Source organism: Gobius niger, assembly GCF_951799975.1.
Source record: "Gobius niger genome assembly, chromosome: 20".
Lineage (NCBI taxonomy): Eukaryota > Metazoa > Chordata > Actinopteri > Gobiiformes > Gobiidae > Gobius > Gobius niger.
This window is the reverse complement of record NC_136871.1, coordinates 15297682-15410931: the sequence shown is the minus strand read 5'-3', so window position 1 is coordinate 15410931 and position 113250 is coordinate 15297682. Positions and strand designations below refer to the sequence as shown.

The following is a 113250-nucleotide window of genomic DNA, read 5'->3' as shown; positions in this document are numbered from 1 at the left end:
TAACAATAATGAAAAATGACAGTATTACCACTGTAAAGCAGAAGAAGAAGAAGAAGAAGAAGAAGAAGAAGAAGAAGAAGAAGAAGAAGAAGAAGAAGAAGAAGAAGAAGAAGAAGAAGAAGAAGAAGAAGAAGCGTGTTCCCTTCCTCTGATAGCCTCTTGTGATTTAAAGCATCACCACAACAGTATCCCAAACACGAGAGTGCCGTCCACCTCGCCTGCGCCTCTGGGTGTTGGAGGAATGCAGCGGGTGTGTGGTGGACCCAGGTAGCGAGCAGAGACTGGCTCACGTCGGTACGCCATGCCCCACAGCAGATCAGTGATTGGGAAAGATTTGCTGCGAAAGGACAGACTCCCGATCAGAAGCATGCACAGATCCCCCTCTTTCGGGCTACGCTCAAACAATATTGTCAAAGGAATTATAGTCATATAGTCTCTTTATTAAATGTTGTCTTATTTGTGCAGTGGTTTTGAGAGTGGGGCGACGTCTCTGGTAAAGTAAACATGATATGTGTCAATGAAACATGACATAGTATGGAAGCAGATGACGTTTCCCAGTTTTCCCATCTTGATTGAGTCGAGGACATTTCATCTCTGTCCTTACAGGTTTCTGCTAAGTCTTGTACAAGATTGAGAAGAGCCAATCCAGAGCCAGAACATATTTAACAGGATTTTTTGGTATCACGCTAAAACACCTGGATAGTGGCCCCTTGATGGACTATATCCCAGGGTGTGTATGGCTTATTGTGATATAGCATGCTGTGAACAAGCAGAACAAGAAATCCCGGGTTTAGAGGAAGACATACTATGCAGTATTCTGGGTCATTCTGGTAGTGGTTGAACTCGTTTTTGGGGCTGTTTTCATCAGTTGTGTCCTAAAAAAATTTTTAAAGAGAAGGGTTACAGCCGCCTTTTGGACAGATAAGTGTTCTCTTTTTTTTAATCTTTATTTTTACATTGGGCAACAACTAAATTCTTGTAAAATACATAATCTGCCTCTTTTACATTGTTTCCCATCCCTGTAGAGACAGCAGCAACTGTTCACCTTTCTCTGCTCTCTGCACCTGGGACAGGGGTGACAGCAGGAGGGGGCAGGTCCAGGTCCAGGTCAGGCCAAAGCTGGGGCACCAGCGGGGGGTAGGACCTGACAAGGTGCTGGAAAGGGCAAAAGTAGAACTGCCCTTCTTGTCATTTGTGCTGCATAGAAATGTTGTACTCTCAGTAGTTCCATGCAGTACTCCCTTCACTTGGACACATCATGTGGAAGTTGCTGTAAGTCTGTATATTCTAATTATATTGTTATACGGCTCCTTGTGCACATATAAAAGTAGTGTTTTGAGTTCACCCCAGCTATTGTGCAACCATCATCTCTCCTCTCAGTATCTTGATATGTCTCAGCTGCAGGTGTATGGAAAGTTTCTCTGAAGGTTATGGGCTTACTGTTACAAATGTAGCGAAAGGAAAGCTGATAACAGAACAGTGTTGCATTCATGTTCCATTGAGCAAGAGCTGCAGCAGTTTTGTAACAGCAGAAGAGACAACCCTGTTCTAAATGAATTCTGCTGTCCAGGGGCAGTGGAGCTGGGACACCCAGAGACAGGCCTGTTTTCTGGGCTTGGGTCAGTGTACTCCTGCTCTGAGTGGCAGTGCAGCTTGTTCTAGCTGTTCCCTGGAGTGCTGAGTGACAGCAGAACACAGCAGCCCCTCCACACGTCCTGCACATCCTGAACTACTGCTGGGGCTTGGGCCCTCGGGAGCCCCCTGTGGCAGCAGGCTAAGTACACACACAGAAGAGGTGACATCTGGAACAGTAAAGGCTGCAGCACTTTGTCCTGTGGAGTCAACTGTGAGTATGTGCATCACAGGCCTGTGTAAGCACAGCCAGACAAAAGCACCTCTACAGAACTAAAATATCACATGTGTTGTGTATCAAGTATAAGTCAATAGTGTACATACTATTTACAGTCGTCACAAAGTACTATCCTGGAAATCAATATATACACTGTAGAATATAACATAACTAGTTAGTGCCCTATAATGAATCAGCATTGGATCAGTTTCGGTCTTTTTGTCTTTAAAACAGATAGACAGATTCTTTTTTGTCTCATACGGGTATTTTAATCCCACAGACGTCATGTCAACACCACAACATTCAACACAAGAGGGTGCACAGACAACACAAATTGAACATTAAACAAGGTATGACACATACATTAGTGATGTAACTTGTTGAGAATGGCTGTAGAAACAAAACTCCTGCTGAAACAGGCCAGTTCCTATGAATTGTTATCCACAATGTTTTTCATCATAAGTTTCATCATGAGTTTGAAATCACAATTACTCCAGAACTCTTGAGCCACAACTGAATTAAGTTTCAAACAGCTGTCCTCAGTTTGTGGCAATGCCAAACTCATTTGCTGGTTAGAGCACATGTCTTAACATGTGTTCTAACTAATTTCACAATTGCTTCAATACTTTTACTGCTGCTGCATGGAACATTCATATTTAATAATAATGGCTTCATGGACTCAGGCAGCTTAAGCAAAGTAGAGCGTATGTTTCTCCATATATTGAGGATGCTGTAGGGGGAACTCAGGGATGAATGTGTAATGAGCTCAAAATAACCCAAACCCTTTTTCTCTCTCTTTTCTGTGTCCTCCCTCCGCCCCCCTCCCTGCCTGTCTTTTTTCTCCTCTTTTGGGAAACATGCCTTTCCCAGCTGCACAGCCCCCACAGCGCGAGGCCAGGCCAGGAGCACAGCTGGCCAGACTTGGTGGAGCCAGTCGACAGGCGCATGGAGCGTAGCCCGCCCAGGGCCCGCTTCCTCCGCAAACATGCCCAGGTGTGGGGCCTCTGAGCTGGGCTTCTGATCTCCACCAAACAGCACAGTGTCTGTGTGCAGGGAGGGAGCGTGGGACGAGGGATCAAGAAGGCAAATGGGAGGTGGGGGGCTATAAGAGACGGGGGTGTCCCGGCTGAAGCTGTGTCAACATAGTGCGCTAATGTGAGTAATGTGTGCAAGTATTATGGGCATCTGTGTTTCAGGATCAGGGTCACACCAGGGGGAGACAGTGTGCAACAACAATTACTGCTACATCGGAGCTAAATTGTGTTGGAATGATTGGTCCCTGCCCACAGCAGCCGGTGCCAGCACATGGCAGAGAATGGGCTTGCAATTACTGTGCACTGGCTCGTTTGACAAGGCAACTCAAGACTATTGTTTGTCAGATAATAATGACAACTATAAAACATATTTATATGGTGACAGAGATTGAAATAGGCTAAACTGTGCATGGCTAAGCCATTGTGAATTACCTCAGCTTAGTAAGTCACATGAAACAACTTAGATAGTGTAGTGTAGCACATGATATGTGAGAAGTTTGAAATTGCTGGCACTTGAGTACAGCTCTACCCACTGACATATAACTTATGAATCATTTAAATCATCTCATATATCTGACCGCTGCCTGTGCCTATTAAATAAACCACATATTAAACAATAGAAAGAATGAAGGGCAGTTTCAGAGATACTTTCCCATGAGTATAATTTTTTTCTTGATATCTGTTCTGTTGAGCAGCAGTGGTCTTAAGTCTTAAACAAAAACACATTCTGGCGAAGGCTGTGGAGCACGCCGGACTAACTTTCACATAAATCAGATCATAAATCACAGCTCTAAAGTCCTCCTAACCCATTTCAGGTTGCTGGGTAACAGTGACATTAGCTGGCTAAAGTTTGATATGCACTCCTAGAACTGATGTTGACCTCACAATGACTGCTTGTCATCCAATCCCAGCATTTAGCATATACCCCACTCAAGCACACTCTCTGACTGTTTCCACACGTGAAACCCAGTGAGTAAGAGGTCACATCAGATAAGAGAGGGACAGACTGTCTCAGATAAGCCCTTTGAACAGCTCTCTCTCTCTGCAGCGTCAGGGACAGCCTCCAGCCGCTGCACATGATGACCGCTGGACATGCAGGCGGCTCAGACTGGCCCCTCTGTGGCCTGGCCCTGCTACTAATTAAGTGGGAGAGCCCTGGGTGAGCCCTATGACTGACTGACTCACTGACTGACTGACTGACAGACTGACTTGTCTCTCTGAAGCCCCACAGCACAAACACACAGGAGGGATTGCTCATGCATGCATGTTCACACACCCAAGCTGATGTCTGTGCAGGCCCTAGGGGGAGCTGAGATGGTGGAGGAGGCCCCCTTGTGGTGTTAAACAGAGAGGATCTGCACAGCTCTGTTGGGATGTGCAGTTTGACAAGGCCTGCTCTGTGTGGAAACTGATTTAGACATTGATTTCAAATGACTTTCAAATGCTTCATCACTGATAACCTCCAACAACATCCCAAAAAGCCCAAATACTATTGCGATTTCACTATAATCACCAACATTGTCACTTTTAAAGGCCCTCAGATTTACAAAACGTGACAGAGAAAACTTGCAAGTCCTGTTTAAACTGGGGTCCAAAGTCATTCCTAACTCACCTAACATATTCTAAGCATTCAGATCCTTTGTGGGGATGAGCTGAAACACATTTCACAACTTTGAGGGAGTGAGGCATCATTTGGCTTAATGCTAACAACAACTAGCCTTGTTGCAGCACTTTGCACTTCTGTGGGGTTTGATATTGCTTCAAATAGCCCACAAGACAATGCACTCAGTGGTCTCTTTTTTTGTCTGACAACATAATGCTCCTGCACTTCACCCTAAAACTTTATAGTTAGGAATTTATAGTTGTAACTTGGAACATAATCCCACTATTTTTTATACAGCCATAACAGAAAATAACAATTTTATTTGCCCCAATAAAACGATCACCAACAGAACAGGACTGAGAATTTCTTAAACATTTCAACCTCCATTATACCAACAACAAAGGCTCTGACAGCTGCATGATTTGGACATTGGCATATAGCCCAAATGACTGCTTTTGAAAACTCATAGTAACCAGGGTGAGCACGCACACATACACTGGCATACACCTTTCACTCTCAGATTCCTCCTCTGCGTAAAGCAAAATCATAAATTCCCCTGACAGGCATGACAACAAGACTGTCATTGATTATCACTCACACCCAGACAATTCTCCTCAAACCAATTGCGTGTCAGGGACAATCTGGTGTTGTGGTAATCTGTCCTCAGTAGCTGTTGCACAGTGCAGGGGTCAAAGTGCTGTTAACCTCCGCGGGTCAGACGTGCACCAGATGCTGTCATGCTCTGTTTTGCGGTGTCCCGTTGCTCTGCACCGCTGCGTAGGCTGGGAAACGTCCCCTATCTTTCTGTAAGAGGAACAACATTATTAAGATGTTTGAACAAGCACAAAGCGCACACTACCATATGCAGTCACAGCAGGAGGCCGTGTGAGTGCGGCTGTCTGCGGGATCTCACCGCCAGCCAGCAGCCTGTACATACAACTCTTTAGCCGGATCAGTTGGGATTTGGGTGTGTGCACGTGTGAATAGGTGTGTTTTTTTACTGTAATTGTAGTGTTTATGGTTGGGAGGGGAAATAGCCTGCATGTCTCAGTTCAGCTTTATTGTCAATTCTACACCAGCATCTAAAGCACATACAGTATACAAAAAAATATAAATTGTATTACTCTGAAACCCATGGTTGATAAAAACAATAATGCACAATACCTACAAAGCAAATAAATGTACACAATACGGGAGAGAAGGGGAGGTTCACTGAGTTTATGAGAAGGTCGCAGTACTGCATCTCCCTCAATGCTGTCTACACTAAGAGCTGGGGTCTCGGTCATTGTTGTTAGAACATATCCAGCTTGATATCCGGAGGCGAGTAGTACATGTACTTGAGTAACTTTGTGAAGTAGCATGTTGCCTTGGCCATCTAAACAACGGCCTTTTAAGTACTTCCTCGTGCTGTTCATATTTGTTTAGAGTGCCTGGGTTTGCTGCTTTTTAACTTTTTGAAGTAATTGTACTTCTTAGAGTAGTTTTACCATATTGTACATTTTACTTCTTCTTGAGTGATATTATAATGAATTATATACTAAACTTGAGTAAAAACATAGTAACTCATTCCACAAAAAGCGTCATGTTGACACCAGCAAACTGACTGAGGGGGCATTTGAGTTTCAAAAGGTGCACATAGAGTTTCTAAACATTAAAATACATTGTGATGCCATTAAAACTGAGAGTGCAAACATTTCAAAACGAGGTTGCAATGCACTCTCTTGCACCCCCGTAGATCCGGGCCTGGTTGACACATAAAATAGATGTGTCATGTTTTGTTTCTCATAATTTATGTCACTACTGAATCGTTAACCAGGCAGTTATGCTCAAACAGTTATTCAGTACTTTCCCCTAGTACTTTTTTACTCTTACTTGAGTAATTATTTTTGGTCACTACTTTTTCATCTTGAGAATTATTTAAGTTGTTCTTACTTGAGTCAATATTTACAAAGTACAAAGCTACTCTGCCCACCTCTGTTGATATCCAAAGAGTGTATATGATGGCTTCTACAAGTATGTTTGTGAAGGCTCTCATTCATCCTGGAAGTATTCATCATAGTGAAGCTTAAATCGTGAACTGTGTGCGCACAGAAGTCGCTTCTGTAACTGTGAATAGAAGCGAAATGTTCTCAACTCAACCAAACCCAGTTGATTTAAGCTTCTCTGCGCTTCTAGGACCAGGGATTGTATGACAGTGCTTGTATGGATTGGCCTAGTCGACAGTCTGGCTCCAATATCCCATACATCCCATGTTTACATACAAGAACTTCTACACATTCTAGTATGTATTTGATGTCATACTGACTCTTCAGATGGAGCACTGACAGAGGTTGTCTAGTTTTCAAATTTTACAATCAATATGTCTCACTTTCAGGTGGTGAAGAACTGATTGATTTCATTGCATTTTCAGGAGTTTTGGTCAAAAAGTAACTTCCACTTAAGACTTTCATTCTCTATGTTAAACTGTAGGCTCCATGGAATGTGGTGATGTCTCGTGAACTCAGCCTAGTATTGTTGGTCAGAATGGAAAATAGCCCGCTCACCTGTTCACACATAGAACAACAGGGTCGTTACAATAGAATACCCACTGTCTTGACCTCCACATTTTTGCCCTGCACTCACCTGTTTGCTCCGAGGATGTAAGCATAGCCCGATCATCTCCAGCATTGCTCACAGCGATGTTCCGCGCTACCTGTTTGAACAGCTGAGGGAAGCGTTGACTTTAGCACTTTGCACAACAGTTCTGGATTGGTTGGGAAACACACACACACAGAATAGCCTCCCTATGCACCTGCGCTTGTATCACTGTAAAGGCGCTGAAGGAATATTTACTACGTCCTGCCAATAATGTGGCCTGTTCTGTTCAAATGTAACACACTGGCTTTGGTACCTGTTTGATATGCAAAATGACATGGACTTCAGTGCATTGTCATTTCATCACTGTGTTCTTACTGTATATAGAGACCCAATGTGGTGTGGTGTAAAAGTAAGAATGGTTTCAGGACTTCTTCTTGAAAACCCCTCTTTAAGTGATTATTGCCCACAGGGTAATCATCCATACTTCCAAGTGTTTGTCTTAACATGTGCAACATTATCCTGTTTTTATTTTTATTCTCTCTAGATAATAGAGCTGGCTCCAAAAACTCAGTCAGATTGCTAGCATGAACGAGCTTCAGCTAGCCTGCGCTGAACGCCATGGGGGAAGCCATGTACCCTGAGTGGATTCTTCAGTTTTATAGTTTTTATTCTTTATACTGTATTATCATAAGTTGTATGTTTCATATTGCACGATTACACAGAAGAAAATTCTTAGTTTGTGAAGGTGCTGTCAATGACAATACACCAATCCTGATTCTGGTTCATAATTATTACTAAATTCAACTTACTTATGAAGAAACTCTTTGCAACAGTACGTTTCTAATTCAAGGAAGTGTTCCAATATCATCAGCAAGTAAACTGTCTTCTAAGAACAATTGGTTGGGCAAGTTTTACACTGATGCCCTGTTTAACAAGAATAGTCCCATTGAAATTTAGAACCTGTTTTTCAAGGGAAACCCTATTATATGTTTTTATTAGAAGAGGAAACCTACGCACAACAATGGAGAACGTGCAAATTCCACGTAGAAAGGCCCCACCCAGTCTGGGACTTGAACCCATGACCTTCTTGCTGGACCTTCTATGCCACCTCGTCAATAATCCAAGTTTGGGGGAAAATACACTTGATGACCCCATGTAGAATTTTCTAGCTTTCTTTTGGTATGGATTTGGCTGTTGGCTTTTTTTTTTATGTAACTCACTGTGTGATGGACTACAATAAGAAATCTGGTTTTAAGTGCATGTTTGTGGCTCACATTGCTTACTATATATGGGCTGAACCTCCTTGTCCAACATCTAATTATGTGTTGAATGCTGATGGGAAAGCATTACACACTCGCTCACATCCAGCAAGAATCTGTAATTGTGAGATATGTGGATGTTGGAGAATTATGGGAGGCTGTGTGCTATTGAAGGAATGCCCTGGTGCCAGTCTGACTAGGGAGCGGAGCAGCAGACAAGCTGTGGTGGGACTGAATGAAGAGGGTTGGCGGCATTTACAACACCAAGCTGGTTTGTATCTAAATGCGCGAGAGGCCACAGTGCAACAACAAAGAAAACTGACAATAAAAACGCTGACAAAAATAAACATACGGTTTAATCAATGTCCATATCCAGGTTTTAAATCTACCTTCTTGAATCAAAACCCACAGGAATACGTCCTTTGGAAACTTTGAACATGCAGCCTTATATTTTCAACATTATGCTGGGATCCTCATTACTTTTCAGGGATTGCAGATACTGGTTCTTTGCCGACAGCTGATGCTAACTCATATTTTCGATACACTCACCTATATAATCTCCCATTCGCATGATTAAATGTTGAGCACTAACGTAATAATCTTCTAAACAGAGCATTTCAGTTGTAAAAACCTCAGTAAACTCAGTCCACTCCTTGTCTCACATGGGAACCAGGGAGGCTCCTCCAGATGTGAGGCGGCCCAGTGGGCTGTGGGCGCCCGTCTGTCGCTGGCCGGCCTGTCGAGGGGGTCCGGGCGGAGGGGCTTGTGGCTGTGGAGTAGCCTGAGGCCTGGCTGGGCTGATTTACAGGCGCTGTGGGGACATGTGCTGAAGATACTCCCCGAGCAGCCTGGTGGGGGCCTATAGCCACAGTGCTGCTGCCTGCACATCTGGAGTCTAGACTGAGTGGCTCTGCTCGGAGCCTTCCACAGCCACAGCCATGGCTCTGCCTCAGCTGCTGCTCCCTCCCTATCATCTACTGTTTGTGTAGCTGCCGGGCTCCTCTGAAACCTAAGATACACACCTCTCACTTCTCCCCTTTCTCCCATGTACTTTTCTCATCTCACTCTGTGGCCCATAAACAAACTGATGACAGACAAAATAGTTTTTCACACAACAGCTCCGCACTCATGTTCACAGAGGATTCACACAATTGGAACTTTTATCCTTCCATTTGCGTCTGAGCAATGATCATAGCTCGGGTTTTTGGTTTTAAATAATTTCCCTTTCACTTTTGATGGGCCAAATAAAGGTCACAATCTAAGCACAAAGAAGCTATTCAGGAGTGACAGTGGAGGTTAAAAAAGCACTCTACAAACGTGACCATATATTATTTTTTTTCTGCCTTATTTAAAAGTTATTATCTGAGGATAAAGTTGAAGAAAAACACACGTCACTGGGCACATATGGAAGAAATGATTGTTATTCCACTCCCCCTGAAATCCGCAGCTCTAAGTGTTCACAGGGGGACCCTCCACTGATCTTTCATGGAATCGTGGATCAAGCTGCTGAGCCATGGAGCGGTCAGGTAAACACATTGGTCCTGACATACATAATAAACAGCAGTAGGAAAGACAGCAGGCTCACTTATCACACACATTTGGCTCCTGTTGGGCCAATGTCAAGACAAATGTTCACTGTTCTGTTGAAACAGTTGTCGACCAGTATTTTCGTTGTGGAGAATAGACAATCGAATCTAGTATGTCCTTCTCAGTCCCGTCCCTGTATGCTCATCCCGTAAGAGCATGTCCCCGGGGTCTGTTACCTTTGTGTGGGGGAATGATACATGTAAACAGAGACATCTGTGTAATCTCTCATTACAGAGAAATGATTGATGAAGCTCTCGGCAAGGGGAGGTTCTGGGTGGGGGGGATCTTGTTATATTGGGAAATATATACTTTCACAATATAGGAATAAGGACAAGCTAACTACATGTGAGCAGAAATGGACATGCCCTGTATGGAATTTAAATGAACATCCAGTGACTAAAAGCCTCTACACTGAATAAAACTTCACATTATGTTGTTACACTACTCAATTTTGATTTGGATTATGTTAATTTGATACTCAGAGGTATTACCAATTGGGATTTTCCATTTCTTTTTATACGCCTTTTTATGAATAGGAATTTATTCTTACATGTTGTTTTGTTCATTTTTTGAGTCCACATTGAGGTTTCCCTATTGCAACTGCAAAAGTCCATAGTAACGCTGAAACAGTGGAAAGGGGCAGTACTTTGTGTCAGTGGATCCACTGACTAATTTACTGCGGCGAACTAACACCACTCTCTCTTTTCCACATCTTGAGTTCCCACCCCAAATAATAAACTTTTCTTTACAGCCATGTTCACCATACTGCATCAACAATATACCGTTCACCGTGAGCTGTGTGTGGTGCTAAACAGGTCATAAAAATGAGCTACTTGATACTCTCCAACAAGGAGCTAACCTGCCCGCCTGGCTGTCGCCTGCCTCGCCCTGCTCTCAAATGGAACAAATTATCCAAGTGCCAATAGAACAAGGTATTATTTAGGATTGAAGGAAGAAGAGCGGACTAAAGCAAGGATCATGTTGGCCTTTACTGGAAGCGATTACAGTAAACACAGTGTCCAGAGCTTAGATGATGGGAGCAGAAAGACAAAAAGATGTTAAATGTATTAGGAATATTCACATTTACGTAAAGATTTATTCTGATTTTGGTTCATTTGGGCTTCAGCGTCTCAGCTTTTCTTTCCACAAACGGTTTCTTTACACATTATTTGGGATGCCAAGAAAATTGTATTCAACGATTGCCTATAAAATTCAGTGTCCTTTTCTGTGTTCAGACTTTACCATTGCATTGCACGACAAGACTGAACGACAACAGAAATCACTCTCTGTATTTTCCACAGACTTCTTTTTGGATGGCAACATAATATGCCAAGGCTCCCAGATGCAGCAAATATCGCAAAAACAAATAAATAGATAAATAAATGCAAGGAACTATGAAAAAGCCTTTTCTTAGCCAATAAACATTCAACATATAAAGTAAAAATTGTTTCTGGCAAAAGAACAATACAATTTATATTCTCCCAATGAGACTAAAGCTCTTGTCCAAAAGTACCAACAAAGTATCTGAGTAAAGAATTAGTCTGGCATCATTGCACAAATGTCTTACAGTAAGCTATTGATGTGTGATTCATTTGGCTTGCAGTCCACTGTCAACAGGCCAGGCCAGTGTCCCACAGGGATAGTCTCCACATCAGGCTACACTCGTCCTGGGCTGCTATTATCTGGTTAGGCAAACAGAGCCTTATTCAGCAGCTTACAAGCAGTGACGATAAACTCAGGTTCAAAGACTAGCATTTACAAGCACAATAATGTACAGATGATGCTGTGATAATGGGTGGTCAGTATCAGGAAGATAAGTACAAGTGTTTATTTAGGCTTGAGACCTGATGATTTTTGTTTATACCACTCATTTGGGAGCCCAATGTAGGACACCAAAAATCAATAACAACCGTCCTCTGCAAATGATTTCAATGCAAAGCAGTCTATACTAAGAGTGATGGTACCCATGGGAGTACACAAGATCTATACCCCATTGTACTGATATCCTATGTGCTATGTCATCCAAGAGAACTCAAGGGAATATTTCACAATCTTCCTTTTTTATTTTAAATCATCCAGCAAGCTGAAAAAATGAACCTGTATCGATGACATTTGTTGTGATGACACAGAAGCTGCTCAGCTCTACTTTAGCCATAAAACATAGCGAATCTCTCCTGAAGTTTTTCTTGGATTGAACATGGTGAAACTCAAAGTCCTCTGTCAGCAGCCGTGCCCTGTCAGGTGGAAGCGGAGCAGAACAGCGCTAATAACATCTGACATGTGACACAGTCTATTGTTAGTGCTGCTGTCATCTACTCATCTGGATCACATCAAAATAAAGAGCCTTGTTCCTGAAGATGTTTGGCTTGGTGCGGTGCGTGTGCTGATCTTGTGCCCGACTGAGCCGTCAGCCCGTGGAGTGCTTTACTGCGCATCAGCTGCTGTTGTAAACTGCTCAAGTGAGTTAACCTGGATTGTAACAAACAGCCTTAAGAGGGTTTTTACAGCTGTGTTATGACATCCTTAGTGCTCCACTGTCTGCAGGTGGCACTTAGCCTTGCATTCAACTCCCGGATAACGTGATATGTCTTTCTCTTTTCCTTGTGCTCTATGAGTCATCTCACCCTGGGTAGCCCGATTCAACACATGGAAAGCTATCCATTGCAGTGTGTCATCTGTCATTCACCTGTTGTTGTTGATCTCCTTTTGTCCAGCATGTGCACACACACACACCGTAATTCTTGTAATAACGGCTCAGATGGAAAACGCAGAAGCAGTTCACGGTATTTAAACAGATTATGGGGCTTTTCTTTCTTGGGTGTAGGTTGATTTAATCGCTGTGCACTCTATCATCACCTCCAGGGAAAAGAGAGAAGCTGTCATTTGGGAGCTTACATTGTTCTGCTAACTAAAAATAGGCTTGTAAAAGTAAGGCATGCAGAGGCAGCATAGCTTTCACTCCACAATAAAAAGTTGTTTCAAACTCTTGGTGTTGACTCAGAGTGAAGTGATTTGCTGGGTTTTAGTGAACTCCTTTCTGTCACTCTCCCATGGCTCTTGGATGGGTTTATGTAATCTTAGTACATTGCCCTGAGCTCTCGCGCCTCCCTCTCTCGAGCCCCGAGGGCAATAGATGTCAGATGCTGCTGTCATGTCTCATTTACACCTATTGCCTTACAGCTGGAATGGATAAAAGCTGTTTGTGATACTAATATTTCCCCGCAGAGCTTCACTGGGATTTATCAAACAGAATAGTCAGTTTTATGACCTTTGTGTTGTTACAATGGGAACACAACACAATTTATAGATTTTCTTCCAATCATTTGCCTGTATTGTGAATGCCTGTAGTCAAGAGGTCAAAGAAAACAATCCTAGCTTTAACACCAACACTGACTGAACAAAGAGACGCACAAGGTTTAGCTATCAGAAGCCTACACTGCATCCACCATGAGCTACTGTGTAACAAAATGTCCCTTGTTGTGTGGGTTAAATAAAATGTGTCTAATGTCTGACAGCTTAAGTTGGCCTACAGAAGGAACTACTATAACAGTTAAAAGGTGAAGGAAGAGGGCACTAGATTCGTCAGCTGGTATATTCTTCAGAATAATCTTTAAAACATAAATAAATAAATCTTTTCACAGTCTGAGCAAAGCAAGAGACTGGTCTCTGTGGGATAGGCCTGTGCTGCTCTGAAGGAGTCACAGCAGAGTCACATCAGTAAAACGTTTGCGTGTAACTGGCGCCATCTTGTGTTTGGACTTGTTAATAACACTGGTGGCTACTAATAATGTCTTTGGATCTAATATACTTAAGTCATATTGAATTTGAACAATTTAACGCTTTATTTAAACCTAGATATTAGGTTAGGCGTTTTGGATAACTAAGTATTTAGATTAGGGCGAGTTCACACGGTGGTCGAGATGTCTCATTATTTTGATTAGCTTACGTTAGAAAAAGTGAGACGTACATTTTCAGATTGAGTATGTAGCCTTTTTGTAAGTGTAGTGTTTTGTTTGTTAGCCTTTTCTTTTCTGCTTTAAAGACTTGATCGTTGTAGGATTACTTCCTGTTCTACAATGAGTTATAATCTTACTAATTTACCTCGTCAAGGCGCAAGGTGAGCAGTGTTTGCTAGCTTGATGAATTATAAATGATAATGTCCTGAAAAAGCCTACCCTAATGTCTGTAGAAAGCTTTGGCAGCCTGAGATGCCTCCAGTTTGCCCCAAGACACGATGAGCTGAGGAGACAGACAGATCTACAGACAGGCGAGTTGACACAAAATACTCCCCCCGTTTCTCCCAGGCCTCTTTGTGTCTATCTCTCGTACACAGGTTCTGGCACTGACTCACTTCTCCAGGGTATGACTTGGATATATGTGAAAGTGCAGATGAGACAGTATGGCCTCAGTGAATTTACTGAGGACATTCCCAGCAGTTGCAAATTGTGTTGTCTTCTTTTTACAGGAATCATGTGACAAGTGTTGCAGTGGTCAGACCTGCCGGGCCATGAAACTGAAGAGGAAGCAGAGGTGAGGAAGGTACAGGACACGTGGGTTAATGATCAGAATCAGATCTGGTTTCATCAGAATGCAAATACATTGGCACTGTGGGTGTAAATGCTGTGCTGTTACGAATGTAAATTATATCGCAGTCTAATTTTAGTGTAAATATTTTAATGAGATGTTGACAGACTCTCAAAGAAGAAATTAGTAAAAAAAAAAAAAAACTACTGTAATATTTAGTGCCAGTGCTTTATACCCTACCACATTAGCCTTGTGATTATTCCTTTTCTGATTTATAACCTTACACTCCGGGTTGTTTGAGAAGATAATCAGATTACTAAAATCTCATTAGGTGTAACTTCCGGCTCCCCAGCGTCTTTATCACCATGAAGATTGTTGAATTCACTTAATCTCTGCAGAGTTGGCTTGTGCACTTGTGTTGAAGCAAGGTTGCTGTGCCTTTCCCTCCTCGTTCCTCCTCTCCATCCATCTGTGCTCCTTACTCACTGACTTTGTCTCTCCTCTGAGTGCGTTCCAGCCATATTGTGGTTTGAAGTGTTTCTGCCTCTAATGAGCCAATTGTTCTTGTGTGTTGTTCCCCTCGGGGAGTGCTGTGTAGCTAACAACATTCTGCTCACAAACAGTTTAAAACATATTCACCGCACCGGGGAGGCACTGAGGCCGACAAAACAATAATGTCTGGGAGCATGTACAAAATGAAAAATGTGTTAATGGCAGCCACACTTCGGAATGACATTGCATTGTTTTCCTGTCAATTAGACCTTGCTTATTCAGAAGTAATCAGCGTCTCCCTGCAGAGTAAATGTGCAGCCTCTGCCGGCCCTGACACTGATTGTATTGGTGATATACTTTCTGTTTCAACGTGTGCATCCTATTTGAGATATACTTTAGCAATAAGTGTATGATTAGAGGCAAGGTCTTCATACCGAGCAAAAGATAACTCTGTTGTACGCTGGGAAGTCTAGGTGTTCACTTTGTATGCATGACTGTGCCCATGCCCGTGCACAAGGGCTATTGATATATCTGGCATTCACAGGCTTGATTAATTGCCATGGCATTTGGCTGTTCCCAGTAAGTGCCACATCCCATGCTGCGTGCCTGGTTAATGGATGTCTGCCCATAGCACGCCCAGCATCACCTCCTCCTCCCTGTATCCTTCTTCCCCCTCTGTTCTGACTGGCTATGTTCTCATATCATTGGCTTTGGTTTGTCAGTTGGAAAGAAAGACATGGCCGGTGTAGAGTTGTCAAAGAAATTATACCCACATACTGGGGCTGCGATTAATGATTTATTTTTTTATTATTTCAAACGTTTTTTACCACATACAGGTGAAGTGACTCGGCTTGAGAACACGTTGATGGAGTTGATGGAGTGTTTGTAGGAGGCTCTTAGTGCTTCAAGAAGGTGATTCTGCTTTCTGAACAAGACACAGACAGCTCTTGTTGCGTCTGTGTATACCAGAAAACAATCAGTCAGTTTATAAAATAGTCGATTTGTTTCAATAATCGATAAGTTTTCTCATCGATCTGTGTTTTCAGCCTCATCACATACTAATCATTACTAAAATTATTGCCAAAATGTGATACTAATTTGAGCCAGCTTTGATTTCCTTTCCTGCCATTTTCCCCTTTGATGACACACACAGCAAATATAACAACATTGGACCTTTCAGCCTTTTACTGTGTATAAAAAGGCTGAATCCATTGTGTCAGAAAGGTGCATTATGGAACTTTTTATGCAAAATAACAAACCTGATATTTGTGCGTAATTTTGTGACCCAAGGCTGTATAAGTGGTGGGCATGGCTCCTTCACTTTCGATCACCGGGGCCTCTACAACAGTTCAGGGTCAATGGTTTAGTGGGTGTTCCAATGAGAGCGTCCATCAGCAGTGAAAACCTCCCAGAAACCCAAAAGACAATTGATCCTAGAGCATCATAGAGGCCACTGTGATGGAATGCAAAGGCACTTTGTCACTAAAAGGTCAAATACGCACAAATAAAAAGTTTTGTTTTTCACATAAAAAGTTCCATAAATAATGCATCTTTAAACTGTGGTAAACTTTTGTATGTGGGCTGCTCAAGGTGGTACTTTGGAGCCTTTTCAAGTTTTGGCTTTGTATAATTTAGAGACTATTGTAATGAAGTTTTTGTCCTCTACAGGCTTAGTCATCATTTAAAACTATGTTAGTCGTTGTTTACTCCTAAATTAGACCTAATGTAGGCCAGATTCCAGGGTACAGTCCTGTTATAGACCTGCTTTAGGTCGGATGGTGTTAAGAGAGCCAAATTGATCCTTCCGTGGTGCTGTGTGTGTGACAAGTTTGAGAAGCCTTCCCCTAATGTATACTGTACAAGTCTGACTGTAGGCTAAATATATAATGCCATCCATCCCTCCAGTGTGTTCTGGGTCGTCCACGAGGCCTCCTCCTAATAGGACATGCCTGGAACACCTCCCGAGGGATGCGACTAGAAGGCATCCAAAACAGATGCCCGAGCCACCTCAGCTGGCTCCTTTTGATGTGGAGGAGCAGCGGTTCTACTCCGAGCTCCTCCAGGGTAACTAAACTCTTCATCCTTAAACATGTCTAATGGTGTGCCCAGCCACCCTACCAGACACCCTCCGGTTCCTGGCTATAGAAATTCCGTCCATAAGGTAATGAACCTAACCGGAGACCAACATGCACTGGGAACAGGTCTGACTTACTGCCAGCAATGCGAACCAAGCTCCTGTTGCAGTGATACATCCTCCCAGATTACCCCCCACGGGGCACCACGATGGAGGGTATAGAGTTTGTCCAATGTGCCGCGGCGGGACGAAAACTGCAGTGTTTCTCCTAGGTTTGACTATCGTCTGGAATCTAGAGGCACTGTCCCGCCACGCGATGTTGTAGAGACGTGTTAGCCAAGACAGTCCTTCGACACCCAACACTCATAAGGACGAATCTCATCCACCACCGGAGCCTTGCTACTGAGGAGCTTTCTAACCACCTCTGTGACTTCAGGTCAGATGGATGAGTCCCCAGTCTCTGCCTCCTCATCAGAAGACTTGGCAGTGGGATTGAGGAGATCCTCGAAGTACTCCTTCCACCAAAGCTGGGCCCCGTGGGCAAAGGCCCGACCATCAGTCGCTCGCCTGTGAGCCCCAACCCCAGGCCTGGCTGAGGCCCCGGCTGTGCCATACCGGGTGACGTCACTGTCCTTGATTGATAAGTCTCCATAAGAGTCTTCTGAACTGCTCTTTGTCTGGCCCGTCACTTAGGACCTGTTTACCATGGGAGACCCTACCAGGGGTATAATGCCCTAGACAACCTAGCCCCTAGGATCATTCGGGCACTCAAGCAACCCCACCACCACGTTTGGGTGGCGGTTCCCGGGGTCGTATGTACTGTGTATGAACTGTGGCACTGAAATTGTTCCCAACTGTCAATTCTAGCCTTAGCATTGCAACTGAGTTTGATATCTCAGTATCGTGACAGCACATGATTGGAGTAACGTCGTTCAGCTCAGGTTTCCAAGCTTCTGACAGCTCTTCCAGTGTTTTCTTTTGTGATGCACAAAGACACAGCACTTTACTTATGACAGCGGAGGGGCAGAGGTAACTCAAGGTCAGGACCTTTCCCCCCTCTTTTACGTGTGTCTGTCTGTGTGCGAGCGCCGTCTCATGAGCGTGTATCCCCCAAGACCCAATTTTGCTTGTCTTTACATCAGTTGAAAAGAAGAGAAAAGATACAGAGATTTAGCTTTCATCCTCATGTGAATTAGTTTGCTCTATCTTAATGAGGTTTGCCCTGTCAGTGTGAACAGCTCTGAGTCTGCATGTTAAGCAGACAGAGAGAAGAGAGTAAGTCCTTCAAAATACCTCTTTTCCATTGCGTTAATACCACAGCAATTACCCCAATACACATTTTTATTCATGTCATTTAAAAATGGGAAAAGCAGGATACGTGCAGTGCAGAAATTACAATGTTTTGTTCTTCTAATTCTTGAAAACTAATTAACTGCAGAAAAGCATGTCACCAATTTGGCTGATGGTACAGAGTGCATATATGCTAATGAAGCCGAGGACTGTACAGTGTGATTTGACAGATCCTCATTTTGTATGGGTGATGCCAAGATTACTGAGCCGCATCCGAGACGAGGCAAACAGCAAGCGATGAGCCTGGTAATTTATTGTGTTGGTATTTCTGCAGCCTGACCTCAGACAGCTCATTAAAAGGGCAAAGGTGGCAATATTTGGACCGACAGACGGCCTCAGATACTTACAGGCTTATATTGGACACCACAATTAATCAGTCATGGTTTCAATGGTCACAATTCACAAATCGCAAAAACACTGCAGTTATTTAGGATATGATAACACCATAGTTTGGCATCGACAAATGCTGCAGGATGAGTTTAAAGTCTGTGCAGTGGGCTTTATATTGCTTCTAAAACCTCTAAGAATATACTCAGAATTAGATACTTTTCTTGTGCAGCCCTGTACACTTGCACCCCCTGCACGGTCAGCATCAGCATTCCTCCTTTTCGCAACTCTGGACTTGATCCTGACTTTTTTTAATATGAGGTGCCAAATATGATTACACAATTCATCATTTTGGTTCTCACAGGGATGGAGGAGATAATATTTCATCCTCCCACTTGTCTTCAGTCTGCTTACAGGGCTGTTTTAGAGCAGCAGAGGAGCCACCGGCCGGAGCAGAGCCAGTGCGGTTGGCAGTGTTGTGACAGTCTGTTATGCAGGTGTCATTCTCTTGTTCCTGGCTTTCTGTTCCGCTGCACGGAGTTGAGTGTGTGCCAAGCTGGAACTTAATTAAGTTTTGCCTTTGATGGCTTTGCACACATACATAGTAAAGGTGCTGTGGCTGCAAGACAAGTGCATTACACCACATTGTCATGAAATGTAAAGCTTATCAGAAGCATTTCTATGTCATGTGGGACCCGCCATTCATCTCTCATAGAGGTTTGTCTGTTTGATTGATTGATTTACTTTTTATGTGGTTCACATGTCGCTGTCCAACCGTCGAGTAAAAGGTGGACTTTTCAAATTGCCAAATTACCATGTAGCCGATTTACTATGACAACTGAAGGGGAGTAGAACAATCAAAATACATATAAATAAAATAAATGAATGACAAGCCCTCACATTTGACACATGCTGTATAAATGAATGAATTGATAATATTTCTTCACGTTTCACCTTAGGAAATTGCTTTATATTTTTAAAATCGCTAAAACTGTGGATGGACTTTCAACTAATTTTAAAGTGTTTTTTATAAGAAATGCTTTTTTAAGTCACTAGCAAAATCTAAATAAAAAAGGACGAATAAAATACAGAGATCCAGTATTTTAGTTACTGCCTGCAGACATCTGCTCCTTACCTGAGCTGAAAGGCCCTTCGTAAATCTGTAAAAAGCAAAAAGTGTAATACATTCTGACCTTTAGTTTTCTGTAAGTTTTCGTTCCATTTCACACAATTCAAAGTAAGTTCATTGGCAGCATGTAGAAGCACAGAGTGCCCCCTGCAGCAGTGACCTTTGACTGTTTGTCAGTTTCTACAACTGGCTCCTCAGGGGGCTCTGCTCACTCCGACACCCCTGGTCTCCTGCCAGCCAGTGTTTGTGTGCACACACAAACTGCTATACAAAAAGAAGCATGGACCACTCTATAAACAGTCATCAATTATTCAGACCCAGACATGACAGCGCACTAATCTACATCAGTTTAAAGCCTCTTGATTTATAATTGAAGCTCCACTCTCACCACTGAATGCCGGGATTGCAAAGCTGCTCTTGAGAGTACTTCAAACTTCAGCGACAGAAGAACACCTCTGAATGACCAATGTGCCAGTTGGCATGTGCGCTTGTCCTCTGTGAGAAGAATACTAATATGGAAGTGAGCCAAACCACTGGGCTAATTGTACTGTAATACCCAGGGTAACCCTCCTGCGCTCAGCGATTCAAAGTGATTACTAAAGTATTTCTGCTAAGAACACTGGGGTGCCTTGTTAGACAAACCCACCAGCGCTTCTTGTTTAGTATGTGTGGCAGACATTTCGCTGAGTGCTGTACATTAAGAATGCAAATAACATGGCGTCAAAGGGGCTTGTGTTAATTAGCTGGAGATGTAATGCGGCCCATAGCGGCTTCACAGACCGCACCAGGGACTGCTCTTTGATCTGTGGATCCCACGGTCGACTTCCAAACCTCTTCATATTCACAGATGGTGCACCTTTTGCTTTTTCGTGCATGAGACAATCTGTTCAAGAAACATTTTGTCAGCTTCTTATTTAGACTCAAAATTCTTCCAGCTGACATTTTACTAAACCCACATTTTTATGTTCAAACGTTTGGGAGATTGCAGATAAGCATACTTTCTGATTGTTTGCTAATATTAACCTGCACTGCATCTAACACTTTGAGTAAAAAGAGAAAACAGTGGAGGCAAAGAAAATGATGTTTTGAAAGACTATCTTCCTGAATCAATGAAACTGTCTCTGCAACCTCACAATCTGATATGTTTCCCCATTGCTGATGCAGTTGAGAGATTTATTTCTGTCAGAGTTGAGCGCACCTCCCCCTGCTGGCTGATGATCAAACAACATGAGCTCTTTAGTGAGGCTGGCAGGGCGTCCCACTTCTAATTACTGCGCACTAATACAGCATGTTCCAACACTGACAACACACTGTTTTGGCATTGGCTTTGGTGTGTGCTACCAGCAACAAGATGCACTGCATATTTGCTATAAATATTATATCTATTAATATGTATAACATGCCGTTAGTAAAAGCGAGACAGTCACAATCAGCAGGTTTCTGTTCTGCGTTAGACTTAGCTGACATCGCTTTTATCTGTAACCAGACGAGGTAGTCTATTCTAGGCGCTGTGGATTATTATTGAACTTTGCAAAGTGTACCTTGCCAGTCAATAGCATGTCTCTTGAAATATATTGCCATCGTAACAAGCACAATGTAATGTAATATACAGTATTTGCACACATCCTCACATGCAACAAAGCATCCTCATCATTTTTCTTTCAAGTATATTAAACAGGGAATGCCGTTGCAGGACAATATATATTTTTTCAAGACCTTTTTCGAGTCTAAAGAGGTCTTATATAGATTTGAAATTGTGTCAAAATTATGTCTTAAAGGAATAGGCCACCGTTTTTACATACTGAGATATGTTCTTACCTTAGCTTTGACGAGTTCCTTAGGACCTGTCATTTAGCCTCTCCCCCTCTCGACTATAGCTCCAAAACTGGTCAAGATAGAAGCTACCAAGCTCTTCCACGTTTTCCCTATTTAATTATGGTTACATGAAGTGTTCCACTACAAAGTATAATTACACAAAATTAAACAATGTGGATTTTCTAAGCGGATAAAAGGGGGAACTATAATGTAAGGCGTAGTAATACCAGGAGTAATTTGGCATCCGCACAGTAAAGTGAAGATGACTGCGCAGTAAAGTGAAGATTACTGCGCGGAATTCGAACTACTCCTGGTATTATTACGCCTTACAATATAGTTCCCCCTTTTATCCGCTTAGAAAATCCACATTGTTTAATTTTGTGTAATTATACTTTGTAGTGGAACACTTCACGTAACCATATTTAAATAGGGAAAACGTGGAAGAGCTTGGTAGCTTCTATCTTGACCTGTTTTGGAGCTATAGAGGAGAGGGGGAGAGGCTAAATGACAGGTCCTAAGGAACTCGTCAAAGCTAAGGTAAGAACATATCTCAGTATGTAAAAACGGTGGCCTATTCCTTTAACTGAAGCCCATGTTCCATTGTGAAAAACTGACTCCCGAAAAGCTACATGTTTATGGATGGGTCCCTCTCTCCCACATGGACTGAGTGCACGCGACCAGACAGGTACGCATCAACTCGTCTAAGCTCAGGTAAGAAAATATCTCAGTATGGAAAAACGGTGGCCTATTCCTTTAAATGGTGTGTTTGTGTGGTCCAAACAAATCAACCCAACTAGCCCTGTCACAATAATACATCCTCATATTCATCGAAAGTACAGTCAGTTGCGTTTTTTTCCATTATTTTACTTCTATTTTTGAAATACTAAACATTTTTTTAAAGAAGCAAACTGTGTGCATACATATCATGTGGAAAACCAGAAAAAAAACATCTGGCTTAAACGCAACACAAAAGTATATAAAAAAAAGATCTCTATTAAAGGTGCATTTTGCAACTTTTTAGGTGGAAAAAGAAGTTGATTTTTGTTTGTAATTTACCTGTAGTGACAAAGCCGCTCTATGAGTGGTCAGCATGGCACCTTTACATTCCATCAGGGTGGTCTCGACAACGCTCCAGGATGAATTGTTTTGAAGGTTTTCTGATGAGAAAAGCACTGAAAACGTTCCAAACAATTGATCCTGGAGCGTCCGAGAGACCACTGTGATGGACAATAAAAGCGCCATGCTGACCACTCATAGAGCGGCTTTGTCACTACAAGGTCAAATATGCACAAATATCAACTTTTTTTTCCACATAAAAAGTTGCATAATGCACCTTTAAAAGTTACATTTGAATATGTGATAGTGATGCAATTCATTAAAATAATTAATCCTTGCTGGAAATACATAGATTATCAAGGGCAAACCATGTTATCTGTCCTTGCACTGAACCAGCCTAAAGTACTTATGTTCTGCATTTTTTTATAAATGTTCCATAACTATCCAAAATTAGCCTAGTGTTATAATATTGTCTATAACTGATTTTCATAATCTCCTGTGCTTTTCATCGGGCTTTAGTGATGCTGTGTGCATCTGAAGCGGTGAAACTGCCCACCACTGTTCCACCTGCAGGAGCCACTGTTCTATTTTATGGGGAGGCTTTCTGCAGTGATGGACTTTTATCCTCAGACTTGTCAATCTTGTGTCATTGAGTCCCCACTTTGCACACTCCAAGGCTTACTTTTCCTCCTCTCCTCTTCCCTTTCTCTGTTTCTCCTCATAAAGTAGCCACGGTGATGTGAGCTGTCTCAGGCATACTTACATTCGGCTTGGAACCTCAGAAGGGATAGAGGGCAGAGAGCAGGCATGTGCGCTTGTGGCTGAGCTGGAGAGAAGTCAGCCTTGAACTGACTCCTCCACACCAGGAGAATAATAGGAAGAAGGCTGTGTTCGATAGAGCTAGTGAGCATGGGAAGACAGTGAGGGGTCTGGCTCATTTGCACTGAGTCCTCCCCTCCTCATGCAGCCAGCTGACAGGGGATATTTTTATCAGCCTGGCACACAGCGCTGAAAAGGAACAAATTCATTTGTAACTGCGCAGTCCCCGCCAAGGACAAGATCTCAGCAGGATACAACATTACTGTCTTTGTGCTCCATCAGAAAAGAAATCACTCTTTTTTATTTATGTCCCTGTCTAGGCATCATGATGCAAAGGTGGCACACAAGGCCCTACCCATTTTGTGTCCAATGAAGCAGAAAAAAGAAAACAAGGTTCCCCAAGGTCTGGGCTTCTGCAACTTGGCTGTTTGTCTCTGCAGACTTGTAGTCATTTGTTTGCATCTTGGCATGCCTCTTTGTCCTTGTATTTTCACATATTTAGTTGCAGCAGTGTGGGAATAGTTCTCCCGGGAGGTCTCTGGCTCAGGAAAGTTTTGATGAAGGGCACATGTTTTGATCTGTGCTACGCCCAATTAGAAGTCCGCCTGCGATGACACAGCTAATGGCATGTGAGAGCGAGCCACAGAGTGAGCAGGAGCATGAATAAAGCATGTGTTAAAGTGGTGTCACTGGGCTGCTGTGTTGACTTGTCGACGGCGCTCAGGAAAACAGGGCCATCTCTGGGGCATTGTCTGTAATCCAGAGTGTTATAGCAGCTAGATGGGTTCTTTATGTAAGCAGTCCCGCAGTCTCTCAGATCATCTGATATGCACACTGTAGAGGAAAAAATTCAAAGCCGCACATTTTGTCTTAAGATGATTATGAATGGCATTAGAACAGGCTAATCCATCTTTACAAAGGACTCGTGGTTCCACTGATTGACAATGCTTCTTTTGCCAAGGATTAGAGCTGAATGCACCTGACATTAAAGTAGGAATATAATTTACTCTATCCTCAAACGCCATGCGCATCTTCCATTTCACAGTCAGCTTTATTCTGCAGGGGACAGGCATGGCCAGAGAAAATGTGGTTTGATTTTCTTAAAACCCCATAGTTTCATCTTTGTGCAGTGACACAAATACCGTACAGTGCGCTGGGCTGACAGATACATGATCCATTGCAGGCGCTGTAATTGAAATCCCTGTGAGGGGGCACCCAATTAATCTCTTTTTCTACACCTTTTTTATTTCATGAAAAAATGGCATGAAATGCAGATAAAAGATAAGAGTGTTATTGATTAGATAGGGTGGGAGGAGAGCTGAGGAGGTGCAGAGGTTCTCCATCACTAATCTCTCAGCACATGACTGCATCTAAATAACCCGCAGAGAGGGATAAACAGGCGCATTTATCATGGGACAGCCGCCAATGACAGTGATGGATGGCCCCGCCCTGCCCCGCCCCTCCTGGTCTGGGATGGGAAGTGACACCAGCACTCAGGAGGAATACCTGGCACGGACTCAGCAACACCATGTCTCCTTTAGTCCTGTCCTGATGGATGCATTTAGGCCAGACTTTGGCTCTGCCTCAAACCGCATTCTCCTGTTAGTGCACTTGCAGCACACCTTGCACACTATGGCATAATTCAGTAATCGAGGCGTGCGAGAACAGGTGGTGTAAACAAAACAGCTGTGCACCTGTGAAGACAACTACAAGTGAACAAAAGAACTATGTACTTAAAAATATGTTGTGTATAACTTCTATGTTTTGTTCTTAGGAATTGCTGGGGAATGCTTAACCATCGGGGAGAGTTTTGTGAAGAGGATGGATACTGATTCTGGTGAGTTACACACGCAATGAAAGAAATGTCTTAAGAAGAGAGTGATGTGGCCCGCGAGATGATTTAATGTGGCCCTTTGGAGAGCATGAATTTCTATGTAAAGTAAGTCACTAGCACATTCCTGTGCAGAGTTATGGATTTTTAAAGAAATAGCTTATTCCAGCCACTAAGGGGCAGCTTAAATTTAAAGAAGAAAAGATTTCCACACGTGTCCAGCAGAGGGCAGTAACATAATAAGAGATCAGGATATAAACAGCATATTATAGCCATGTGGTAAATGGTCAGTCTGCCTAAGACGGCTGTGGCTACAATAGTACCTTACTGCCATCGAGTGTGGAGTGAATGAATAATGACTATAATGTAGCACTTTGAGAAACGTGTGACACAATCTGTGTCACACGTATATCTAGTGTTAGGAATTCCTTGTACCTATATTATTAATAAATACACATAATAAACAAATACATTAAAGCTACACTTGCAATGAGTTATCAAAGTGAGCAACTTCTTCTTAGTGTCAAGCTGGTGATCGCCTGGCGAGACAGTCACGCCTACTTTCTGTTCAAAAGCAGAAGCGTCTGGGACTCTGCCAATCCCTACGTTTTTTTAGAAATCCAGTCATACATACAAATTTGTCACACTGCACTCAAATGCGAAAGACTCTTTTAACTTCTCTCACCTGTAATTTAGTTACAGTAGTTTGCTTTTTGATCAGGCAGATGATGGCGCTGTTTCTCAATCTATTACGTGGTATATTAGTTATTTTTCTTGTTTTGGAGCTCGGGTAAGCAGAGATACACCGGCTCCCAGACAACACGTTTTAGTTAAGAATAAGAAACGTCATGCCGGCCTGGCTAAGCTGCTCCCAGCAAAGTTATGAACCATGTCTGAGGAGCGACGAGGCCACACACAGTAAAGACACACAATCTGTAGTTATTTCTCACCAAATTAAACAACACAGAAAAATGTAGCCTTTAATTTTTCTCATAATTGGGTGAAGAGGTACACGACGTGGCTTTACAAACCCCTACAAGTTATTATATTGTTATACAGAGTAAACCACTGTGTGTATTATCTAAAACGATAAGTTAAAGGGAAGCGTATACAGCTTTTACAGCACCTTTTCTTTGTCCCAGCTCATGTTTGTGAAGCACTGTGTGTGTTGCTAAAAGGCTTTAAAGTCTTACCTACAATATACAAAAGGATGGATGTGTTAAGACAAATGATCTATTGTTGTTGCTCTGTTATCATAAAAAACAGAATTACTATATGGCTCCTCTGATTCCCAGTCAGAATGCATCTGTGCGACTTTAAAAGATTTGTCCTCTGTATTCGTCCCCATGTCTCTTTGAATTTGTAGGATAATCCGTCTCGATATATCTTGTTTGTTTTGTCAAAGAGGAAATTGGTTTTTGGGGATAGCGGAGTGTGCGTGCGCATGTGGGCGAACTCATTCATATGCCTTTTGTGTAGAAATTGATTTGCGGGGAGCGTTTCTTTGCTATCCACTTGCCCATGCCAAACAAAACCAAATCCGGAGAACTGCCGCACCCCGCGAGAGAGAGCAGTGCCCACACCGGCTCTGCCGAGAGTTACCAACCTGATGGATATGGTGCATGTGCCAACCTTTGCAAACCCCCCCACTCCTTTCCTTTATAGGGCTGTGAATATGCTCCAACAGATGGCCTGAACTGCCACACACTCCAGCTTCTTGAATGAGCTCCGGCTAAGAAAGGTTTCGGGGTAAGTTACAGTTATACACATAGAAAAAGGAAAGTGCTCTAAACTAAACAAGGAAACCCGCAGTAGGGTATCGGGGAAACAAAAGCAAAAAAAATGCATTGTAAGAAAGAAAAAAGTAGGGGGGAAAAAAGAAGGAACACAAAATTGAATTGTAGATGGAGTGAGCTTTCTCCTCCCCCAGTCCCTCCCTCTTTTATTTATCTCCTGTGAAGCCACGCCTCCCCCCTTTCACTTGTCACCGCATCTATAACTGTGAGCTGTCTGCACTCGGGAGCGCGGGGGGCCAGACCAGCTCCTCACTCCGCCTGCACAGGGGGGAGCATTCTCCAAAAACCGACCGGAGCAGAGCGAGTGGTACTGGGCTGACCCGAAACAGGTGTGTAAGCGTCTTTCTGTGCATGCTGGCTCACTCTGGACTGACTGACACAGACGGCATGTGTTCCCCTCTCACTGTGCCATGGCTTGTTTCTGCTACAGGACTTGCTTTCAGAGCGCAGTATCGAGAATGCTGAGAGCGGGAGCGGAGCTTTGCCCTAGTTTACACTTGAATGCTCCGATCCGTTCTGTTCGCCTCTGAGATTTATGCATGGAGTCGCTAACAGCACTGCTCATCAGCATAAAAGATAGAGGAGAGTCATTTCCTTCAGCGGATGCACTGGGCTCTTTTTGTGTCTGGCTTGAAATAGAAGAGTGGACAGGGGCTGGTCTTTGTCTCTTGGAAGTTTGTAGAATTTGCTGTCTACACTTTGATTAATTTCAGTGTCTCATTCATAAGATTTCACCGTCTCCTTCATACTTTCACGTGTTTTGCAAAATAAGCCATGTTGGAAATGCCTAAAGAAAATCAGCTTGTGTTGTAGTGCTGTTCTTTTTAGTTTGATGGTTAATTCCTGTATGTGATTAGTTGTTAATGCTTTCGCTTTCCACACAGCGATTAAAATGTGTGACAGTTATTGTCCAGCCTTAGCGTAGAATCCGTTAATCCTGACTGATGCATAGCTCTGTGTGGGGTTTCAAGCAGCTCCGAGACCACTTTTTATAAGACTTCTTTTGTGAACAGTGTCACATTGGTTAGTGTGTACAACTGTGCAGACATATCCATGGACCACTATTCCAAACAGTTGTGTCACCAAAGTCCTGAGGAGTTTGAGTTTGAGCTTTACCGTCGTCTCCAGTGCCCTGACTGCTGCATATACTCACTGTCAGTGTTGTGTCAATATCTTCATGGGTCAAAAGACTGTGTCATCATCAAATGGTGGCAGTTAAGAGCAATGCAGCAGGGGGTATACTGACCTAAAGGCTGCAATATTTATTACAGAGGCAGCTCAACACCAAACGCTGTTTGTAGTGAAATGGATGTGATGAGCGGATGGTGAGATGGAAGGATGATCTACAGAAGTGAGGAAGCTTTAGAGATCAAACATTCATTATTTATCAGTCTGCACTCTGCCATAGAAGCACGTCAACATGCCTCTTTTTTCACTGATCTGCCACTGGACTGAAGGAGTGTCTACCTGTCGGCCACTCCCTGGGCCTTAAGACCGCAGGCCCATTCTGCGTCACATTGTACTACATTGCTCTAATTACATGGAAGTTAAACACATTTACTGTTCAATTACACTACACACTATGAATATTTAATATTTATAACTGATAATAAAAGACTTTTTCTATTTTCACCCCGTTTTCCATTCCTTCATTTGCGATTCCCAGACAAATGACTGCCACACACCCCATCACACACAGTCAAAGGCAGCGATGACCTTGAGACCTGTTGATGTTGTTCTCGGCGTCCGGGTGGAGAATACATAAGAGGCCACGAGGGGCGGGTGGGGTGGGGGGGAATAGGCTCCACATGGCCTTTGTGAAAACGGTTGGAAAATGTGCAGGAGGGTTGGCGGTGCAGCTGAAGGGAGACACCAGCATGAATATGTATTGTATGCTAATATGGCACACCGAGGCTGTTGATGAAAGCAGAGGACATGTTTCCTCATCGGCTCTCTCTGGAGGAAGTGCTATCGACAAAGCCATTGTCTACACGGCCACATCCCTGGCCACGGGGACAGCGGTGACGGGTGGCAGATATCGCTGACAGCGGCCAAGGTGACACTGCTCCGTGCTCTCCGCGGGCCTCGGGCTGCTACTTCACCACCGTCTTGACCTTTTGTGGCTGGGCACAGGGAGGAGTTCCCCAGCGTACAGTCAATTATCAGTTTATTGCAGCTGTCTAGCGGTCTGTGTTACAGCCCTCACAATAAAATGGTCGCTTGATATTTTAATAATTCTTGCTGGTAATTTAATACACAACCCGTTCAAAATGGATGAAATTGACGTAATTGAAGATGTGGATTATTAGTATTTAAATGTAAAATTGTTTCAACTCAAAAAACTAATTCCAAGGGCTGCCAAGAAATTGTATGTTGAACCAATAACAAGTGTACAATATATTATATATATATGCTCACCTACCCTTTACCAACGTTGACATTTTCTCATGTTGCTACTCTGTGGGTTTGATTATTTCATGTTGACGCATCTTTTATCGACTGATCGTCGAACTGTATATTTTTGTTTTGTCCGTTCACGTGACATTTTGTTGTCACATGAATTGTATATTTAAGCACACCGGTGTCTAATGAATTCTTTATACCCTGACGAAGATCCTGTGAAGGATTGAAACACCTAGGCGTCCCTTAGTAATAAAGGACTTTTATCTTACTTCGGATTTTTTGGCCCATCTCACATGTTTGTAAGGGCTTTTATCTGCATTTTAAAAAGCTTACAATGTAGTCGATTTGAAATTTGAGATTCAATTCTTTAGACAGTTCAGTTCAATTGTGTCTTCGGCTGAACAAACTATTATCAGTTGTCTGAACACAATTGACCTGAAGAAGGGAATCTCTTGTAAACTTGTTGGTTCATCATAACATTTCTTGGCAGCCCTTGGAATTAGTTTTTTGAGTTGGAACAATTTCTCATTTTACAGTGTAGTTTGGACTGCAGGAACGTATGCACAGTAAAAAAAAACAAAAAAAACATATTGTGGTAACATGTAGCTTATTTGGCAAAAAAGTTGTCTCCATTTACTACTCCTTTATTTAAACAAACAGGGATTGGTGATATTGACAAAAATGTGATGAAAATACAATATTCAATTATGTAATTTAATATTGTTGCAAACCATCATAAATGTGCCAAAAGTATGCATCTTTGTTGGTATGTTCTCAACAATACAGATGATTTTGTAGTATTGCAGAACAATTTACATCAAGACAAAACAAGGGAGCCCATTGCTTGCCTTTTGCCTGAATAATAAACACAACACGCTGCCTAAATTGTCTGTTGAAATAAAATAGAAATTTTTTGTGAATAGACAAGGACAAAGCTGAGGTATTTTGGTGGAAGTGGTTTGTGATACCGAGCGCTGCCTCCACAAACTGTATTTTCTGCTTGCTTCTTGGCTGTGAGCGCGTGTTAACAGGTCATCAGTGTTTAAAAGTGGAGGCGGGCCAAGCGGCTCTCAGACCGCCGTGTGCCGCGGGGCCGATATGAGGAGTAGCACCGCTGAGAGCGCGAGTGTGGGTGTTATCCGTATCCAACCGCTCGCACGTGTGATTTTTTCAGTGTTGGACAGCCACTGCACTGCTGTGTGTGAGTGCAATCAGATTTCAATCTCGCCTCTATATGGCCCGGGCTGCTGCGGTGGAGGTGCCCCGTGGGGAAATGTAATTATACCCTGCTGGCCACAGTCTACGGGCTTCACTGGCCATATCTGTCTGAGGAGAGGCTGCGGCTTGAGCTCCTTTCTCACTCGCTCTTACCAAAGCCCCACTATGGCTTTGACATTTTGTAATAAGTCCATGCCGCATTCTTCCCTTAATCAGCTTTTAGATCCGGCTCTTTTGGTGGCCTTTCGCTACAGTCGTGTTACACCTCTGTGAATAATTTAACTGAATTAACAGCAGGTGCCAAGAGCAGAGAATATTTTGGATCTTGGCCACATTCTGACTGCTGCTTGCCATAAATGTTCTCTATTCCTCTGTCACTCTATCTCTCACTGCTCCTTTTTCGATGTTTACAATTCTATTTTACGAACATCTCCCTCCTCATCCTCCGCCGGGATAATCTCACCAAGGTTCATGCTAATCTGGTGTCCATTAGGGGAGGGCAAAACAAACAAACACACACACTCGCGTGCATGAATTTAGGCAAACAATCAATGAGAGCACTCAGATAACAGCACACTCCAACCCATTGATGTTACAGTTAAATGAACACAGGATGACAAGCCGGCGGAGGAGGCCTGGCGTGGCATGAAACAGCATACCCACCGTAGCACATGACTCACGGCTTCCATTTCTAAGTGAAGTTATTGAATGTTTATCATATTACATGGAGGACTTGTCCAGGTTAAACTGCTACAGCACAATAAAATATCAGGAAACAAGGTGAATATTGTGAAAATACGACGTGCAGAATTTGAATGAAAGTTGGAAAGATGATTTCATATTTTATTGTTGGTTTTGATATGTTACTGATTAGGTTTCAAGTGGTTTATAATTAAGAGTTTAGGACAAATGGTTTCTCCAATGCGTTTGTTAAGTGTGACATTACACACAATGATGAGCTACCTCTAGGTCCAAACAGCTGAGAGTCCCGTAGATAAACACAGCAAAAACACAACTTCATCTGAATCTCCTGCTGAAGCTACAAGGCCAACAACTGTTTTACACCTTATTCGAACAATATAGCTCACCATTTCTCCAGGTAAAATTAAAATATTTTCATATTTGAAATAAGCCTTTATTGTGTATGGAAAAAATAACTTGCTAATTAATGCCAGAATAAAATACTATTTTATATTTCTTTTATTGAGGAATGTTTCACAAACAATAGCAGTATCTTCATTAGAAAAAGGAACCCTGCCCATCCCGCTTCCACCCCTGCTCCCAGTAGTTTCTTACAATATGTACAGAAACAGCATAAAAAACTAAGTAAAATAGAAAATAATAAGAAAAATAAATAAATAAATAAAACAACAGACAAAACAACAGACAACAGAAAAAAATAAAACAAATAAAAAACAGAACAACAACATCCACACACCCATACACTCACTCACGCGCACATTGATGGTTTCAGTTATTGTTTACAGATTGCATTATATCAAAGGGCATACACATGATGTTAAAGGTCTTTTACATATTGCACAAAGGCAAGCCAAATTCGTCAAATTTGTCAGGTTAGAATCAGCTAAAGTGAATAGGAAGTAGAGCAATTACATCATTACTTAACATACGTATAGTGGATGTTAAATTTTCAGCCTATTGTCTAACCTTACGACTCTCACCTCACGTTCTACTCATTGCCCCTCATTAACTTTATTTGTTCCTCTTTGCAAAATCCAGGCTTTGCAAGTCTATGCACTTATTCACCTTATTCCGGAAGGTCTTGTGGGTGCCACCATGACTTCACTCGTATTCGTTTACACAGGACTGCACACGTCAAGAGAAATTCAGTGACTACACGAGCACAAGGCTGTTTTCAGGCCATTCCCAGAAAAAAAACAGTGCAGTGTTGACTTGTTGGTACAAACGAACATCGATCTACTGTGCATCATATTTCAGCGGCGAACATTTCCCCTCGTTCTCCACTTAGTGAACAGACTTCACACTCTACCGGAAGTGTCATCACAGCGGAAGTGCAAAAAGCGGGTGGGGCGGAATAAGTTGAACATGCTTGGCCAAATTGTCTCGCACAAGTCTCACTTACTTGGCATTGCTGGTTATCACTATGATGCCACTAAGACTGTCTACACCTCCACTTGTGTAAGCACAGATAAACTTATATAACCTCTGTTTCTGTGTCCCGCGCTGATGGTCAATATACCTCCTGTGTTAGAAATTCAGAGTCTCCAGGCTCTCCTTTACAGCTATAGGACTCAACACTCGTTTCCACAATAGTGGACCTCTGTGCCTCAGTGGATAGAGCACTTACCCCCGAACTGCGAATAATATATCTTGGCAACTTTTACTTTTAAGATTCCAAATGTTACTTTATTATGTAATTAGTGTTTCACGTGCACCATTGAAAATATCGACCAACAAGTGAACGGGTTCTGCTAGAAACCCATGCCACTCAACATGCTCTTTCACACAACGACTCGTGTCCCATTTTCTTTTTCTTGATCTGCCACACTTACACTCAGCCTTAATCTTCCTATTTTGTTTTGTTCACTCTCTCTCTCTCTCCTTCCCTCTCTCTCTCACTCCCCATGTGTTTAACTTGGTCAGAACTTCAGCCCTTAAACTCGCCCCTCCCGCTTCCTCTCCCTCAGGCTGTGGTTGCCATTGTGTTGCCTAATAAGGTTTATGGAATTACAGATCTCTGAAATTGGATTTTCTCACTCCACCAAAGCACCGGGATTATGGCTTTAAGGCCGGCTGCATCGGGGCACCATTGACCTGTGACTGAACTACATTTTTGCGCTTGGACCCTCAAGGTGGGCAGATGAAGAGATTGCTGCGGGGAAGGGCGGACAGGCCCGGCTGGCGGCTGAACCATGTAACTGTGTCCACACCTGGCAGCTTGTTGGCTCCCTGCATTTCAATTGCTCTCATTCCAACCACTCAGAGTCAGCTCACAACTTTTAACTTTTATTTGATCCGATTCTAATTGAAGCAATCTTTGATCTCGCAAGCCTACATCCCTGACACACCGTTTTATCGTCCAAAGTAGCTCAATTGGCTCTAATCCTTAAAACCTGGCCTCCAGCTAACTGTGAAGCAATTGATTCGCAGTGATGTTGAGGGATTGAAGTGTCTTTCCCCCTGTCTAATCACTTGTGCAACACCTTTGCAAAGCTTTATTTCTCCACCTAGAACACATCAGCCATCAAGATCTCACTGTCAGCTTCCACAAAAAGTATAAAGTCGTTTTTTTTTCTCCCTAGATTGGCGAAAGATCGGGATGACGTAGTCACACGGCTCCGCACTCCTGGTTATAATTACGAACAAATGGAGATTCAGAACTGTATCGGCTCTTGAGTTACAGAGGGTATGCTTACTTTATATTAATTCTACACAGAACCCTCAACGGTCCAGGCAGTGTGTCAAAACAAATAACAGATTTCATAATTCATCTGCATTGCCTCTATAGTTACCCATAGTTACTCAGCAGAGTTGCTCCACGGCTTGTTTGTGTTCCCCCCCAGCACATTTGCGAAACAAAATTCAAGCCACAAGATGGAACGATGTCTTACTGCTTAGTGCGCCGTGTTCTGACACACTATGCAGCATTAAAGCGGTAAACCACACCTCTGAGAAGTTGGCAATAAGGCGGGATTCATTAGGATAGTTCAGTACATAGTGGCGCTTTAGTGAACTCTTAATTGGGGAAGAGACTGGGGGTGAGGGATCAATAGGGGGAGTTCCAGCCCAGTGAAATCAATCAGCCTCCTGCAGGAGCACAATTCAGTTGCTCACAGCGCTCGCGCCCTGGGGCAGTGCTGGCTCACCCTCTCAGTCAGTCGTGATGAGTGTGCGAGGCCTGACACACACTCTCCTGCTCAGCTCATCACAGTCACATGGCCCAGGACTCGCCTCACTTCCTTTATTTATGAACACGGACATTTCATCTGGGCTCTGGCACGCTTGGAAACACCGCCATTTTTTTTTTTTTTGCGCAGCTCCTCTTGGAAACAGTGATTATGGTAACTAATAAAACATGATTCATTAACAGTGACAGTACATTGGCTCGGCTGGTTAAATGGGCCTTTTCACCTCTTCGCTCCTCGTCCTCATTGTCTTTTTGCCTGGGTAATAGCCGTCTTTCCCTGATGTATCATACTCCTATCACATCAAGGACAAGGCCAGGTGTGGCGTTTTCTCTCAGTTGTCTCGCTCATAACGGCTTGCCATCCCAGAGTCAGTTTCCATCCCAGCCCCTCTTTTTTGGTTTTATATTAAATCTGTCACTCTCTTATTTTTGCCAGATAAAGGGAAAGTAAATCACTTTTGCCTTTTTCAGCCGGCGGCTTCTCCCGAATGCCGCACATATATATATATATATATATAGATGTCATCTCTGGCCAAACAAAGACCTGTCTAGATAAATGATATCACAGGCATTTTGTGTTGTCGCTGCACAGCTGAAAGGCTTCCTACGCGTGTCCCTGTCCTTCAACTGTCTACCCAGTTGTTTTAAGCTATTTAGGAATATGCCTTCCAGCGGGCTGTTTTGTCGTTGCACGCGGACTGACCGGCGGATGGGCAGATGGACGGGCACAGGTGTCCAGATCACACTTCTCTTTGATGCCCGGGAGTGGCTGGCAGCGCTCGCTATAAGGCACACAGCAGCTGGGGTCAGGGCGTGCCTGAGATGTCAGATTTATGGGGAGTCTGCAGCATATTCTCAGCCTATCCGAGACCAGGGGGAAAGAGTATCAGAATTGCAGTTTATGAATATGAGAACCCCATTGTTCATTTTTGACGACGACAAACCTGTGGTCAACTTTATTGTTTTATTCAAACAGTGTTGCAGTGCGCTATGGAGCTTCTCCCACATGGACAGAGCTCTACATTTGTTCCCTGGGCATTGAGCTTATCAGGTCTGGGCTTTTTCAAACTGTGTCTCTGGAAGCTTTCATGTTTTTTATATCGTTTTTTTTTTTTTTTTCTAATTATTGCTTTTTGTCCTCATGTCAGGCAGAAATATTCACGTTGATTGTCACATGGTCTACAATGCACAACATGTTTTTTTTCACCCGCTCCCTCCACCCTACCCACACCCCACCCCCATGCCACACGTCTCAAAACCCAGACAGAACACGGAAAACTGACTGACTAAATAAATAGATATAACACAGCAGCAACAATATATAGACAGATTACTTAAAAGACAGAACAATAATAATGATAAAGTGGATAAATACATATATAAAAAACGTATAAAAAGAAAAAAACAACGTCTTAAGGCACAATATACCTAGTTTTCAACCTTGTGTATGTAACAAGATGGGCATTTCCACCGCCATGTAGAGTGAAAAAAATGGGGTACATTTGGGAATAATTGCGTAAACATTTTGAAAAAAAAAATTGAAATAATGTTGAAAAAAAATGGAAAATTTGGGGCAAATTAGGGTAAAAAAAAAAAAAAAAATTAAAAATGGGGGGAAAGTGTGGGGAAATGCAGGGAAAGAGTATGGAAAAAAATGGAATGTTTGGGGGGAAAAATGTGTAAAAAAATGCGGGGGTAAGAAAAACGTAGAAAGTGCCCTTTCCGCCCTTCTGTTGCTAAAAAACATCATTCAGGTTTATCGGTATCGAAAACTATTATTATTAATATTAATTACTTTTTATTTCGTTTTAGTCAAATTTGTGGTCATACCGCCTTTGCGATGCCCAATCCTGTCAGACCTTGGAAGCTAAGCAGGGAAGGGCCTGGTCAGTACTTGGATGGGAGACCATTTAGTAACACCAGGAAGCCTAGCGAATGTAGTGAGTGAGTGAGTGGTTGGTGGTGGTCGGAGGGGCCGATGGCGCAGACTGCTTGTCTCGCTTCTGTCAGTCTACCCCAGGGCAGCTGTGGCTACAATAGTAGCTTACTACCACAAAGTATGGGGTGAATGAATAGTGCAATGTAAAGCGTCTTTGAGTGTCCGGAAAAGCGCTATATAAAACCAATGCTTTATTATCATTATTTATTAAATTTCGGTGAGCAGTATATAAAAATTAAGACTGTATAAGAATGGCAACTGAAGGCAATAAGGCGAGGTTAGGTGAACGATACAACATACAGAGTACCAGCGAGTAATCTAAGAACAGTACATCGAACCTTTATAAGCACTGGTTCCACCAATCAATGCGAAAGACAGGTATTAGCTTTATGAAATGTTCTTTATACAGATACAAACTTTTCTGTTTAGAATATATTTGCAATATATTCTAAAAATAAAAGTCACGTATGGCAACAAACAAGCCCCTATGGAATCAGCTACCTGAGTCAGAATACGTGTCAAAACAAGGCAGCTGTAAGTGGTGAGAAATGTGAAAGCAAATTGTGGGAATATTATGGAAATAGTCACTGAACTTGCACTGCTTTTGACACCTCCTTAAAAATGTTACACAAAAATCTCCTCCCTTGCCATACTGAAATAGGGCACCACTTACATAGCAAACAAAAAACACATTACCGCGGCCTCTAAATATCCTGAAGGCAGCAAGATAATTGTTCAAAATGAGAACGCTTTGTACTCCTATTTTCAGTCTGAAGTCGAAATGCCCTGGATTTACGGTGTCCTTCCTTTTACGTAATTAATCAAATGCATTTAGAGTTCGCGCTGACAATCCGTGGTCCCATTAGTGGCTTCACGCCGCACAATTGAAGGAATGACAATGATTTTTAATGTTGTCCGATAGAGACCTACACACTTGGTCAAACTCACGCTGAATATTAAAACGTGTGAGGAGGCCGTCATGTTCTGTCTGTGTTGCAAACGTTCCAAGCTCTTGCCCATCATGCAGTCTTATTTGTGAGAGGCCAGTTTATGTGGAAGAGAACACCATAGACGACTTATGTATTAAGGTAAGACTAGTCATCGCTGATTCAGAAGACAAACCTTCACATCACGCCTGCACACAAGCATTTCTTCAAGAAGAGCTTGTTTTCGGCAATCAGTTTTTTGTTTCAATTTCTCTGTGTGTGTATTGTCATTTGTTTGGTGTAGTCTAATCACAATGGCTGTGTGTAGTAGATCTATTTTCTAGCACTCGCTGGGTGTCATTACTATGTTCTTCGCAGAAATAAGCAGGCTGTGATTATAGTTCCCGTTACCATGGATTCGACACAGCATTGGGGGAAACAAACATCGCTGGGCTACTATTAATGTCAACTCTTTATTTGCCAGAAGAGATTGGATTGTCACCTTCAGAGGCGATGCAGGAAAGCACAATACCTCAGTTCGTCTGCTATTTCATCATTAATATTTTACTTCTTTCAAAAAGATAGTGTTTTTCATTGTCTCTGCCAAGTTGGAATCTATGATCAAAGAGTGCTGTTGGTGTTGCTCCTGTTTGGTGGCCGCTGCGGATGCCCCATCAGCAGCCAACGCTCCGTATGCTAATTAAGAATAAAGAGAGGAGAGCAAAATGAATGCTGCATTCGCTGGGAGTGAGGTAGGTCTGAAGCAAAGACTGTGCAGAATTAATAAGTGGGCAACAAAGACGGAGTGTTATGAAATCATACGCTAAAAAATCTGCCTTACACCCCCTGGCTCTGTGCTATAAACCAGCTCAATGTTATTCTTAAACAAGCGGACCTAAAGACACAAAGCCTGTTTAAAACTGTAAACGAATGATTTTGACAATTTCTAAAATAGACTTGTTTTTTAAAAGAAGCCTTTCAAAGATATTGGCCGGACACATTGTTTGTCAGCTGGTTTTGGCTGTGATTGCCAGGATGCTGTAAAGATCAGAGCCATTTGTGTGAACAGTTGGGTAGCAGCAGATAAACACCACCATTGCACATGTGGGCATGTACTGCAGCCAGCTGTGCACTGCTCATGCATTATCACCTACAAACACACCATTATGCTCCGCCGTAATCAGCTCCCTCTTTTGATGAACAAGCGTTCTGTCACTCAGGGTGTGCATGATCGCGGTAGTTTATGATGAGTGTAAGAAAACTGCTTCGTACTCACTGGAGGTTTGAAAGAGTTGAACTTTGATTTTCCCATCTTGTCTGTATGACATAAGCAGGAGCAGACAGGTGAGTGATGTGCCTTTGGTAAGCGATTCTGTTTGAGGCCTGATCTCCACTTCAAACCCAGCACGAGGACAGTGCTCACCTCTCTCTTTCTTCCCCTCTCCACGCTGACAGCGGGACCCTTTGGCTGCATACAATAACACCACATACTTTATAGAGCAACTCTTCAAAGGCACAGTTCATTTGCTCAGAGAGGACTTCATCATTTCAGTCCTCTTCTCTCATTTCACCGGCCTCTTGCACACACTGGGGAGGAACTCACTGTTGTCAGACTTTTCTCATTTTCTTTTTTTTTCAGTTGTGTAAGGTGCTTTTGATACCTTTTGACTAAGCAACAAAGGAACATTTCTTATTTCAAGAGTGTAGTAGTGGATTAGCCTGTTGTCGGCGATGCTTTCTGCTGGACTCACTCTTGCATCCACCCTGGGTCTGTGTGATGCACTTTCTATAGCCGCGGGAGCATTTTCCTGACCCTTATTTTCCACATCAGCAAGATGGAAACTGCCGGATTGCCTCGCTGCCCGCCTCGCTCTCGGGCCACTGATTAAAAGTCAAATATTAAAGTACTCTGTTGTGAGCATGGCCTAATTGATTCTTTCCGCCGGGTGCACACAGAATAGGCTGACAGCAGGCGATCCTAGGCTTTGTCAACATTGGGCAGGCTGCCTCATGTTCAGGACAGCGCCCCAAAAAAGCCCCCAGTGAGTGTGCCAACCTTACAGTGCCACACACAGCGGCTTCCCAGCATTCAGAAGAAGAAGCTTTGTAGTAATGGCACCCAAGCACTTCATTCTCACTGTGTGTCATCTCTCTGCTCTAATATTTCCAAAAGCCCCCCCTCCAAAAAAAACACACCAAAACATTCAGTGTGTTTTTTTTACTGGAGAAAAATACGAACCACTTGCATAACCACTCAGCAAAGCAAAGCTATCCAGGGCGACGGTGCTGAAAAGAGGCTTCAGCTGAATGCTGCAAATGGCCCTCGTCTGCGATGTCCGTCTCTTCTGCCGTTAGCATAATTGCTGTAATAGCTTTTAATCACAGTCGCATTTAACAAGTGGCTTACCCAACACGGGACGACAGTGAGGACATCATGATGACCGCACAATGAGAAAATGAGGACAGCTGGCGGAGATTCATGTCAAAACACCTCATTGTTTGCCGACAGCCTTTTTCCAAACCGAAAAGAGGGAGGGGGGGTAGAAGACAACCTTTCGCTCTTGCTTTGACAGATATTGCAGATTCTTGTTTCTCCACACGCCCTTGAATTGGTATCCTATTTGTTTAATGCTTTTTGCGCTGACACAAATGAAAGCTTTTACATGTCTTTGCTTTGATACTCATTGAAGCCGGGCATTCATCCACCGTGCTTTTCTCATGAATCTGATTGACCTTTTCACTCAGAGCTGCCCGTGCGAAAGGTTACACTTGCTGCCGAATCCCCCACCCTCAAAAAGCCTCCGTCCCGTCTCATCCGATGGTTTACAGCCCATCCTGCGCCGACAGGAAGGCGAGGTCAGAGAGGCGGCCGCTGTCCGACTAATTGCTCTATTAGTGAAATGGTGACGAGTCAGTGCTTCGACACAGCACTAATGACAACATCGGGGTGATGAACTTGAGCTGGCTAATTCCTGCTTTATTGCAAACAAGGGCAGGAAGCAGGTGGGCGTCGTGTCAGCGGGTGTCTGTGACATTTTGTAAAGGGAAAAGAAAGGATAACAAGGTAATTTGAGCTTCAGGTGGGAAAATTAGGTACAATGCTGGATTAAAAATGGCAACAGGTGCAATGTAGGAAAAACAAACACTCCACATATTGTAGCCTTGGGTTTTACACATAAACAAGGTGAGGAAATTTTACTCACACAAGTCGTGTTTACTACTGTACATTATAATTGTATATCTTGGTATTTAAATGTTAAGACTAAAATATATGTCATCTTTTGGCTGTTGTAAAGCCGGTGAGATGGGATCTTTGATTTTTAAGTCTGGTTTAAACTATAACCATAAGTACAAATAAAAACTAGGGCTGCAACAATTATTTGTATTAATTATGACTAGATCAGGGTTAACATAGTTGCCCAACTAACTTAGTAACTAATAACTTTATCTAGTTCATATACATATAGGCTCTTAAGAGTGCTCTGTCATTACATGAAACAGACACTATACTCATTGCTAATTAATAAGTAAGTAATCTCTAACAAGTCTGCAATATTTTTTACTTATATTTGGGTTAAACGTCACCTCAAATACACAATACAAATAATAGTTGGAAATACTTCACTAAATGAATACCAACACTAACTCGAAGACTAATAGTCATTAGTTGCAGCCCTAATGAAAACAACAATTAAATTTTGCTCATGTAATATTTTTGGTGCCGAAAACCAATCCCACATCTTCTCTCCCAGTTCCTCTCCTTTCTAATTTTCTGTAAATAACAGGTGTATTGCTGCAGGATGAATGTCTGTAATTTTCCTGTGCCGTTTCAGTGTATTTGCTGGTCATATTTTCACATCTCACTGTGACCAATCGGCTGCACCGCTGAGGAGCCGTCTCCTGACAGCCAGGAGACTAAAGGCCAGTGAAAGTAATCACAATGTCCTCACCCCTGAGCACTGAGCGGAGGTTTCAATTTGGGCTCCATCTTGTTACTCCGTTGCTGTAAATCCCGGGGGGGTGCAGTGGCGGCGGGGGGGGTGTGCGGAGTCGGGGTCCGTTGGCTGAGGCTATGGGAGGAGGAGGTCATGAGCTGCAACAAGCCAAAAAGAGTGAAGTGGACAGCTGGCTGCCTCACTGACAGGAGTCTAATGGAGGACTAATAGGACAGAGGAGGGTCCGAGGATGGCTGCTGTGACCTTGACAGGGCCATAGTTTACATAGGCTGGGTGAAGATGGATGGTTTGTGCGGTCAGCCATTGTCCATAGACTCTTTTTATGTTGCTGTTTTGATTTCACGAAAACCTGTCAAAGACTCAAATCAGCAAGTACAATCATATTTAAAATCCTTGTCAATGCCTGAAGTGCAGCCCTCTGTGTGTTAAAGCAGTACTATGTAACTTGTTTACCTTAATAAATCCTTTCCGTAGTCCCTCGGGGGGTGATACAAGTGTTAATGGGATGAATGGGGGGTCTTTCATCTCCCCCGGTGTCTCCGGCCAGAAAACCACAATTGCAACTTTGCTGCCACCGGGTTGGAGCCACCAATACACACTAATGGAATCACGCAGAAGCTAACATGCTAGCGGGCAAAGCTAACTGCGAGCTAGCGCCACTTAAACAGTATTTACAGACAATTTGAGTGAAAAAAATGATCTCCATTGTGCAATTGGATGTACAATATCCCTCTCTCCCGTTGTCTTTTCTGTTAGTGTAGTATTTACTCTCACAAACAATTAATGAGTAAAAAAACGCAACATGCTATGACACCTGCAGTGGAGCTTATGGCCTCTAGGGGCATGAGTTACTTAGTACTGCTTTAACCCATCCTACAATTGTTCCTCAGTGGCCCAACAAATACAAAGGTGTATCGTGTGAAGCATATCGCATAATTAGTCCACATTGTTATTGCATGACAACCATGAAACCGACAGACTCTTTGTAGTATGAAGATAATAATTTCATACTTTTGTGTGTGGGCACCAATTGTAAACGTGGCGAATTTACGGGATGATGACATTTAATGAAATCCGGTATTTTACATAATTAGTAAGTAGCAACCTTAGCTTCGACTTACAGGATGCAGAGATAATATTATTGAGAACAGCGGATGAGTCAGTAGCTTGTGTTGGCAAAATAATTCATGAAAGACTTGACCTTTTACGGTTTTCACTTATGTAATATTTTAAGGCACATGCAGGCTAAGAGTAAAGTGTTAATGTACATATTTCAAAAAGGGCTGCTCTTCCTACGAGCTCCCAGCGATCACATGGCCTTTGTTGGTGCGGATATAAAATATAGAATTGATTGGCTGCAACAGAAGATTATGTTAACTGAGGTTTTAGGGTGCTGCAGTGTCATTTATGTGCGATAATTGTTGAAACTGTATTATTGTTTAATGGTATAAAATTGAGAGCATTGTTTAAACGATTGCATTTATTTCATGAAATTGTGAATGTTAAGCCAATTTCAATTTATATTGATGGAACACGTTGCTCAACTCCCCACTGGCTCGAGTTCAGCAGAGAATGTGCATTTATTGAGACACAAATGTGGAATGTGTGTGTAGGTTTGTCCACTGTTTTGTCCATGGGAGGATGAGTCACAAGGCTTCTGAGAAGGTGTGGGCTAAAAAAATATATTTTCTTACTGTTGTGTATTAGTGTTGCTGTTACTTGTTTGAGAAAATAGTTCAGTTCATACTCGGTTGGTTGCCCCCCCCGTCCCAATTTAAAAAAGTAGTGTAGCACTGTGTGCCTTGAAACATTTGTGTCGTAATAATAATGGATAATGTTTCTCTTTTTAATGTTTCCATAGAAGTTCACAAAATGTCATTGTAGTTCTTTGTACGACCAGCTTGACATTTACAGAAATTGTAAGATTCTTTTATCACTTATTGATGTAACACAAATAGCTTTGAGGAGACAAAGACCGAGCAAAGCTTCAGCAGCAGCCGGTTACAGTTGTTAGAGAGCTGTGTGAAATATAGTGTGTGAGTTTATCTAATGTAGACATGAGGCTGTTTGTCCCTGTGCTCAGTGGTCATAGATCAGGGGGTCAGGCCTGCAGGGACAGCCAATAAGCATCATGCACTGTAAAGCGAGAGGCACGGCCGCTTGATCAATCTGAGCTCTCATTAAAAGGCTGCCAAGCCCTTTGCAACCCGATACAATATCAATATTGTAGCAGCACACAGGGAGCTGCAGAGCTGTTAGGCAAGCCGCTGCCAGCTTAACTGTCATTACCGAGCGGGCAACATGCCAGAGACCCCCTTCATGCGCCACTTAGGCTCCCCCTATGGTCCCAAACACAGGTCAGGACAGACAGATGGGCTGTCTGGGCAGCTGTCCCGTGGACGTACTGGAGTGAGACACCGACCGTTAGAGGAGGAGATGAGCTGACAGTGTGCAGGATGTGGATGTGTGTTTGTGGTTTCACCAAACACCTGTTTGTTTGTTGTGGGTGGTTCATGCACTTCTGTTCTTTGTGGAGGGAAGAAATGTATGTTTTCTTTGCATCCAGTCTGTCCTCTCCCTTCAAATAACGATATTTGCATACAGACTAGTTGATGCCGACAGTAAACTTGAAATAATCATGCTAACATTTATTGTACATGTTGTTGATTTTGAGAATTACTGTGAAAATATCAAAAAATAGTGGCCTAACTTTTCAGTGGTATACCCCAAAATGCAGTGCATTTTGACGAGCAGCCGGAGATTCCTGCTGAGAACCCAAAAGTGACTGAAAGCCATGTGTTGTCATTTCTGACTTGTGAGAGATGCTTGTTTAAAAGACCCTGTGTATAAAGAGCCTGTGTGATTCTTCTCCTTGGGCAGGGGTCTTGCAGTCTCAACTCCCTGTGCAGTTCTGATGTGCAGGGATCATTGTGTGTGCATCCCATAACCCCCAGTAATCCTCCAACAATAGGACCTCAAGAAAGCCATCAAGCCGATGTGGGGGTTTAGGACGGCCATTTGAAGGGGAGAAAAGTGGTCATCGTCTCTTCAATTCCCAAAGGTATCCGTAACACCAGATAAGAAGGGCATCACACCCCCACCACGCAACCATCCAGCATCTCTCTGCAGAATCCTCTTTAAATGGTCTAGGGCCCTTGTTTATTAGCTGTGTTTAGAATCCTGGCCATTGAGTGATCACTTGGAACAGTAACTTACAGAGCTCTATTGATTAATCTGTGGCTGTGTAATTTATAAAGCAGGCCGTAGCAGTTGTTTACTGAAAGTTGAAACCAATATTGTCTGTAATCATCATTAAGCCAGGGCTATTAGGAGCTGTCCCCACTGCACAAGCTAATTTGATGAAGGAAGAAGAATGGCATGTAATTAAAACACAACCAATCACAGCTTAAAGGAGCTATATGTAATAATTAACCTGAACAGATTGTGAAATAACCTTAAAGAAATGCTCTGAGAGGAAAAAAACCTTTACACAGTAACACATACAAAACATTCACATGCATTTTCATCAACGTTAATATGCTGTGTTTATCTTGAACATTTTGTACTGAACTTTGTGCGTCCAGTCGACAGAGGTGGGTCTAACCTGTGTTTAGACTTCTATGCATAATGATTGTAACCTCCTTTGTAAATGAGAGGTTTTGACTTTTATTGCAAAGCCCCAATGTCAGAAGCCACTCAATGGCGCGCAGGTCTCATAGAGGTAGTTAGGTCACGCAGACAATTGGCCCCGGCTGATTCTGCTGTAATCCATTTAACTTTAGATGAGAGACACTGTAGGGGGGCTTTGCCTCTGGTCAATAAGTGCCAATAAGAAACAGCCATCACTCAGCAGGCTGCCCTGTCCACCAGCTAGCTCACTTGTTTTAGCTGTCAACCCCTGTCTCAAAGGAGCTGGCGTTTGGGCCGCTCTTTGTGGCGCTCTACTAATGGCTTTCCCATACAGGGCTCAATAGAACAGGAAAGGCAGGGACACCCGTGGACTGCCAAGCAGCCACATTTTCCTGTGACATCTGAATAAACCCATCCGAAGTGAAAACAGCCACGTATTTACAAAACACCATTGACAGCGGCTCATTCTCTGGGTCCTAAAACCCAAAGTTGGGACAGTGGGGGTCGAACCCGAGTGGGCGACAATGGGCTCTCTGTTTTGTTGTCTCTCACACCTCCATGTTCTCCCTGGCTTCTGTTGGAGCATATGACGGAGATGCAGAGGAGGGGGAAATGCCTTGACCCTTTGGTGGACCCTGCCTGAAGCCCTCTAAAGCCTGCAGACCACCGTGCTTTCCACACATACCTTAGAGTTGCTCCTGGAAACGGCAAGCAGAGAAAGCAAGTGTGAATAAAAGTGAAATTTGTTTCCAGACAGCAGCAGTAAATTCAGTCATCAATCAGCCTTGTTGCAGTTTTTAAACCACTTATTTGTACGGTGGCTCCCATCCAAACTCATTATGAGGAGCATCCTCACAGTTAGTTTGTTAAACCTGAACCAGACAAAACAGCAGACAGTTGCTGCATGATGTCCCTGAGCGCTAAGCCAAACAATTCCAGAATGCAAGGCTGTTCAGTCCTACACATAGATAATTAGTAAACTATTAGAGACTCTTGCTTGGGCTTTTTTGTGCTTGGGGTGGAGTGTTGGAAGTGATAAACTGGCTGTCTGGTGTGTACATTGATAGCAAACATGCAGACCCTGGCAGAGGGAGTCAGTGTGCTTTGTTCCCCAATCTGAACATGCCTTTTGTTTAGCTTACAATCATCCTACCAGTCCTGCAGCCTCTCCATCTCTCATGTTGACACCAGTGAAAGCATAATGGCGGCTCAGGGCGATGGAGAGGCAGGAGCACAAATTTCCTATATCACTTTTTCTGTGAATATAGTATCTATTTATAGCACAGGCAAATAGATTTAACAAGGAACTGTCTGGGCAGGATTAGAGTTATGATGTCTCACCTCAGCATAGTGAAATCAGTTGCATTTGTATGAAATGTCAGCAGTTTATAATAGTTGATATATATATAGTCTTGTTTTATTGTTGCTAACTAATTATTATTAGTAATTTTTTTTTCCTATTCTCTTTAAATAAATGAATATTACTGAAAGTGTAACACTTAGTTAGATTGAGTCCCTGTCTAAATTTAGGGATTAACTATCTATCTCCTCCTTTTTTCTCCTTTTTTCTGCAGAACCAGACACCAGACTTTAAACAAGCTCTGAAAAATGTACTTAGTTATTCCATGTTATGCTCCAAAGGTGCTTGGAGCCAATGCTTTGGCTACTGATAGTGGCTTTGTCCAATGGGTTCTTGTTTCTTTTTCCCTATGAATTGTAGACATGAATTTTGAGTAGTATTGCTAATATAAGAAGTGTTCTTTCCTGCCGAAACTGTGTTGTGTTCACAGCCAGGAAACACCAGTGTCTCGCCCTTTCTCTCAGAGCAGCAGACTCACTGCAGGATTAACGATGTGATAAGTACTAAAATTACCTTCATTCACAGCCTCGCCAGCATATTCCACATGGTAAAGGTTACAACAGAACATTGTACAAATCGTGAGCAATGCGCTATTCGGGTCATTACAGCAGACGCGCCATTGTTAACTGAACAACAATAAGTTATTACACTGTTGAGCGTCTTGATTGCAGGAGGAATCTCATTTTCTCATTTTAAAAGTTTAACTACTAGCCTTTTGTGTGTGCGTATTCAAACAGAAAAAAGCTGCCAACATCCTCACTGTCATCCGGAGATCTCCGCAGTGCGTCGGGCTTATCACAACCTGGGGGAAATCTAAATTAAATCTTCCTCGTGAATGGGATCAGCCCGGGCATTATCTCTCGTCATTCCCAACTATTAAAGTTGGTTATTAGCAAGTAAAAGCACATTTGTCGCAAGAATGTGAAGGCACCATCTGAAAACACAAAGCGTCTCAAGAGTCCCCCGCACTTTGAGGGTTTTATCCCAGGACTATACAAATTTAGAGACGTAGCATTGTGACCGGTGAAAAGAGCTGATGTTTTGTCGTCATTAAGGTCCATTATAGATAGTCCAGTCACAATAACAAATTTGAAGCTCGATGTATTGAGACAGGAAAGTATCGCGATAAACGATATTATTGACTCTAACGATACTAGATACTGTTAACTCTCAGGCCTAAAAATGACAGTTAAACTTTGTTCTAAAAGTTCATAATCATATCCTAAAATACCACACAGGCTGCAAAAAACATGGAATATAATGTAACTCCATTAGCTTCCCTTAGAAATCAAAGTTTTACAAAGAAAAAAATGGGGTGGAAATGCTAATAAATGTACAGACGATAAATATTGAGCCCACAAATGTATATTTTATCTATTTTTTATTGCACGATAAGTCGATATAGTAATTATCGTGACAGCCCGAATTATAGATTTATAGGTTAATACCGGTGTTGTGCCGAAAACCCTTTGCTGCTTTTTTTAACTTGTTCTAGAGTAAATATGATCAAAGAACAACGTAAGTAGTTTCTTCAAAGTCTTGCCGATTGAAATGTGTTTTATTAAAGTCTTCATATTTGCAAAAATAAAAAAAAAGTGAGCTTCGCCGCGAGCACACTTCTATTTTTGAGTCATTAGACGCACTTTTGGGTCTATGTTGACAGTATCAAGCTAATTAAAAGAGATACTCCACTGTAGATTTTCATCCCTTTATTGACTCCCTTCCATGTGTCCTAACAGTCGTGATCACTGACTGGACAGTGCAATCACATACATTTGACAAGAAGACCAGGTCATAACCAGTCTTCATGAGTACCCTCTTTTAAAAATGGAAGTAATACAAGCTACGCTGTGGTTATGTTGTTGCCATTTCAGGATGTGATTTTGTCTGTGTGGTGAGTCTGCGTGTCCAGTTTTGAAGTCTGGAACTCATTCCAATGCAGAGATATGAGTGGGGTGAGGGGGGGGTAATATATTTTGCAAACATCTGTATCCTCATGGTCTTATTATGTTTTAAAACCTGTACAAACGTGTTCAGAAATGCAGAGAATATGCACATGATATAACATCCCGTAGTAAGTGGCTAATCTTAGTTTTGTCAATATTTCAATTGTTTGTCGAATGTTAATGCTGTACATGTGCTGTACACAATGAACTGACTCTTATTTTTTAATTATGAATTGCAAATCTATTTAAAATCGCAAGTAGATTTTTCTCAAAACTTGAGCAGCTTAGTTTCTAATCAGTTCTGTGCCCCTGTGCCTACTGTTAGAGGATAACATTAAATCGCTATTTATCATACTGGGTCAAGCTGTAAAGTCGTACCATCTCTGTCATAGCCTTGACTGGTGCTCAGGCGTCACTCTCAGCCACTGAATGTTTGTTTGCATATCAGTATGACGCTCTGAGATGCATTTATCCCTTTTCTGTGGAAGCATAGACACATTTGAATGGTAGGACTAGCGCAATGTCTCGAGTTCATGTCTCCGGGTCCCGCACCGATGGTGAAAAAACTTCTCCTGTATAAGACATCCAGACTGCTGCCTATTTTTCATCTATCCTCTCGAACACCATTGTTAATTAATTCTCTAACACCTACTATTAGTTTCATGTACAAGCATTAGATACAAAAAAACAAGCTTAATTCATCGGATCAGTAATTCTTGCAGTGAGCAAAAGAAAGTTATATAATAAACTGTGCATTTCCTTTGAATCTGAATATACCTGCAAAAGCATTTTGTGAGCGGGTCAATTATTTTGCTGTTACTAAAATCCTGGTGCTGAAGCAGAGACTTACAAACACTGAATGATAGAGGCAAACGCGATGGCTTCCTATTAACATGTAAAAAGCATTCCATACAGTGTTGAACTGCAGTGACACATGCCTTCAACGTGCTCACTGCTGCTGGAGAAAGTTCGTCTGACATAAATGCTTGCCGCTGCATAATTAGCATGTGAATGGCGACTTTTGTTGGTAAATTCAAGGGTCCTTGGAGATTGTGCACAGTCCATTCTGTGCGAGGCAGGCCAATGGGAACAGAGTCACACATTAGCACAGCCCTGCCAGCCTCAATTATGACCGAACGGATTGACTTGATAGTGTTGCAGCGAGCCACATCCAGCCACTGGTAGAATATTTATGCTATCCCCAACACTTCCTCAATATAAGATAGAGAGAATTGTGTGGCTGGGTAAAACACAAGCGGAGATATCTGCTTGAGTATTCTGTTTTATTCTGTTGTGTTTCATATGGCTGCCTTGGTCTGAGCCCAGTTTGTGTTTGGGAAAAATCCTTCTGCAATAGGGGCTTTGTTCTGTTCTGAGTTTGCCTGGAGGTTCTCACTCCGTCTCACCGCATTCGAGATAGAAGAGCTTGTGGGCTTTCGCTTCCATATTTCATATGCATTACCAGACTTAGCTGATTAAATTGCAAGTGTACTCGGCCTTCTTCAATATGTAATAAATGCCTGTTTTTTGCCTTGCTTTTGCATATTCTGCGTGTGTGTGTACCTCTTCTCATGGGGCTGCAGATTGGATGAATCAGACTGCGCCTGTTTCAAATCCCAATGTGTTTTATTTATAGGGAGAAAAGTACATCAGCGAAGTCTTTGGAAGATTTATCAAGCCCTCCTCTCAATCCTATCTGCTAAGTGTTGAAGGACATTGGTATGTAGCCAGCCAGTGTAACATCTCTCTTAGCATCATGCCCATTCGGTGACATCGCCTGCCCTGTTGTCACACCATTTATAATTCAGTCTTATCAATAAAACATGGCAGGCATTAAGTTTTTATCAGGTGATGCGTGGCTGCTATCTTCTGGAGCCCCTTAACAAGCCAATGACAGTGGAAGAGCAAAACTTCTCCCCACGTACGGACTTCCAGGGATCACTCAGTATTAGTATCACCTCAGATGATCCTGGTTGCTCCGACATGCTTTCAGCGGCTAATTCCCTATGATCTAATATTCTTACGGCCCCTTCCCTGGCGCTTCCTCACCAGCCCCAAGCCTATAATGAGTTTTGCTGAGAGTTATATTTACTCATGTTGTCCTGAGCTTCTGTCTAAATGGCAAAAGAAAAAAAAAATCCACTTTCATTTCGTCTTATCCTGCTGAATCAGCATTGTCGTTGGCGGTTCACTTAGTGCAAAGAGCTGAGGTGGGGGAAAACTAGCCCTCTCCACTGAAACTACACATCTTGCATAGAATATTCCTATAGTTGAGAGAACTTTGAATAGTGGAGACTGAATATAGAAAGCGGACACAGCAGTGTATTCCGTTTCATTTAGCATTTTTGTTGTGGCCTGAGAGGTGAGTGGGCTTAAAAAGTAAACAGCAAGTATGTAGCGAATAAGAAATACAGTAGGTACAGGCGGTGATGTTGTAGGTTTTTAGTGGTAGGGGAAACCGGAGTACTGTACTAGGAGTAAACCTACGCAAACATGGGGAGAACATAAAAATTCTACACAGAAAGGGCCTACCCGGGGATTGAACCCGGGATCTTCGATCTGTGAAGGACAAGCCGGTCTAGTTACGGTAGAGTCGGCATCAACTGCATTTCCTGAGCAGAATATACGCAAGCAAACAGGAAGTGGAGTAAACCAATCAGTGAAGGGCAATCAGCTGTGTTTTTAGCAGTTCTGTGTTAATATTCGAACAGGCTATTAAATCACAAAACTCACTCACCTACTGTCAATGTGTTTTTGATCACTTACCAACGATTGAATCATTGGAAATAATAATTAACAAATCTGATTGCATGGATCCATTTGAGTTTGGCAGCGGCGGCCAACGTGGGTGTCCTGCCAGACTGATATCCCCGTGTTTAAAATATACAAAGGGGTGTAATTCTGAATGCCAAGCTACCAGAGCAGTCAGTATAGACAGATTTCAATGCTGACAAACATCAGACACTCATGTGCGTGTGCACACTAGGTGCTGCTATCCATTCATCAGTCATGTATACGAGATGTCAGTTGTTTACATGGGTCGAATAATGGCAATGAATGAACCGCTGTCAAGGCTCGAAAATAGGTCAAATAGGTCATCTGAGGATGCTAACTGAAGTGAGATATATAAGGAATCTCACTTTAAATAGCTACAGGTGAACATTTAGCTCTTCAACAATGCAGGCCAACGTTAGCGATGTAAATGTCCTTCAAACTGGAGTAAACATTAGGATGTATTCAGACCAGAAAAGTCCTTTGGTCTGCTTGTTTGGTCCAGACCCAAATCGGACTGTTATGTTTGCAAGTGTAACTATATAACACATATGCGTGTGTGACGATCGACGCTCCCATTGGACAGCAATGACCACAAGAAATTAAATTAAAAATAATATTTGACACTTACTATGATAATAAAAGGAACGTTAGAGACTAAACCACCTACCATTAACCTCAGCTTCACCGGAGTAGCTGGTGGAAGAGGTGTTTTCTGCGGTTGAAGGGTCGTTTGCTGAGCTGTTTGCTTGTATTATGTCCACGCGTCAAACTATTGGTCTTGTTCCTCCACTCTTCTTTAATGCGTCTCGTACTTTCATTTAAGTTTGGCAAAGTTTTTTCCACTTTGACGCAGCTGTTCAGGAGACCGCTCGAAGCCCCTCTCCTTCATTTTCTTGCTAAATATGCTGAACACGAACGGACTTTTGTGAGTCTTTTCTAGCAGTTGGGTTAATGCATCTGCCCAAATATGCAGGAGGCACAGTGTCGCCTCGTTGCTCCAGGTCTGTCCATGGCTCATTGTTTGTAGCATCCAGCCGAAGGGATAATTTGCCTCTCTACGGTGGCTTGTTAAGCCCAAAAAGGCGCATGTATCCTGCAGTTGTTTCGGATCAACAGTGGTTTGTATTCACACCTGAAGCGCACCGCACCAGAGTCTGTTTGGAAGCGGACCGAGACCACTTGGAGAAAGTGGGTCTCGGTCTGGTTCTTTGATCCCCACCAGGATTTGTTTGTTTTCTCACCTGCATAAAATGTCCGAACCAGCGTTCGAAACGAACCCTGCATTACTATTTACAAGATAAATCTAAAGGCCAACGGGTCCATGTGCATGTCAACACACAGTGCGTCACGGCACTTCAAATGCTTTTCTCAAACCATGCAGCGCTTTAAACATGTGATTTATTCATTTATCATAAATAAAACAAGACACAAGGTCATTGACGCAAGAGAGAGAGAAATTGTGTCTCATTTTTTGCGTGTTGATAGTGTGTTGGTGACAGACAGCGTTCCCTTACTCAGATTGAAGCAGGATCCTGTGGATAGTTTCCCTTTATCAGCTCTTGATCAGCTCATCTCATCCCAACAAAGTTTACTGTCAGGTGTCAGACTCGACTGTGTCGCTGCAGAAGTGCAAAAAACATGTATTTTCCTCGCCGTGTCTGGATTCAGCAGATCCCAATCAGGGTGCGGGTGCATTCTTGATCTCTTCGGACCTTTTGTCTCTGGTTTGACACACACAACCATAAGTGTCGTCTATTCTTTTGAAAAGGGCGCACACCTGCCTGTATGTTATAAAATTTAAGTCCTGGATTATTGGTACTTCTATTTGTGCAATCAACAATGCGATGCAATGACATTGTGTTGTTTTTAAACAAAAACAAAAGGGCGTCGATCTCGTGGTGGTGCTACCACAATATAGTTCAGTATGCATACACCACATGAAATGGGTCCAGCTTCAGCAGGTGGTAGGAAAACATGAGGATCTGGCAAAGCACATGCAAAAATAATTATGGAATAGTAAATAAATAAATCATCTTTCTTGTTTTCAAGTTTGAAATGTTAGTTGTGGTTCCTAACATATTTCTGACATCTCTATTCGTGGCGGGGTTGAATTTATAAGCACGTTTCACTCTCTTCAGGGAGCAGAGTGACTCAGTAATGTATGTAATATTAGCAGATATGTTGCACTAGTCTCTTTTTTCCCCACAAGTGTCTACAAACAAGTAGATTTCTCTCGTCGACTATAGAAACACATACAGCTCTTTTAAAGGACCTCTTCTCACTATGACTGACTGACAGAGAAGTGGCATTGAGCCCATGTTAAAACATCGGAGCAGGTGGATTGGACTCTGGTGTCTGACAAACCAGGGACCTGCAGCAGATAGAGGAGCCACGCCCACAGCAGCAACACACACAGGGCTTGGTACCATAACATTTGCTCTTAATATGTTGAACATAATGTACAAGCATGAGGTGATAAATGAAGTTCATTAGAGGGAAGGAACTCAAGTCGATTTTCTTTAATTGAGTTGAAATTTCATCTTGCTAACTGGCTGAACCTTAAGTAAGATGCATACTTAAACAAAAGCCTCCAAGTAGCTCTCCGCTTTTATTATGTAGTACTTCTTCATGAGGTAAAAGAAAAACAGGTTGGAGACCTATATTTTAGGTAATTGCAAACAAAATCTGATTATAAAATGCAAGCCTCGATTTCTAATTCAACCTTGTTTTATAATCCGTAAACAGCTGAAAGACGTGACCCACACCATATTGTTTGTAACATAATACCATGTACATGTAGTCAGTGTTGGGGAGAATACTTGGAAATTGTGTTAAGTTACTAAATACAGAATACTTGCCTTAAAATGCATTTGGTGACATATTCCATTGCTTTGTCTCCTGAGTGCTGTATTCTGAATACTTTGAATACTTTTTGAATACTATAAAATTGATTGTCATTATATTTGTGTATAGATATGGTGTATACTGTTGGGCAATATGGAGCTAGAATTTAATGAGAGGTGTGTTTCCTTGATATTTGGTAAGTGGCTATTACTCTCAAATGAAAACATAACTTTACCAGTTACTGAAAATGAGTATTCTAGATACATGTACTTAGTTACTCCCCAACACTGCTTGTAGTTCTATTTTTAGATGACTGGGAGGTGTGTGTGAGCAAGATTGTCCTGTGTTTAGTGTTTGTCTTTTTTGTTTCTCTGTATTATGTGTATTATTTTATGTGTTGTCTTATTTGTTTGTGAAATTATATGTTGTATTTGTTTTATGTTTTGGTACCCCTTGCAAACGAGATGTGTCATCTCAAGGGGTTTTCCAATAATACATTGAAATTGAAATATAGTTTATCATTTATTTATCATTTACATAAATTAAATGAATCAAAACTTTACTGGAGAAAGGTGAGTCTTTGTGACTTGCAGGTGCAGCATTAAAGCAGTACTAGTAACTTGTTTAACTTAATAAATCCTTTCCTTAGTGGCTCTGGGGGTAATACAAGTGTTAATGGGATGATTGGGAGGTCACCAGGGGGGTGTCTCTGGCCAGAAAACCACACTTGCAGCTTTCCCTGCTCCAACCCGGAGGCACAATACACACTACTGGAATCACGAAGAAGAAGCTAACAGGCTAACGGGCAAAGCTAACTGCGGGCTAGCGCCACTTAAACAGTATTTACAGCCAAGTTTAAGTGAAAAAAAAATATCTCGCAACATACTACGACACCTGCTGTGGCGCTTATGGCCTCTAGGGGCATGAGTTACTTACTGCTTTTAGTCTTTCATTACAGCCACCACACTTTTATCAATGTTCTTTGGATCCTGAAGTATAATCGTGCAGCCAGTTTGACTTCCCCAGTGAGAGTGTGGCATCATCCACATAAGTTGAGATCACAGCTAGCATTCAGGACTGAGATGGCGAGTGTTACTGTGTAATAGAGCCAAGCTGGGTGTGAATGTGCTAACTGTCACCTGATATCACAGTCGTGTGGATGTTGAGTCTTGGATTGCGCCTTTGGGATCCATAGATGTTATTATAAGGGAATAATTGTATCCAAACAAAAGAGAAAAGGATTGATAATAAGCTGTCTCTCTGGTAAAACTGTTGGATGCAGAGTACCTTGACTAAAATCCTTATTTTTCTAACCGCCCCATCTCTGTGTTTTCCTTCCACACTGAAAGTCTAATTGCTTGTGTGTGTTTGGACGCTGCGGTTTCCTGTGCCTTTTAGCTCTGCCTTTTTATGTAGCATCTGCCACCCAGAGAGATAAACAATACAGGGGGATGAAAGCAGGAGGGAAGTGTGAAGAAAGAACTGTATGTGTCAGTTAGAGCAGATAAAAGCCCCCAAATCCAATTAGTCCTCAGTATCTGTGGAAAGGAGGCGGCCCCAGGGGAGTAATGTCAGGAAATATCCACGGCCGTAGCATGTCAATAAGCCTTTATTTGCATACGAAGCTATTGATAGATGTGTGGGGAAGATTGAGCTGGTGGTTCTTGTAAATGGCATCTATAAATAACTATTCTGTTCACTCCTGACAGGCTTTGACCACATCAGCTTTCTGCGCAAGTAAACAAGCATCAAACACAACACCGCAAACCACCAGCATTTAATAGGTTGCGTTTCACAATTTTGTAAAGTGCCTATAGTTTACATAAAGGTGGACTACAGGGCTGAGGCGCATGATGGAATTCACCTTTTTATGTGCAGATGCTTTGACATGTTAAATGCCAGTGCAAATGGACAGTGGTGAAATCTTGCATTAAAAAAGGTGTATCAATAACAATTGATGATGAGGTTCAACATTTACAGATTTTCTGGTTATTTTCTGGTCCGTTTTTCCATACTGAGATATGTTCTTACCTTACTTAGATGAGTTGATGCGTAACTGTCTGGTCTTTGTGCGTGCACTCAGTCATGCAAAGAAGACCAAAGACGTTGCTAGCATTTAGCCTCTCCCAGCACAGAAGTTTAAACAATTTAAATACAGTTTTGTGAAAAGTTACATGATCCAAGTCTAGTCTGGTTACACAAAATGTCGATTTTCTAAGCGGATAAAAAGGGGTACTATATTGTGAGGCATAATAACACCTTAGGAGCACTTCGACATCCGTGCAGTAAAGTCGAAGTGCTCCTAAAGTGCTCCCAACTCGTCTAAGCTAAGGTAAGAACATATCTAAGTATGTAAAAACAGTAGCCTGTTCCTTTAAAAAACAGTGATTTGTCCATTGAAGCTCTTTTGCTTTTTTCTAAACTTATGACTAGAATGTAATGAACACAAACTATTGTCTATTCCCAATGCATTCTTAAAGCAGTTTTATGCACTGGACTACACATCCTCACAACGGGTGAAATAAATGTCTCGCTTCCAGCACGTTTGTCCTTTTGGCTGGCCGTGCCGCTTGTGTCTCGTTTTAATCCCCCCCAGCAGGGGCGAAAGCGAGACAGAGAAAAAGAAGCAAGGACAATTTGAAACAGCCGCAGCACCGAGGGTCAGGGCTCATGCAGGGGGGGCCAGCGAGCATGTGAACCGAGCGAACACAGCTGCCGGCGTGCACATGAGCGCGTGTCTGTGCATCACCACAATCTGTGTGTACGTTCACAGGGGCAGAGGAGGCTGGACACGGGTGGGCGTGTGCGATCGGCAGAGGTCCTAATGAGCGCAGGAGTGAAAGAGTTCATTTTAGTTCACTTCGACTTCACTTGTCCTGATCCAACATTCACAAGTTTTACAGTTAGTTCTGCTCAAGCCTTCGCAGACACCACTTCTTTAAATGAAATATTCATCTTAAGAGTCAAGCGCTCTGCAATTTTAATATATTTTCATGTTTAGCGGGTAAACAGTACAGTCGGAGCTTAGTAGCGAAATATCTTAAAATTATACTCATAAATATTTGATTTGGAATGCAGTATTTTCTCTTCAGACACTGTAGTGCTGCTGGCACATAATGATTGGTTTACAGGCTTGCAACCACATTTTCCCTCCTAACAATACGCGGTTGCTCTGTCCCTGTTAAATGAATAAACAAAAACAAACAAACATGTGAATAAAAGCATTTGGACGGTGGTTCAGTTGTTCTTGCTAAATTTTACAGTGACCCATGTGCGTTTTCTTTTCAAAATGTTAAACTGAACTATATTGACAGCTTCTTGTAGAACACAATCTATTAGCAAGCCGGCTTCAAAGCAGCACACATGTCGAGCCTGGATTGGTGTGCGATTAATAAACCAGTTGCTACCGAGCCAAGGTGGAGGAGAGTAGATTTTGTTCTTGCTTTTGAACACCATCTGGGCCTTTTTTATCACTCTGAATTGATTCCCAGTTTGAAATAAATCTGAACTGTTTATAAATTGATAAGCTGCCAAATGCCTGGCTTGTAGCTCTGTGCTTTTTGGGGGGAGCAGTAAACACTTTATAGGATATAGTATAAAGCGCTATTACATAGAGGGGAAGCTTGCAGACTTGGCCTTTGTTGTGAGGCAAACAGGTCTGACTGCCGCCGTCTGAGAGAGAATTGTCCGATTAATTTAACAAAACAAGCAAATGAGGAGGTAAAGTGGGCCATTAAAATTTGCTGCGAGCTCATGTTGGGTTCACCGCAGCTGGCGTCGTTGTTTTGGATCCGTCACTGACTTTATGCCATAACTAATTAGGCGCATATCCACTCGTCTGCTGTGTCAGGTGAAACGGTTTCTGGGTCGCGCTAATTCAACGGCGCCGTAATAGTATGGTAATGTTAAAATAATTCAAATGGCGCGGCAACTGGAGGGGTAGCAGGGAAACCGTTTCCATAGTGTTGGTTAGAAAATTCATGTTTCCTGGTAATTAAACATCTTCATACTTGGTGAGGGTTATAATTAATAATATGGCAAAGAAATAAGGGAAGTGTGTGCCCTGTTTCTAATTACCACAGGTACCGTGTCATTTTCCTTTATGGCACTATTTAACCAGGCAATTAAAGGAATAGGCCACCGTTTTTACATACTAAGATATGTTCTTGCCTAACCTTAGTCGAGTTAATATATCCCCGTCTGGTCTTTGTCCGTGCGCTCTGTCAGGCAAACGGAGCACATACGCAGCCTCTCCCACATGTCATATAGCTCCAAAAAAAGCTCACGATAGAAGCTACCACGCTGTGCTCCTCGTATCATTACGCCTCACAATATAGTACCCCTTTTTATCTGCTTATAAAATCGACATGTTACATTTCTGTGTAAATATACTTCGCATGAAAACACTTCACGTAACTTTATTTAGATAGGGAACACGTGGAAGAGCTTGGTAGCTTCTATCGTGAGCTTTTTTGGAGCTATATGACATGTGGGAGAGGCTGCGTATGTGCTCCGTTTGCGTGACAGAGCGCACGGACAAAGACCAGACGGGTATATATTAACTCGACTAAGGTTAGGTAAGAACATATCTTATAAAAAAACATATTGTTTAAAAAAACGGTGGCCTATGCCTTTAAATAGTGCTACTGGCTTCTGTCATGGGCTCTAAAATGGCAACTTTTCTCATATTTCAAGCTGTGTGGTCACAGAGTGGTTAAATACAGTATTGTTCCGTGTACAGTGCATTGATGAGCTGCCACGTTCCCCTCTCACTCGGTGTGTATTTTGTATTGCACTATAATTGACTTAATGAGAAATGTCAGCAGAGGGGGTAGTCACGGGGTACGGCTGAGGCCACACATCTCCTGTCAGCTCCCTAATAAAGGCATCAGCAGCCCCCTCCTCTGCACTGAGATATCTCTGTGGGCACACTTCTGCGGCTGCCTGCAAACTGTTTATGATGCTCGCTGGGGTGTGTTAGCTCTTTGATTATGTGTCATGATTAAAATACGCAAGACGACTGCTTTTCCTTAGCCACCGGCGTGTATTGAAGAATGCATTTGCCGCCCGTTGCTAATCATTCAAGTTTCATTCAGTTATTAAATATGTATCAGATATGTATCAAAACTTCATGCTTTACCCACCAGGCGGAACAGGACTCTTGCAGACACCTAGGCTAGACTCAGATCTCATTACTCTCGCAGTGTTTGCTTTTTGATGTTGTGTACACAGTTATTTTTTGTGTTTCCACATCTTGTTGACAGCTGAAGTCTAAATTAAGTGTGTTTCTGGGGGAGGCTGAGCTGTGCTGCGTACAGGGTGGAAAGTATTAATGAGGGAGAAAAGGCTGAAAAAAAATTACAGTAGAGATTAATCAAGATAAAAATCTAATTGGTTTAATTGGTGCTTGTTAAATTATTGGTTTGTTAGGCTTAGCAAAAGCTAGTCTTGTTCTTCCCATCTTGTTTCTCTATTAGGCAGTGATGAGGTTGCTGTGAAATGCCTGAGTTTACAGGTCGTTCTGTGGCAGAGCTTTGGTTGTACGTCTCTGACCTGAGCTCGCTTGTGTTTCCTGTGGGCGAGCTCCCTGATGACCCTGTCTCTGATTCTGTTCTCTCTCTTCCTCAGCCTCTGTCCTTCACCTCGACCCCCCTCAAACAGCCCACCCCCTCATATCCCTTAAGCCTCTCAGGGGGGTGAGGTCTGAGCTGGCCCCCGGCCCAGGCCCATTAGCCCCAACCTTGCAGCCATGTGCTCATCACCAGAGATCATTACACACAGCCAATGACACCGCTCTAATGCATCATTAATGATTGATTAACGAGCTGAGCTCAGCCCAAACGGGTGCATTTGTACGGAAGAGCAACCTGTAATGGCTGTGCAAGGCTCGCATCTGCTGTTTTTCACTGAGCTGTTTTGTACGAATGTGTGTGTGTGTTGTCAAAGTGTGGACATTCTCCTTATTATCCTCTTCTATGCTTTTTCTCTCAGGATAAGTGCGAGACAGTGGGGCTGCAGAGGTGACTGCTGGACACAGACATGGCGGGGCGGGGGTGTTTTCCGCCTCTCCTCCTGGTCCTGAGCCTTGTTTTGTTGGGAATTCTTCCTGCAGCCGAAAGCTCTGGATACCTGTCGGGTTATCGCCTAAGGTCCCGCTTACAGAGAGACCGGCATTTTCGCAATATTCGACCCAACATCATCCTCATCCTCACAGATGACCAGGACATTGAACTGGGTAAGATTTTTATTTGTTTATATTGTTTTATTCACCTGTGGTTCTTTAGTGAATAACAGTAAATATTTTGGTATTTTTATTTGTAAATATATAAAATAATATGAATACTTTTTTTATTAGATAATAAGAAATGTGATATTTTGCTGTTTCCATCTCATCTGGATATTCAAACCATTTAATTTGACCAACAGCAAGGGAAAGTTGGCCTAATGCTGCCTTCTGGCACCAGGACAACTGGCCCACTCAAAGTCATGTGCGCACTTGCCAGCTCCTCCAATGCTGGCAGAAAATGGGAGCAGTCTTTGGCTCCTATTGTGCGGGTGCCAAACCCTGGCCATCTCCCTATCCGCTTAAGTCCTTTGGCGGTGTGTTGGGTTGAAGTGGCTGCATAATGGCCTCTGTGACAACCTTTGTCCTCATGCGATCACCAGTGAGAAGACTCCTTTTGAAAAGAAAGATTTTATGGTCAAGCATCTGTTTCCCCAAACAATCACCATCAGTGTGAAAGGCTTTCATGACGCTGGAGTTCAGAGTTACTTTTACGTCTGCTGAATAGCTGTTGCACTTACGACTTTGTGCAGTATATTCATAAATTTTCACTCTTGCTTGTGTTTAACGTCCCCTGTGCATCTTTCACTTCATCTTTGGGTTCAGTTCCACATCCTCTTTCACACTGTCACCCTCCTGGGCATTCAGACTTTCTTCTCCTTTATGTTTTTGTAAGGCTCAATGCAGGCCATGAACAAGACACGCAACGTTATGGAGAAGGGCGGCACCCACTTCACAAACGCCTTTTCCACCACTCCGATGTGTTGCCCATCCCGCTCCTCCATCCTCACCGGGAAGTACGTGCACAATCACCACACATATACCAACAACGAGAACTGTTCGTCCCCGTCCTGGCAGGCCCACCACGAGCCACACACCTTTGCCGTGCACCTCAACAACTCCGGCTACAGGACAGGTGAGAACAAACACGAACTGAGGATTCACTATTTTTGCTGCAGCTTGAGAATCCCAACATGCTTCTCCCTTTTGATCCACAGCTTTTTTTGGAAAATATCTCAACGAATATAACGGCTCTTATGTGCCCCCGGGATGGAGGGAATGGGTTGCACTGGTGAAAAACTCGCGCTTCTACAACTACACCCTCTGCCGCAATGGAGTGAGAGAGAAGCACAGCAGTAACTATGCCAGGGTGTGTGCAGAATTGTATCTTTTTGGTGATAAAATAATTTTGTACACAAGTAAAGGCAGATTTAGTTTTCCTTCTATTTGAGGTTTAAGTGTAATTTGCCTGTGGTGAGCTTGTCCTTATTATGTCAGTGCTGATCATATGACACTGATAGTTGATAGTTTGACACCTGCGCCTGTGGCCATTATTCTGACTGAGAGCCTGATTGACAGGTCTGTTTTGTGCACAGGATTACCTGACAGACGTGATTACCAACGACAGTGTCAACTATTTCCGCATGTCCAAAAGGATGTACCCTCACCGTCCCGTCATGATGGTCCTGAGCCATGTGGCCCCACACGGCCCAGAGGACTCGGCACCTCAGTACAGTACTGCCTTCCCCAATGCATCACAGCACATGTAAGTACCTGCATACTGCCTACCAAGCAGTGACAATCATATGTCCGCACTCGTGTCCTTGATAAAGTTTGAATTGAATTAATGTTAGTCAGAAATGCATATTATGTAGAAGCTTCAAAAATGTAATATTTCAACTGGACTTTTTGTTTTGATTTGATGTTGTATCAGTTAAGACGTTTCAACAGCCATCCAACTGTCATCATCAGTTTGGTCTTTGAGACTGAGCACTGGTCTTATATATTATATTTTATATATTATGTAGAAGGTTTGAGAAGAGTGAGATTAGACTTCAATCTGTTGGAAGTTAACAGTAATGAGCATAGTAGTGGTGGCACTAGGGCACATGTGTCAAACACAAGGCCACATGCGAGATGATTTAAAGTGGGCTTTTGTAGACTGTGAATTTCTGAGTATGTCAAAAAAGGTAAGTCTCTCGCCCATTCCTGTGCTGAGTTATGATTATTTAAAGAAATAGCCAGAATGCTCACTCCAGCCTCTTGGGGGGAAGCTTGAATTTAAAAAAGGAAAGAATTCCACACGTGGCGGATATTAACAGCATATTATAGCCATGTGGTAAATGGTCAGTCTGCCCCAGGGCGGCTGTCGCTACAATAGTAACTTACCGCCATCGAGTGTAAAGTGAATGAACAATGACCAGAGTGCAGCACTTTGAGAAACATGTGGCACAGGCTGATAAAGTGCAATAAGTGTAAGCTGTTTTTATTTATTAGGCCACAGTCCTTCACAATATTTACGGCCCGCGACCACGACCCAAAACAAGTTCTATTTGGAGTTTGTATGTTCTCCCCGTGTCCTCGTACGTTTCCTTTGGGTACTCCGGCTTCCCCTACCACTAAAAACACGTGCAATAGGACAGAATGAATGCGATTGTGTTTGAGAGCACGAGTGTGGGACAGCGGATGCAAATTAGCCCACGGCTACAATCTGGAGTGGTGTGTTCATTAACATGTACTGTCCCTACCAAATAAACTAATAAATAAATAAAATGGTATTAATTTTTGCTAAATTCTTACACACTTGTCTTTCATTTGACCCAGAATGACACAAATTCCATAATCTAGAGCTTGATCTTATCTCTGCTGCCTGCAGTGAGCTGCTGGCAGATGAACCCTCCTCTCACAGCCAGCCTTACCCTCCAGTTTATTTGGCTCTTGTATTGTCCATATTAGTGCTGCTGTTATGGGATAATGAGATCTGCTAATTTGTGCCATTTTGTTTGTGCTGCGGGTGAAAAAGAGGCATGACTGATGTATGTTTAATGCATAGGCAATGATTTAATGCAAGGCATTCTCATAGTGTTCCGGTCTTTTTCTCTAACTCTCCATGCTCCTGATTTGCTGTCAAGTGCTGCTGCCTAATGGCAGACCTGGTATTGGCCTCCAGAGACAGATCCTGGGCCAGTAATGAGACTGCAATTTTGCCATGTTCCTCCAGCTTTCCAATCCCTCCCTCCTACTGCTTCAAATAATCCCCCAGCATCATTAACCTGTGCCACACAAGCTTTATTCTGAAAACCCTGCTTCGATGTCTTTTTACAAACTTTTAATTGCTCCTTCTCCATACATTTGTTCTCCCCTGGGTGACGTTTTGTGAGGGCTCGGTGGCTGGCTATTTTGCTGGTCTTATCTACTATGAGACGAAAGAAAGGCAGTAAAAGTTGGGACTGGACTGGTGATAAACTTTCCACCCTGCTTGGCACCTTGAAGACATATCTTCACACGATTAGAGTTGCCAGAGTGGATTCGGCTTTGAGACATTAGCATTTCTTAAAGTCAAATCGATTCACTTTAAAAGTTAAATACATTCCCTCTCCAGATCTCATTAGATATTGTGTCCTGTTTATTCTTAAATAATTAAACTTCCATATAGCTGGAAGTTAAATATTGATCAAACTGCTCTCACTGTGGACAAACCCATCGATTGCAATGCTTAGCATTTGCACATTTTCTGTAAGTCCTGTTTAGGCACAAAGCACAGAAAGAGGAGGTAAAAGATAAGAAAAAGCAAACAAGGAATTGTAAATCCTGGTTGTGCACTCACTATGTTCTGTGTGACCAAATGTACAAAAACAGAACTTTATTTCAAGAAACGTTTTGTGGTTAAGTGTGAGTGAAGTTTGAGTGCTGTTTCAAGTGATATTCTGTTATTTATTTGTAAAGTGATTATTTTCCTTAATGCTTTTAGAACACCCAGCTACAACTATGCTCCAAACCCGGACAAGCACTGGATCTTGCGGTACACTGGGCCCATGAAGCCTGTCCACATGCAGTTCACCAACATGCTGCAGCGCAGGAGGATGCAGACACTGCTGTCGGTGGATGACAGTGTAGAGAAGGTAGGCCGACCGGCGGCAAATAGAGCACTCTCAAGTCCTGAGAGATCTGTGCCTGTTCTGACTGGGACTGTCTAATGTATTCAGTGACACACTTGGTAAATTGTTCAATCCCTCTTCGTTAGGCTGCCACAGGAGAGCAGAAACTTGAGCAAACATAAAATAACCTTTTTACTCTTGCAATGCTAATGGATCCTTTCCTCCCATAGGTGTACAACATGTTGGTGGAGACCGGAGAACTGGATAACACTTACATTATTTACACATCTGATCACGGCTATCATATCGGCCAGTTTGGACTGGTCAAGGGCAAATCCATGCCTTATGAGTTTGACATCCGAGTACCTTTCTATGTACGGGGCCCGAACGTGGAGCAAGGTGCTATGTAAGTCAAATACAACATTTTACATTCATTATTTTCTCTTAAATTAATTCACATTGTTTTTCTCTGGTACAACAGAAACCCTCATTTAGTGCTAAACATTGACTTGGCACCTACTCTGCTGGACATGGCCGGCGTTGATATTCCCTCAGAAATGGACGGAAAATCTATCCTCAAGTTGCTGGACACTGAGAAGCCTGTCAATAGGTACAGCATGCATTAGATACCAGGCATAGCTTTTTAAATGCCCTTCAAATATACATTTCCGTGTATATTTATGATGAGACTTTGTACCTGTTCACAATTTTCCAGGTTCCAGATAAACAAGAAGCCTAAAACCTGGCGAGACTCGTTCCTTGTGGAGAGAGGGTATATTTATTGATTGACCTTCAGAAAGACACATTCACATTCAAGGCACCATCTTGTTGCCGCTGCCTTGTCCTGACAGCAAAATTGAATAGATATCCTTGTAATCCCAGGAAGCCTCCGCACAAACGAGATGACGGAAAGGAGATGGCCCAGGAGGAAAACTTCTTGCCGAAATATCAGCGGGTAAAGGACTTGTGCCAGAAGGCAGAGTACCAGACGCCTTGCCAGCAGCCGGGACAGGTATCACATTCTGCTCACACAACATGTATTGGGTGTGACTCGGCGTCAAATTATGTGAAAGTAAAAGTAACACAACAGAAATGCTACTTGAGTAAAATGGATGTCGTTATTTCTTTGGCACTATGCATTTGATCCAACACACTGTTAAGTCTGTTAGAAGACTGGGAACTTGCTGGAGGTAACTACTTTAAAATAGATGCTGAAAAGAGCTCATAATGTGAAGTCTCAACATCCTCTCTTACCGCACAAGTGGAGAAGTGGTGGCTATTAATATTTCAAGAGTACAACATGGAGTGTGGTTCACGCTGAGGCACAATTTGGAATCTGGCTGATAGTTTATTTAGACTAATGTGCTGTCACAGAGCAAGAGAGGGTGCAATTTGACTTCAAAGTCTATTATTTAGTCCTTCAAACTGAGGCGTACTGGCGTGTGAACTAATTTGTGATTTGAGGAAATAAATGAAATGCTTAAAAAAAAAGAAAAACAGCTTAGTAAAACATTTGGTGAGTCTTGGCTGTGGATTAATCTCGCCTTTGAGTCTTTTCAAGAGCGGGTGGAACAAAAAGAACACGGAATTGTTTTAATCAAGGAGGTACATGTCCTCACTAGGGCTGCACAACATTATCAATATTAGGTAGCACAATATTCGTATCGCAAGAAGCCTCAGTGTATCAAAAACACACACAGGCCTTCCATCTGACTGAGATTTATGTGAAAAATGGGCTTTACTTCAGTTTTAGTCAATATTTTTTATTTATTTTAGCCTTGTTTTGATTCTGTTTTGACACAATTTGATGAACAAACAACTTGCTTGAAACTTTGTTGAAACGCTTTAGTAAAATATAGCAAAAACTAGGCCTGTCACTATAACGATATATATTGAGGCAGGAAAGTATCGTGATAAACGATATTATTAACTCTCAATGACAGTAAACCTTTGTTCTTAAAGTGCATCATGTCCTAAAATACCACACAAGCTGCGATAAACATGAAATATAATGAAACTCAATTTGCTTCAGTTAAAAATCCAAGTTTTACAGCGAAAGAATAGGGGGGAAATCCTAATAGATGTACAGACGATAAATATCAAGCCCAAAAATGTATCGTTTATCTGTTTTTATTGCACAATAAGTCGATATAGTATTTATCGTATACTATCATTATAGTTATTATTGTGCTCCTAGTGAATGTGTGTTTTGAATTTTAGAAGTGGCAGTGTGTGGAGGACCCGACTGGGAAGCTGAGGCTGTATAAGTGCAAGGGCATGGCCAGCCTCTATGCGCCTCGTATGCAGGCCCTGATGGCCAGCAGTGGCTCCAAGCTGTCCCCAACGTCCAACTTTGCCAACTGTAACTGCGCCGACGTGCCCTTTAAAGCATCCATCTTTAAAAGGAAGAGACTGCTCACCAAGAAGAGTAAGTTCATCCCGTCACTCACATCCTGCGGTGACTAATAATAGGTTTCATTCTGTTCACAGTGACACTCGTACCTCACTTTAAAATGTCCTTGCAGTGGCTCAAGCTTCACCAAAACAAGCCATTAATCTGAAGCCAAAATATCTGCTTAGTGAAAGTTTAGACCGTGAGAGTGATGTGTCTCTGCTGCCCCCAAGTGGACAAATACATACACATGCATGACTTTTGTTTGGAGCCCTGCATTGATTATTGCTGTTATTATAGGTTTTGTAGTTATGTAAAGGAGTGTTATTTTACTCACCAATGACTTACGCTTTTGCTATATTTGTGTAGAGATGAAATCCACCAAAATGACCAGGAAGCGCTGGGCTCGATCAGTGTCCTTTGAGCTGGATGGTGATCTGTACGCTGTGGACTTAGAGGAGGGCTACCGGCCACTGGGCACCAAGAACAGCAGCTGGGTCAAAGATAAGAAGAATAGGCTCCAGTATGAGGAAGACAATGATGAATTTAGTGGAATGGAAGTCACAGCCAAGCCCACCAGCGGCAACAGACTTACGCCACCTACTGCTCTGAAGGTGACCTACAGGTGTGTGTAAGCGCTGATGCACATCGCCGATCCTAAAGATTATGTACTTGTAACATGAAACTCTATTTTTCCTGCAGATGTTCAATCCTGATGAACGACTCTGTCAAATGCGATGGAGGTCTCTATAAATCTCTCCAAGCGTGGAAGGACCATAAACTGCATATTGAACACGAGGTACTAGCCGCGCACAAAATAAGGACATTTTATCATGTTGTTTCCTCTTCGTGTCTAAGATGGATCCATTAAGTGTATGGCAGGGTTTGCAGTCTCTATAATGTGAAATATGTGATTAAAGAGAGTAGCAGCACCCACTGAAAACACCAACACATTCAGGCAGTTCTTTATGAAGTTGTATTAAAGCTGGAAGGATTATTTTAAGAAATAATCTTTTCTTGCTTGTTTACGTATTTATCATTTCAGATTGAGACTCTACAAAGCAAAATCAAGAATCTGCGAGAGGTGAAAGGTCATCTGAAAAAGGTGCGACCAGAGGAATGTCAGTGTAACACTCCAAGGTAAGCCACAGCGGCATGTTGGATTCTAACAGATCATCTCAAATTTGACCAATGTCTTTTCTTTCTTTTTCTTAAGTTACCTTTTAAAAAGTAAAGAGAATTTCAAACTTAACACCGAATACATCGACAGTCTGAGGTAAACCATCTTTCCTCTCCATTGTTTAATACTTGCTTTTTCTTCTAAATGCCATTTTGTTATTTTCGTGTTTTTGTCTAGAATTCCATCATCCAAGCAGAATAGTCAATGGCTCGCCAAGGAGCAAAAACGCAGGAAGAAATTGCGTAAATTTCTCAAGCGGCTCCAGAACAATGACACGTGCAGCATGCCGGGGCTCACCTGCTTCACTCACGACAATCACCACTGGCAAACTGCCCCCTTTTGGACAAGTAAGGATTGACACACTTTACAAGTACAATAACAGTGATTTTCAACAGGTTTTTGATTGGACCCACATCATATGACAACCCTTGATGAAAATCCATCCATTCAACTATTTACTATAGCCGGCTGCATATATGGTTTGACCCTAAAAAATTGCTACAAAAGCTTTTTCAATGGTTTTCTGTAGTATCAGGTGTGCTTATTAACATACTAAATGTCTACCAAAATCTGACCACTGGAAAGGTGTAATTTTCAAGATGGCGTCCAAGAGGGTGGCGAGATCCTTAAAATGCCTATTACTCCTTTATTATTCATCCTAGACAAGTCATTTTGGTTCTAACCCCATGTTTTGGGTGTCTAGGAATCCAATGGGCTTGTTCAAATTGTAGTGACATGATCACATAATTATGATATACAAATCGTGGACAAAGACTCTATATATTAACATTAGTGAGTTGTCACGGCAACGGCACACATTTTCAACGCAACCTTACATTGCTTCCCAGAGGCTTAGAGGGGCATGGATGGGCTCTTTTTAAAGCCCCAACCCTCTTCTTCCCACGGGGTCGGATCGCGGAGGCAGCAGTCTGAGCAGAGATGCCCAGACTTCCCTGTCCACGCACACTTCCTCCAGCTGTTCCAGCGGGACCCCGAGGTGACACCAAGCCACATAGTCCCTCCAGTGTGTCCTGGGTCTTCTCTGACGCCTCCTCCCAATAGTACATGGCTCCTGAGGGAGACGACCAGGAGGCTTCCAATATAGATGCCCGAGTCAGCTCAGCTGGCTCCTCTGGACATGAAGGAGCAGCGGCTCTACTCTGAGTTCCTCCAGGGTGACCGAGCTCCTCACCTTATCTCGAAGGTTGCGCAACACCACCCTGTGAAGGAAACTCATTTCAGCCTCTTGCATCCGCGATCTTGTCCTTTCGGTCATTACCCAGATCTCATGACCATAGGTGAGGGTAGGAACGTAGATTGACCGTCAAATCGAGAGAGCTTTGCCCCGACTCAGCTCCCTCTTCACCATAACAGTCCAACACAGCGACCGCATCTGTCTGTCGATCTCACGCTCCATCCGTCCCTCACTCGTGAACAAGACCCCGAAATACGTGAACTCCTCTTCAGGCAAGGACTTTCCACCTTTTTTCCAGAGGAGAACCATGTCCTCGGATTTGGAGCTGCTGGTTTTCATCCCGGCCGCTTCACACTCTGCTGCAAACCGCCCCAGAGCACGCTGAAGGTCCTGATTTGATGAAGCCAACAGAAAGACATCATCTGCAAACTTGATGAAAATAACAATATTAATTTAGACTTACAATGATAATAATTTGCAGTTTGGCCCTCTTACAGTGGGGAAAAAAAGTATTTGGTCAGTTTCCCATAGACTTTCTATTGGATTTTGGCCACATACTTTTTTCCCCACTGTATATTAGTCTATATTTCTTAAGTATTATAGTATATTCATAAGCACAGTATTTCTTTAGTTTTGTTTATTCAAGTTAATTGACAAGCTCTTACCAAGTGAAATGCTGCAAATTGTAATTGTAATGCATCTATATTTCTGATGAAGATGTAAGTCATAACTCATTGTGTGTGCCTGGGTATGAAAATTATATACTTGAATTTTGCATATTTTATGGCAACCTTATCAATGTAATGCAAATTGTTAGATGCAGTTGTTATTAGTTAAGTTCCCAATGGGAATGCAAATGTGAAATGCACAAGTACTGAGAGTATTGAATACAGGGGTAGGTGCACATAAGCTTTAACTTCAGCTTCTCCTTTTGAGCTTCCATTACTGTGGAATGATCTGACTTCTGTAACTAACATGAATGTGAACATCTCAAATAAACTAAACTAAAGTATTGATCATCGAGGCTTACCATCAAAAAGTATCAGTTGAGAACCACTGCTTTTGAGAACAATGTCATACAGTTTATCATTTTATTTTCCTGAGCAAAACAACATTAAAGTAAAATACTGAAGACTGTTTGTAACCTTGTTTCCAACCTTCCTCTTCTCCCACAGTGGGTCCATTCTGTGCATGCACCAGCGCCAATAACAACACCTACTGGTGCCTGAGGACCATCAATGATACGCACAACTTCCTCTTCTGTGAATTTGCCACTGGTTTCTTGGAGTATTTTGACATCAACACTGACCCGTACCAGGTATTTGCTCTCTCCAGTTTTGCATTCATGAGAGCTTATGAAAATTACCAAAGTCTGTATAAACAATCAATTTTTTTGTACATTTTTCTTCTGATTAAGCATGCACCCCTTTCTGTCAAACTTACACTTGACATTTTGTCCCTATTTCCGTAGCTGATAAATGCTGTCAGCAGTCTAGACCGCAACACTCTGAATTCATTGCATCAACAGCTCATGGATTTGAGGGGTTGCAAGGGGCATAAACAATGCAACCCAGAAAAGGGTGAGCACAGTCTTTGTAGCTGCTTCAAAGGGGAATGGTGATTGATTACAAAGTTATAAGTAATGTCAGAATGAACTTAACATGCGCTCCTTTTCTTTTAGGAGGGAAAGAGCGGAACTACTTCAGTGAATACAGGTAATCTCTCCTTTTAACTTGGTTGATTCTTTTTACAAGCACCACAGATGGAATTCATGTTATGAATTCTGGGAATTTCAGTCCCCCCTGAGTGTTCTTCGTTATGTTCATTGCGAGTCACCCAGCAGCAAAGGAAATAAGATTCATGTACATTGTGTTACGTTTGTGACCAATGCTTTTTAGCATGCAGAGGCACAAATCACTGAAGGCTAACATTCAAGTCTGCTGCCCTTTTTTTGTAACACATTGCTTCCTTTTTGTAACAAAGGCTAATTGCTTGTCTCTGCTGTGCGTGTCTGGGTTGGATGTATCTATGTGTATGTGTTTGGTGTGTATATACCTGTGTGTCTCCATGCACATGCGTCTCCCCTGCGTGTGTATTCGCTGTGCATGCCTCAGGCCAGTTCATCGCAGAAAGAGGCCAAAAGTGAAGAAGCCTTCCTCCAAATCGCTGTGAGTGGGTCATAACCCATCTGTCACTTTTAAGTTAGCCAAGCCTTACTCCTCCTTCCATGTTTATTTTTCTATCTAGACCACATCTCACAACATACTGATTCACTGTAGTACTGTAGTCCTTCTTTTGTGCTATTTCTGCTTTTGTAATTACCCTGCAAATTCTCATTTTCCATTTGACATTTCTGTTCTAAAAAGCTTTGCAGTGTTACTTTATGTCTGTCCTGTTCTAGTCACCTCTTACTTTTCTTACCAGTCTTTAAACATGCCACATCTGAATCCGTGGTTTCCAATAAACTCATTTACTTTCTGTTGTACAGAGGGCAGATTTGGGAAGGATGGGTTGGTTAACTACTCATCGTAAACTCCACCACCTACAACGATAGCCTTCTTTTTGTGCAAAGAGAAGAAAGGAGTGCAAGAGAATCCCAAGGACCTTGACCACATCAGATGAATGGACCATGAGCCGAGATACTGATTCTCACTACTCTGGGTTTTACCAATAGATTTTTAAAAGCCTGACCCAGGAGAAAGGTGATCCTAGAACTGAGAAAGAACTTGAAGACTCATTTGTCAATACTGTATTGGGACTCATATAAAATGTCTTTGATCGTCTGATATTTCCAGCATTTGCCACCGCAAGAGTATTTGGGTTGTGACATTCTGGTGGGCACAATACATTCAGTTTCACTGTATTGCTTGTAGATACTAGATACTATATCTGCTTTACTTAGCTGTCTTCATCATCAAGAGAAACTGGATGAAAGAAAACTGTATGTCAACCCTGCTGCTACAAAACGTCAAGCCACAGCTTGATCTAGTTAAGTGTCAGTGACATACTATTTAGATAGACACTGCTTATGACCAAGTGTGACAGATGTTTTGCCATAGTCTTTTGTAATATAACACTGATGAATGTCCTATTTAAACATTTCTGAAGCTGTGGGAGTAGATGGCTAGAGTCTGCCTGCCTTTATCCATCCTCATATGGTTAGTTCCATCTGAACATGTCTACACTCATCACTAAATGGTAGAATCCCAAAGTATTTCATCACATCCAGAAAACCTACAGTGAATGCTACTTTAGCTAACCTTTTTGAAATGACATCATACTCATCGACTGTAGACGTTAAATTAAAGGTTGTTCAGCTTGCTATACATGGTGCTACCAGATGAAAACACAGTTAAATCTGTACATGTACAGTTCAGGATGTATTTTGAATGTATGTTGTGCAATGAATATTAATGTTTACAATACTTTTGTAATAGCCGATGGCTGACCTCAATGTGTTATGAGTTGACAAAATTATAAGGACAAATGTAGCTTGAGAGATTTCATTGCTTGCTACTTGTATGTTGGTTATTTCATTCTTTCACACATGAAAAGCACTTAAGGGTTCACTGTGAAGAAGAGATGTACATATAACTGATACTAGTCCTGTTCCAGGGGGACAGCACAATGATGTGAAGCTCATCAGTGTGAATTTTAGCTCTGCGCCTTTGTTAGTGTTTGATTTTCTAGCAAATATTTCCATAGATAAATGTGAATAATAAACTGTTGTCTGACCACCAGTACGGAAACGTCTCGAATGCTTTTATTTTCCTGCAGGTGTCGCTGTCGCCTTGTTTTAAACCAGGCTACGCTTTGATATGCCCCACGTGTAGGCTCTATGTGGAGCTCACGAGGCTTGACATAAACTACATAACATTTATGTGTTTGTTTTTCAGTTTTGTTGTGTGTTTTGATTTTAAATTTTATGATTTTAGGAACAATATTCATAGTTTGTTTGTGAGGATCAGCATAGTAGATTTTAGGCTATTATTATTATTATTAGGTTGTTATAATTATTGTGTGTGTGTGTAGACCAATCTTACCTTAAATTACCTAATCAATGAAATGACCAAGATGAAAATAGTGACTCTGACTCAGTCTCAGGCGGGTGGGTGCAGACTGTGACCCCTGTCCCAGCTTATGACTCAGTCCTGGAGGCGGGGACTCCAGACTGGATCATCCATCGTTGGATCGTCCCGTCCACACACTACGCGCTCTGCTCTGTGATCCGCAACAAGTTTCTGGCTCGAGAGCGCAGAAAACTCCTTTCTCCTTGATTACGTCTTGTTTACAATGTAAAGAAATGGCTGGCACAAGGTAAGAAACTTCTACATGACTTGAGAGCTCCAAACTAAGTGAGGAGTGGCGTTAAAGTGTGGGGTAGCACGCTGCTCCTCGCGCCTGGGCACCCGCAGTTTAGTCTGCGCTCTGAACTTTCTCGCTTCAAACTTTTTATCATCTCAAACTGTGTTGCTTGTATGTGTTCGCTGTAACACATTATTCTGTAGGCTTGAACCTGAAAAGTGTATCAAATTGACGATAACATGCTCAAATGGTCGCTGTTAGAGACACACTGCTGGCTGGCACGTGTAAGAAGCATTTTACTACCAGTTCATACATTATTGCTTTAACTTAGCAAAATACCTTTAATGGTGTTTTCATATAGCTGTCTTTAAATTGACTGTCAGTCTTATGATGGACTCTCATTTCCAAATGTCCAATTACCAACCACACTTTTCACTGTGCTAAGTTGGTCTGCCTGTATTCTCTTTGCTGTGGTGAAGGAAAGTAGCCACACTGAAGACTTCTCCTGTCTTAAAGTTGAATGGACTCTGGATTTTAGCTCTTGTGGTTTTCATCATTTATGTTGACCTAGCTCAGAATTTGCCCAGAGTGTGTATTAAAACTTTATTTAGCTTTCTATTGCAACAGATGTTTGATAATTGGCGAATTTTACTGTCTGACAGGATAGGCTGGCTGTAGTTTCCTTCTGTTTCCATTTTATATGTGGAAGATCTTATTGGACAGGCTCATACTTGACTTATAATCAATTTTAGTTTTGACATATACTGTATTGTAGACTTACATGGGCGGTACTTACTTTCATTTACCTAAATTGAACCTGCTGTATGTGTTGCCAGAATCTTCTCATATAGCTGGCATTCTGGAACTGGATAGTGCATCGTCCATCTTGTGTCTTTCTTATTAGGGCAGGGCGACATGATCATGATATAAAACATAAATCACGATTGACGATATAATTGACAACAGACAAATTACTTTAGAATACCAGCCTCATTCTGTTTTTTAGTGCCATACTAATTTTCTCGCAAATATGATCCACTCAAGCGATTTACATCCTTCATTTCATTTTACTTTTTAAGCACCGGCCCCTGACAGTGTTTATGCTGCTCTGATGGAGTTGAGCGTGACATAAATGATATCGTGTGTCCACAGCGATGTAAAAAATTACAACAATATCAAATTATGTAAAGGATAATACACAACGAGGTGTCCATTATCAGAAATAACTGGACGACACGGAGGTCCAGTTATTCTGATAATGGACAGGGCATTATCCTGCTTATACCATGGTCCCGCGAACTTAAACTGTTAAACTGTTTGCTTATTTGGCCATATGTCCATTCTGGAAGAGCACAGAAGGGCCACTGGCTCTAGGGCCACCAGTCCCGCCTCAAGCTTTACCCAAATCTAAAAGCTAAAAAGAAAAGCATCAAAATAGCGAGAAGAAGAGGGTGAAAAGTCAACAAAAACGTGCGAAAAACACAACAAAAAACGACAAAAATATGACAAAAATGTGGCGACGTGACGAAAAGTTTCCATCACTTTTGCAGGTCTTAGCTTTCAAATGAGGCGTTACATTGTTGCTCTCCAGTCGAGAAGCTTTTAGATTTGGGTAAAGCCAAGTATAAAAAAAACATGAATCTAAAAGGAATTCCGTGGAGTATGGTGTACCACAAGGTTCAATTTTGGGACCATTATTATTTATTATTTATATTAATGATTTTGCTTCTGTTTCTACGACCACATTTCCCGTTCTTTTTGGTGATGATACCGATCAAAGAAACAATAATAAAAAGCCGAACTGGGGAAAATGCACTCGTTAATGTTAAGGCGGGAGGTAAGAGGTTAAAATATGTATTTGTGGAAGTGCACAATTACGCTAATTTGGGCCAGGCTGGTCAGAGTCCAGGGCTGTTTTTCAGTCCCAGTCCGCCCCTGCCTGAAACTAGTTCCACCTCAATTGTTTATCGTTACTATGGAAACAGCTGCAGTGGAGTGATATTCGTTTGTTAAGTGTGATGTCACGTCCTAGCATACCGGCAAATATGTGAGAATAATATTTCTGAAATTCAACGGAGAGTTACTGAACCTACTTATTTCTTAGACTCATTAGCCAAAATGCCGCACCTACTGCTATAAAAGCATTATTTACTAAAGTCACTACTTCCAGGATTAGCGTAGCTGCTGCGCCGTTAGCATTTATCTCCGCTAACCCGGACTTACTTTTATAGCAGTAGGTACAGCATTTTTGGCTAATGGGCCTGATAAATAAGTATGTTCAGTAACTCTATGTTGGTTTTCAGAAATATTGACTGTGGTATTAAAGAGTTTTTTAGTAGTTTCTCACACATCTCGGGACCTGGAAGTAGAGCTGTGGCGTCACCACTTAACAAACGTATAGAACGCGATTTAACTGTTATTTAAGTGTTGCCGGACTAGGTGTACATTATCTCTTTTTAACGGACACCCTCCAGCCAATCAGAATCGAGTATTCACGCAGACCGTTGTATACATCACGATAGCGATATGCGATACGATACATATGGCCGACCCCTATTTCTTGTGTTGTTATTTTTTATATGTGACTTCTTAAGTTTGTGCAGCCTCCTTACATTAGCCCTCCAAGCTTTGTTGTTCAGCAAGGCCAGGTATAGTCCTCCAAATGATCCATCCACATATTATTACACGTATTACAGTATTTGACTTGGTCTCGGATCGCGTACCTTTTGTGTTAATCCTTTTTCTCATCTCTCATGTGTGTTGCTCTTTGTGGCTTACCGCACGCACCTGTATTAAAGATAAACTTCCACAACCACATCAGCCACCTGCGCACCTCATGGCATTATAATACACTCTTTACAGGGATCAAAGCCTGTTTGCTTTCATATAACTGTGGTGGTAACTTGTATCGTCCCCAAACTTAATACCACCACCAATGTCATTCAGATCTTACCTACAGTGTTACTTTTAGATACAATATGTTGATTTTTCTTATTATTTTATACGTGGCTGCCTCTTTCAACAAAAAATATCCCTTCCTATACCCGCTTGACCCCTATGTTCCTAATAATCCACTGCCCCCCTCCCTCCCAAAGGGCCACCCAGACAAGACCTACTGTTGTTAACCTCTTCAACCTCCCTGCGTCTAATCCTGGAGCGCTGGGTGTCCGCAACTCCCTACCAGTAGCCAGGACACAAATACACTTTTTTTTTTTTTTCACCCATTTAGATTTTATTCGTGCACGTGACTCAAGGGGTGAATGACATTAGACACCGACAGAGGCTCTGTAGACAGCTCTTTCCTGTGTGGCTCCTTGGCCCGGCGCTGACCCTGTCGGCTAACCCCGTTACACTGCGCTGGGATTAGGCTCACCCTCGTTTGTCATGTCAGCAAGAAGGGGCTCGGGGGAAGGGTCTGCTGTGTGTGAGTACCCGGTGGTTGTCGAAAACGTGCTTCCTCCCGTTCACAGTAGTCGGTGAAGACAGTTTTAGAGGAGTGACGACGTCTTCATTTTTTCACCGACACGACACAAAACGGTGCGTGAAGCTGTTTCTGACGGTCAAGCCCTTATGTCAGTCATGTTTTTTAGCTTGTCTTTGGGCTACACACGTAATGTCGACTGGAAATGGCGAATTGAACGCCCACGGTTTGCGATTCCCAATTGTTTGCGCAAAATCACAATTAGGCATTTTTCCATAACCGGGCCTGCAGTGCTACGTAAAAGGAAATGGAAGCACACAGTGAGAATGCAACAACACAGGATGGACAGCTGCGAAGTGGAAGTGCACTTTGCTTATTTATTATGAGAACTTGGCTATTCCTTTTATTGCAGCCCATTCTATAATCCACCCGGGTGCACATTTGCCAGTTTGAGCCAAACCTGACCCCTCTCTTAGATCATCTGACTTGAAGACGATCATAAGCTACATCTCCGTGGATTGATTCATTTGTGATGTTTGGATAAGTGACCCCATTCTTCCCGCCACTGACAGCTGGTGTAGCGGACAGAAAGGGTGGCCTGTGTGCACTAAAAACACCCTGATCATCCTGCACATGTTCCCCCTCGTCTCTCTGACCTGAAAAGTCCCCCTCATGCTGCTGTACCAGAAAGGAAAAAGGGGTGGATTTGGGGCAAAGAACGGGGCTCATGTTTGGCCAATGCTGCGTCTATAAAAGGCAATTTACTCCTGTAGCCAACCAGTGAGGGGTAATCACCAGAGCAGAATTAAGAAGAGAGGCCGGAAGTTCCCAGCATTCTGTGGGAGAAGACTGAGCCACCAGATGAGACAATACCCCTTTTACAAGAATCACAGAGCGCTACTTTTTTCGGCGGATAATTTGTAGGAGGATTACCGCAAGAAGCTTTGAAGTTGCGTTCAAGACTGGCACGGCGTTCCTCTGGAAGCACTCTCGAGGTAGGCCCTGGGCTGCATTCAGGGATGAACTTTCTGGCCGTTTACGCGTTTCACTTTGGCCATGTAAAATCGCCATTTGGAAAGCAGCATGGGAAATGGTGGCTGTGTTAAAGGTGGCTGAAGAACCTTGCGAGATCCGGTTTAATCCAAGTGTCAGAGAGAGAGGGGAAACTGTCTCCTGTCCTGGATTAGCGCAGCTGTTGAAGCGGGTCACCCCGGACCTCGCGCACTTGTCCCAAAGCCCTCCCCACCGCCCCCCTGATTGGTTAAGAGGGTGCTCGTTCAGTGAAGTCCGCCTGTTGATCTGACAATAGTCTGTATTGTTGTATGGGATCACATAGAACAAAGGAGGCTGCATTTCACAGGCATTGTAATGTTTGTGGAATTCCTTGCTAGGTAACCACTTTGAACCCTCTGAGACACTCGTTATAACTCAAACGTTCCTTTCCTTTAACCTGTTACTTGCCGTCCACCCTGATCAGCGGGTTAGAGTTGGGTTTAGGGTCAGGAGTTAGAGGTATGATTAGGGTTAGGAACTGCAAATGTTATTTAAATTTCACTCACACAGATCTTACACATAGTTTTAGAAAATAGAAGGTCTTGGCTTTTAAATGAGGTATCACACCATCATTTACTGTAGGCGGTAAGCTCTCCAGTCAAGACCCTTTGAGATTGCTAACCGTAACGCTAACTCTAACCCTTAGCTGGCAAATAACATGTTAATACTCATTTAAACAATTATGGTTCTTTAATTGCAAAAAGATAACGTTTCCCACAGATTTCTGATAAACCAGAGGCAGCACTTAATTTAGAAAAATGCCACTTTTAAATGTTATGTTTTGACACAAGCAAAACTAACTATTTATTGCACACTTTTATTATCTTTGTTCTATGTTGGAAACATTGATAGTACACTGTAAGTGTGAACATACTGGTGGTGATAATGGTGTAACTTTTAGTTTTGGCAATGCTTCAGGTATTGCTTCTGTGTTTACCTAAAGTAAATAGGATAATGTTACAGACAGAGTGTTCCTAAGAAGCTGAGAACTGTATGAGCTTAATTAAATGTTGTTCCCCTCCAGCAAAACATCTCCTTATGTATCTAAGATACAACATGCCTGCTGCTTATTCTGTGAACTAAGAGCCAAAGGAACACTCAGCTCTTTGGGGCTTATTTTTCCACTCCACAGATGAGCATCGCCACACCCAGTATCAACAGCTTGTTTGCGTCTTATCCCGTCTCTTGGAGCTGAATCCGGTGACAGTGCCGGCTCAGAAGTGCACCTTGCGGCTCTGCCTGATCCTTCTATCCGCGGGCCGCTCGGTGCCAGGCATGTGGTGTCCGGCTGTTGTGTCTTACCGTTCTTCCCCTCCCTCCCATATCTCTCTTTTGCCGCCTCTGCCCTGTCTCTGGGTGAACTCATGAGTCACTCTATCATGCCTGACGCTTCATGTCATGAAAGATGACCCCTGACCCTCTGTGCCAGTGGATGTGTGAGGAATGAACTCTGATAACTGCAGCTAGGAAGTACTTTCCGTGCAATGCTTTAAGATTATTCTTTAGTTTTGCATACTGCCGCTGCTGTTTAAGGCAAACCAGACACATCGTTTGCATACAGTAAAATATCCTCTCCAGTAGTTTTAGTATTTTTCAACGTCATAATAACATGGTTTGAGATGAGAATTGTTTAATAACCATGTAGAGTTAGGCTGCGACAGAAGCACATCATAGCTTAAGTATGGCAACAAGTTAAGTACAGGCTAACTGTGCTCTAACCCCTGAATTAACTTTATGAGGGTTGCAGTGCACAAGTCTATTACTCAGTAACAAACCCCCCCACTCACACCCACACACTGTTTATGGTCAAATTTACTGCAGACACACAGGGACCGATTGTGTGTTGGATTCCAGTGACCCTTGACCTTGGTGACAGGGCAGGAACGGGAGGTGTTAAACAAAAAAGCCAAAAGAATGTGTGCGGGACAGGTGCGGGGCTTTTTCTGTCATCTCAACATGTGCATAGGATTGTTCAGGAACCTGGTGCTGAGCGCAGGGCACAGATGACCCATGTTGAAGACCAGGGTCACTCTAGGAGGCTGTTGTGGTTTAGTGTGAGGTCTCTATAAATGAGGAGAATGTTGATGAACATATTGTGTTGCAAAGGCTTTTACTTGAGTACAATTATATTGACGTATTAGTGCTTTTACTTGAGTAGAAAAACAAACAAACCTTTCCTTTGTGAGTACATTTGAGTGACTACTAAACCATACAATACATGTAAAGTCTGCATTTCCTTTTATGGTGTTATCTTATCCAACCTTTTTATATTCTAGTATCACTTTTTAGGTTAGTTTTGCCAGACACTAAGATTAGAGATGTTAAAGATCTTTTACCTTTACATGTTTCAGCCGCCATCTTTTATATTATTTTAACTTCTCTCTGGCACAATACATCACAAATATATGAATCAGACTTGAGTCATTGTTTAGGTCTCTCAGTGTAGCCTACATTTCATTCATCTGTGGATAGATTGTCTTTGTAGCGTGAGTTTCCATTTTTCGTGCTACATCAGCTGCCCTCTTCACTTGGCTGAGCAGGTCTAGTGCCAGCTTTAGTGTCATGATCCTGCTTAGTCACAGCGGCTGCATCTGCTGCCTGGCGCTTCATCGTCGCTCCTACACTCTTTTACCATATTTAGATAAGCCGGTTGCCTAGCAGTTAAAATGAATTGCAAACATTATCAAACAACTGGTCTTTTGTGAGGCACAGGCCGCAGCTTGCTAAACACACATTACTTTTGATTTCTCTATAGGTATATTGTAAAATGTTTTGAACCTGTTTAATCCCAGGACAAGGGAGCTATGGCGTCAGTATAAGCTATGCCGCGGCCAGGGCAGGCACTTGTTGCTATGCCTGCGAACAGAGTGCTAAGGTTTCAGAGATGAATGGCAGGCCCTGTGTGAATGTACTCCGCAAGGGACAGTCGCAGGCAGCGGCTCAGAATAGGCTGTTGTTGGATAAGGTTAGAGGTTACCATACGAGAGCAGGCAGTGGAAAAGGGCACAGTGGCCGGTTCCTCTGGAGTCTGGCTTCACTCTCACCCAGGTTTAACTTCTGATGGTAGTGCAAGTTGTTCCAAAAGGTTAAGTGCGTACAGGCTATATGACTCTGGTACATACCGGACTTAAAAGGCAGGCCACAAGTTTGATTCCGTGATGTTTAGACGTGGGACATGCAGCCAGCACTTGCAAAAAAAGTGCAAGCTGGATTGTGTCGTTAGAGCCTTTAGATTATTCTCACTTATGGATTGGCCAGACCTTTACCCCATTGAGAATCAAAAGGCTCGCAATGGGCCGACTCCCATCATTCATGCAAGATCTTGGTGAGAAATTATGCAACACTGGATGGAAATGAGTCTTGATACATTGCAGAAGCGTATCGAAACAAAGCTAATGGCGGGCCAACGTTGGGCTGCCAGATAATTACTACTATATATCAGGTTATCGTTCAATAAATGACAGAACAATACCATTTTGGGCTCAATATTTATCGACAGTACATTTATTTGCATTTTCCCTCCCATTTTTCTACTGTAATACTAAATTTTGTAGCCAAAGCACTTATCTCATTGTATTTCATGTTCATTGTGGGATAAGTACTTTCCAAATAAAGCTTAACTATTATTTTTAAGTTTTTAGAGATAGTTTCTGTGGCGTTAAAGGTCTTCAATAAAAGTATTTATCGCGGTAGTTTCCTCCTATAGATCAAACTTTAATTTTGTTTTCATGAGAGGCTTAATCCAACGTAATACTAGAGTGTGTTTTGAACATTGAACTACAGAAATAACGTGAGAACCAAAACACAGATGTAGGCTATCAGTAAATGAAAATAATAATTATCAGCAAAATAACTTGTTTACTTCATATCTTTGGTCATAGATAAGTTGTTCTGAAGAATTCTACTCGTTGTACATGTAAGGCAGTACTAAGTAACTTGTTAACCTTAATAAATCCTTTCCGTAGTCCCTGGGGGTAATACAAGTGTTAATGGGGAGATTAGGGGGGTCTTTCATCTCCCCCTTGTGTCTCTGGCCAGAAAACCACAATTGCAACTTTTTGCTGCCTCTGGGTCGGAGGCCCCAATACACACTAATAGAATCACAAAGAAGAAACTAACAGGCTAACGGGCAATGCTAACTGCGGGCTCGCACCACTTAAACAGTATTTACAGCCAAGTTTGAGTGAAAAAAAAAATCTCCATTGTGTAATTGGATGTACGATATCTCTCTCCCCCTTTGTCTTTTCTGTCAGCGTAGTGTTTACTCTCACGGACAATTAATGAGTAAAAAACCACGACATGCTACGACACCTGCAGAGGCGCTTATGGCCTCTAGGGGCACGAGTTACTTAGTACTGCTTTAACCTAAAATCTCCCGTTTCAGTTCAGTGGTGGTTTCAATTCACGCTGCGCCAAGAGAGATCTAGAAGTTTTTACAATGGAAAACATGTGCGGAAGTAGGAGATAAAAGCACTGCCCCGCCACCAGTGAAGCGTGCATCTTTATTGCTGCCGTCCCTATTTATTATCTCACACTGGCGCTACGGTTTACTCACAGATCTACTCCTCAGATCACAATCTTGTTTTCTCTGTCCGTTTATCTTTGTAATGAAATCAACGGCCACTCCGGCATGTGTTTGTAATCCCCAAGGCGGACAACAATGACACGAGGCCATACGTTGCACCGTTTCCACTGAGTGCATTGTCCAGTGCTGCGTGTTTACCGTCGCTGGGAAAAGTGCCATTTACAATTTGGCTTTGGTTTGCGACAATGGGGCAGATTCCATGAACCATATTCTGTTGTTTCCGTCGCTCTGGGAAACGGCTCTCTCTCTTGACGGTTATTTTTGGGCCTGACAGTAAAATGCTGCTGACGGATGAAACTGTTATTTTCATCTGTTACTAGCATCAGTTTAATTAACGGAAAACACTGGAGGTTGACTGAAGGATATTTGGGTATTTTACAATATCGGCCATCGGCCAATCTAGCTTCAATATAAGCCGATATCTCCGGGAACAAAAATGATAGAGCCTTCCCATTTCCCTTCCCATAAGTCTGGGCTTTAAAACGAGTCCCCCCCCTCCCCCCCTCAACTTGAAGCACAGAACCTGGAGAATTCAATCACGGAGTTAGTTTTAACCTCTGCAATTGTATTTTTGATCGCCACGCAAAATGCCGCGGGTAGCAACAGTATGCTAATGCTAACGGCAGATAATCAAGGCTGGGACAAAAACTACGATTGAATCACCTAAAGAGTTCAAATAAAATCGGCCACTGTTGGAGTATTTGTTTTTACAGGATTATAGACCAGACATTAGGAAAAGTTCATACTGCTGTACCACGTTACCTATATTTTGGTGCCCGACCATGAAGAGACTTGTAAACTAGCAGAGCTATTTTAAAATCTATTCTCTGAGTGACAGGAAGCCAGTGTAGAGACCGGAGCACTGGAGTAATGTGGTCGTACTTCCTGGTTCTGGTCAGGACTCCAGCAGCAGCATTTTGAATATACTGTAGTTGTTGAACAGCTCGTTTAGAAAGGCCAGTGAACAGGCCGTCACAATAGTCTAACCAACTGGAGACAAAAGCATGAATTAATCTTTCCAAGTCCAGTTTAGACACTATGTTTTTTTATTTTAGCGATGTTTTTGAGGTGGTACTGTTAAAATGACTGTTAAAATTCTGGTCTGATAAAAATTCTTTACTGTAAATCAGTTTTATTCCTCTCCAAGAATCGGGTCCAGGTTCTTTAATGAAGCTAAAACTAGGACAAAATCCACAGAAAGCTTTTGAAGTCTTAATAAAGTTGAGCAGTGGGGATAAAAACATAAAAACAAGATGACTTCTAAAGGCTCTTGGACATAGTCCATACGAATAGTACCATTTGGAAATCATTCTGTTTGACTCGGTTTTATAGTTTCAGTAAACTAAATTGGCTCCTCATTTTGTGGCTTGACATAAAAATTATTTGTCTAAATCACAGACACTTTTTTTTTTTCAACAATCCTGAGAATAAAACTAACAGGTATCAATCAAACTAGACCTGATTTGGTTGATGATTTTTTGATGATTTGGTTGATGATTTATTCAACTGACTTTTTGACCAACTTAAAATATTTTTTCTTCGTGATGTGTCTCACGTAAACATAGATCGAATCGAATTCTTGACCCAAATGGAGAACAAAGTGTTTCTGTGTTGGAACAAACAGAAGCGCCCATTTGAATTTCCTTCTTGAGAATTGCCATGGATGCCACAGAACTAGAAAACAAGTCACTATTTGCACAATGTGAATGAGCAATAAGTTAATTTTAGATCAATACAAAACATGAAACTTTGCGTAAGGGGTGCACGCCGCATACCAAACCATTTATGAACATTTGAGAGACAGAATGACTGGAGAGTTCAGCCCTGCTTTGGTCCAGACTGTTAGATCAATACACTTCTTGGAGCATAAGGCAGAAACATTGTCAGATGCTGCTGGCGAACATTCAGAAGACTAAGAGTAATTATTGCTTAACAATATAATTTGATAAACGATAACAAATAACTTCGATTGAAATCTATTCACGGCATTTTTCTAGATTGTTTACCATTTTAGTATCTGATTTACATTTTACTTCATATTTAATGGGGATAGTTTTATTATGTTAATAGGACAGCACAATATGAGGGAAATATGCACTATTTGTTAAAGGCCTTCAGTATTCTGATAGCAATATTTTACCAAATGTTTTACTAAACATGAAACATTGCAGTAAATGTAAACAGAAAGGGTTTTTTGAAACTGTGGCAAGACTTTAAAATATTGAAGACCAAAGTTGGTTCTAAAAATAGGAAAACTTGGTTAAAAAGCAAAATTAGGCATTCTTTTAAGTTACTATATGTTAGTGTTTTTGGTAAATCTCAGTCAGAATGAAGACCTTGTCATATGGATATTGCATCGCTGAATACTGCAATAATGATAATTTGGTGATGATATTGTTTCTTGTTCCTTTTTATTAGCCCCTATCTCTATAGAGGAACTTGCTGTATAGAGCAACACCACTTGTGTGTGCTTTTCATTAGGGGCAGAAATATTATTGTTATTTTACCACTAGATATTAGTATTCCTCATGTGTTGATGATCCAACACGTGAATCCCCAATGCTCTCCATAGGTCGGTCTTCTTCCTGCTTATCTGGTTGTGTCAACACAGCCCAGCAGGCCGGCTCTCAGCTCTAAATGCTGTTTATTTGCCTAAAGGGAAGAGTTCTTATGCAATCGGAGCACCCCACACACTCCACCAGGCACGGCCTTCGCAGTTGACCCTCAAACCCCGTCTTCCTGTTTTGGGACGTTCAGGTTATTGTCTGTCGCGCTCGGTTGAACCTTTTAACTGGTTTCTTTCGTGGCATCACTGTTGAGGAATTTGTTACGAAAACACAACAGCTACTTTTTTTCAGTTCACGAGTCCTAAGAGACATGGTTTGTAGCGCACAGAAGCGGGGCATTGCTGATTATATAGCAAGCGCATGGCTTAGAGATAAGGAATGCAACACTGATCCATTTCTAAACGCGGGAATGCCTTCTCTCTGAGAGCTAAAAGGATAAAGGCGCTGGTATGTGCAGGGTGGTATTGACTGTTTGGCCTCTGTGCACAATGCTCCTTTATTTGCAAAGCTTCCCGCCCTTCAAGTGTTGCAAATCTAATCACTCCGGGAGTCGTCTTGTAACATGGGGCCTTCTTCTATATCAGTGTTCGCATACAGGGTATACTTAGAATGTCCTCCTAGTTTGAGGAAGCGTTCACAGCTGGAGTAGTTGAGGTGTCGATCGATTTGAGATCAATAGTAGTGCAGCGATTTCCTGTATCATTGTCTCAGAAACATTGTGTCCTGGGTGTTTCTGTGCTACCAAGACTGTGTCAAACTTGCCAGTACTGAAGTAAATACTGTTAAGTTGTAGCTCTCGGGTTTATCTCTCTTTCTTCTCGTGTGGGATAAGCGTGTTATTCTGCAGAGTTTGGCGCAGTGAGCCTGGTGTGAGGGATCAGAGCAGATGGCCTCTCAGCGCACAGCACATGGACACGAGGGTTAGACCTTATGGGCATCTCGCCTATGGCTCCTATTATACAAAAATAATATTGGAGGAAGGCGGCGAGGTTAGGAGGACTTTCATCTTCGTCTGCAGTCGGTCAGACATAGCCCAAACTAAAGCTCACTGTGCTCATAATACATTTTTCATACTATGAATGATTAGTGATTTGACGCTTGGGGCATAAACTTGTGGTCAAATAGGCTTGCAACCGTTCAAGTTATTTTATTCTTAGTTCAACAAACATTAGTGTCATTCATTGAATTGACTGTCATGTTATTATCATGGCCGTCTGTCCCTGCGGCTCACTGCTGGACACACTCTGTTGCTGTGGGTGTAGTGCTGAGTTGGCTGTTCCTGCCTCTGTAGTTAAAGCTCAGTGCTGTTTGCTCGAGCTGCGCTGACAACACCGTATGGTTCCGCCAGTGCCCTGCTGTCTCCAGCCCTGTTGTTCCACCTGTGCTCTTATTCTGGGACACCTCCCCACCAGCATTTCATATTTAACAGGAGTGATATCACTGCTAACAGAGCTGTTTTACAGATGGCCACTCATAGGGGACACAAATATTGACACTGTAGCCATATGCGAAAGGGCACAAATTTAAACCTCTCTATCCGTCAAACCATGTGGTTGGTTGACTGCACATCGCTTTGCTTTAGAAGGTTATTGTAGCCGGCAGCTTGATTAGAATCTATACCTGTAAATTTTAGTCAAGCGCTGTGCTTCTTTATATAATTCATAAATCTCCGGGATTGTTACACTGTAATGCTGTAGAGCTTTTGTCATCTTTCTGTCAGCGTCGGATCATTTATTTCTGTCATTAATTCTCAATGTATTGTTCCCTTTCCTCAGCTCTGATTGGGTGGAGATCTTGGAGCCCCGCTCTCGTGAGCGAATGTATGTGAACCTGATCACCGGTGAGTGCGGCTGGGAGCCTCCTACAGGAGCCCCAGTCCGCCAGGCTGACGGGAACCAGTGGTGGGAGCTGTTTGACCCCAGCAGCGGCCGCTTCTACTACTACAACTCCACCGGCCGCCGCACTGTCTGGCATCGGCCCCAGGGAGCAGATATAGTGCCTCTATCCCAGCTGCAGGCCATGAAGCGTAGCAAGGAGGCTAAGCGAGCAGAAGGAGCCCTGGAGAGAGCCCACCATGGGACCACAGGCAGCATCAGCAGCATGGGCAGCCAAGGCCGCTGCACCCCTTTGTCAGAGGAGGACAGAGTCCCCCTGTCCCAAAGCCAGGATGCCCATGAGGAGGCGACTCATCCTGAGCTGGACCCTTCAGTGGACAGCAGGTCACAAGGGGACGGCAGCAGTGTGGAGCTCAACACGGAGAGCAGCAAAGACATGCAGAGGTAAGGTCTACAAGAGTTGGCTTTAGAAATGGTGCATGTCACTTTTTTGCAACTGCTGGTTTCTGAAAGACCTTTACCTCAAAGAACCATTTAATGTCCTTGAACTAACATGGTGTGCAGAAGGTCCAAGTGTCTTGCTCAGTGGCACCACACAAGAACATTGTCAGTTGCAGGAATGGAACAATTGTTCTTCACGATGTACAAACTGAGCTGTTATTTGACTGGTATATTTCTGCAAACTCTGCTCGGTAGACATCTTGCTAATAGAATTGTAGTGTTTTTGCTGCAGCTTTATTTACACTTCATCTTAATCTGTCTGTATCGAGCTTCTGTCTGAGAAGTGTCACTGAAAGTTATTGTCCTTTTTAAGTCCAGACTGAATATTGTGTCTGGGTTTTGTCCCTTCGTCTCGAAATGCTTTGTGCTCCCTCATAAGAATCTACTACTTTAAGTGTAAAACAGTGATATCCATCTTGGCATGTGGCACCATGAGTCATAATGACTTTCAAATGCTTCTGTTGAGATCTGAAGTGATTGTTTTGACTTGTGTCGTACAGAGAACAATCTCTGTATGCTCCTTTATTTCCATTTTTGTGTTATCTGCATATTCCCTGTTGTATGTTTCTATATTGTTATCTGTGAACCGTGCTCAAGCACTTAAGTAAATCACTACCAAATGGGGAGAAAAGACGGAGCTGAATTAGAGAGCATAACATTCCCCTGTAGCTACAGCCCTTGGTGCAAACGACCTCCAACAGTAAGTCATTCAATGATCCCATCATGTGCTTGGCGTTGCGGTCTGGTCCAAACTACCGTCTCTTCCCTCCAAGTCAGATTCCTGACGTGCCACTGCTGTTTCTCCTGGCATATGTCCACTCAAGCTGTCTTAATGTCCTTCTGTGTGCTTACCGCGGCCCTGCTCTACCCCAATGCTCATTTCATTTTCCTAAAACAAATTTAGGCCCCAGGCCATCTCGGAGCGTAACGCCCCTCACGGCACACAGCTTTAATGCCTGTCCATGAAAGCCATGTGAGTGACTTTTGTCTGCTGTTAATAACAAGCAGAACTGCTACATACCAAAGGCTTATAAACAAGTTGAAGTGATGGTGATTTGGGAAGGCTTTGCTGTGGTGACTTTGCCTCTCAGATTCCTCCAGGCTCGTCTTGAGCCTCACTGTGGACATTCTGTCCTCTGACCCTCCATTTTTGTGGAACACATAAGTTTAAAGGGGAACTAATTGGTCGGACATGGCTGTTGAGTGACAGTACTTGCGGCCGGTAGTGTTACCTCTGCCGTGTGCGGTGGGTGCTCAACTCCCCACTGGGTCCCACCTCACCCCAGTGACTCAACCTTTCCCAGAACCTTTTCTCTCCACTGAAAACAATAGCCAGCTGTATCCTTCAGCCATAGGGTCTCGATATCCCACTTAACCATATGGGCCCTCACATGCTCTTTGAGGTAATTAGAAACCAGCGCAGAATACACAGTGAGGGTGGAATGTGACGCTCAGAATAGGAGAAAGCAAACTCTTCACTTAGCAGCTCTGTTTTTATAATCACAAGTATTGATGTGGAAGTTAGAGGTTGCGGCGCGGAAAGTAACACTTGCTTGTGGTTTTACTAGTCCTTTTTAATGAATAGTCCAATATCATCCTGTTTTTTACAAGGCATTTCCTGTCCGCACATTACTTGTTTCAACGTCCCCTATGTTTTTTCTAGTAAGCGCTTTTGCATTGTGCTGACGTTTGAGCAGAGATGAGAAGTCGCTAGCTTCTGACCTTTTCAAATAAACAATACTGTTCTTCATTACAGGGAGCTTTGAGTTCATCCAACACTGTTTCCTTTTGTCCCCCAGCTATAAATAACTGCGATAGAAGAGTTTCCACACAGCACGCCCTCTATGTCGTTCTCAATCGGGACAACTTGATGGAGCTCCCTTTGTCCCAAACTGAATGTGTCATATGTGCTACAGTAACACTTGTCCAAAGAGGAGGCAAGTGCCAGGAGTCTGTTACTCATTGGCAAAGTCTTATCACGTGTCCCGGGAGTTTTCAGGAACTTCACGCTCATCAAGGGAAGCACCGTGCTCACCTAGTGTAAACCTGTCATTCTTGTTGTTTGGAGGGAAACTTGATAAAAGGCACGTGTTTGTGGCATAACCTGTAGTTTTAAACATGCTGGAGGCTTCAGTTTCGAGTGCGGCAGCCTGTAGGTAGCAGCTGTCTTAGATTTCACACTAGATATTTGAGTAGCTTTGTCTTCTTCGCCTTCTTTAAGAACCCAACAGGGTCTAAAGAAATTTGGGACGCAGTATTGGAGCCGATACTGAAAAAATACGATATAGGGTAGCGGCTACAAATAGTCGATACTGAACCGATACTAGTTTTGGCTCTCAATGCCTTAAAAACATAACTTTTACCACCTAAATCTAAGTGAACATGGGCATGCGGCTTATCAACGGAAAGCTATGAACCTGGAGAACTCAATCAACCTCCACATACACATGTTTGATCGCCGCGCTAAATGCCGCGGTTAGCATTAGTATGCTAAAGCTAGCGTGCTAGCAAAAACTAATCAAGGCTGAGACAGAAACTAACATAGAAATGCCTAAAGTAGCCAAATACATTAAAATAACCACTGCTGAAGCCAAGTGTTTGTGTTTTAGTTTAAGAAATCATTGATCTAACATATTTGTAATGATCAGATCACTTCATGTGAGTTGTTTATATTAATGTAACCTAAGCCTGTCATATAGCCAAGGATAATTAATGTAAAAAAAGTCCAGTGATCCTTGTTAAATGTAAGAGTTTATCAATAGATATAGCCTAATTGATAACTGATCTATAACATCATGACAATAAAATATGACTTTATTGATGTTAAAATGGAGAAAAGCTGGATCGGTGCATCTCTAAAAGAAATCACTAGTGAGAATCGAGTGCAGTATGAGTTTATTATAGCCATACAGCATGAATAGATTAAAATACAAGCACTAATTCAATCACCAGTTATGGAGATGTTGCTGCTTTGGTTGGTAGCAAAACATTCATTTTAAATACATCAGTTCTTTCTTTTTTATTTATTAGTTTTCTTATACTGTAGTTTAGTTGCTCATGTGATACCTGTTCCTTGTGTGGCTTTAGTTAAACCTATGGAAAGCAGGATTTGTTTAAGATAACTACATTTTCTTCAGTGCAAACATTTCCTTGAGCCTGCGCCTGTACCCTACTCCTACCTGGTGTGAAACGAGCCAGAGGCAGTCAGAACAGAAGTGGTTCACGTGAGGGTCACCCCACTCTTTTGTCTTCCGGCTTGGTCTGCTGTATATAATGGAGCAGTAAAAGGAACAAAGGGCCACGCTTAAGCCTTGCTGTACCCTCGGGGGTCAACTCGGAGCTTTCTCCACTGCAGGAAGTCTAGGTCTGAGCAAATGACACCAAATTACTCGTACAGGCCCTTCTAATTGTGGCCCATAATCATATAGTGGTGCAGTCAGGCAGACATTAGACCCTTAAAACTCATCTTTCCTGATTGTCTGCCCTCTTAAGCAGATTTACACTGACTGAAATTTCAAACAAAGGGCAAATTTAGGGATTTCCAACTCCTGAATTAAAGCACACATGAAAGCAAAAGTGTCTCAGAATGTAGCTCATGTGACATCTGTATGAGTCACTTCTGGACTTTATCGCCGCGACTATATGATGATTCAAGCGGTGTCTAGATGTTTACAACGCTCGTCTTGACACCTTTCATACAGTTGCTCTGAAGAAGCCAGACACTCACCGGTTTTATACACTTGGAAAGTTTTTATCGCCTCAGACCCAGTGTGGTAAGCTCATTTTTCCAACTCTTTCCATATGGACTTTTATGTTGCTCTCTAATAGATTTTTCCCTTGAACTTGTGATCTAGTTATGTGCCTAAGTGCTTTGGTCTGTCCTTTTTTTTTTTTTCCTTCACAGTCCTGATGTCTTGTAAGGCAGCGCTCTGGGTCCTCTCCAGATCTAGATTACAGAGTTCTTCTTTTATGTGTCTCTCCTTTTGTTTGCGTATCGTTTGGACGCTAGCTGCCTCTCTGTGGTGCCGTGGGACTTTGGAGTTTGTCCAATGTTCATGGAAAACCAGTGCCACCGCATGAACTGGCCCCAAGCGTTTTGTTGGCTCACTCGGTTGACTCACCCAAGAAACAGGTGTTTTATACTCTCCGTTTTTAGACTTTGTAACTCCTCGCTTTAGAATTGTGTGTTTCCATGTTATCCTGTTTGCATATGTTTATTAGGGATTATTGAGTATTATGGTCTGGGTGAATACTCAATTCTGACTGGCTTACTGGCGTGCGTTAAAAATGTATTACGCACAGTTAGTCCGGCAATAGTTCTTTTTTTTAATTGTTTTTTGTGCTCATGTCAGGAAGAAATATTTATGTTACAAGTCATATGGTCTACACACATGTCTTTGCATTCCCCCCCCCCCCCCCCCCCTTTTTCACCCGTTCCCTCCACCCTGTTCGCCCCCCACCCCCCTCCCCCATGCCACACGTCACAAAACCCAGAAAACAGAAATTAAAACAACTATAACACAACAACACTATATAGACAGGTTGAGAAATAATAATAATAAAAAAAAATATATATATATATATTTTTTTTTTTTAAAACCATCAACAATAACAATGACAATAACATCTGAAAGGCCTAGTTTTCAAACATGTGTATGTAAATAAGTAAATTTACTGGGGTAGGTTTGGGAAACATTGGAAAAATTTAGGAAATGTGAAAATTTGGGGCAGATTGGGGTAAAAATTGGGGAATGGAACGTGAGAAAATGGTAGATATGTAGGGGGAAAAAAAAGGAAAAAAAAAAGCACGCCGCCATCTTGGTCCGGCATATTATTGCCAGCCAATGTAATGTAATGGAACTGGCATAATGACTGATGAAACCTATTATAACAACAAATGCAAGTATGATCCTATCGCTATCCTATGATCGATTGCTACTAATCACAGTGTGATATTTTTGCAATATTCTCTCTCTCCGACCTGAAACTAGTTCCAACTCAAAAACTCATTAAAACGGTATAATGCACGGCTCCTCGTTGTTTAATCCTTACTGAATCTGCAATAATGGAAAGACTACTGTACAATACCCTGCTCAAAAGGGAATGTCTAAAAAGAGTAAACCACTTTGAGCCATTCACAATATTTGCCGCTTTGGAGCTGGTAAAACCTTTTTCCACTATTTACTGTTGGTTGTATGGAATTGCAGTTACTTAATAAGGCAAGTAATAAACACATACAGTAAATTTGTACATGTAATAAGGTCAGATTTACTTTTACAACTCGGCAGTTACTCCTGTAGTACAGTGGTATATTTAACCACATTTTGAATATGCCACAAGCCTGCGTATGGAAACGGCTTGGGATGGTCTCGAAATCCCACTAATTGAAAGTTACGGGTCACTCTGTTTTGATATTCTCCATTTTGTTCCCTCAATGCGGCCATTCCAGTTGACATTATGTGGAACGTGTTGTAATAAGATCGGAGTTCCTCTTTTGAATTCCTGGCGCTGATCTCTGTGGAATCCTGCAGGGTTTGGCTCGGTCCTGTCACTTGAACTGCAACTCTAGTAGCTGCACCCGGGGCCCAACCCAGCGCTATCCCGGGTTAGACTGTAGGAGCCACTCAGACACGCACAGGGGAGACATGCTGGCTCGGCCCACTTCAGCTGTTCAGGGCAGCTGGCCTTCAAGGTGTCTCTGAGGCTGCCAACTATTGCGCCGTTTCACGCTTCTGCACCAATTTTATGCCCCTCTCGTGACAGCTGTTTCAAGGGAAATATGGGATTTCAATAGTTTATTTATCTGTGTGGATAGCTGTACCCTTTTGGACAGCCATATTTTACATTAGGTTTCAGTGTGGGTTCACAAAAGTTGAAACAAGGCTGGCTTTGTGTTTGTGCTAAAAACATTACATTTGTGGATAGATTGTCTTCAATGAAATGTCTTTGTCCTCCTCATTTCCTTCCCTTGTGTAGATAGCAAGAGAGAGACGAGAGAGATCCCATTGGTCTTTGGTGTGAGGTGTTTTCATAGCAGAAGAAGACCTCATATCCTTTTCCTGTCCAGCCGTGTTAATAATAACCCATGTTTTTGAAAGGCTGTCGGCCCCAATGGGTGTATTTAGGAACTTCTATATCCATATCTACCGAAGTGACGCGACTGATGGCTTTTCCAACTGCACTTATTCCAGGCAGGAAAGAAAGCAGAGACAGAGCATCTGCTGACAGGAACGTCTCTATAGTATATTTAGCCGCTGATTGAGACAGCCTGACCAGACTGACGGTGAAAGCTATCGAGGACTGTATGTTCACGGTGTTCGACAGAAGAGCCGCAGGACTAATTGAACTTTGCTGACCTTAAGTTGATTTGCTGCTCTTGAGGCCAATCTGATTAGCTTTGCAGTTTCTAAAGAGGCCCCTAACTTTGTTTTATTTTGTGTCTCTTGGTCTTCTGAAGTGCTCACATGCTCGCTCCGATAGACAGGGTTTGCCATTGCATTTACGCATATACTTTACCATAGGTATGCTGTGCAGTGCGCTTAAATGTATATATTTATTTCAGCTTTGGTTGTGTCTGAGAGGGACATTATTGCAAACAGCTCTTCTGTTTGCCGTCTGATAATTGTTGGTTTTGATCCGAGCAGCAATTCCATGATCATGTTATCTCTTAACCTCTGAGACAATATTGTATCGCCACCTTGAGCTAACATCAGTGAGCACCTGTGAGGGAGGCTGCTGGAGCTAACACACCTTTTGTAAACAACTTTCTTTATGGTAGAAAACGAAGCCCTGGTGAGCGTTACATAAGAATGTGTTTGCATGACCGCCTCTAAAGGTTGTAATGGCCTTTATGGCCTTTACTCTCATCTTTCCACCCCCTGCTGCTGCTGTTTGAAGGAGGCGTCGCCGTGACGATGGCACAGCCATGCATTGTGTGAGGCTCCTCCACTGTTTCAGACTGAGGCCCCTGAATGAGTGGAATGCCAGGCTTCGCGCTCATTCTCTCACTGCACTCTCCCACGACTAATCCCCACCCAGTCTCATTTACACTGGCCCTCCCTCTCTTCCCACCGCAATACCCCCTTCTCACCCACGCTGTCACTGCTGGGCCTTCTCCTGGTCAAAGCCATAGTGTCTCAAACTTATGTGGACACGTGGACACAGTAATATCAGTACAAACATGCAGAACATCTTCTCTTTTACTCCCACAACAGTAACGGATAACTCCTCCTGGCTTGGTGGCCCACTGCGCTATCAGCATGTACAGATTTGCATGTAATAGCTCCTTTGTGTGTAGCATGTAGTCATTCAGCTTCAGTGTATCCATGCTTTACTAAAAGAGGTTCACTGTGAAAAAGGATTACAGGAGCGGCTTTGGATGCAGTTTCCATACGGGCCTCCGTTGGAACTGGTTACTGGTCTCATTGACAAGCCCATGATCTCAGTTTACACTTCCTGCTCGGTTTTTAACACAGCAGTCTGTGATGGGAACCTACAGTACAAGCCCTCTTTTTTTAATCTGAGCTACAATCAGAGAAGAGCCCATTTTTTCTGAGTTATGGAAAAAATACAACCCATATGTTAATTGTTTATGCAATTTTGGTCAACTTTCATGCCCCTCCTCTGTTTACCGATATGATTTTATAAAACATAATCAACAGAAATAGCATTGCACTCATTGGTCCATCCCGCGTGAATCTTGCAATAGGCATTTCCTGTTTGCCTTGCGTGTGGGCAGGTCCAGGCCTTCCATAGGACCACACTAGACAGGAAATAGTGGTTATGCTTCTTCTTTGAGGGTCAGTGTTCATAGATTAGTCACACCATTAACATAGGAAACAGATCCATATCATTAGATTGCTTTTACGAGATCATGAGTAACCGCTTGTAATTTTCTTGGCAGGCGTAAAGAGGAGCATGATTGTTGTGTTTTCACTTGTGAGGTCCGCAGTGTTGTCCCAAAGCAGGAAAATAAGCTTCGGTGTTTCCTCCTGTTGTTGCGAATTGGTGTCAAAACTGTAACCCAGGCCTGTGATGGAGGTGGGCTCGCCGCCTCCAAAATTGCCCGTTAAGAGTGAGAAAACATACACCGTTTCAACCATTTCAAAGAGCGCAAACAGTGGCTTCTCACATCTACAGCTGTCCGTCGCCCCGACTTTGTTTAGCCACACTAGCCTGCAACAACGAAACGGCGGCAGATCCCTAACTATCAGAGGCCCTAGTCTTCACACGCGGCCGTCTGTCTCTTTATTTGTTGCTGTAAAGCGTCTGATTGGGCAGAGCTGGTGCCGTGCCAAAGCCTCTAGCCGGTTTGTGAAGACCAGGAGGCGGCTTTTGTGGAAGCTCGGGCTGTTTACATTCAAAACCGCTCGTGACCAGCTGCAAGGGTTTCCAAGAGCGGTGTAAAACAGAGGATGTAACAGTAGTGGAAAATGCGAGTTATGGTCAAACGGAAAGTTTGGGGTTAATGAGTGCATAGAACCGTTAAACTGTTTTACTTTGTAGGAGTAAAGCATTCTTCTGTTACGTCTAATATTTTGTAAAACCCTCCACATGTACTGTACCGTAACTGTACAGTAAGCAAAACCAATGAGGAAGGTCAAGATTAAAATGAAAAGAATAAAAAAAATACCATACTTTTATGCAACAAAAATGGCAGACTTGTGCTTCAAAGACACTTCAGTCTTGTAGTCATGATGATACTGTATTTCTAGACGGCATCTCTGGAATCGCCCATACATGGTCATGTTTGAAAACAGTTAAGGGGGAAAACAATTTGGAGAAAAATGTAAATTCTCTAATTATTCAAAAACTACTTGAACAAATGCTGAATTATGAATATAGTTTCTACTGAATAAAGATACAAAGACATGGACAGGACCAAAGAGGTTCAACAGCCCATAAACACAAATAACGGAGAATGCTAAGTTGATGCTACATTTTAGCATCGGGATAATGCTAATGGTTAGCTAGTGCTAGCTACGACTGCCGTTTTTTCACTCTACCGAACAATCTGCTGTGAGAAAATATCCATATAAGCACGATTTACACTTGAATTTATTTATGTGTGATAAATAAGTTCATATTCCACCAGAAAATGGCAAAAAACAGGGGGAAAAAAAGATCCTATTTTCCTGTTTGGCGAAGCCACGCCCCCTTCTATGACGAGATGTCATCTGTATCTATACTTTGCTGCATTAACACAATGTTTGCAGATACTGTTCAACATGTTCAGAGCAAAGAGAAAAGGCATCTGTCTCATTAAGCGTATGTGTATTGTTCATTTAGATTTGGGTATGGTCGAACTAAATAGTTAAGATTGATCTCACAGTGGAAAAAATAACTTGTTTCGGGCAACTCTTAAAAACAAGCACTAATCACTGCGCCACAAAATATATCTATATAGCTGTTAGTGTTTTGTTGGTTATATATTGTCTGTTTATAATATTGTATTCTATGTGTACCATAGGAGAACTTTGGTTGTTTATAAAACTGCTGTATAAATACATTTTATATGATTTGATTTGATATTGATATAGTTGATGCAGCAAGAGTAAGAATAGTAATCATGAAATAATTTATTCTCAATGATTTCTTTTTAATTTAATGATTTATAGATGATAAAGTTCAGGAAAGATGTCATCTATACTGTCTACTTTTAGGCCAGAGGTGATACCAGGTCCTCATAGACGCTGGAGAATAGGCAGAGTTTTTAAACAATTTCTATATTTGAAGGAAGTCGACCGTTGGCTTGTAGACCTCAGGGGAATTGTTGTGGACCATTGTTCTCGGGACGTGTGGAGAGGAGTGGCCAGTCTGTTTTCTTTCCCTCCCCCTCCCATCACCCCTGTGCGTCCTCTTCCTGCCGTTACTGCCCTCTCCTCACTGACTTGTAGTACTCTTGGATATGGGAAGCCTTTGAAGGTTAGCTGTGCTGGTGTGTGTTTACATTTGGATTTAAGGAGGACAGACGGTGGTCAGCTGTGATCCAATTTGTCACACTCTTGAATGTTTGGAGCATGCAGAAGGTAAGTCTGACCCTGGCTGCGCTACCTGTCTACTTGAACTGTGAAGTTTGTTTCACAATGTGGCTGGCTACTTGCTGATTTAAAATATCCCATTCAGTAGCTCGTACGATTGTTGGCAAACTGCATGCTGTTTTGAGTTGTATTTGCCAATCCTAAGTAGGAACAAACTTGGACAAAACAACTGTCACTTCTGAACACATGGCACTTAAGGTTCACCCTACTTTATGTAAATGATTCACATACACAGTCCTAATCTGGCTCTCTTCCAAGTTTTTGAGCCAACGCGTGACAATGCTCACTTCAAAGTGACACGTTTTTGATCATTGGCAAACTGAAGTCCTGATTATATGTGCAGATTATGAGGTCACTGCCAAGTGCGGGTCAGCAGAGCAGGGCAGCGTGACCACCTTGATAGCAGATTGTTTTGCGTCGCTGGGATTAGCTTTGGGCTATTGGGTTTGAAGTTAGCCCAGTCGCTCGACTAAAATGAGACGAATTAACCTTTGGACCTCAACGGAGCTTTTCACAGCTACTACAGTTTGAGTTTTCTGAGATCAAGTGATTTTCATGTGGCCTTTTCTCTACTTGTACTGAGTCTTTTGACACATCCTGTTATGGCACATATAGACGTCATTTAAGGCCGTCTAGGGGCACACATTTTATGATGCTTCTACTCTGAAATGAAAGTGTATACATTTTTTAAAAGTGAAACCAGTCATACTGCAGTTTGTTATCTGTCTTACAGAAACCATTATAATTTCGTCTGAAAACATAACTTTAAGAGCTCGTCTAACACTTGTTGTGCTCAAGAAGAGGTTGCCCTTAATGTGGAATGTAGTTTTAAATGACGTAAACATCCTCTATTTTAAAGTGCTAATGTTCACATTATAGCACAGATGAGACATTGGGAGAAAAGGTCAACTGGATGTGTCAATGAATTGATTTGTGTCCTGCGTACTGGGACAAGGACAGTGGTTTTAGTGCCCGAGGCCATAACTGTTTGCAGCAGTGTCCACTGGATGAATGAGCTACAGGAATGAACAGAATTGTAATGTGTCACATGCAGAGGAGCTAATGTTTTGTTGTTTATTTTTCAGGGATGGTCCCCAAAGATGGCAGCCTGCACCTGGCTCGAAGGCAGCCATGTTGGTGAAGGTGAACAGCATGAGCCGAGGCCAGGCCAGCCCCGCTCTGCAGCAACAGTTCCTCCAGCACAGTGGTCCTGGCAAGAATAACACCTTCACAATGCACCCCTCGAGCAGCAAGCAAGGAAGCCACTCAGCCCAGGGATATAAGACTGCTCCCTCCGGCAAGATGAGTGCGGATGCACGCCATGCCCATCACCTCAGAAAGGCCAGTAATGGGAGCTTTTGTTTGGTGGCAGACGGCGGCCATCCTAGTCCACTTCTGCACCGGTCCCAGACCAGCACCCCTCGGCCTGTGTCCCCTCCATACGGTTACACTACCCCCATCTATGATGAACCTGTGACTGAATGTCCCATTTATGATGAGCCCCCTATAGACATGGAGATAGAGGGGGCTCACCTATATAACGGGCAGCAACTATCACGTCTGACACCCACTCACAGCCTACAAAAACCCAGATTCCTGCAGCACCCAGCTCCTGGGACGAGACACAGGAGGACCCCCTCCTCCTCGGACTACAGTCCAGCTGGACTGGAGTGCATCAAACACATGATTAATATTGACCCAAAACAGGGGCTAGTACCCAGCTCTCCTGTACCCACTCGTACTCCTTCCCCTACCTCCAGACATGAGCCTGTGTTACCCCAGGTCCATCCCCAGGCCAGAGGACAGGTGCGGGACAGAGAGACCGCTCAGGCCCCAAACACACTGGACAAAAAGCAGAACTGGAGAGTCCTGGAGGCTACTGTGCAGCGTGCCATGGAAGCCCATCACAGCCGCCAGAGCAGCCAGGCCTCTCAGGACTTCCCCTCGTCTACACCCCAGACTACAGCCAACTATCAGGACTCGGGCTACTCCACTGGGCCGTCCCCCAGTCTGAGGAGGAAGAGTCGGAGGCGAGTGGGACCAGGCGTAGGAGGCAGGCCCGGCTCTGTTGGCAGCACTGGTGAACTGTGTGCTCACGAGAAGCTAATGGCTGAGATGAGAGAGGTGGTCAGTCGCTCCAACACCATGAGGGAGGTGCGCGCTGGGTTGGACCACCAGGAGATGGGGGACAGGGGGGTCGTACCTCGCGCACGCTCTCCTGGAAACTCTCTCAGGTGGTATGGAGGAGGAACAGCCGGGTCAGGAAGATGCTCATCACGAGAGGATCTAACTTCAGGAGCCCGATCGTTGGGCAGAGCAAACCCTGCTTTGAGCCCTTTGGAGATGCCTGGGAGACAGAAGAGAACCTACGAGAAAGTGGACACGCTGGAGATGAGTGTCACCAGCCAGGCGAGTTTGTCCTCCCCCGAGACCCCAGGACCACCCTCTCAGGTAAACAGACTTTGTGAGAAATCCTTACGATACCAAAGCATATAATTGCATATAATTGTGGAAAACAACACATCATCTAATAACAAAAATCATAAACAAAATACAGTAATGGACACACAACACAGTCAAGGACGCGGTCAATGTGTTTTTACATTTTCCTGTCCTGTAACGGCTGTGCAGCAATGTGTGTCCACGCCTATTTCAATTGCCAAACAAGCTTGTTGTCCTTGCGTGAGTGTAGAAAAGAAAAGCTATTCATCTGACTAGTGTTACTCGAGGCAACTGCATGAATAGCACTTCAATAACACACACGTATTCTTCTAAACTGCTTCTTTAGTTTAGCTCCAGTTGAGGTACAATGAATAGAGGGTTTGTACAGATTTCTTTTTACCCAAACAACCCTATAACGCAGTTTATTTTGTGATAGTGCTCTTTAATAAGCATGTGGATAGCCCTAGTGCAGTGTTGATGATGGCCACTACCTCACTTGGCCTATTTGAACAACACATCTGATCTCATCCACGGTGCATGTCCTCCCCTGTAAGTGCTCTAATAAGTAATGGAGTATCTTTAGCTGTTACAAAGTTGAGAAACAGAGTTGTTACCACAGTGAGTGTGCACTTCTTTATTGTGTACTTTACAAGTTGTGAAAATCACATATGCAGCCAACTTTGACACTGCTCTTTCAAATCTTTTAATCCCCCTTTGTAGCGTAACACCCATGCTGCGGCCTTGTACTGTAAACCTTTTTGCCTGAGCGTTAGTCTATCTCATTTTTAGGTTATTGTCTGATTACTTAAATGTTGTAAATATATTTTTCATAGAAATGTCTTAAGTTAAGTATCAAATGAATAAGTCCCCTGAGAACAGGATGGAGCTGAAAGTCTGACCACAGATCACATTGATGCATTGGCATTACTTGTCATCCTCTTAAGGCCATCCATCTGTGCCTCGCCGTAGGTGCTGTGCTCGCCCGTGCCAGTGCAGCTCTTGGGCACCTGAGGACGATGCCAAAGCACTGAGTCTCAGGACATGGCTTCCGTAGGTCAGGAAGATGGACCGCTGTGTCCCATATGGCAAGAGGATTGACAGATTGAGGCAGGATAGTACAAGAGTATTTGTTTCTACTGTAGTCCTCACGTGTTAGACAGCAGCAGTAGAGTCCGGAGCGGCCCCCTAAGTCTCCAGGAATGTTCCCCAGTTACATCACAAAGGAGATTAGGAGCAGTTCTGCACTACTATGTTGAACAAAGTCCATTTTGTTATCCAAATTACCTCAATATTGCATTGTTTTTCTGTATTCAACATGACTCATTTGATAAACACTCGAGGCCTGTTAAATGCTCGAAAGACATAGCTTGGATCTCCATTTTATGGAGAAGCCATATCGTGTCCAGCTTGTCTGGCACTCATCTGCTCCTTATTACATCAGGCCAGGGCCTCATTGAACAGACATGTCAATGTGTTTTATGTTCCCTCAGTAAATTAGAGTGTAGAATCTGGCTCAGGTTTTATGTTATTCCTGGCTGTTTGTCGAGCTTATCACAGTTACTGGATTTCTGGTTTTATGGGAGCTGAGGTGCTCTTTATAGTCGTAAAGTTCACTGCTGGGAGCACAGTGAGATCTCATCTGAAGTAAAGGGAGCAGAGGTTTGCACAGCAGACACGGCAAGTGTAGAGGTCATTCTAAGGTTTGACAAATGTTATGACATTTTGTATAGTGTTAATTTTGCTCATATTACAAGGTTTACAAAGCACCATTGAAACAAGACACTATTTAATGACAGAAGAATCATAGTTTCAGAAGATGAACGACTAATATTGCATATGTGGGTGTTGTGGGTTCTGGTCCCTGGTTGGTATGTGAATGTATAGCTGGTCCATGTCTAGATTTCTTATCCTCTTTGCCCCTGACTATTCTAAAAGTAGATTATATCAGGAGTACATAGTAGGTAGGTATGGTTGATTGCAAGTGAACCAGCTGCATCATGGAAAATATTTTAACATCTAAATTTGTGTTAAGTTTGAATTAGGAAGTACTTAACGTTATGCAACGTTCACCCTGTGGGCTTGATCAGAGCTCAGCACACTAAGCGTGAAGCAGTCTGGCAATCTCTTCTGAACGTCTGAATTTCCGAGTCTGATATCCTCATGTTGTTCTCATGTAGGCGGGCACCCTGGAGCTCTCAACCCCACTGGACAGTCACAAGAAAGGCATGGTTGATGGACGCACTGCTTCCTTGGGCCCTCACCGCTCGGAGGGGAGAGAGGACTCAGAAGGAGGAAGAGGGATGTCCTACCCGCTCGCCTACGCCACCTTGCGGCAACCCCCACCCCCAGAGATGGGTATTGAAGACTGGGCCAGCAAACACCTCAACATGCACACCCAAGGCCTGTTTCGGAGACGCGTGTCCATCGCCAACATGCTCTCCTGGAACAGAGGCTCCATTAAAAAACCCATGCTCGTCACCAGCAACCGCACAGTCCGCAAAGAGGCTTGTGAGATGTTCAAACTGGTCCAAGCCTACATGGGGGATCGGCCGTCTCGCCTGGACAGAAGACACTGCGCACTCCTCATTGTCACCAAGTGCTGGGACCTGCCTGGGCTCCGAGATGAGCTCTACGTGCAGTTAGTGAGGCAGACCACGGGGAACGCTAGTCCCAGGAGTCTCGCTGCGGGCTGGGAACTGATGGCGGTCAGCTTGGCCTTTTTTGCACCATCCCCAAAGTTCCGCTGTTACCTGGAGGGCTACATCCAGAGACACACGGAGCCCGTCAGCGACAAGAAATGTGAGTCTCACATTGAGCAAGACGGTGCGTCACCTTTTTTATCTTTTCAAACTAAGGCCACGAGTGTTTTACTAAAAATCTGTGTGGCACATCATAGAATAACGCTGCAACGTATGCTCTACATTTATCGTACATAATTAACGAATGATTTTTGTTTTGATATTAGTAATAAACTAACAATACTTTTGACTTTGACAATAAATAATAGTGGTCAAAAAAAGGGTCAAATGTAAAATACCAGTTTACAACTTGGCTCAAAACTGGAGAGTAGACAGAGTACCCTTGCTCCTAACTTTTGCATTGAGTAGCTCATAACTTTGTAAAAAAGGCTTGTGTGCCCCGATTGGGAAACATTGAGTTGGATTGCGATAAGTATTAACCTCTTAACCCCCACTTGAACCTAGCTTATTTTCTCCCTTTCGATTTGAACAAAATCTCAAAGCTAGCGACAAAAAGAAGACGAAAAAAAAGATGCAACAGAAAAGCAAAAAAAGTGACAAAATTGGACAAAAAAATGACAGAAAATTGTCAAAAAATGTGATAAAGACTCAAAAAAAAAAGTCAAACTTCCATCACGATCAGTTTGTAGGTCATAGCAGGCCTATAGGCTGTAAGCTCGAATCAAAAAGCTTTTAGATTTGGGTAAAATTGAACTGGAGAAAATGTGCTTGGTTAAAATGGGGGTTAAGAGGTTATTGTTAAGTATTAAGTATTGTTAAACGCACTGAAATGATAACAAAAAAACGTGTCATCCTCTTCATAACTTACTCTGCAGTGTTTCTGTTTTGTTTTTTTTATATCCTAAATTGTTACGTTAGAAAACTAACCTTTTCGTACACAGGTTGAAAAGTTACTCCTGAGCCTACTTTCAGAAACGTGACTTTCGCTCATTTTGTTTTGTAGTGACTCAGTTCATTCTGGATCAGCAGGATCTGAAACTGAAGAAAAACTCCAAGTCTCGAAAGAAGAGGAAACAGAACACAGATGATGAGGACGAAGGTAAATCTGGCATGTCAGTCTGAGATTTGGCTTGGTGTTTGCAATATTTATGTTTTAAAAAACTTTGATTCAGCAAATCCATGTACAAGGTTATCTGTCGGCCAGAGAGCCCGATAGATGTTTTTCCGCTGCAAACTATCAAATGACTCTCAGAAGCCGTTCAAACCATTTCTGCTCAGATGTATTGCTCCCTGTTGAGTGTCCTCTCCGAGCGGGATGGAAAAGTCTGTGGCGTGCCGTGCAGTTTGTTCTTGGACGCTCGATGAATGGCTTTCACAGAAGTGTGGAGTGAAAAACAAGTAGGATGAGAATCTCAGAGGCCTGTGGACACAAAGGCCTGTCTGTGACTCGCATCAGTCGTCTTTCTTCTTACTCATGTCAAACGACCATGAGGGGAGTCGGCCGCACGTGGCCACAGTAGAACAACCCACATGGCCGCTCTGGTTATGAGCTCACCAGAGACAAAACCTCACTACAAACACCGCACATTGTACTGCAGTGACTCAGGTCGAAAGGCAAAATACTGCAGACTTGGACTGACTAAGAGGTCAAGAAATCTGGCCTATAAATGAGTGTGAGTCATGCTGGAGGCCGATGATGTGGGAAACCCCAACAAAGGCCTTGCTCATAGTTCTGCATTACAGCTATTTTTAATGCACATTCATTGATTTGTGTCAGCGCACTGTTCATTGTACACATTTTCTAGTAAACATGCAATCCTGGACATGCTTGTATAGAGGTGTAAACTACAGGATTAGCAGGTGTAATACATGATTTAAGATGTTAATTGTTACTTTTTGGAGCTCTAATATTCATTAAAAATAAAAGCAAGCACCTCCTCTGCGTCCTATTATGGCTGGTGTTATTGTTTGTAACTTAAGAAGGGTGTCCTACAGCTCTCCGCCTCTCTCAGTTTATTCAGGCTGGGGTTTCTCCAGGGTGTTTGTTGCCTAGTGGCTGTTGTTGTAAATAAATGGTTTGCATAGCCAGAGTTGTGTTCAAACCGATTCTCATAACCGAGCGGCTGCACTGGGAGCCTTGGGAAAAGTCCGCTCCAACATCAAGGGTGCGTTACGAGTAGGATCTCTAATTAGATGTAATTATAGTCGGGCTGGGTCAGATTAGCGGCTGTTTCATAGGAGTCACCTGCTCGCGCAAATCTGGGCCTTTGACAAACGGGGAACATCCTTTAAGGCAGCGTTAGTTACAATTTTCAAGTCGTTTTTTTTTTTTGCTGTTGGGTCGACATACAGTTGGCTCAGGAAGTGAAATCTCAATGAAGTAATGAATAGAGTTGATCACAAACCAAGCTTTTATGAATGTTCAAAAGCAGCACAATTATGTCTGAGCACGTTGCCATGGCTCCACAGTTGTGTCTCTCTCTATGAATCTTTTGTTGTTCTTTTGTCATATTTTTTATATACCGTTTTTTCCGAACGCACTAGCCAAAAAATGCCTAATGAAGAAAATAACAACAGGCTGTACGGTATGCTAACGTAACACATTGATGGTTAGCTACACGGAGCGTAAGCTAAATAGGCGTCTGGTATGTTAAAGGTGCATTATGCAACTTTTTAGATGAGAAAAAAAAAGTTCATATTTGTGCGTATTTGACCTTGTAGTGACCGAGGGGCTGTATGAGTGGTCAGCATGGCGCCTTTACTTTCCATCACAGTGGTCTCTGAGACGCTCCAGGATCAATTGTTTGGAAGGTTTTCACTGCTGGCGAACTTTCTCACCAGAAAACCTACAAAACGATTGATCCTGAGCTTTGTAGAGACCACTGTGATGGAAAGTAAAAGCGCCATGCTGACCACTCATACAGCCCCTCGGTCACTACAAGGTCAAATACGCACAAACATCAACTTTTTTTTTCACAAAAAAAGTTGCATAATGCACCTTTAACGTCACATAAACAGTTCAGATAACTATAACGTAAAGAACATACCAAACTCTCGATCTCACTCCAAATCACTAAATCCATAGAAATCTCTCCCAACAGCATCTTCTTCAAGCTCTCATTTGTGAACTCGTTCCTCGAGCTGCGGCCTTCTAGCTTTTAGCCCGTGATAAGCTTTGTTTTGTTTTAAGAGCAACCTCCGCTTATCGCTCACTCCAAACTTTCTTTCTGCTGCTCCATAGATACAGACGGCATCTTGTCATAGAAGGGGGCGTGGCCTCGCCAAGGGGGAAAATAGAGTTCGGGAATGTCCACAGTTACCATGGAGATCCGCCATCTTTGCAGCTGTTAGCATGCATTTCCATAGACTAACATTAGCTAAAAACAGTATAAAAAGTGGAGAAAAAACCAGTGGAACGACTCCGTTAGATGCTGAGATACTGCTGGTAAATACATTTATTACACTGTGGTGTCTAAGTGTTTTAATGTGAACAATAACTCCAGTATTTTAACTTTTAAAATCTCCATTAGTTTACAATGGCTGCTAATCCCATAATGCTTAGCGATATGACGTCACATTCCCGAACTCTATAGAATCAATTTTCTACACTTTTTACCCATTTTCTGCTAGAATATGAACTTTATGTATCACATATGGATATTTTCTCACAGCAGATTGTTCAGTTGAAGTGAAAAAACGGCAGTCATACCAAGCGCTAGCTAGCGTTAGCATTAGCCCGATGCTAACATGTAGCATCAGGTTAGCATTCTCCGTTTTTTTTTTTTATGTGTTTATGGGCTGTTGAACCACTTTGCTCATCTCCATGTCTTTGTATCTTTATTTAGTAGAAAACTGTTTTCAAACATGACCATATATGGGCGATTCCAGAGATGCCTTATTACCCCGCAGTGCCCTCTAGTGGCATGTGAAATTGTATATTTGAATTTTAAAAAAGGGGGGGGGAAATCACATACAAGTCGCTCCATCCAAATTATAAATACAAACGATTTTATTATCAGATTGTCGCATAATAAAATGACCACATTGTGCTCAAATATAGTATGAATGTTTTAATAAGCTGGATGGTCTGCAAGAATCAGTGAGTGGGGAATACATTAGCACCTGAAAAGTGAGAATGATCCTGATATAGTTTGCGATAAGGACAGGTAGCAGACGAGCCGTTCCTCCTGAGGCCTCTCCTGAAGTCTACACACGCTGATGAATCACAAGAGAAGAGGATGTGTAGGCTGTATCCTGTCTCCAAAGCTTTTGTTCAGCAGCACTAAATCTTCCTCTGGGCCTGACAGTTTAGCCCAGTCCCGTCTAATCCCCCCCCCATATGCCAGAACCACGCTGTCAACATGGTTCTCCCGTTACAGCCGACCACCTCTTCAAAATGTCTGGGAGGAAAAAAAACAACTACTCGTCATGTTTGTGTGAAAGAATGTGAGTCATTTATTGTTTTGGCTGTCCCCTAATGCCTCCTGCTTAAAGGCTTTACTTAAGTGTTTTTGAGAAGTTGTCCAATAATACGCCTATCGCAGTCAGCACTTTAATGTCCTTTCCGATCGGAGGAGCACATAAGTTTAGGCTTTTACCGAGTCGTATAGAGCTATCCTTCTAATGTGCCTTTTCTCCTTTCATTACAGGTCTGCCTATCAGCACTTATGCCAAGTTTTGCCATAGGAAGCTACAGAAGGTGGCGATCACTGGTGGGAAAAAGGTGAGACGTCTTCCCTATCAAGAGGTTTAATTCTGTAGGTTTGTTTACGTATAATGATAGTGTGAGTCAGGAGACGCGCCACCGAGAAAATGACGTCACTACAGATGTTGTGATATTGTCATAGCAGCTATTCCAGGTGTTCTTTAATGTCATAGTTTCGGTTTTAAAATACAGTAAATCATTGTTTCCCCTTCAGGGCCTGCGGAAGCCCACCGTAGAGGAGGTGGACCACAGCCGGCGGGCCATCGTCACCCCCTCATTGTTCGGCAGTTCCCTTGAAGAGGTTATGGAGAGGCAAAGTGAGCTGTTCCCTGACAGGAAACTGCCGTGGGTGCAAGTTCAACTCTCCCAATACGTCCTGGGGCTGGGCGGGGCTCAGACAGAGGGCATCTTCAGGTAAGATCAACCCCCGCCTCGTCCCGTGACAAGTCTGGACATGTTTCCCTGTGGGAGAGCATCGGAGAGTGTAGTAATGTCGTGTGTGCTTCTTGGGCACATACTGGGTGTAGATACACGTGTGTGGTCTCGTGAATCCTTGTTTTTCATTACCGGCTCCCTCGAGTACAGGACAGAGCAAACAAATGTGCTCTTCTCTTGGGACTGATGCTGTTATACTTTGGACTTGTGCGTTTACTCTGACGCTTGAGTCAATAAGCCTGTAGAAACACTTCATAAACGCCTGCTGGATGTCATGTATTGAATGGTTTTGTAAGCTTAAATTGTATGATTTTGTTGTTGAGGGACACTTTTGTTCAACACTTCTTTGTAAACTCTGAAAACGATATGTGACTTTTCTGAATAGTCTCGTGTTTTAGTTGTTTTGTTTTGTTCAGTCATCATGCAAATACACAGTCTGATTAATGACGCAACCAGGTAACATTCAAATGTTGCGTCAAGGGTTCAGCTGAGTGAGTTTCAGTTTTGAACTTACCAGACAAGATGGAAGAGGAGCCCCCTCTAGTGGCTGCTTAGTGTAGTGATGGATCAATACGAATATCAAAAGTACCAATCCCCGTACTTGATATCAATACTTTTATTTGTTTGAAATCGTTTTTATTTTAACCTCTTAACTCCCATCTGAACAGAGCACATTTTCTCCAGTTTTGGCTTAAAGTGATAGTCTGTAAGTTCGCAAAGTAAGGAGAGAAAGAGTGAAATTTGAAAGTAAAGGCCTTCCTAGTTTGCAAAATGAGCAGAGCAGGAACAGAATTTTCAAAAGTAAACAATCAAGCTCCTCCCTTTTCTCTCCTGATTGGACCTGACAGGCCGGTTCACAGGAAAAGCTCGTCTCATGGGTCAAAGTGGTATCCCGCGGGTTCTGATTAGTTGTTGAAATCAGCAAAGGGAGGGACTTAAAAAATATTATTATTTAATATTACTTACGTTACTTTGAATTTGAGACCCAGGTGGTCAATTGTACACAATCTTTTTAATTTGTGAAATATTTAAACTTACAGACTTTCACTTTAAAGCTTCTTGGAAAAAAGTGCAAAATAGCGACGCAAAAAAAAAACAAGGATAGAAAAGTCACAAAAACCCGACACCAAAGTGATAAAAGAGCAACAGAAAAGCATCCAAAAAGCAACACAAATATGATGATAAATTGACAAAAATGACAAAAACAGTGTTGCAAGTGCAACAAAAATGTGGCAAAAAAATGCAGCGAAAAAAGCAATGAAACAAAATGTCCTAAAGGTGTCTACAACGCAGCAACAATGCGAGGAAAAAGTTTCTTCTAGATCAGTTTTGTAGGTCTTAGCTTTCATACGAGGCGTTGCTCGGGCCTGTAGATGGTAATAGAAAATGAGAAAATGAACTTGGTGGAGGTTAAGAGGTTGATCAACTAGATTGAATTGATTGTTTTGTTTTTTTCTGGTCATTTTTAATGGTTGTGTCAGTGTTTATCAGATTGAAAATAAAATCATCCCTAACGGCGTGTGTTGTTGTGTCCACAGAGTGCCCGGAGACATCGATGAAGTGAATGCACTGAAGCTTCAGGTGGATCAGTGGAGGATTCCAGAGAACCTTTCTGATCCGAACGTTCCTGGTGAGGACATTTCCATAACAGTTTTTAATAGCTCTTGTCTGCGCGGTGTTGTTTTATTTTTGTTTCTGTAATCTAGCCTCCCTGATGAAGCTGTGGTATCGGGAGCTGGAGGAGCCGCTCATCCCGATGGACTTTTACAAGCAGTGCATCAGTAACTGTGACGACCCAGTGGCTGCTATTGCTGTGGTTCAAGCTCTGCCTGAGCTCAACAGGCTGGTCCTCTGCTACTTCATCAATTTCCTTCAGGTAACTGGAATGTTTTATCTAATCCACTTAAGACAGACAGTCTGACAAACTAAAAACTTTAGTTTGTTGATAAAAAAAAAACGGGCACAAAAAAAAAGAAATAAATTGTCTTAATTGTTGTTTTTTCACCGACAACATGAGTCTGGTACGAAGGAGCATTGTAGTCAGTGAAAAAAAAAAAAAGTCTGTTTTGACGAGAAAAGTTCTGTTTTAACGTGCAAAATAAATCCTGTTTTAACGAGAAAAGTTCTGTTTTAACGAGAAAAGTTCTGTTTTAACGTGCAAAATAAATCCTGTTTTAACAAGAAAAGTTCTGTTTTAACGTGCAAAATAAATCCTGTTTTAACAAGAAAAGTTCTGTTTTAACGTGCAAAATAAATCCTGTTTTAACAAGAAAGTTTCTGTTTTTATGAGCAAAATAAATCCTGTTTTTACGAGTAAAGTTTCTGTTTTTATGAGCAAAATAAATCCTGTTTTTACGAGAAAAGTTTCAGATTCAGAAAGTTTCTCAGATATCCCCACCATTGTTCAATGCGCTGGTTGTGGTTAGACTACTTGAACCAGTTATATAACATCTTTTGGCAAAATCGTCTGTATGTTCGTTTCTGAGGAAGTTTTGCATTTGCCCACAGTTCTCTGTGCCCAGATCTGAGCGTATTCGGGTGGCAGTACCTTTACGTGACAGGCAGCACCTCATTGATAAAGTATCCAGCGATTACTTTCGGATCACTACTCGTGGAATAGGCGTGTAACCATATTACCATTCGTGCAAAGCCATCCACTGGCCCGTTTATGCAGATTCCGTAGGGTTTAAGCTAAAGTAATCGCTGGATACTTTATCGATGAGGAGAAACGAACATACAGACGATTTTGCCAAAAGATGTTATATAACTGGTTCAAGTAGTCTAACCACAACCAGCGCATTGAACAATGGTGGGGATATCTGAGAAACTTTCTGTAATATCCTTGACATTAAAGGATGTGCAGAAATCAGATGGAGGATACATGTTGTTTTTAATGAACATTGGGGCAGCCATCATTACAACATACTGCTCTCATTCTAGCCTTGTAGAAGTGCGGCTTAACGAACCATGCCCCCTATAGGTCAGTGGAAACATAATACTCCCATCTATTAGGCTACACTTTCTGAATCTGAAACTTTTCTCGTAAAAACAGGATTTATTTTGCACGTTAAAACAGAAACTTTACTCGTAAAAACAGGATTTATTTTGCTCATAAAAACAGAAACTTTACTCGTCAAAACAGGATTTATTTTGCACGTTAAAACAGAACTTTTCTCGTTAAAACAGAACTTTTCTCGTTAAAACAGAACTTTTCTCGTTAAAACAGAACTTTTCTCGTTAAAACAGGATTTATTTTGCACGTTAAAACAGAACTTTTCTCGTCAAAACAGAACTTTTCTCGTTAAAACAGACTTTTTTTTTTTTTCCACTGACTACAATGCTCCTTCGTAGGGTCTGGGATCTGCTCAAGTTTTATTAATTAAAATGTAGATGGACGGTACTCATGGATCCTATGGTTTCTGTAGGTTTTTGCGCAGCCAACCAACGTTGCCGTCACCAAAATGGATGTGAACAACCTGGCGATGGTTATGGCCCCCAACTGCCTGCGGTGCCAGTCTGACGACCCTCGGATTATCTTTGAGAACACGCGCAAAGAGATGGCTTTCCTGAGGATGCTCATTGTTCACTTGGACACAAGCTTCATCGAAGGAGTAGTGTAGACATTGAAAAAAGAAACAAAATCTGCCTCTGTGCTGGAGACATTTAGTATAAGTATACATGTTAATCTAATCTGTGATGACGTATTCGCTGTCCTCAGAATACACTGGAACGCATTTAACTACAACCTTTTATTTTGAACTAGATGACATTGTCTCCAGAGCGAACAGATTAATTATGTTAGAACTTACTTTTCTAAGCATGCATGTGAAAGAAGCCAAACGTTCAGTTTCTTCCATTAAAGTGAACAGTCTTATGGTATTTACTACTAAACCTTGCACAGGATGAGACTGGACAACAGCTGTGCTGATGATCAACTTTGTTATTGTATGAATGATTCGGTGTCAAAGACACTTTTTCTAATATGTATAGAGAATTTAAATATTACATGAATGAGTCATTGTGATTGTGTCTTAATAATTGCTCTCCCGTGATGTTAGAAATAGTTTTGATCACCAGGCTTTGCTATTCCCCAAACGAAAAAGACTAGACGTTGTTATAAAGACTGTGGTGTCTTCAAAACACACAATTAAAGTAGAAACTATTTTCTAAAAGTCACAGGTGCTCTTTCGGGAGCAAATAAATGTGAGGGGAAAAGACCCGGCCACTCTTCCTGCATCCAAATGCTCTGGTTACATTTTATCTAAAAAGCCTTTACTTCAACGGGCTAACAAAATAGCCCATTAAAGGCTAAGGAAAGCTTTTTCGGGAAAATGAAAAAAGTCCTGTTGGGAATATGAAGCGTCTTAATTCTTTTGCATTGTTTTATAATGTGTGTGGCTCAGATGTCCAGCACCTGGCCTTTCCATGGCAAACAATGTCATCAAATGTACATGTCACAAATGGAGCGCTGAACGAATGTCAATTCCCCCCTCATTTGTCCCTGCTTTTGGGCTTTGAATGTGTAAATATGTTTAACTTGTAAATAGTATTAACTCCTGAGTGTATTCTAATTTCAAAAGGTTTATTGCAATGAGCAATAATTAAAACTTTAACTGCTGTAATCCGCCCAACTTTTGACATAGGACTGACTCAAACCACTTCTCGTGTGTACAGTGTGCATATTAAAGTCTTGTTGTATTATGAGATGACTGTCCATAAATAAAGATTTGTTTATTTGTATCTTTGTAGTTGTTTGACCTCATTTTGTTTTTTTGGTTTGATTAGTGTGGGTTGAACTTAAAATCTGTTTAGTGATAACCAAAAACAAAAAAAAACAAAAAAACTTGAAGAATTGGCAAGATCAGGGCTTCAAACTTTTCAGGTCAGGAACAATTGTGACAGATAGTTTTGTCCAGTCGAGTGAAGAAGAGCAGTTTCATACACCAGGTGATCAGGGAGCTGAACTCCCTTCCCTGCCCTCCCTGTGCTTCCACCCCTCCCCAGCCCACACCAAGGACTTGAGAGAATGAACATTTCGATTCATATCAGGTCAATTGACGATAAAATCTTTGAATCTTGAAGTTTATTATAATACTCCTGAAGTATAAGTTATGAGTACCAGAGGATACAAAAAGAACTATCATTCTTTCAAACATTACTCTAAATACTACCAGTACTACTCGCTTCTGTAGGCTACACATAACTACAAATCTACTGAACTTCACTATGGACTTCACCTTGAATGGTGACATCTAGTGGAGGAAAGCTGTTACTACGAACAAAGGCGCGCGCTGTTTTGTCCGCCGTTGTGGCTGCCTTTCATAGAAGATATAAATATAAACCAGCAAAGCCCCTTTCGTAAACACCTGTTAATTTCCACAAGAAAACTATGTAACATGGGGAACCACACTAAATCTTGTTTGCAGACATTAGTCGATCCTCATTTTTAATTTCCCCCGTTATTCACTAATCCAGCCATTCCTAAAGTCCGGGACATCGCAGCACCCGTATCGATCCGAAAACAAATTAACTCTTTACTCTTTTTACTTTTCAGGAATTTGTTATTATTTTACAGCTAAAATTTGGCTACATAAAACGCAACCGCTAAATACTGGTTTAACGTGGCACATCTGTCCAAATACATTTATTTTTCCTCTCAAACTGAATTTGTTTCAATGTAGTGCCCATGAGTGAGTGAGTGAGTGAGTGAGTGAGTGAGTGAGTGA

General features: G+C 42.5%; 2 protein-coding genes across 5 annotated transcripts; both read left to right on the top strand.

Moving 5' to 3' along the window:
- The first annotated feature begins 27293 nt into the window (after positions 1-27293).
- Positions 27294-72679, top strand: sulf2a (sulfatase 2a). Of its 2 annotated transcripts, XM_079578252.1 has the most exons (21): positions 27294-27451; positions 60000-60243; positions 60968-61207; positions 61290-61441; positions 61668-61837; positions 64043-64193; positions 64400-64575; positions 64651-64779; positions 64885-64941; positions 65052-65181; positions 66390-66597; positions 66931-67186; positions 67264-67360; positions 67607-67701; positions 67778-67837; positions 67919-68088; positions 70112-70254; positions 70408-70516; positions 70618-70651; positions 71051-71104; positions 71425-72679. In XM_079578252.1, exons 2-21 carry the CDS (start codon positions 60048-60050, stop codon positions 71453-71455), a joined length of 2658 nt encoding a protein of 885 aa, XP_079434378.1. In that variant the 5' UTR covers positions 27294-27451; positions 60000-60047; the 3' UTR covers positions 71456-72679. The 2 variants fall into 2 exon arrangements, with proteins under 2 accessions (XP_079434378.1, XP_079434379.1); XM_079578253.1 differs by lacking the exon at positions 71051-71104.
- A 444-nt stretch (positions 72680-73123) lies between these two features.
- On the top strand, positions 73124-111752 carry arhgap46a (Rho GTPase activating protein 46a). 3 transcript variants are annotated; one of them, XM_079578240.1, is made up of 10 exons: positions 73124-73253; positions 86643-87146; positions 98329-99694; positions 101863-102484; positions 103388-103483; positions 107034-107107; positions 107304-107503; positions 109063-109154; positions 109231-109400; positions 110950-111752. In XM_079578240.1, exons 1-10 carry the CDS (start codon positions 73240-73242, stop codon positions 111142-111144), a joined length of 3333 nt encoding a protein of 1110 aa, XP_079434366.1. In that variant the 5' UTR covers positions 73124-73239; the 3' UTR covers positions 111145-111752. The 3 variants fall into 3 exon arrangements, with proteins under 3 accessions (XP_079434366.1, XP_079434365.1, XP_079434367.1); XM_079578239.1 differs by having other exon boundaries at positions 101863-102508; XM_079578241.1 differs by lacking the exons at positions 73124-73253; positions 86643-87146 and adding an exon at positions 97078-97231 and having other exon boundaries at positions 101863-102508.
- The last annotated feature ends 1498 nt before the right edge of the window (positions 111753-113250 follow it).

Bases quoted from the DNA above. Each gene is read 5' to 3' on its own strand.
- arhgap46a (XM_079578239.1), top strand. The intron at 102,509-103,387 runs GTGCGTCACCTT...TTTGTTTTGTAG, and splicing joins GTCTCACATTGAGCAAGACG to TGACTCAGTTCATTCTGGAT. The intron at 109,401-110,949 runs GTAACTGGAATG...TGGTTTCTGTAG, and splicing joins ACTTCATCAATTTCCTTCAG to GTTTTTGCGCAGCCAACCAA.
- sulf2a (XM_079578252.1), top strand. From the start codon at position 60,048: ATGGCGGGGCGGGGGTGTTTTCCGCCTCTCCTCCTGGTCCTGAGCCTT. The intron at 61,838-64,042 runs GTAAGTACCTGC...TAATGCTTTTAG, and splicing joins CCCAATGCATCACAGCACAT to AACACCCAGCTACAACTATG. The intron at 64,942-65,051 runs GTATATTTATTG...TTGTAATCCCAG, and splicing joins TCGTTCCTTGTGGAGAGAGG to GAAGCCTCCGCACAAACGAG.